Here is a 135,481-nt window from a genome sequence, read left to right as displayed (position 1 = left end):
CAAAATGTTTCTGAAGGGTCCTTGCTTCTCAAACTGCAATTTTGACACGAAACATCACCAACTAGCCTTCTGATAATCCTATCTGTTCATCCTGAATCAGCTATCTTTAAAAGATGAAACCAACCTCCAGAGAACTACTGGATGGCTGGTTACATGGAAAGGGGTCGAGACTTTTTACCTGAACCTTTTAGACCTCTGCAATCTCCCTCAGCGAACATGCATTATCTACTAAGAAGATTTAAAAACTGATTTTCACTAAATTAACTTTACAAATCTGTATTTTAAGAAAAGCCTTTATTTTTCCATTAAAGTTTATTCTGTAAAACTAAGCAGATAAAGTTATTTTAGCTTGGTATTTTAAAGTCAGGCCATATTTAATTACTTATCAAAGTAACCCATGTACATCCAATCACTACTGAAAAGTATAAATTAAAAACAAGGTCTTCATGCTAAGTATGGAGCCTACCTTAAAAAAAAAAAACAAAAAAACTAAAAGGTGGGGTAAATTGTATGGCATGTGAATTTTATCTTAAACCCACTGAAGAAACTTGTTAAGGTAAAATCTCCACCCTCAACACCCAGAGGTATCTTCTTCTCAGTTTTATAATGCAACACTCCACTGTGTAATGAAACTCTTCTCCCTTTAAAAAAATTCTGCAACAAGCATCTCTTCTGTGCACTCATTTGCACATATCCCTAAGATATGTTCCCAACAGCAGAGTTCTGGAATGAGTTCCTATATACCCTGACAGACTGTCCTCCTTCAAATATGGCTACTCCAAAATGCCCTTCATTTTCAGGGCAAAAGGACTTCTTCCACTGGTTATCAAACATTTTAATATGAACCATCTATAAGATCAAAAGTGACTTTTAAGGAGTTGGGGGGAGGGGTGGTTACCTTTTTAACAGAAAAAGTAATTCCTATATATGATAAATTTTCGCATAGTACACAAAGGTCTCTTGCCCTGATCTAACCCTCCAACCAAGTTAAGAGTGGTTATAACCTCTTGGGTTCCTCTAAAACACCTCTCTGCACATCTAAACATGTTAACAAGTGTACAGCACCCTTCCTTAATAAAACAAACAAACAAAAAATACACTACGGAGGAGTACCCAGCTGGCTGAGCTGGGGGAGCATGCAACTTTTGATCTCGGGGTCATGAATTTAAGCCCCATGCTGGGCATACAGCTCATTTATAAGTAAATCAGTTAAAAAAAAAAAAAAAAGGGATGTATGCAACTTAACGCATTGTTTAAAAAACAAGACAAGGGGCGCCTGGAGCACTGGACTCTGTCCGGTTTCAGCTCAGGTCCTGATCTCAGGGTTGTGGGACTGAGCCCCATGTAGGGCTCCAAGCTCAGAGGGGAATCGGCTTCTGCTGCTCCCTCTGTCCCTCCCACTTGCACGCGCACCACGACATGCGTGCCCACTGTCTCTAAATCCTAAAAAAAAAAAAAATCCTAAAAACACAAACACTGTGGGTGTGCACCTGGGTGGCTCTGTGAGGTGAGTGCTACACTCCTGATTTCAGATCAGGTCATGATCTCGGGGGCTGTGAGACCAAGCCCTGTCACCCACTCCATGCGCAGCGCAAAGTCTGCTTATCACTCGTCTTCGGCCCCCACCCCCACTCCTGCAAGCGTGGAGCTTTCTCAAGTAAATAAATAAATTCTTCCCCCAAAATTACATTAAATAAATAAACACTACGGAAGCAGGTTATTAGACTTTGCTTATCCACTTAATCTGTCTTGCAGATAATTTCACACCAACAATACAACGAACAGGCCAATTCTCTTTTCACAGTTATCCATCATCCCACCCTAAAGAGTGATGGATTTAGGCAGGCCCTTACTGAGGAAGCCGACCTGGTTCTGTTGCCTGAAGTCATGAATGCTGTGGGAATACTCTAGGACAGGTGTGTCTTTGTGCCAGTGATGTGTGATCCCAGAACCGGCCGGGCTGGCACGTGCTTTCCCATCTTGAGACGCTGAGTTGCCCAGGAGGTGTATCGGGACTACCTGACCCTCCACTTCTTCAGTTCTGAGCCAGGTGAGCATCTGTCACAGGGTTAGACGCCCACGGGAAATGTCCTTTTCTATCCTTTGCTCCTTTTTAAATTGAGCCATTGATACCCTTCTTGTCAATTATGATGAATTCTACATTTAAGATAACCAGCCCATCATCATACACACTGTAAACGTCCTGTCCCAATTTATTCTCATTGTACAAAAGGGAACTTTTTTCCAGTAATCTTCACATCCAGCACAGGGCTCAAACTTGCGACCCCAAGATCAAGAGTCACATGCTCTTCAGACCGAGCAAGCCAGGCGTCCCATGTACAGGTATTTTTGTGAGGCTAAATTTTAAGTTTTTACACAAATGTACCCACTTTCCTCTTACAGCTTCTAGACTTTATAGCATTAAGATGACAAACAAAATTCATTTCCTAGGGATCTAACTGGGTATTTTCCTACTGGCTAATGCATAGTTTTCTACAATATTCATTAAAAAAACCAAACAAACAAAAGAACGCTTTCTACCTTTCTGCACACTGACTAAACACACCTCCTTCAAAATACACTAAATACGTGTTTCAGTCACTGACTCCGTTTCTCCTACTCATCTGTTTTCTAACTTTAAATTTATCAGGTCATTTTAAAAATGCACTGACATTCTGATTCAGCAGAAATGCTAAGACCTCTGATCCAGGAAACATTATTAAACCTGATATTTCAAAAAATACACCTGTGCATTGCCCAGTCCCTGAAACCTGACATCCCAAAGTCACGGCCTCTTGGCATAAGCACCTGCAGGTGACTGAAGGACGTACACTCACGATGCAGAAAAACTCCCTTTCCAAGCCTCTCCTGTCAGTCAAGCTGTTGTTAAAGGCACTTTTAGTTAATGCAAAGATTCAACACTGAGAGCACACGGTGGTTAAAGGAATCTGAAAAAGAATTAATCTTAATCACTTTGAAGACTACTGGTTTAAAGAGAGTTTACTCCAGCTACTACACATCCTTTAAGATGTCCTTTGGTGAGGAGGAGATGCCATTCTGTGGCTTCCTCACACCAAGCTCTGCCCCTTCCCAGTCTTCACTCAGGAACCCGAATGCCACCAAACCCCTTTAGTGACCTTTGGTCACGCTAGTGATGGACAGTTAGGAAAAAGAAAAAAACAAATGAAGTGACTAAACCCTGCACTCAGAGGTGAAAACTGCTGTTAAAGGCTGAAAAAAAACATCTCAGCTGTCACAATGGTTTGTGGCCTGGAAAACTACAGCACAGTAAGGTAATACTCAGGTTTTGTGGTAACAAAGTTTCACTGAAGGACAGGGGACATATTTGGAAGAAAAGTCTTAAAAAGGGTTCCTTTGGGAGGCAACAGTTTAAAAAAAGTTGTGAAATTCCATTTTATAACCAATGAATTGCAAAAATTTAACACTATTGGGGTATAAATTGATACCACGGCTTTATCGACAACAGAAATGAGACAGAGAAGGGACGCCATTACAAAACTATCTCACAAGGATAGGGGTGCCTGGGTGGCTCAGTGGGTTAAAGCCTCTGCCTTCGGCTCAGGTCATGATCCCAGGGTCCTGGGATCAAGCCCTGCATCGGGCTCTCTGCTCAGCAGGGAGGCTGCTTCCTCCCTCCTCTCTCTGCCTGCCTCTCTGCCTACTTGTGATCTGTCTGTCAAATAAATAAATAAAATCTAAATAAAAAAAAAAAAAAAAAAACACAACCCCCCCCCCAAAATACAAAAAACAAAACTATCTCACAAGGATAAACGTATGCAATCCTTATCAGCCAAAACTTCCTCCCCTCGGAACAGACCCTAAATGAACCCTAATACACGTATGCCAAGAATATATTCCAAACATTCGTAATACTGTTTGTAGTAGCAAAACAAAACAAAACAAACAAAACCCACACCCAAGAACCAAGCCAGGTGTCTACAGATAATGAAGAGAGTTTGGGGCATACTCAAGCAGCAATGAGAATAAACCAAACCCAATAAAACAGGTAAACAAAAATACAACACTGAATGAAAAAAGTTATTAAAGATTGTACTATGAAACTATTCTTTTAAGGCTTAAAAACAAGCAAAAATATGAAGTTCAAGGAACCATAAAAATACATAAAAACATGTTTAAAAGGAAATGATACACACCAAACGCACAACAGTGCCGGCGTGGTAGACTGACAGGTGACAGCAAGTATTACTTTGCCATTCTAGCTCCCAGCCCTACTGGCAGAATAACAAGTTATCTCTTTTGTTATTCTGCTGCATAACTCACAAATGTTACATTTTTATTCTTGTTAGTTGGTATTTGGCTCTTCACAGTAGAGACGAATTAACATAAAATAAAACTTACATCTAATTCAAAAAACAGGTCCCTTTCTTTACTTGCAATCTCATAATCTGCTCGGAGGGCCAAGTCGTGGATTTTGGTACATTCTCCTAAATCCATGCGCTGTGAGAAAGAAACAGAAGTTTACACATGAACATCCACCCACTGCAGAAAGCACATGACCTGGTGTTTCAACTGTTACCAAAATAAACAACACCTTTTTGAACAGTAAACCGTAATAAAAATATTAAGAAACAGTACATAGCCAAGAAACCGTATTTTTCTTCTAACACCATGATAATATGACACTTTGATACGTTTAAGTGTGAAGGTTTCTGTCTCTTCTAGACCCAGAGATAACTGGACTAATAATGGAAACTGTATTAAGTTTTGCAAGTTTTACTTCTGCATCAGACATGTAAGAAGTCTGTTCAGTGGGGCACCTGGGTGGCTCAGTCGGCTGAGTGTCCAACTCCCGATTTCTGCTCACGTCTCAGGGTTGTGGCACAGGGCCCTGCGGCAGGCTCCACACTCAGCAGGGAGCCAGCCTGGGATTCTCTCCCTTTCCCTCTCCCCCTCGTCCCATTCAACCTCTCTCTAAATACATAAACAAACAAAATATTTTAAAAGTGAAGAAGAAACATGTCATCAGTAAACAACAGCAGGGAGGAAGGGAGAGGCCGCAAGGAAACACCAGAAGACAAGAGCGTCACCAACAGCCGCAAATTTCTAGGCATTCCTTCCTGCAATCTTCACTACTCGAGATGCTCAGTGCCTACAGTGCACAGACAAGGAAAAGGGGAGAGCAGATACCAACCAGGTTTGGGCAACTACAGCACAACCTAACACTTGGCTCTGCACACCTCTTTGTAGACCAGAAGGCATAAAGCAGAATAGGTCCATTTAGAGCCCCATCCCACCCCCCCACCCCCAAAAAAATCCTCCAAACATTCTCCTAACCTAGTAAATGACCCTGGATATAACTGGAGACAGAGAATCAGGCCACTCAGTTGTCCCACTTGACAAACAAAAGGTTGTTTCACTGAAACAAATGACCTGTGCTACCAGTCAGATTAGCCTGATGCACTACTGCGTGTTGGAAGCACGTGCGCAACGATGAATCTGAGAGCGGGACTCCGAGATGGCACCCTCCACCTCTGGCCATCGAGAGCAAAAGCGAGGTTTGTCCGCTGAGCATCACGCTATCAAGTCACACAGTGCAAGTTAACAAAACCCAGCATCACCATGAGGAGAGGCGAAGTCCAAGCACTTGGACCAAACCGTGTCCACGTAACTAGTAAACAAAGAATGATGGAGTCCAGGACCTCCTTTAAGCTCAGAGGACAACTATGGCCAAAAGGAGCTCAAAAACTTCATGGGTTATCAAGTCCTTAACGTTTTAGGCCAATTAGGGAGGCTGGCAGTACCTGACTCTTGGGCCCTAGTCTCACAGAACGTGCATGCCCTGCTCACTTAACAAAACGTCCTTTAGTATGAACGGTGACAGAACCAACAGCCGGCTCCCTACTCCCTACTTCATTCACCGAGGTCAACTTCTGCGTTTAAATGCTAAAGACCTCCCTCTTCATTATTCTTCCCATGAAGTTACATGTAGTCCATGTATGCGGGGGGATTTAGAGGCAGGACAACAGTGTATCTACAAGCCAAAGTCGTAGCCACAATCGCTCTCCCTGGACCGCTGACAACTTTCGCTTCATTCACTCTCTTAAGTATCAGGATGATTCTTTAAAATACAGTCTCGGAGCGCCTGGGTGGCTCAGGTCATAATCCCAGGATCCTGGAATCAAGCCCCACATCGGGCTCCTTGCTCAAGGGGGAGCCTGCTTCTCCCTCTCCCTCTCCCTCTGCTTGCCTGCATGCCGCTCCCCCGTTTGTGCTCTCTCACTATCTCTGTGTGTCAAATAAGTAAAATATACAGTCTCCACACACGAAAACCAAGAACCATCGCTGCAAAGTAACTGGCAAACAACAGAAATGCTTAAAAGCTAATGAAAACTCTGTATCTCAAAGAAAACCCACCACCAGCAGAAGCAAGCACTAAAACCTTCACTACTAAGCATTTTAAGTACAAACAAATTTCCACTCTACGAACTTCAACTGTCAAGAAAATTTTGACAGCAGTGAACCACCCACGAAGCAAAACTCTACTGCTGGCCTTCCTTTGGCTGAGAAGTCTCAAGCTGCCAGGGCTAATGCAAGCAGCGGACAGGCCTGGGATCCACGGTTACTCCCTGCCTGTGTATCTTCAGCTTTCCCAAGGAGGCAGGACGTACTGGCGGGCCAGTTCCCCTGGCAGCTAAGCACCAAACACAGCTGAAATACCACAGTAAGTCTTCTTCCAAAAGATTTTAAGTCGCTGTTAAATCCAGCGTGTCAAAACGTTTTTACGGAAGGAATACCTGTGTTCTCTACCCTCTGGTGGCCTCACACTGGTGACACAGAAGGGCACTCAAGGCTCCTTTCAGCACTTTTGGAGAACAAACATGCTTCCACTGAGACAAGTTACACTACATTCCCTCCAGCTATCTTACTCTCCCAGACTTACTAACCAATACTGTATTTTCCCATTACGGCGCGATGGAACTGTAACTTCTATTCCTCCTCGCCTCACCTCTAATGACAGGAGACGGTTCTGAGCAACAACCTGGGCCTGGAGCAGTCCTCTGAAGACTTAAGACTACGACCACTCTCACTCAGCCCCTCTGCGGGAACGAAAACAACCCGTTACCTATTCATTTATTGTCTGTCTTCTTCGTCCACTGGGTAAAGCCTCTATTTTACTGGCACCACAGCCACAGTGCCCGGCACACAGCAGGTCTTCAGTAAACAGCTGAGGAATTAATCTGTACCTGACACAATAGACGCTGGCAGGAAATGGCCCCATTCCGGTTATTTTTCTCACCGGCATTCTGGAACAATGCTACCCAGAGTTCTGGCCTCCCCTCCTCAAGAAACTGAGATGCTTCACACACGTGCACATCCATCCCTCTTCTCCTTGGTTTCTCCCCTTAAGAGCGGTCAGCAGTTCCAGGTTCTGAAGCCTCCCTACAGGATCTTCCTTCGGCAGAACTGCTCTCAACCAGCGGAAGCCATTAGTCTACACCGATGGTACAAACGACAATCCACAGCAAAACAGCTCTCTACATCACATCCAACTACAGGCAAAACCTCAGGTCACAAAGGGACGGTGTTGGACATTCATCTCCTAGCTGCTCTCTGTAGAGTCAGCTTGAGAAGATCTAATACATATGTGCGATCTCCCACAGGCTGCTCCCCTCACAACGGTAACGAGAACAGCAACAATTAACCATGAAGAAAATGTTCCCCAGTGGATGCACATTTGACCCTTAAAATAAGCAGACAGCCTTCATACTCCGTGAGGTGGCTGTGCAACCCAAACACGGTGGTGGTCTTTACAGGACTCCTCGGCTCGAAGTGGCTGAGTCACCGTAGATAATCCTCCACCCTTTGGTCTTCTTCAATCCTATTTGATTTTGAATAGATGCCTATTCCACAAACTAGCCTTTATCTATTTGGTTCGTCCAAAGTGAATGTACAATTTTAGGGGTCGATATTCATTGGACGGCATGCTGATTTCTTGAAAAGGTAAGGTAACACAACGCTAAAAACTCGGTGGTGTATCCACCTGACTTACTAAAAACCCAAGACCTGGGCAACACTATCAGGTCCCCTCCCTCCTGAGGAACTTTGTACTATCACTCGGCTATCATTCAATAAACCTTGCACTGCTGCGAACCAGATCAGACTTCTGATCTTCTTTAGATCAGAAGTCTTGCACCGGCATATGCTCAACATGAAACCCAACCAATGAACCCAGAATTTTCAAAGCACTAAAGGCTGACCTGAACCGTACTTTTCTGGTTTGGCCAAATGATACAACTCATACTACTTGGTTGCGAATACCTCCGTAGAGGCGATTCTACAAAATATACGTTAACTTACAGAAAGAAATTCTGACAGCAGTGAAATAGGTCCCATAACAAGATTCCACCAAACTAACAAGTCTATCATTTGAAAGGCAGTACGTGATTTCTGCCCGGTAAAGGCAGCCCCCATGTCTGAGTATTCCATGACGTTCCCCCAACCCCGAATACACCTACCGTCCCAGCCAGGATATCATGAGGGCAGCAGTCCAGAAGGTGACTCTTGCAGACACGGTCATCTGTAAACTTGACCCTCTGTCTGGTTTCGTCTCCTGAAATTCATTTGTGGTTTTAAATAAGACAATATTACCACGTTAAACACCAAAGCACATCTGGTACAACAATTCACCTGGATGGTTGGCAGACTACCAAATACAATGGAAGGCTGATCTAGAGGTATTTACAACTGGAGCGGGATACGGATGTTTTCTGATGCTAAATGTATCATGAAGAATCACACACTTAATGAGATCTGACTCCATCATTGTGCCAAAGAAGTCAAGGAATCTGAAGTAAGAGGCTGAGCACCAAAAGGCCGTTAACCCCACACGTACATGTGGGCAATGATACCAAAACCCACACTAATCAGAGGGCCATGAATCACCACATCTGACTTATGGCTGGTAGTGTCCACCAACAGAAGCTATGTATTACTCTGATCATTTTGCTATGGACAAATGCATAGGCAGTATTTTGCCCAAAATCACATGAAGAAGAAGGCTTTCCAACTCTACCACTGGCTGATAAATGATCTAGACTTAATCTTCCTATCCCCTTCGCCCCACCCTTAAAAAAGAAAGTTGGCACCTGGGAGTCACTTTTAACAAGACAATACCAAAGGAGGAAAAAAAAGGGGGGAGCTAGGTTAGTCAATACACACTGTGAGTTCCAACACATACTGTACCCATCTGCATTCTTCAAGACCTCAGCTGCAGAATTTTATGCCCGCTGTTGAAAAGTTTTAAAGGGAAAGTTTTCTTGCCCCACCTGCAGTAAGGAAGTCAGGGGAATGATACATAAAAGTAAAGGCAAAGTGGAACGTGACAAACTTTAAAGCTAATCTGTGTCTACACAGAGCTGTGTCATACGAGAAGAGTAGGAATATACTTCAGGATTCGCAAGCATCCAGGATTAATGTCGTGTCTCTTTACTGGAAATGTTTTCTTTCTAAACTACACTTTTAAAGTTATTCGTGAAAAAAAGCAAACACTTTTTTGTTATAACAGCTTAGAAATTGGTTGTGACTCACGGCTCGATGAACATGAGGCTTTTCTGCAACTCCCTTGCAGATTGATGTAGGCAGGCAAAGATACACTGAACCTTTATAAATAAAATAGAGGGGCCACAATTGTTCAGTTTGTATGAAATAAAAGTATGGGAAGCAATTCAAAAGCAACTCAATATACAAAGAACGCTAAAAAGCACTTATTCCCCTACGGAGTAGAGTGCAAAGAGTCCGCACAGCCCTGCGAGTGTGCCAGCGGGAACTACAGCTCCGTCCTCGGGCGGAAGAGAAAACACAGACCACGGCGGGCGCGCGGGCCGCGAAGGCGCGACCGCTCGCTCCCGAGACAACCACCGCGACCGCTCGGCCTCCCTACGCCGTCCCTGTCCGACCTGCACCTAACGACTGCAAGCGCTAGCTCAACACAGGGCTCCCGCGCGGCTGCGAGGGCCGGCCCGCTCGGCGCCGCGGGAACCCGCGCTGCACGAGCTCCACGGACGGCGGCGCCGGGCACCGCAGCAACGGCCGGGGCCGCGGGGCCGCGGGCCCGCCCGGCCCCCTCGGCTGGCACGGAGCGTCCTCCCCGCGGAGCCCCGCCGCCGCCGCCGCCGCCGCCGGCGATGTGCAGCCCACGCCGGCGCCCGCCCTTCGCCGACTCCGCGGCCGGCCCGGCGGCGCGGGGCCGCGGGCGGGGGGCGAGGCGCGGCGCCGGCCAGGGAGAAAGCCGCAGGACGGCCCGTGGGGCCGGGGCTGGAGCCCCACCGGCGACTCGGGCGCCGAGGCAGGAGCCGCCCGGGGCCCCGCCGCCAGCGAGGGAGAAGCCGGCCGCCGCCGCCTCCCGGGCGAGCCGGCTCAGACAAAGGCCCGGCGCCTGCGGTCGGCGCGCGGGGGAGGGGAGGGTGTCCGGCGCAGGCGCAGGCGCAGACGGTCGCGGCCCCCGCCTCAGGCCGCCCGGCGGCCTCGCCTCACTCCCGCCCCCACCCCTCGCCGGTCCGGCCGCTCCGACTCACCGTCCCGAGCCGTGCCCATGAGCTGGTCCAGCAGGGCCCGCATCTGCGCCTGGGCGGACATGGTGGCCGGCGAGGGCGGCAGGGACGGCGGCGACGACTCCTCTCAGAGCGGTGGGGGCGGCAGCGGCGGCGGCAGCGGCGACGAAAGCTGGTCGCGTCGGCCTCGAGCCCGCTCGGCTCCTTCCCGCCGCGGGGGACGCCGGGAGGAAGTGCGTCGGTGGGGGCGCTGCGCCTGCTGGGAAATGTAGTTTCTAGGTGGGGTGGGCGGAACAGGGACTGAAACTCCGCCCTGGAGGAGACCGGCCGAGAGGGTCCAACCAACCCTGATTTTGCTCTAGGTTCCGAGACCTTTCTATTCTACTGAGAACAAACTACGATAAAATAAAATAGCATAACATAAAATAATAAAATAAAATAAAATAAATAAAATAAAATAAATAGGGGCACCCGGGTGGCTCAGTGGGTTAAGCTTCTGCCTTCAGCTCAGGTCATGATCCCAGGATGCTGGGATCGAGTCCCGCCTGGGGCTCCCTGCTCAGCGGGAAGCCTGCTTCTCCCTCTCCCACTCCCCCTGCTGGTGATCCCTCGGTCATTCTCTGTCAAATAAATAAAATCTTAAAAAATAATAATGAATAAATGCAAACAAAAAATAAAGGCCCCTATGGGTTTGTTTTGGTGAAACTTGGCCTGGTTGTAGAATGTCACTGGAGAGTAAATGGCCACAGCTTTTCAACACAACGGAAAGGTGGAGACACCCGTCCCAGCAGACATGCCCGAGTTCCTCGAAGGACGTTGTCATCGAGAGCGTGCGGCACCGGGGCAGAAGCGGGGAGAGCGGGGAAGCACGGCCAGGTCGAAGATGCAGACGGCAGCGGCAGGGAAACCCCGCTTCCCCGTGCTTTTGCGGAAAGCCCCGGCTCGCTGGGACCCTTCCGCTGCGACGGACGGCACCGATCTGCCGCCGTCTGCTTGTGCAGTCCGGGCTCCGGTCCGGAAGGGTCGCTTCGCTTCTCTCGGGAGAGGGCCGCGGATTGCGCCCTTGCGGTAGGCCCTGGGCCCCGGGCAGCACGCGTTCCCGTCGAGGCACGCACACTTCCAGGAGGGAGGCCCGGAGCTCCGAGACCCCAGCCGCGAGGCGCTGGGGCCGTGGGGCCCCGGGAGAAACTCGCTAACGTACCCATAGGCCTGGAGCAGGGAGACCCTTTAAAGAGGGGCGAGGCACAGCTGCCTCTCCCGCCCTGTGAGCAGAGCACAGTCCCTTTTGTCCACCCGTCACGTGCGTTCCGCTGGGCCACGCGGGTCGGGCCTCCTCGTGTCTCCCTGGGGTGAAGGCTGTGGGGCCTCGTGCCGCGCATCACTAGGACGGTGGGGTGGTCAGCAGGCCGCCTGGTCTGGTCCAGGACACCGCGACAGCCCGCGCGTGCGCACCACTAACACAGACGCTCCCGCACACCCCGTTCTTCCCAACGTGGCAGGGGCCCTTGCGGAGGAGACTGAGCCGTCCCGCGGCCCGAGCACTGCCGAGAACCACCGGGAAGAACGGCCCGCGGCCTCCCTACGCCGCCCTCGGCCGAGGCCACGCCGACCCAGAAAGTGGGCGTTCGGACGGGGACCGCAACGGCCCCGGGGACACGTGCAGCGTATGAGGGCGGGAAGGGGCCCCCCGACCCCGCGCAGGGCCAGCCGACGGCCTCACTGCGGGCGCGCGCGCCGGAGGCCCCAGAGCCGCGGTGGCCGCCACACACGCCGCCGGCGCAGGCGGGACCCGGCGCGGAGCGCATCCACGGGCCCACGGCCGGAGGCGGCGCGGCGGGGGAGCGGCCGCGGCCAGCCCGGGGAGGCCGCACGAGGCCGCGGGGACCGCCCCCCGCGGAGCCCGCTCGCCCCCCCTCCCGCACGCTTCCGCCTCCGCCCCCGCCGACCGGAAGTGACGCTCGGGGGCGGGGCCGAGGCGCGGCGGCAGGTGCGTGAGCGCGGCCTCGTCCTCCTCGCGCGCGCTCGCGGCGGGGCTCGCGCGGGGCCCCACCTCTTCGCTCGCGGCCGCTCCTCTGCGCCTGGGCGGTCGGGCCGCGGGGCCACGGCCGCGCAGCGAGACCGCGCCCCCCGGTCGCCCGCCGCGCCGGCCCTCCAGCCCCCGCGCGTCGGCTCCGGCCCCGGTGCGCACCGACGGACGTGCCCGCTGGGCGCTTCCCGCCCGCGCCGGCTGCGCAGCAGGTAAGCCGGCCCCGCCGTCCGCGCCCCGAGCGGCCGCCCTGCTCCCCCGAGCGCCTGCAGCGCGGGGTGGTGCCCGCACGCGTGTGCGCGGGAAGGCGTTCGGGGCTCGCGTCCTGCCCCCGCGCTGCCTTCGGGGCGCGGAGCCCGCGGAGCACGCCGAGGCCGGCCGACGCCTGCCCGCGCGCCGCACGGACCGCCGACGGGGGAGCGCGGCGGAGCTGGGGCGGGCGCGCGGCGAGGCGGCTGTGCGGGAGCCCCGGCCCCTGGGAACTGACCGGCCGTGACCCGACGGAGAGTGACCTTGAGCGGACCGAGGAGCTACCCCTTGTTTGCAGCCACTTAACTGCAGCTCCCGCCCCAGGTCCGCAGACGCCCGGGGATGTCCGCCCGGGAGCTCGGCGGCCCGCTCCTCCCTGCCCGGGTACCGGCCGGCGAGGTCTCCGCCGCCAGCCCCGCGCTGCGGGCTCTCCTTCCCTCGCCGCGGTTCTCGGGAGCAGCTGGACCAGCTCGGCCGACTCAGCGAGCCCCGACGCCGCTGGGGGCCGGGCCCGCCCCGAGGTGCTGGGAGCAGCGCCGCGCGGGTCAGGATCCCTGTCCTCGGGGAGCTCCATTGCGGTGGGAGGTACAGAGAATAAGCGAAACACCGAGCCCGCGGGGCGCCTGGGCGGCCGGCCCGTGACTCGGCTGCCTCCGGCTCAGTCACGGTCTCAGGGCGCTGGGATCCAGCCGCGCGTCGCGCTCGTGTTCCGCCGCGAGCCTGCTTCTCCCTGTCCACCTCCCCCTGCTTGTGCTCCCTCTCTGACACCAGTCCTTTGGGTGTGCGTATGTAGACGGAGTATGCTGGAGACCGAGCACAGCGCAGGGGACGGTGAGACGCAAGCGATCGAGTATCGCGTGCGCACTTGTTCCTGCATTTTACCGGTTCTCTGGTCCTGGTTGCGCGGATTGGAGTGCTTTTGGCGTCAGGTGTTGAGAATCCACTAAAAGTAGCTCAGCCTCTTGGGGGGGTTCTGCTGGCTTTCATACGGGAAAGTTCATGGGACCGAGAATACCAGGGGCCGGTGGCTGAAACGCAGTCCTCAGGGCTTGGTAGGGGTGTGGGGAGGAGGTCTTGTTGGGCCTCCACCCTTCACACACCTCCTCTTGCCCGGCTTCTGGGTTGGCCTTTTCCCTTGGGTTCCTACCTCCGTCCTGCTGCCTGTTTAGTTACTGCTGCTGCATAAAACTCAACACCGAAACTCACAGGTTAGAGCGCCTGGGGGGCTCAGTGCATTAAACGTTTGCCTTTGGCGCAGGTCGTGATCCCTCGGGTGGGGGTGGGGGACTGATGGACTGAAACATCCTGCATTTATTACTTATTTGTTTCTTAGAGGTGGGAAGGGGCCAAGGGGGTGGGGAGAGAGTCCCAAGCAGGCTGTCCACCCAGCGTGGAGCCCAACGCAGGTCTTGACCTCACAGCCCGGAGGTCACGACCTGAGCCACAGTCAAGCATCAGACGCTTAACTGACTGAGCCACCAGGTGCCCCAAACATCCAACATTTATCATCTCCATTGCTGCCTGTCTGGAGTTCAGGGGTAGCTTGGTGAGGTGACTGTGGTTCAGAGACTGACCGGGTTCCAACCAAAACTTTGGCAGGGGCTGTGGTCATCTGAGGTCTGGACCGGCACTGTTAGGTCTGGTTCCAGATGGCACACTCACAGGACCAGAGACTGGAGGCCTCAGTTCCTGTGGACTGTTGGCAGGAGTCCTTATTTCCTTGCCTGGTGGGCCTTTCCGTGGGGCCTTCACGGGGTGGTGGTCTTCCTCGGAGTGAGTGATCAGAGGTGAGGGGGAGGAGAATGGAAGCCACAGTGCTTTTTGTGACCTGGCTTAGGAATTCTGATTCTGTGACTTCTGCAGAATTCTGTTTGTCAGCATTATTGGCAAATCAGAGATGTTTTAAACCGCCATTCCACTTTCCACTCCTGCGGGAGAAGAGTAGCCTGTTCCCTACAATTCCAGGTGAATTCTGGGCCTAATACTCATCTGGGGTCTAATCAGTTAGCTAGACCAGGGTAGGGAGCCTTCCCCTAAGTGGAGATGAGTCAGTCCCACCAGAACTACATTGGGCACGCAGGAAAGTGCACTTCCCCGAGGGAAGTTAAGGTGCTGGTCCTGGAGAGAATGGATGTCAGGGAGTCACAGTGACCCCTACAAGTGATTTATACCATTATTTAAAATCAGGTTTTAAAAGTCAGCTGCCTTTGCAAGCTGTAGATTTCAAAGCAACAGTTAATAAATCCATTAACAATTACTCTTCCAAGAAAACACGAGCAGAGCAAGATGTGGACATTTACTGAGACCTGTGAATGTGTTTATTTTACAGAAAAATGAAGGCAATTAAAGCAAGTGTAGGCCCTCAGGCCCCTCACAGTCTAGGGGTCGGTCTCAGCAGTGGCTCAGTGAGGACTGAGTGGAGTGATGGGGAGGTCAGGTAGAGTGGGTTCTGAAAGCACTTGGGGTTACTGGAGGAGGAAGGACCGAGAAACGGTGTGCACAGACCAGCAGTGTGACCGGGGAACAGATACGGGATGTAGGATTTGGACTGGAGGCGTCTGAGCTTTTGTTCTAAAGCCCTGAGGAATCATTCAGGGGTTGTAAGCAGGCGAAGGACATTTTCAGGAGATACTTGAGAAAGCTGTCTCCTGCAGCATCCAGGAAAGACAGTTGGAGGGGGCTGCACAAGCCCAGGTGAGAAGTTGGACCATCACCTAAAGCAGGGGGCTGACCTGCAGAGGGACACACGTTCGAACCCACAGCGTTTGTTGGATGTTTCAAAACATACTCTAATCTCACTCGAAACTGGTCTTTATACGCTTGATGAATTTTGGCCCCACTCTATAAAATCTTTAATGGCGCTTAGCTTGTTCGGATACGACGTCCAGAAAAAATAAGAGGAGTGCTGCTCCCGAAGGACGCCGGCGGCGCCGCCGCGGGCCCCTCAGGTGGACAGTTTCGTGAGCTCGGAGGTGGGGTGTGGGGCACAGCGCCGTCAGCCCCGGGTCGGTGACTGTCGAGCAGGCCGGTGGGCACACGGGGCTCCGGGCCTCTGCTGCTACAAGTCCTTCTTTTCTGTTGTTTGGGTGGGCGGCAAGGCAAGGTGAGCTCCCGAGGAGGGAGGAGACCCAGGAGGGGTGCCGTCGTCGTCTTGAGGGTATTTAAACATTTACGTGACAAGAGGTTGTAAACAAACAAGTGGTGATGACAAGTGGTCGGTGAAGCGCAGAAGCGAGGGACTAGGGCTGGTGCTTCGTCTCTTTACGGGCTCTTGCTGCCCCACCCCCACCCCCTTCCCTTAACGGAGGGACAAGAAGTGACGCTTCTTGTCGGGCACTGGCGTAGCAGCCGAGGGAAATAAAATCTGCCTTAGAGTTCGGGCAAGAGGCTGCTCTGTGCTGTTCTCTGGACAGACGCACGAGTGATTCTGTGTAGTAGTTACCTGCCCGATGTGCACGGATGGGCTTCAACCTGGGGGCGGCGGACCGCCCTCCGTCAGGCTCCCCTTTGCATCTTCGTGAAGGCAGCGGCCTGTGTGCCGAGGTCAGTGAGCGCCCACCGCGCGGCCTTCGTCCGGGAGCCACGACCTTCAGGTTTGTTCTCCTGGGACGGACAGCGAAGGCCCGTTCTTTGTCTTCAGATGACTTTCTTGGGGACAAGAGGAAACAGTCTCACCGGTAAACAACAGAGCACCGCGGCCGTGCTTGTCCGGCTTCTGCCCTGCTCGGCCAGAGGTCCGGGGCTGCCTGCTGGCACCTCCTGCGGGCTTCGGAAATGCCTCGAGTCGAACCGCCGTGGGAAGACTCGGCCGCTCCCGGCGCGACGCAGGGCTCCTCGTGCGACAGACATTCTTAAACCGTTGGCGCACCTGTCAGCGGGCTAGCGGCCGCAGTCCCTAAAGTCCGTGCAGATGTGGCCCCAAAGGACAGAGGACAGTGGCGCTCCGTCTGAAAATTCCCTGAAAAGAATGCTGTAAAAATCAAATTTTAAAAGTTAGGAAGGGATTTCTTATCAAAGTACCCAGCAGTGATCTTTTCTTTAAAAAAAAAAAAAAAAGATCGCGCTTTAGTTTAAAAAATTAGACCCCCTGCTTCCATAATGTAGGTAGAATCGCCAGTTACGGGTCCTGCCAGTTTTCTTTCTGCCCTTGCCAGAACTTTTGTACTTTCTTAGTCCATTAACAATTAGAATGACACTTTTCTAATTTATATTTTCTGTTGTCTCTGACTCAGCAAAGCGCTCTTGGAGAAAGCCTGGGAGAGACAGGCAGTGCATCTTCTGCAGACGCCGTAGCGATCTTGTCCCCTTGAAATGTCGACCACCTGCCTCAGCGTGTTCCCTTTGATCCTTCCCCAGGACTGGCGTTTCCTCCCTTCCGCGCGGAGGGCTGCTGTGGCCTTGAGCGGGCGCACCCACGGCGGCTGGGCACCAGCTTGCCCGGGAATCATGCCCGCCGGCCACGGGCCGCTGTCCCTCCAGGCATCCTTAGGGTCCCGTCTTTCATGCATTTTCTTTCTCATCTGCCACATTTCTCTCCGTTTCTTTGCTTTTTGACATTAAGTTAAAAAGTGGACGTTTCGTTTTACCACTGATGACTCGGAATCAATAGGAGAACATCCCAGTGACTGTCTCAGCGCCCTGTGACCCCGGGTCTGCTTCCGTCCTGGCGGCCCCAGCTGTGGGAACTGGCCGGAAAGGGCGTTGCACGAGAGCCTCTTTACCTCAAGTCTTTTCACGTCTTACGGCGTAACCGCTTTGACGTCCGGTGAGAGGTTCTTCGTTCCATCTTGGTAGCTGGAAAGTGCTCATTTACTGCCGCGCACGGAATCCAGATCGTTTCCCTTTCGGAGTTACTGACTGGTGTTACTAGGACTCCTCTCCTGCTTCTCACGTTTCGTGTCACGGACACGCAGGCGAGCCTCGTGTCCCCGGGTGGGGCTCGGAGAAGCCTCTGGTACGTGGGTGCGCGTGACCCACACTCTGGGTCTTTCCTGCGCTAGCCGAGGACGGCTAATGCCTAAGCACACCCGATGTCCGGGTTAGGGTTTCAGATGTTTCATGGTCCTCTTAGAGGCAAAATACCTTTTACGTTCCTCTCATTCCCTCTTTAAGGGAAAAAGTTAGAATGTGAAACCAAAGGGGGAAATCAACCAGCCACTCCTAGACCTTCAGGTTTACTTTGGGGAGGAATCTCGGATGCTGAGTTCTCAGCCTCTCGGTGGGCCGGGTCGGCACGTGGTACCAATGGCCTTACTGGGTCGTGAGCCAGGCGCCCCACGGTGCCCGGGAGTCCTCGCCAGGAGGGTGAGGTCTGCCCCTGGGGGGACAGTTTCGGGCTGTCCTGGGCACAGACTTCCACCCAGCACCGCCCCCCATGCTCTGAGAGCCCTGCCCGACCCCGCTTCTGAGGACGGCCCTGGTGAGTCCGGAACACCCCCCACCCTCCACTTCTAGCCCAGGATAATTTCACTTCCCATTCCCAGACCGCCCCGCAGAGGATCACTGTGCTCACCCTGCAGTTTCGCGTCAGGTGAGAAGTGTTCCGTAGGCAGTAGGGCAAAGCTGAAAAAGCCAGGGGTGAACTTCATCTGGAAAGACCTCTTGGTGTCCGTTCCGTGGAAGGTTTTCTCGTTTGGCCCCAGAAAGAGCCCTGAGAAACCCAAGTCAGTCGTGGGAGAGTCAAAAGTACTGACCCTGGGCGCTTGCTCAGGAGTCCTGTTACGTTAACAATAGGACTGAGGAAACTTAGCTTGTTCGGGGTTCTGTTTTTGTTTGTTTTAAGATTTTGTTCATGTGAGGGGCGCCTGGGTGGCTCAGTGGGTTGAGCCTCTGCCCTCAGCTCAGGTCATGATCTCAGGGTCCTGGGATCGAGCCCTGCATTGGGCTCTCTGCTCAGCAGGGAGTCTGCTTCCCCCAGCCCTCGCTCTGCCTGCCTCTCTGCCTACTTGTGATCTCTGTCTGTCAAAAAATAAATAAAATCTTTAAAAAAAAAAAAAGATTTTGTTCATTTGAGAGAGGAAGCACAAGCAGGGGTGAAGGGCAGAGGGAGAAGCAGACTCCCCGCTGAGTAGGGAGCCCGACTTGAGGCTTGGTCCCAGGACCAGGGATCATGACCCCAGCCCAAGGCAGACGCCCAGCAAGGGAGCCACCCAGGCGCCCCAATGGCGGTGTCCTTCGACATCATGACCTGCCGTTTGCTTTGTGCCCTGGGTGTTCCACAGTATCGGTAAAAGGCGGCTATGCCCGAAGAACTGAAGTATCTTTCCCGCGGTGGGAAGGGAAATGATTGCTAGGTGTGGTTTTCAGAAAGCTGGTCGTTATTTTGAAATAGAGAATTGTAGCCCCCGGGTTTGGCTGTTCTTGCAAAATGACTTCAAGTGACCACAGAGCTCCATTGTCGTTGATATTCTGCCCAAAAAACGGGCAAAACAAAGCACACAGAGTTCCTGCCTTCGGAACAAAAGAGCTTCACACCGCAGGAGCGGGAGCGGAAGCCTCACCCAGGGCCGCCTGGGGGAAGCTGCTTCTTCCCCCCAGCTCGCTCGGGGCTCCGAGCCACACCCTCTTGCCAGAGGTTTCCCTTTTCTCCTGTTTTCAGCTGTTTATTTTGAACTAATTATAGACTCTCGAGATGTTAAAGAAATTGTGTGGAGCTGTCCCCCCGCCGCTCAGATGTCCTCCGTAGCCGTACACGTTCTCAGAAGCAGGAAGTCGGCCTTGGCACGGACAGCCCACCCTCCCATCTCCCCGGTTCCTACCTGCCCTTGTTTGTACGTGGGTCTCCTTCGATGAGATTTTATCTAAAAATCTCGGGAGGTATCTGCCGTCCGCAGTGCGACCAGACTGATCAGATACACCGCTGACACACACACACACACACACACACACACACACACACACACACACACACCCCACCCCCACCGCGGGATCCCCGTGCCCTTCCTCCCTGCCCTCCCCCACCCCTTACTGCCGCCCCTCCCCCACGTCCTGCACCCGCCCCGCCCACCCCAGACCCAGCCCAGTCCGGGTTCTAGAGAGAGCTGCTGGAGGTGCCTTGCTGTCCCTTCCCAGGGAGTCGATGGTTACTTTCACCGGGACAAAGTCTTGGAATTCTATTAATGATTAAAAAAATAAGAAGAAGAAAGAAATTAAGAGTAATTGAAGGGAGCCAGTGGTTCCTACAGAAACACTCAGGGACAGTTCACTCCTGCAGAGATGGGCCGGCGCCGGAAGTCGGCATTCGGGTTCGGCCTCTAGTCCTCAGGCCGCAGGGTCGCGGCGGCCTGGGTCCCCACGTCACTCTGCACGGGACCCCCTCCCAGAGAGGCCGGTTCTTCCGGAGGCCGTCGAGGCTGCCCCTGTCTCTTCTGCGCGGCCCGTCCTACGCCCCCCGTCCCGTACGAAGCCTTTTGAACGTTCAAAGATGTTACAGAGAAGAACTTAATACCTTACTTCTCAGAATTGCTTATTCTTGACCCCAATGTGAAAACAGCGCTGAGGCCAGACTTTGCCCGCGGTGGACCGCGGCCTTCGGTGCTGCTCGCCGTGGACCCTGTGTCTTGAGGAAACTGGGCAGCCCCAGCAGCAGGACGTGGAAACCCCGATGCTAACACTTTCATGGTCTTTCTCTACCTTCGGGATGGCGTTTGCTTTCTTTCCGTAGGACTTGGGCTGTGTGTCTGCTGCCGTCTCCAGACTTCTCTGGAGCGTGGGGTGAAGGTATGGGGGAGGGAAGGGGTACCGGCCGCACCTGGAAAGCCCCGCCTGAGGATACAGGGTTGTTGGGGAGCCCACAGCTGGGGGTGCCCAGCCTGTCCTGGGAGGAGCCCCCTGGAGAGGCCGTGGGGAGTGAGGCAGGGTCTAGGGGCCCGGGAGCCTTGTCCAAGGTGCTTGCTCCTGTGGGGGTGGTCTCTGTTGTGGTCTTGGCCACCCAGTGTCCCTGGTGTGGTTCTCATCAGTCTGGATACTGTCCAGTCTCTTCCAGCAAAATCCCTTTCTACCTAATCTCTTGGGCAAGCAGGCACTTTGCAGACAGGCCAGGTTGGTAATATGGACAAGGTGCTCCAGATACGGGGTGAGCCTCCAGGCCCAGCCACTCCCCTGGACTGTGCCCTTCTCATGACTTAGATTAGGGGGGAAATCAGTGTCCCTCAACTCTGATGTCTCTACCCCCACCCCCCAGATAGCTAGAAATGTTGACTGGCTTTGGGTCACATTTGGTTAGAAAAATCAGAAAAGTCTTCGTAAATCAGATCCATGTGCTGGGGGCTGTGAAAGGGAGGGATGTTCTAGGCTGACTGCGCTCCGGGAAGGTGTTAGGGTTAGGCTTTCCCGGGCCACTGGAGGCTCTGTCCACCACGGGAGCCGCACGGTAAGTGAAGGGGGAGAAAGCACCCGATGAGGCTTCTCCGCAGCCGCTCTCCAGACACCGCAAGACTCCGTGTTGGAAAGGGGTGAGGTTTGGCAGCGCACAGTCTGGGTGGGGATGGTTCTGGGACAGCAGGTCTCCACTGGGACGGGCGACAGGGGACGTGTTCCCGCTTCTCTGGGCCGCAGGCCATGGGCAGCGGTCCCTCCAGACCTCACTCACGCAGCATATCCGCAGATGACCTGTGAAGCTCCGCGGGGCGCCGGCGTGGCTCTTGGGCTCGGGGCCTGATCCCGGGGTCCCGAGTCCCTGCGTCGGGCGCCCCGCTGCATGGGGAGTCTGCCTCTGCCGCTCCCCCATTGGTGCGTGTGCTCTCTTAATTAATTTTAAAATTAAAAATTTTTTAATCATTTCATTGAGTACTTTAATCAACTCACTTCTATTTTTATTTATTTATTTATTTGAGAGGGAGAGAGGGCAAGCGGGGTGGGGGAGAGGGGCACAGGAAAAGGGAGGAGAGTCTGTCCCTTTAAGATTGTATGTATGTATTTATTTATTTATTTATTTTGGAGCGAGAGCGCGTCCACCTGAGCAGGAGAGAGCGAGAGTCCCAAGCACTCTCCACACTCCTCCCGGAGCCTGAGATCATCGAGCGGGGCTCGATGCCAGGACCCTGAGATCATGACCTGAGCTAAAATCCAGGGCTTGGCTGCTCAAGCCCCGAGCCCCCCAGATGCCCCTCACGGCTTCTGTGTAAATACGCACACGCTGGAGCCGCCAGGGAAGAAGCGGAGCACACCGCACAGCTGGAGCTTGGCCAAAGCCGGCGTCTGACCGCGGCGTCCCTGCGACCCGGGCTGGGGCTCACACGGGCGCCGCCGCCGCTCCAGGAAGCCACAGTCATGGCTGCGGATACCCCTGGCTCGGGAAAAGACATGAACTTACAGGTTCGGGAACCGGAGCAAACAAGGAAGCTTCTGAGAACTAAAGACAAAGACAAACACATAAAGGCATCGGGAGAGACACTGACCTCTTGACCGCGTCGGGGGAAGAACCGTCCCAGTGGAGACCAGGGAGCCCGGAGGCGGGGAGGAAGCCTGGCCGAGCCCCGGATCCCACCGGCGGTGTTAGGATTCCGCGGGAACAGTGGAGAAACACAGACATTATCACAGGGAAGAAAATCAGTTTGTTGCCCCAGACCTGTTCTAAAAGAATGGAATAAGTTCTGGAAGTAGAAAGGAAGTGGGACAAGAAAGGGTCTTGGAATGTCAGGAAGAAAAAAGACGAGGCGCCTGGGGGGCTCGGGTTGAGCCTCTGCCTTCGGCTCAGGTCATGATCCCGGGGTCCTGGGATCGAGCCCCGCATCGGGCTCTCTGCTCCGCGGGGAGCCTGCTTCCCTTCCTCTCTCTCTCTGCCTGCCTCTCTGCCTACTTGTGATCTCTGTCAAATAAATAGATAAAATCTTAAAAAAAAACTGTTCACTTAGGCAGTGCCTAAATTATCTCGTAAACCACCAGTGGTATAGGAACGGCTCCGGGAAACCCCCTTCTAGCGGCCGCTCCTGGGGTGGGAGCCCACCAGACCTCACCAGACGGCTGTCAGGGAAGCTTCACACAAAGAGCCTGTGCTGCTCAGAGAAGTTCCCGTTCTCAGACTGTCACACACGGACCCTAACGCTTGGGCAGCTCTGGACCCGAAGCGGGTCCTCACCAGGAAAGAGGAGGCCAGTCTCCCGGTGTGTGGAGAGCAGAGGCAGCTCCGGCTGCGGTGAGGAAGATGAAGACGGACAGAAAGGGGGACACGGAGCCCGGCGCTCCGCGGACATTGCCGGTGACGTTCCCGACACCTGCCGGCGACGCCCGGGGCCCGCCCCGGCTCCACGGGACCCCGCCCTTACCGACGAGTGTGGAAGGCCGCAGGGCCGCACGGGACCCGCTCCCAAGCCCAGCTCCAGGGCCAGCTCGCTTCCGCTGAGACCATCGGGACGTGTAGTTCGGGTTCTTTTCTTTTGGTGCTAATAATCTTCCCCTTGTTGTAGACGCCCGCATTGGTTTTATGTCTGTCTTTGGCGACGTGCTCAACACTGGAATTGTGCTCCTTTCCCTGACCTCTGACGTCGGCGCGGGACGTGTTTACTCGGAGGGAGAGGCAGGCGCGGAAGGAGCCCTCCGTAACGGACCCCCTTCTCCGTATGTTTGCCTGCTGGGTTTCCTACCGGAAGAGCAGTTGACAAGGTTATAAATGAAACGGTGAGCTCTTAGGGCCCCAAAGTATAGACCGGTTCTGCGGCGTGACGGGGTGTCCGTGTGACTGGGAACTCGCACGGCGCTGACCCCTTTCGCAGGACGCCCCGTCGCTCACCGGCGGCCGTCAGACCAGTTCTGCTGGCGCCAGAGCCCTCCGTGCCCTCGCTTAGAGATGCCACGTGTTGGGACGCCAGCTGGCTCCGTCGTCCGCCTTCAGCTCTGTTCGCGACCTCGGGGTCCTGGGGTCGAGACCCGCGTCGGGCTCCCTGCTCGGCGGGAAACCTGCTTCTCCGTCTGCCACTCCCCCTGCTGTGCGTTCTCTCTCTGCCAAATAAATAAATAAATAAATGTTACTTTTTTTTTTTTTTTTTTTTCTATTTGAGATTATTTGAGAGGGAGTGAGAAGGAGTGTGAGCTGGTGTTGCACGGGCCCCGTCGTGCTCCTTCCACCACGTGGTTCTGGGAAATGGGGCCCGTGGCTGGGTGTGAGCGGGGGCCGTCACGTTGAGCGGAGCCCCCCGTTCGCGCGCAGATGGCCTTTGGGTGCCTTCCCGCTGTCCCCTGGTAGTCACTGTGCTTTCGACAGATGGGGGCAGCCGCAGCGCAGACACCGTGAGTTTCCTGCCCAGCGTCTGAAAAAGAACTTGAAACAGCTTTATTATTATTATTATTATTTTATTTCTTTTCAGCACAACAGTATTCATTGTTTTTGCACCACACCCAGTGCTCCATGCCATCCGTGCCCTCCATAATGCCCACCACCAGGCTCACCCAACCTCCCACCCCGCTCCTCTCCAAAACCCTCAGTTAGTTCCTCAGAGTCCACAGTCTCTCATGGTTCCTCTCTCCCTGCGATTTCCCCCAACTCCCTTCTCTCCATCTCCCCATGTCCTCCGTGTTATTCCTTATGCTCCAAAAATAAGCAAAACCATATGGTAATTGACTCTCTCTGCTTGACTTATCTCATTGAGCATAATCTCTTCCAGTCCCATCCACGTTGATACAAAAGTTGGGTATTCATCCTTTCTGATGGAGGCATCATAGTCCGTAGTGTATATGGACCACATCTTCCTTATCCATTCGTCCGTTGAAGGGCATCTCCGTTCTTTCCACAGTTTGGCAACTGTGGCCATTGCTGCTATGAACATTGGGGTACAGATGGCCCTTCTTCTCACTCCATCTGTATCTTTGGGGTAAATACCCAGTCGTGCAATTGCAGGGTCCTAGGGAAGCTCTATTTTTAATTTCTTGAAGAATCTCCACACTGTTCTTCAAAGTGGCTGCACCAACTTGCATTCCCACCAACAGTCTGAAAAAGAACTTGAAACATAGAGCTTTCTTTAAAATAAAGATCTTGGGGCGCCTGGGTGACTCAGTGGGTTAAGCCTCTGCCTTCGACTCAGGTCATGATCTCGGGGTCCTGGGATCGAGTCCCGCATCGGGCTCTCTGCTCAGCGGGGAGCCTGCTTCCCTCTCTCTCTGCCTGCTTGTGATTTGTCTGTCAAATAAATAACATCTTAAAAATAAGAAAAGAAAGATCTTATTTGTTTGTTGGAGAGAGAAAGAGCGAGCGCATGTGTGAGGCGGGGGCAGAGTCCCTGCTGAGCGAGGCGCCCGGGGCGGCTGGGTCCCACAACCTGCACGAGTGAGCCGCCCCGGCACCCAAGAAAGAGCTTTTAAGGTGAACAACGTTGCATTCCGACTCTCTCCGTTTCCCCGCCTCTGCCAGAGGAACGCACGTGTTCTCAATGCGCCTGACACCCTCTCCTTGGGGACGCGGTTTCAGGTCGCCGACGGAGCAGCCGGCCCGCTGGTGGAGCCCGACCCCAGCTTCGCTACGGTTCTTCCCTCAGTTGCTGGTCCAGACGTCCTCGCCCCGGCTCCCCACCACCCGTCAGGTGCTTGGGTTTAATGAGGTCCCTGGGCACGGGTCACGGTTTGATCTCCTGCGTCCAGCGCCTTACCGTGGACGGGACTTTTCTGACTTCGCAGACACGGGGCTCCATCCCACGACCCTGAGATCATGACCTTGAGCCAAAATCAAGAGGTGGGCGCTCAACCCACCGAGCACCCCAGAAGGCTACACACGGTCTTCAGATGAATCTTTTTTATTTTTTTATTTTTTTAAGAATTTATTTATTTGTCAGAGAGAGAGAGCGCGGAGCACAGGCAGACAGAGTGGCAGGCAGAGGCTGAGGGAGAAGCAGGCTCCCGGCTGAGGGACTCGATCCCAGGACGGTGGGATCATGACCTGAGCCGAAGGCAGCTGTTTAACCAACTGAGCCACCCAGGCGTCCCTCAGATGAATCCTTTTAACTAAATCCTTAGGGAAGAAGAGTTGAAGTGAGGAAGTGACGAGTTGATAGGGAAAAGCAGCCTCTCGTCTCCTTGCGTCCTCCTTAACCCGTCCTTGGGGGGCCGCTCTGAGCCGCCGGCCTCTTCCTCGGGTTCTCGCCCCCCGTCTGGTCCCTGGCGTGTCCTCGTTCCCCGAGTCATGAGCTGTGGACCTTCTTTTCGGGTGGACAAGGGTTACGACTCACTCAGACCCACACAGTCCCTGCCATTCTCGCGACGGAACTTGTGTTCGTTGGGACACTGGCTTGGCTGTTCTAAAAGGACCTGGATACGCAGTATCTCGCCTCACGTGAGGCAGACAGCCCCGTCTTTCTCGTGTAGTAAGGAACCCAAGGAGGGGCGGTGGTCTCGGCTGCCAGGGAGGGACCCAGGCGCTTGCTGTCCTGTGGCCTGGCCGTCCGCGGAAGCCTTCCCTGCCTCGTTTTCCAAGGCGCTGCCTCCAGCTTGGCTCCGCATCCCTGCGCTGCGCCCGGCCGGCCGGAGGCAGGGCTCCCGGCAGCGTTCACACCGGGCCCGTCCCCCCACCGCCCACCTCCTCCGCGGCCGTCCAGCGCGTCTCAGCTCACGGGGGACGTTCCGCTGGCGTTTGAGCGCTCGGGCCGCGGGCTGCTCCGAGTGGTTCCTATGAATGTGCGCCTGCGGTCCTTCAAGTGGATCCTGATTTCCTTCCCCCAGTCAGGAAGTGGGGGCCCCGGTCAAGGCCAGGGGTCCGCCTCATTTCACACAGCGGGCACAGGGCAGGGCAGGGACGCCAGAGCCGGCCTTCACCTGTGACAGAGGCCCGTGATCCTCTGGGGGGTCCCCGTGAGGCGATGGCTTGGGCGTGTCCAGACTGTGGCGGGGGAGCTTAGTTAATGTTTCACGGCGGCCCGCCCGGCCCTGCCCTGTGCTCCCTTGGCCGGTCCCCGTCGGCGGGCAGGAGGCACTGGGGTTAAGGGCGCGCGTGTCCCCAGCCTGCCCGCCCCACAAGCAGCTGGCCAGTCACAGAGGGGCCTCCTTGGGCGGCGTCCGTGACGCCGTACGTTGACTGAGCGTGAGCGTCTCCTTCCTGGGCTGAGGGTCGCGGGCGTGGCTGCGTCCAGGCGGGGAGCCCGGGAGCGGCAGAGCCCTGCAAGGCTGTCGGGGCGGCCGCCGTGTGACTGTCCCTGTTTTCTTGACGCAGTGACCGGGAGTGCAGCTCTGGGATGTGCACGTGAGGATGGACAGCAAGGACCTTGAAGCCGAAATCCACCCCTTGAAGAACGAAGACAAGAAACTGCAGGCGAACGTGGGGAACCCAGCAACGACGGAGGAGAGCTCGAAAGGCTCTCCCCGGCAGCCCCGCCTGTCCCGCTGCCGCACGGCGGCCTTCTTCCTTTCCCTGTTTGTCTGCCTCTTCGTCGTGTTCGTGGTCTCCTTCATCATCCCGTGTCCGGACCGGCCTGCGTCCCAGGGGGTGTGGAGGGTCGACTACAATGCAGCAGGTGTGCCCAGGCCCCCGTCCCCGCGTCTGGGGGGGTCGTGACCGAGACGCGGCCCCATGTGGCTGCCGAGGGCGCGTCCACGGTCTCGGGACGTCGGGGAGCTGCCGGGCAGCGTCTCAGGGCGAGCGGGAGCACAGTGGCCTGCTTTGCGTTTTAGGAAGGATGGGCTGTGCCCATAAAGGGATGGGGCTCATTTCGTTCTGTTTGGGGATTTTTAGAGGTTAATAAAGCAGAGCGGCTGGAGGGCTGGGGAATGGGAGGGCTGTGGCGGGCCGTGAGGACCGCAGGCCGCCTCGTCTGGTCCCCTCGAGTGCCGGCGCAGCGGGACGAGCAGACCTGTTTGTCCCCCTGAGATCGGCTTGCAAAGCCACCGAGTCGGCCTCTGTCTGGACGCTTGTCATCCTAGAGTGGGATCGCCGGCGCCTTTCATATGCCGGCGGGCGGGTCGTGCCGTGAAGGGCCTTTCTTGTTTAAGCCTTACTGTCACTTTGGTTCAGAACTCGACGCTTCATTTTGAGAGAGGAATGATGGATGTTTCTGTGTGTATTGCTTGCAGCTTTTATTGACTCGGTATGTCAAAATTCTCACTTGTTTTAGGTGTATGATTCGATGATTTTTAGTCCATTTGTGGAGCGGCCCAGTCCGTTGGAGACGGTCGCCATCGTCTCGGCCACCTGCTGCCTTCTGCCTCCAGTCTTGCCTTTGGTGGACACGTCACATAAAGGGAAAGATGTGACGTGGCTCCTTGAGTCCGGCTTCTCTCACCGGGATGGGTCTGTCGGGGACAGCGTGTCCCCTGGTTCTCTCTGGGGCTGAGCAGCCTTCCTCCCTGGAGTTCATGCAGCCGCGGGCTGCCAGGGTTGTGTGGGGACGTAGAAGGAAGAGCTCTCACCGTCTCATTTTCCGGATCTCTCCGCTCATTTTCCCACTCGTCCCCCGACTGTTGTCTGCTGCTCCCTGTGTCCCCGCCTGCATCTGGCTTCAGAGCTGGCCTTCCCTGTCTGCCTGGGAGGTCACTGTCCGCCTGGACATCTGGCTGCCAGTCCCGTCCTCCGCCTCGGGCGGGGAGGCCGCCGGCCTCTGCCCTGCCCCCGGTGTAGCGCCCCGCCGTGGGGGCGAGAACGGCAGGAACCGTAGACGCAGGATGTCGCCCGTCCCGACCCGCCGCTTGGTCTCTCTCCCTCTGTGCTGCGCCTGGGGTCTGCGCCCGGAGTCCTGACCGGGCTGCTTCTGACGGCGGCGTCTCGTGTTGCTGTTTCAAGGGCGAGGACTTACCGCGCTCTCCCCTCCGTGATTCTGCAAGCCCCGTGTCTGGTGTTTGAGTTCCAGTTTAAATCCTAGTGAGACGGACTTTGTGGACGTTGAATTAAAAAGCGTAATTCACTGGCCTCGGTGCGCGGACAGCACTTTGTAGCCGTCACCGCTGTCTCTGAACCGTCGCAAACCCCCTCCTCCCGACCCCCCAGCCTCTGGTCCACGCTCGTCTGAGCCGGCCGATTCCAGGGGCTCCGCACAAGCGGGCCCCCGGAAGACTTGCCCTGTGTGTCGGCCGGTTTCGACCGCGTTCCTCCGCGCCTGGCACGCGCCCGGGCCTCCTTCCTCTCTGCGGGGCAGCAGCCGTGTTGTGCGTGGACTGCCCTCTGGAGATGCGTCTCTCTGTCCGTGGACACTAGGCTTGTTTCCGCTTTTTGGCACCCGCGCACGATGCTGTGAACTGGCCGTCGGGGCCCGAGTCCCTTCTTCCAGTATCTGTGGGTGGAGGAGTACGAGGTCGTGTCTCGTTACTGGTTTGACTTGCGTTTCCCTAATGGATGGTGGCGTTGAGCGTCTTTTCATGATTCTTTGTGTCTTTGTAGGAGAAACGCCTCTCCGGGTCCTTGGCCACTGTTTGCCTCGGGCTGTGTTTGTGGCGGAGCGGTTAGGCCTTCTCTCCGCCCGGGTCGTTCCTACTCGGACACCGGGTTTGCAGACGTCCTCTCCCGCTCTGTGGGGCGCCTCTTCGCTCTCTGGACAGTGTCCTTTGATGCACAAAGGCTTTAAATTTGGAGGGACTCCAGTCGACCCATGTTTCCTTTGATGGCCTTGCCTTTGGTGTCACGTCCAAGAAGTCCTTACTAAATCCAACGTCATGAGGATTTTTGTCTCTGTTTGCTTCTAGGGAGATCTTAAGTTCGGGTCTTTGATCCACTGGGAGTTCATTCCTGTTTTGCTTTTTAAAGATTTTGTCTGTTTTAGAGATAGAGGAGGAGCGGAGGGGGAGGGACGTTGAACCGACCGAGCCTCCCAGGCGCCCCCTCGTTGGTTTTGTATCGGGGGGGTCCAGCTTCACCCTACGGTGCTTGATCGTCGGACTTGGAGTTTATCCTTTGAGTCCTTGAAGGAAAGGGAGAAGCCGACCCCTACGAGCGTGAGCGTGCAGACTCCCAGCGCCCAGACCGGTGGGGGGGCCCCTTCCTGAAGAGAAGGTGTGCGGAGCGTGTGTTTTTCCCCCCGGCGACCTGCTCGGTCCTGCCGCCCGCCGTGTTCACGGGGCAGCAGGGCGCGGAGCAGCGGTCGGGAGCTGTGGGCGCCCACCCTCGGGGAGCCCCGGCGGATGGGTCCGGCGTGGCCCGAGGAGAACACTCTGCTGTTTTCTCTTCCAGTCACCTACGATTTTCTGGCCACAGAAGACATCAACAGGGACAGGATCCAGGATGTTCTCTTTCTTTATAAAAACACCAACGGCTCCAACAATTTCAACTTGTCCTGCACGGACGAAGGTAACTTTGCTTTTACCTGAGGAAGGAGGAACTTGCTGTAGGCGGAGGGGTTCTCTCCCTCTGCCGTCTCTGGGGACGCGGTTGGGGGAATTTTGGGAAACGGGCACGTTGCCCCTCCTTCCCGGGAGGACTAGAAAGAAATGGGGGCAGGCCATGGTCCCAGCACCCGGGCGCCCCCCCTGCCCCGCAACAGCTCCCGACGCCGTGGGGCCAGCCGGGGGTCCCCACGGGGCCAGTGGTCCGGGCTGGGCCTGGGAGCGGGGGTCGGGAGGGGCTGGCGAGCCCCACAGGGCTGGGTCTCTCCCCTCCAGGCTTTTCCTCCCCCTGTACCTTTGTGGCCGCCGTGTCCGGGGCCAACGGCAGCGTGCTGTGGGAGAGGCCCGCGGCCCAGGATGGAGCCCTTGTGCAGTGCTCCGTCCCCCAGCTGCAGGGCGGCCGGACGTCCTCTGCCTGCATCCTCGTGGGCAGACCCGGCTCCTTTGTTGCCGTGGACTTGTTCACAGGTAGGCGGAGTCCCCCGGGAGCTCCCACGCCAGGAAGCTTGTGTTCTTGGGACCGGCGGACACGGTGGGGAAGAGGTTCCGGGGATCGGAGGGAGGGGTGCCACCTCCTGGCAGTGCCCACCCCCCCGCCGTCTTGTCACCACCCAGCTCCGTTGTGCTTGGGGGCCGGCAGACGGGGGTGGGGGTGGGGGTGGGGAGCCCCAGACCACACCAGGGGCTTAAAGAGTTCTGTGCCTTGACGCCAGGCGTGGTGATTACCAGCATGTCCCTTACCAGTCATGCTTTTAAGATTAGAGGGGAAAGTAAAGGACAGGCTGGAGACATCTGAAGGAGAGGCATCCGCATTAGAAGGGGTGCGGGCAAGGTTGTGTCTGGGTCAGAAAGAAGCTGTTACGCCCGGGCTGCTGTTCCGGGTGTGAGCTGGGAGCACGCACCTTCCTTTTCACCTTCCGTGTGCGGGACCCACCCGGGGCCTCCCTTGAGGCCGAAGGGCCCCCTGTGACTCCAGTAACAGTCAGGGGTCCTGAGGGGCTCGGGCAGTGTCGCGTTCAGGCTGGGGGTCCGTGTTGGCCCCGAGGTGTCGTAGAGCCGAACGGGAGAAGCACACCAGGAAGGTGGAGCTTCGTGGTTCCAGAGGCGACAGGTGTCACGCCTCTGCGTGTGACAACGCTGTTCGACGCCCAGTGCTGGGCACCTGCGCTGGGCTCTGGCCTCCCGCCGGCGGGCACGCCGTCGGCAGCCCACACCGGAGGGACCCGGCGCCAGCACCTGGTGACGCCGTGCTTGGTTTCAGGGGCGACCCTGTGGAGGCACCCCAGCAGGTTTGGAAGGAACACGTCCGTCCTGAGCTCTTTACTCCAGCTGCCCGACGTGGACGCGGACGGGGCCCCGGACCTGCTGGTTCTCACCCAGGAGGAGAAGGAGGTACCGCTCCCCTGGGAGCTCCCAGGTTGCCATGGCCACTCGCCACGAGGCCACTTCTCTGCCCCTCGTTCACGTTCACTTCCTGGGCACGGCTAGGGTCTGAGCCTTGGTCAGGGGACGTGCCCAGGACGCCGTGCTCCCGGCCTCTGCTGCCCAGCGTGCCGGGGCGGCTCCTGGAGCTCCCCGAGAACGGCAGAGCCTGCACTTGGCCGCAGCACGGAGAGCGGGGCCCCGCAGGCCGGGAGGGCGTGAGGACACCTGTGTCCACACAGGCGTTCTTCCTCAGACCGGGCGGTCTTGACGGCCTCTCCGCGTCACAGGTTGGCGGCTACATCTACTCAGGCAGCACCGGACGCCAGATTGGCCACCGCGGCAGCCTCGGTGTGGGCGGGACCACGGGCTCCCTTGTCCACGTCACCCGGGCCGGTGCCCCCTACATCCTTTTCCCTTGTGGTAGGTGGCACCCGCCATTCCAGGGACTATCCGTCTAGTGGAAGCCAGTGCAGAGTTGGGAGGAAGCCGGGGACCGTGGGGAGGACACAAGTTCGCTACCGCCAGGCCCACATTGCTGGAGGGTGTTGGCGGCCAAGGCCCAGGGAGGGCATCGTGCATCCGGCAGCCATGGGTGGCCTCCTCCCGGCCGGCAGTGGCTCAGGGTCCCCTGTGTTTCCAGCGGCGAGCTCCCTCTGCGGCTGCTCTGTGAAGGGTCTCCACGAGACGGCCACCGGGAGCGGGAGCCCACTGAAGAGAGACCCGCGCTGGGAGGGCGCGCTGAACGCCAGCACCCCCGGGCCAGTGTGGCGCAGGTCGGTCCAGACAGGGGACTGCACGGGGCAGGGGGCCAAGGGACGTGGCCCTGCCTGCTGCCGGGCTCAGACGCGGGGAGCAGCCCCGCAGAAGCTGGGACGGAGCCCATGGGGGCCCGCTGCACAGCGGGTGTCCCATCATGTCTGCATACGGCCAGCGTCTTATACCCCAGACCGGAGAAGCAGGGGACACGGGGTGGACGGCTCGGCCCAGCAGGCGGCCACGTCCCCGCCACATCCCTCCGGTGCTCTCCCCTCAGCCCCGGAGCCCTCCGCTACCTGATGAGTGTTCCAGGGAGGGCCGGTGAGGACCTCCTCCTCGTGGGCGCCGAGGCCTGTGTGCTGGCCGACGGGCAGGACCTGACGCCCAGGTGGACCTTCCGCGCAGCCCAGGTCTTCAGGTGCGTCGTTCCCCGGAGACCGGCCAGGCTCACAAGCCGGCCCTGCGGCCTGTCCCTGGGCAGCCCTGGGATGAGGCGGATAGGGGAGGTCTCTGTTGGCCAGAGGCCTCTTGCCTGTGCCCTGGTGCTGCGCCGCCCAAGAGGGGCTGCTGAAACCCCTCCCCCCAGCCCCCGCTTCTCGTCCAGGCCCTGTCCGGGTGCAGCCAGGGAGCAGGTGGCCGGCGTGCCCATTCCCAGGCATCTCCGCACAGAGGGCCCGTGTGAACTCTCTGCTGTCCTTGCAGAAAACCCATCCTTGGCCACTACAACCCTGACACCATGGCTGTGGTCATCGAGAACGGAACCGGCGTGGACAGACAGGTTGGCTGCACCCCCTTGTGAGGCCCCACCGTGGTTCACAGCCGACGGACCTCGGTCTGGACGCAGCTGGGGCGGCACCAGGAGGCCGGGCTAGCACCAGAGGGGCCATAGCCGGACCGCCTGCTTGCCCTCGGCGCGGCTCCTTCAGGGCCGGCCTGGCTGGAGCCTGAAGCCGGTGCAAGCCCCGCCCGTGAGCCCCGTGCTGTCCCCCTCCCTCCCAGATCCTGTTCCTGGACCTCAGCACCGGGGCTGTCCTGTGGAACCAGGCCCTCCCGAGCCTCCCCGGGGACCCGCCGTCCGCCAGCCTGCCGACTGCAGACCGCCGCTCCGCATTCTTTTTCTGGGGCCTCCACGAACCGGCAGGCACCAACCAGACAGTACGGGCCGGGCACAGACTACGGGGACACCCCCATGCTGGTGCCAGAGACCACGGGCCTTGGGTCCTGTCTTGAGGCCCTTGCGAGCTCACCGGGTGACCGGGGGTGCACACATCAGTCGAAGCCGTAGGACAGCGGGCGGGATGAGGCACCCTGGACCACAAGGGAGGCTGGGGACCTGGGAAGGAGTGGGGGCCGGTAGGGGAGGGCAGGTGCAGAATTCCAGGTGGAGCACACGTGAGAAGGGTCCGGTGAGGGGAAAGGAGGAGAAGGTGGACGCACAGTTGGGATCCCGTGGACACAGCTCCGGGCAGGGCTGTGCCAGCCGGGTGTCCTGAGCGGGCGCGCATGGCCTGGCCCCAGCCCTGGGCCTGGGCACGTGGGTGTAGGGTCTGGGGCGAGCGCGGTCCACCGTGTGCCCCACCACGGGTTCCTGCTCTAGGAGCCCGGAGACGCCCAGCACAGCCTGTACATGTTCCACCCGACCCTGCCTGGCGTCCTGCTGGAGCTGGCCAACATCTCTGCCAACATCGTGGCCTTCCAAGGTGAGTGCGGCCCCCGGGGGCTAGGGCTCCGCTGGCCGTCCGGCCGCTCTGGCCGGTCCCAGCGCCCTGACCGCCCATGTCTCCCACAGCCGTCCTGTTCGAGCCGAGCCGCCATGCTGCCTGCGTCCTGCTGACGGGCCCAGCGAGCCCAGACACGCCTGGCACGGTCTCTGTGGCCAAGCACAAGGTGCGGGACCTGGTCCCGAGCAGCAGGGTGGTTCGGCTGGCCGAGGGCGGGCCTGACAGTGACCAGGCTGTCCGGGACCGGTTCTCCCGCCTGCGGTACCGGAGTGAGGCCTAGAGGCCTGCGGGCCACGCACGTGGAGGGGCTGCCACCATGAGACGTCGGGTCTGTCACTTGGTTGCACTGACTCCCCTATTCCTGACCCCAGGGTTCCCATCCTACGCAGGGATGTGTATGGGTGAGCGGATACCCAGGCCTCTCCCCTCTCCTGCACAGCACATCCCCACAGGCCCTCACTTTGCCCCACTGGGGTCGCACTCAAAGCCTCCTGTCCTCATCGCAGTGTCCCTGGGCCCTATGGCACCAGCCTCACCGTGTCCACACCTAGCGGGAGGGACTGTGGCTTTGAGAAGAGAGCCCCGTCCTGAGAAGTCCTCTTGCTCGTCCCTCTCTGCGCATCCCCCCGGGGCCTGCGAGGGTGGCTGGCCTGGGGTGGCCTCGGGGCAGCAGCTGGAGCTCCCGCCTGTCCCAGAGCAAGGGGGGGGACCTTGTACTGGGCACTTGACCTGGGGTCCCCCTTTGATACCCGTGAGGAGGGGGGCTGCCGTGCAGCTGTGAGGCTGTCCTGCTGCTCACGCGCCCCTGGGGCATCTCCGTCCCGTGTTGGCTGCGTGTGCTGTCCTGGGGAACTGGGCGGAGGGCGCACTCGGGGTCCGCGTGCACCCCGTCCGTACACACTGGAGCTGCTTGTCCCGCGGGGGTCCCCACACCCCCGGCCCGTGCCTGGCCTTCTGGTGCTCGGACGCCCCAGCAGTCGGTGTCCCTGACGCAGGACTCACCTTTGTGCCTTGCTGTGGTGCTCCGTGTGGCTCACTGTGCCCCGACGACCCCGGGTATCGCAGGAGGAAACCAGAATAAACGGTTCGCACTGTCTGAAAGGGCACGCGTGTGCCTCGTGTGCCTGCGCCGCAGGGGAAGTGGACGTGGTGTTGGCCGGGCTTCTGGAAGAGGTGGGGGACCCTCTACGTGCCCGGTCAGAAATGGGGCCCCGAGGCCTTCTGCACGGCCTCTGAGTGCCGCTCGGGTTGAAGGATCCCTCTGTGGCCGCCCCGGTTCAAGTCAGGGACCTGGCGTGGGGACGCAGGTGTGCTCCCTCGGGACGGGCGGGGTCCCTGAGCACCCATGTCCTCCGAGGGCAGCTGCGGGCGGCAGGAGCCCGGCCAGCGGCAGGGGTTGGTGCTTCGGGGAGGCAGAGCTTTGGGACCCCCGTGCAGAGGCCAGTGGTGTAGGGAGGCCCCCTGAACTGCCTGTGCCTCTGGGCGGGAGAAGCCGGTCTCCCAGCTGCGCGGACGCCTGCAGCCGGGAGCCCTCTGCCGCGGGCAGGACCCCGTTCGCTGTGGAAGCTGCCGCCCGGCCCACGGCGTCGGGACCGGCAGGGCTGCAGCGGCGCCCCTCGGCCTCCCGGGCCCACCCTGCAGGTCCCGAGAGCTCGAGCGGCGCCCGGAGACGCCCGCGCTGCCGGGCGCCGTGCACCGGGACCTGCGGACGCGGGAGCCGTCCCGCGGCCCCGCCGGGGCTCTGCGCCAGGCCGGGCTTACCTCAGGCCTCGGGCCCCAGTTGGCCAGGCGCGCGGGGCTGAACGCCAGGAGCCGCCTCTCCCCCGCGACGTCCCGGACTCCGTGTCCGGACTCCCCTGGAGCACCCTTGTCCGGCCCGAGCACAGACGACATCGCCGCTGTCTCCTCTGGAGACCAGGGCTGCGGCCCCAGTCCAGCCTGGAAGCCGTGGACCTGCCGCGGACCCGCCACACGACACCCTCCGCGACCGACGCCTCAGACCCCCGCACTCCCCCGCGTCCGCCACCACCGCCCGGCTCGCACACGCCGCACACCGCCTCACAGTGTGACCGCGTGGCTCACGCACACGCCTGCCTCGCACACGTGCCCCACGCACACCGCCTGCCTCACGGCTGCCGCATGCCTCCCTCACACACGCGCTACACACGCCTCATGTGCCACACACGTCGCGCACGCTTCACCCGTGCATACCACTCGCCACACGGTCGACCACAATCCACAATTCGGACAACAGGGTGGACTCAAGAGTGAGAGCCAAGGGTCTTTTATTTCCAGGTCGGGTGTGGGTGGGAGTGGGATGGGTGCCTCCCCCGGCCTGACGAGCTGCACCCCGAGAGACCAGCTACACCTCCCCCGGGTCTGGCATCCCCCCCTTCCCCAAGGAGTCCACCTGTCCTGGCCGTGAACGGGGACGGGCCGTCACAGGCGATGCCCTGGAGTCAGCTCTGCCTCACAAGCGAGGCTCCAGGGGAGTCCCAGCCTCGAGGACACCCACTGGAGGTGTCCCTGCGGGATGAGGTCTGGGACGTACACGATGACCAGTGTGGGCAAGACCCGTGAGGGTGGGCTGGAAGGCTGAGCCCGGCCCCAGCGGAACTGGGGGCGTGCTGCGGGGTCCTCGCAGGGTCACACTGGGCAGAACACTATGGGCCCATCTGCCCGGAAGTGTCACCTGCTGGAGGCCGCCTGGGATCCCGCCAGCAGACCACAGAATGCCAGGGGCTTCATGTGGCCGGCCCTGCTCGGCCCCCTCATCCTCCCTCCGTCCAGGGGACCCGAGCTCAGGGACACCTCTTCCCAGGAACCAGCCCCTGGACCAGCCCCTTCTGGGGAGGGGAAGGCTTGACGAGGGAAAAGGTGAGAGCCCCATGGGCACGGGGGCAAGGCCGGGCCCTCTGGGCACTAGGGGACGCCCACGCCAAGGGTCTCGAGAGCTGCCAGGACCCCAGGCCAGCGGTGAGGATGGCCACCTCCCCACCCTGCTACCTGCCCACCTAGGTGCCCCCGTCACCACACTCAGGGCCACTGGCCGCGGCCACAGGCTCCCCAGAGGTGGAGGCAGGGAGGACAGCAGGGCCGGGGCTTGCGTGTGGCGGCTTACGCGTGAACGGGAACACCCTGTGGACGAGAGGGGCCCTGAGCGCAGGGCGGCCGGGAGGGTCCCGCCCGCCTCACTGCCCGGGCACGGGGCATAGCCAAGCTCACCGTCGCTTGGCCTCTGGGGGAACCACGGCTTCTGCCAGCAGGCCTCTGTAGGCGGCGGACTTCAGGAACCTCGGGTAGGAGTCCTGCGAGAGAGGGCGTTCGGCCAGCTTCCGCGGGCTCCCGCCCGGCTCTGCTGGCCCCTGCCGGCCCTAGAGCACCCCCAGGGGGCTGCGCCGGAGGCAGGCGTCCCAGACCTGCCCAACCAAGTCAGACAGATGCAGGGACACCTGGGCTCCAGGCCAGTGGGCCCATTAACCCTCAGAAGGTAGGCAGGGGCCCAGCACCCACGCACAGAGGACTGAACCACGCGACCCCGAGCAGGAAACCCCAAGGAGCGCCTCCCCGGTTCTCGCACCCGCAAGTGGGAGGGCGAGGAAACGGAGCAAAATAAAACACAAGGTCGAGAAAAACCATACGGTATCCAATAAACAAGGAGAGAAAGCCGTGAACCTCATTGTTTATGTTAAAAAAAATATATACAAATTTTAAACAGTTAATTTCAGTAGGAAGTCCAAGGACGACTGGGATAGAACTAGATGTATTTGAAATGTACCTTCTTTATAGATTGAATTTTAGACCCGTGTAGATGCTTCACATAATTACAAAAGGAAACAACGAGTCATCGGTTCCTGAACATGGAAGGTAAAGCAGGACGAGCGCGCGTCCCTGCGCACAGGTAAGGCAGCGGAGCTGTCCACGGGGCGTCCCCGAGGGGACACACACGGGACCCGGCGAAGCATGTAAACCATCGTGCGCGGGTTTATGGCACACGGGAGCGCGGGGTCGCCCGGCCGGGACGCCGGGGAGAGGGGAGGAAAGCGAGCGCGTCGCTACACCCACGCTGCTGCGAACCAAGACGTTCAGTGGGTTAGTGAGGAAGACGAGGGAGTCAGTGTCCAGGAGCTCTGCACCCCTGAAGCTGAATGAACCCATGGGAGCCCGTGGGAGCCCGTGTTCTACCGAGAACCCTGTACTTCCTGGTTCTGTTCACCGAAGGGCCTGGACACGATCCAGGTGACCGCGAACACGCCCAGCACGCAGGTCGAGATTTCTAAAGAGCCTAGAAGAGGGGCCAGGGCCGCCCGTGGGAACGGCGCAGGGGGGGCTGGACAAGCCGCTGCAGGTCTTGGAACACATCAAGTGCCTCGAGAGCCAACGGGGGGCCGGGGGTGGGGGGCTCTGCACAGCAAGGCAGAGGGAGAACCACCATCCGGCGAGAGGGTGGACGGACCGTGGTATGAAAACCACCTCCCACTCACTGACCCCCTGGCAGGCAGGGCAGCTCCAAGTCACGACTGAAAAGTGGAGAAGAGGAGAAGGAATCAAGCATCCACTGTGCCTCCCCTGGGGGACCGTGGGCAAGGCGCAGGGGAGGGGACATGCCTCCGAGACGCACACCAGCTCACCAACAGAGGCAGGGGCGGCGACCCCTCACCCGGGCCAGCCACTGTCGGGCGGCTCATGTCCCCCAACGGGAGGTGGCCGGGCCCCACGTATGTCCTGATGAGGACACGCCAAACGCCACCGCCGAAGAAACCGAAGACAGTACAACCGACGGTGAGCCCGATCCAGTCCGAGACACCACCACCACCCTCGAGGAAGCGAGGCGACACAGAGTCCCTCCACACACGGCGAGAGCCCCACTGGTATGACCCAGATGTGAGGTATGGCAGGACAAAGGGCGGCCTAAAGTCCAAGGGGCCAGCAGGACGACCAGAGGGACCGGCTGCGCAGGCTACACTTCTGGCGACGGGGCCTCAGGAGTGGCCGCTCACCCAGGAGCAGCGTCCCCAACAGCCGGGAAGGGCAGGGAACGCGACCGGCCCCCCCGGAGCCTCCAGAAGGAGCCAGCACGCCCACACCATGACTTTCGCCCCAGGAGACCCCGCGGGGACGTCTGACCCGCACGCTGTGACGGAACCAGATGGCGCTGTCCCAAGGCCCTGGGTTTGTGGTGACGTGTTACGGGGGCGATCGGACGCCAAGCAGAGCCTGTTCAGACCCCGACCAGCTCTTCGAGGACATGGACCAAATACCCTGTGTTCAGTGTGTGATGCCGACACCCGGGTCCCGCTGGAAAGGGAAGGAGGGATCCGTGTCCTTCGGGGATCCTGACCACACACAGAGACAGGAAGTCTGAAGATGGCACGAGAGTCACGGGGTCGGGGGAGGCAGGCAGGGATGGACGAGGGGTCAGGACGGGCCCCGACCGGTTTGGAAGTCAGGCAGCAGGAACGCAGGGATTCACCACGTCACCACGTCTGCTTTACGTCTGGAATCTTCCACGTCACGATACTTACAAAAACCACAAGCAGACCTCTCGGCCGCCCGCGGGACCCGTCCGCAGGTGTGCGCGCGCCGGCGGCCGGGGTCAGGGAGCAGGGCCGGCGCTCGGGCGGCCGCTCCCCACGCTCACCTTCTTCATCAGCATGTAGATGTGCAGCTGGGCCTCGTCCAGCACGTAGCGGTGGGGCTGCCGCAGACCCTCCAGGGTCCGCTCCATCGTCCGGCTGTCGATGTTGACCCAGCGGGCGGCACCGGGGGCCAGGAACTGCCTGCGTCGGCACAACGGGGGCGTGCGAGGAGACAGGCCGGCGGCTGTGGGCCCCGCACGCCCGCCGGTCCCCGCCCCGCGGCACTCACTGGTATATGGCGTCCACCGCGGCGCGGACCTGGGCCTGCCCTCCGTGGCGCAGCTCCTCGCACACCTCCCAGAAGCTGAGGTTCTCAGCTGGAAGGCCACGAGCCCGGTGAGGCCCCCCCGAGCGGCGGCCGGGCCCGGCAGAAACCCGGAGGGGCCTCGAGCAGGGCACGGCACGGCTCACCACTGAACTCGGTCCCGAGGAAGTCCATGAAATGGGCCCGTCCCACGGGGTCGTCCAAGAGCTCCTGGAAGCTGAGAGCCCACCGCTCCACACGGAGCTTCGTGGGCACGGCCACGCTGGGGGGACAGGCGGGGGCTGGTGAGGAGCACAAGGACTGTGCCGGCGGGACGGCAGGGCGGGCAGCAGGGCCCCCCGGCCCCCACCCCCGGGGCTCACCTGGGCGCGTTGATGGCCCAGTAGGCGTCATCGTCCGTGACCCAGGGGTTGCCGGGCAGGCAGCCTGACATCATGGGGTCATGTGGCCCACGCTGGCTGCTGAACTTCAGGTACCTGGGGGTGGGGGGCCGTGCCAGGGGCCAGTGCTGGGGGAGGCCGTGGGGACCAGGGCACTAGAGGGAGGGTCTGCACTCCGGGCCCCCCAGCCCACTCACGCCTCCAGGCAGACGGAAGACTTCACCCGGGCCCTGGTCAGAGCCTTCCTGCAGCGCTCCAGCTAGGACGGGAGGCCCATGAGGTGCGGCCCGGGCTGGGGGTCAGCCAGCCCAGGCCCCTCCCTCCCCCACACCTCCAGAACTTACCTCCTGCTTGTAGAACTCCGTGTTCTTGGTCTGGAAGGGACAAAATGGGCTGCAGTTAGAGGGTAGGCTCTGTGGGGACCGACCACCCACCCTGGGCTCAAGAGTCCATCTTTGGGCTGGTGGAGAACAGCTCAAGCCCCCCGTCTTGCCCCGTGAAGACCCCTCCTCTAACGGAGGGTCTGGCTTTCCAAGAAGCATCTGGGGCCTCTAGATAAGGTTTCCGGAATGTCCCATGGAGCCACAGGTTGTCAAAGTCACCTTACAGTCCCCAGTTGTCCCTACTCCCTATTTTTCTAATGTATCTGGGTCACTTTTTTAAAAGCCACCAGATACATAGGAGATCCAGCCACAGGATCACAGTGGGGGACTCAATCTCGCTAAGTCGCGCTCGAAGTCATCCCATCGTGTTCAGAGCTCAGAGCCCGCCTGCCGCAACCTTGGTGTCAGGTAGACGGGCTGGCCCTGCCCAACACCCACACAACCGTCACGATGCCTGGGATGCCCAGCGCTGGTCTTGGCTCTCTCTGGCCGACCTTATCATGACGACATTCCAAACCCGTGACCGTGAACTACAACTTCAAAGGAAAAGTTTTATCTGTAAGGCACCGGGTATTATATATTTTGCGCTTTGTGGGATTGGAACAGAGGGCTCAGCAGCTACCAGGTCTGAACACGTCTGTCCAGAGGCCATCGGAGGCCTTGGAGGGAGGTGGCTGGCTCAGCCCAGGACCCTCAGGCCCACCCATGGCTCTGCGGGGTGTGTCTTCAACTCCCCAAGACCCTGAGGCTGTCCCGGCCAGGGAAGAGCTCCCCCCCTTCCCAGAGCCCCATCCCACTTACAGGCACCCACCGCAGCAGGTTGGGGAGGCAAGAGGTGAGGGTTAGCAGAGACCTGGAAATGGGGTGCAGGCAGGGGCGCATGACGCCAGGAGCGGAGCAGGGCCTCTGGGTGTCAGGGTCAGGCGCCGCTGGGATGGAAGGTTGGGCAGGGAGACACGTATGCAGGGGTGGAGGGGTGCAGCCTGGGGGCACGTGGGCAGGGCCTCACCATCCACACTCGCCCCGCAGTGCAGGAGCTGCGCTCTGGACCCTGCTCCAGGACGCTGGGGACACCCGGCTGCAGAGGAGGGCGGAGATGCGGTGGGGGTCCAACCCAGGCGGGCGGCCGAGACCCCCCTCAGCCTCGGGTTTCTGCCCCCAGCTCCCCCACCAACTCTGCACCCGTACGTCACTCTGTAACGTGGAAACCAGCCATCGGAGGAGGGCAGAGTCTGAGCCCCCTCCCTACCCGTCCCACCCCCAACGGGGACCTCCCCTCAGGCCAGCTCACCTCCCTGCGGTGCTCCTGACGGCTCACACCACAAGCCAAACCGTCCCTCTTCTTTTTTCTTTAAAGTAGGCTGGACGCCCAGTGGGGCTCCAACTCACGACCCGAGACCCAGAGCTGCACTCTCCTAACCGTGCCGGCCAGGCGCCCCTCTCACCGCCCGTCTTGGGGCAGTCACGTGCCCCGCAGCTGGCTGTCCCGTCGTCCAACACATGTGCTGGGCTGGCCTCCCCCTCGCGGACGGCCCTCATGCCTGCTCACCCCGAGGCTCCAGCTGTCATTCCCAGGGCCCTCCATTTGGACCCTCAGCCACAGACACAGCCTGGGGGCCACGTCCACTCCACCCTCCTGTCCCCGTCAGGCGGAAGATGACCCATCACTTTCCCAGAGACAGCCCCACCCTAACCCACACGGACACAACCCACATGAGCTACGGGGCCTGCGCGGGCCTCGCTCTTTTCTTCCCCGTGGATTTATCCCACAGGAACTTCCCCTCGTGGTAGCTGGGACTGCCCCACAGCCCCAACCAACCGGGGGACTGCAAACCTCCTGCCCAGACCATAGTTCTGGGGAAGGCCTAACTGCTGGCCAGCACCCCCAGAAGCTCCTGGCCTGTGACCCCAGCCCCTCAGTGCTGTCGATAAGCCTGGCCCCACTTTGCCCCCACCCTTACACCTCAAAGAAACTGGTTTCTTGGGGCGCCTGGGTGGCTCAGTGGGTGAAATCCTCTGCCTTTGGCTCAGGTCATGGTCCCAGGGTCCTCGGATCGAGCCCCGCATCGGGCTCTCTGCTCAGCAGGGAGCCTGCTTCCCTTCCTCTCTCTCTGCCTACTTGTGATCTCTGTCTGTCAAATAAATAAACAAAAGCTTAAAAAAAAAAAAAGAAAGAAAGAAACTGGTTTCCTGTGGTGTGTGGACTGGCCCTGGGATTGGTTCTGATGGGTCCCAGAACTAGAACTCTCTGCTGGGACCCCGAAAGCCACATCCTTACCACAGGCTCAAACTGTGGGTCCAGAGAGAGCACGTGAGGGAAGCACACTGACTCCCGGCAAGACCCCACTGCTGTGCGAGGACCCCCCCACCGACACACACACACAAGGGGGCTCACCGGGGGCCTGTTCACCAGCCAGTACGTCCGCTCCTGGCACGCAATGACCAGTCTGTCCCCCTTCCTGCGCTGCTTCGCTGCCCTGGGGATGGAGATGGAGGTGGGGGCCGTGGCGCCCACTCCAGCCCCTCCCACACCGCCCCCACCCACAGGCCAAGCCGGGTGGGCAGCTCTTACCGAAGCTGCTCCCGAGCCTGCATCACCACCAGGTCCCACGTGTGGTGGATCTTCGTGTGCAGCAGGTCATAGTGTTCCTGGGGGATGTCAAGGGCGCCGGTGGGTAACCCCTCCCGTGCCCAGCTCAGGGGCGCAGACCAACCACCTCCCCACGGAGACATCTACAGATGACACGTCTGTGTGTCTGCACTCTCCTGGGGCCTGGGCTGTGTGCTCCAGGGCAAACCGGGAGGCCTGGGGCCAAGGGCAGGTCTTGGGTCCTCGGGCTGGACTCAGCAGGGGGCGGGGGGACCCACCTTCTCGTGCCCGACCAGGGCCCCCTGCTTTCGGATGTTCTTCTTTGTCAGGTAGATGGCTGGAAGGACAGGGGACCAGGCTGCAGGGGAGACCTCTCTGCCCCTCGTCTCTTGTGGCATCACTCAGGAGGGAGGGCAGCACGGCTAGGAACTTGTCCCAGGTTAGCCCACTCCTCCTCACTCACCGTAGTCCAGCTCGGCAGCTGGCCACATGGTGCTCGTCCAGAAATAGGGCGTCTGGTATGGTGCAGGAACAGGGTGTCCGGGACCTCCTGGGCCTTCCCCACCCCAGCTGTTACCACCTTCCCCTATCCCTTGGGAAGGGACTGGGCTGGCCAGATGCTGCCTCAGAACGTGCCTGTCTGCCTACAGCCTGGAGACTCACAGACCACTGGCCATTTTCCCCAGCTGGAACCTAGCTCCACTCAACCCCTGGGGCCCGAGGCAGGCACTGCTTCCTTGACTGGCCTCCCAGAGTCCCTGCTGCCTGGCGGGGTGGACAGGGCCTGCCCAAGCCACGCACATACTCAGTCTGTGCTGAAGACTGTGGGTGAGGACTGAGAGCAAAGCCTGCCTGGATCCCTGTTGTGGCCGCGGAGGCCGGGCAGGGGAGCTCCATCGTGACTGGGGTTACACACCGAGATGCGAGGACCCTGTCCTCAGGCCTCACGCAGGCTCCTTCATGAGCCAGGGCTTAAGGATCCTCGGGGAAACCACCAGAATTCTCCCCAGGTACTTTATGGGGCCCTGCCGTGGCCTCAGAGAAACCGCAGGTCCCTCGCCTTAACTGGATCCTTCTACCACAGGACAGAACCGTCCAGGCCTTGTGGGGAGGGGCGGTGGACCCAGGCCTGCGGTGACATCACCGCTTCCTCCTCCAATCCCGGTCCCCCCTTCCACGAGGCCCCTCTGGCTGGGCTGCTCGTCTGGGGCTCCCCCTTGCTCCCGGCGGCACCTGACCTGAAACCTGTAGGGCGTGTCGTCGGGCCGGAGCACGAGGCTGCGGGGCTCGCGCAGAGGGTACAGATATCCGTGCTGCACTAGGAGAGTGCCCAGGTGCAGGGCCTCTGCAGGGGAGGGGCGCAGGCAGGCGGGCTCTCAGCCGCGGGACCCACACTCCCCAGCGCACCCGGCTCGCCCTGACACCTGTGAGCCCTGACGAGACCCGGCCGAGGCCATCAGCACAGCGACCCCAGGGCAGGGGGCCGCGGGCCGGGCGAGCAAGGGGCTGACCCCTTACCCTCCTCTGAGATGCAGTACTTCCGGATCAACCACGCCACGACGTCGCCGCCTGCACGGCAGAGATGGGCATGGGGCAGGGGCGGGCCGCGGCGGGGCAGGGGCGGGCCGCGGCCGGGCGCCCACCAACCCCGGCCCGCGGCGCCTCACCAGCCGCAGTGTGCGGGACGACGGTGAGGAACAGGCGCTGGCTCCGCATCTTCACGCCCTGGTCGGGGTCCTGCATGCTCACGACCACCCGCTCCATCTGCGCGAGGGGCACCGGGGGCGCTGCTCCGGACGGGCTCCCCCGCCCCCAGACCCGGCTCCCCGCAGCGGGGTCAGGGAGCTCGGGGGAGATTACCGCGCCGCGGCGGATCTGGGGCCGCGGCGGGCGGCGGGGCGCGGCAGGTGGGGGGGGAGGGCCACCCCCCCGCCCCCCCGGGGCTCGACGCCCCGCCCCGCCGCACCGAGCGCCGCGCCCCCGGCCCCGCGTCCACACTCGCGCGCGCCCGCACCACCGGTGTCCCGCCGCTCCCCGCCCGCACGCCGGAAAACGCGGGGGGCGGGGGCGGGACCCCCACCCGGCACCCACCTTGCTGAGATGCGGCAGCTGCGCACCCGGCCGTCCGCCGGCCATGGCTGCCGAGCGCCAGATGGCGGGGTGGGGGGAGCCGCCCCGCCCGCACGCCCGCACGCCCGCACGCCCGCACGCCCGCACGCCCGCACGCCCGCACGCCCGCACGCCCGCACGCCCGCACGCCCGCACGCCCGCACGCCCCGCCCCTGCCCCGCCCCGACCGCCCGCCCCGCCCCGCCCCATCGCCCGGCCGCAGCCCCGCCCCCGGCCGCAGCCCCGCCCCCCGCCCCTCGCCCCCGCCCCTTGGCGGCCTTAGCCTCCGCGCCCGCACGGCCTGGCTCTGGGGTCTGGGAGGGTCGCCCCCCGCCCCGTCAGGGGACACTGAGGCCCGTGTCCGTGGGAGGGGCCCGCCCGGATGCTGCGGGCTCTGAGAGGGAGTCGGGCTCAGCGGGCGCGGGTGCGGGTGCTCGGAGAGAGGAGGGTCTCGAGGGGAGGCTCCTGGGGGCAGGTGGGGTGGGGGCAGCCGCGTAAGGTCCGCTGCTGCCCCGCACGGCCGGCCCACGGGGGCCCCTTGGGATGCGGCAACGCCGGCGGCGGGGCGGGGCGGCGGGGTCAGGGCGCGGGGTCAGTCGGCCCCGGGAGTGTGTCCGCGACGGGGCGGGGCGGCGGGGTCAGGGCTCGGGGCCCGTCGGCCCCAGGAGTGTGTCCGCGACGGGGCGGGGCGGCGGGGTCAGGGCTCGCGGCCCGTCGGCCCCAGGAGTGTGTCCGCGACGGGCCCGCACGGCACAGCAAGTCAGTGCCTCAGGCTGCTGCGACACTGGACGTCTGTGCGGGTTGCTGGCTGGGGGTCCGTGGAGGCCTGCGGGAAGGTGGCGGAAAGCTCACTGCCCCACCCCTGCGCGGAGACCTGGGCAGGACCGCAGGGGACCGGGCAGAGACACCACAGATGCAGGAGCTCAGAGACCGTGGGAGAGGAGCTTCACTGCAGGGGGGGTCCCAGCTCCCACTCCCCGCCCCCGCGTCCCACACACTCGGGGAGCACCCGCATCTTCCAGGCTCAGGGCCCCCTTCCGCCCCTTCTCTCCCTGCTCTAGTAGCTCGGCTGCCACCCCCCCAGAGCCCTGTTACTTCTTCTTTTTTTTTTTTAGATTTTTATTTATTTACTTATTTACTTGAGAGCCAGGAAGAGCATGAGCGGGGCAGAGGACAGGGAGAAGCAGACGACCCACTGAGAGGCAACCCCCAAAACGCAAGCTCTATCCCAAGACCCTGAGATCATGACCTGAGTCAAAGGCAGATGGTTCACCGACTCCACCCCCAGGTGCCCCTATTTTTAAGAAGTTCTAAAAGGTCTGTTTCTGCTCTTTTGAAGGTAGAGTTCCCCTCCTCCCTCATGGGGTGCTGGGGACAGGGCAGGATAATGATTGGCCTTTGGCCTACAGCCTTACACTGATCCATTTCCAATGCTGACAAGGCCAGGTCCAGGATGAGCTGGGCAGGGGAACTAGGTGGGGGGCGGGGGGATGGCTACCAGGGTACCGTCCTCCCTTAGATCCCAGCGAATTCCCAACCATCCCCACCCACACAGGTACGGGTCAGGCTGGTCCCAGGCCTGACTGTCCTTTCTGGATGGTTGGCTATCTACAGAAGCTGAGGGCCACCAGAGGCCACAGCTGTCCCCAGCCTCGACAAGTGGCTTCCCTGACCACCCCCAACCCCAGGGAAAGGGCAGCAGAAACGGGACCCCAGAATGGCCTGGGTCTCGGCTGGGCAAATCCTGCCCTGGGAAAGATTGTGGAGAAGTGGAACTCCATGGGGGATAGTCTCCACACAAGCCCACATGTCCCCTAGCACCCATGGCCCTCCTCTGCAGAAATTTTGGGGGTGCAGGTGGGAGAATCAGAACGTGGTCCCCTGACTGGTCTCTGGTGGGAGAAGGGGGGCTTTGTCCAGGCCAGACACTCAGGGGCAAAGGAGGCGAGAGTGGACAGGCGGACCCTCTCCCTTTTGTTTCCGGCAAAGGTGGGTATGGTGCCTGGGTGTCCTCAGAAATTAGGGGGGGAGCAGAAGGGGTATCCGGAAGAAGGGAGGACTCGGGCTGGAGTTCTGCCTCCCCCGTCCCCTCCACTCACACCTGTGATCTTTCCCCAGCCTGATGCCCAGCTCCCCGTTCCCTGCACCGGCCACCCCCATCCGCCCACCCCAAGGTTGTTTAGGCATCCAGACCAGAGGCGCCCTGTGTGCGCCTTTCTCAGCCCTCCACCCCCGGAATTCTGCTTTGGATCGGCCCCCTTTCCTCCTCAAGGGCAGGGGGCTCCACTAGGGTCTGGGCTCTGGGCGCTCGCTCCCGCAGCCCAGTCCATAAACGGCACAGCAATGGCTGTGTGACTCCATGTTGCCTCACAGTGAGGGTGGGACCCTGGCCTCCGGGCGGGTGGACACAGGTCCCTCCGTGCTAACGCCTCCGGGACGCGCACTCCCCGGCCCCGCGCCTCCCCCAGCTGCCGGGGCTGGGCAGGCTCCAGGACAGCCCTCTGCCCGCACAGATGAAGCGGTGGGGGCGGGGAGGGAGGGGACCCGTCCAGCCCCAGGTGCGGCCTGTACCGCCGGCAGGTAACGAGCGCCTGGGGGCCTGGGGGAGGCGGGGAGCACCTGCTCCACTGGGCGGCCCCGGCCCCACCCGCCCCTCCCAGAGGGCTTCCCCGAGAATCCCCCAGACTCTCACGGGCGCCGTGGGGGTGGGGCCGCTCTGACGGACAGAGCGGGGTGCGGGCTGGGCCGGCGGCTGGGACCTTGACCGCGGCGGCCGTGCGGGCTTCTGGGGCGCCCGCGGCGGGGACGACCAGGTGCCGGCGCCGTGCGGGCGACACGCGCGTCTCTGCGGGGCTGCGCGGGGTCCGCGGAGCGGCTGGGGGCGCGCGGCGCGGGCGCGGCGCTGGGCGCGGGGGGCGCTCCCGGCCGGGATGAGCTCACCGCAGTCGCGCCGGGGCTGAGCGCCGAGCCGGGCGGCGGCGGGGCGGGCGGCGGCTCCTCGGCGGCTCCGCGGCGGAGCCGGGCCGCGGGCCACCATGCTGGGCCTGGACGCGTGTGAGCTGGGGGCGCAGCTGCTGGAGCTGCTCCGGCTGGCGCTGTGCGCCCGAGGTGAGCGGGCTGGGCTGGGGCCAGGGTGGCCACGTGGGCGGGGGTCTCGGGCGGGGAGGCTTCAGCCTGGGGCGGGGGCTGGGCCTCCCCCCGCGGAAACTTTGGGGGCGCGCGAGGGGAAATCCTGGCGCGGTCCCCCTACTGGGCTCTGGCGGGGGTGGGGGGCTTCGTCCAGGCCAGACACTCGGGGCAAAGGAGGCGAGAGTGGGCGGGTCTGTTTGTGAAGCCAGGGTGGCAGGGGGACCCTCTCCCCTTGGGAACCTGCCCCCGAGATCCCCTCTCCCTTGGGTGGGGCTGGGGCTCTTTCAGGGCGTGGGGTGATCCTTGAGGAGCCAGGAGCACAGGGGGAGACCCTATCCGAGAACGGGGGGAAGGGGCGGCGAGAGACCCTGCCCCAGGGCACCATGGGAAGGGGCTGTGAGTCTGAATGCGCCCAGGGAGGTAGCCCCCGAGCTCAAGCTGAGGGGTTTAGAGAGAACCACCCTGACGCCCCAGGAGCACCACCCGGAGGAGCCCTTAGGACAGGGGAAGGCATAGGGGGATGTGAAGAGGTGCGGTGAGCAGAGCCTCTGCTCTAGGGAAGACCTCAGAGGTCACCAGTCCACAGTGGCGGCCTCCAGTCCGCGGGGCTAACCCCGCACCCCCCCATCGTTGGCCTCAGAGTCGGGGAGGAGCCCTAGGTGGATGGCTGGGCCAGAGAAGGCAGCTCTGCCTCAGGGATGTCACTTGGCTCCGTCTCAGGAGCCTTCTGCACCCCCCACGGGCCTCCGTAAAGGGTTCGGGGTGGGTGCCGCTCGGTCTCTCCCCAGCCCTCCCCTGCGCCCCATGCAGACCTCCCTCTCCGAGCGCACCCCCCTTCCCTGAGCCTCCATGGCTTCCTCTGAGTTCCCGTGGGCACTGAGAGGCACAGCTGGCCAGCCGGGGGACCTCCAGTTCAATGCGTGAATGCCGGGTCAGCCGGTGGCCGCCGTTCACGCACCTCCCCAACCCCCAGTCCTCCTGACCGACAAGGAGGGGAGACAGCTGCCCCCTGACGAGGCCCTGGACGAGGCAGTGCCCGAGTACCGGGCCCCGGGGAGGAAGAGCCTGCGAGAGATCCAGCAGCTGGACCCGGAGGATGAGAGCCTGGCTAAGTACAAGCAGGCACTGCTGGGGCCCCTGCCGCCGGTTGTGGGTATGCGCCGCCCAGGGCTGGGGGGGGGGGGCGCCGGTGGTGGGTATGGGCCGCCCAGGGCTCGGGGGGCCGGGGGGGAGGGAGGCCCTCCGGTGACTTCCGGTCTCTCCTCAGACCCGAGCCTGCCCAACGTGCAGGTGACCAGGCTGACGCTTATGTCGGAGCAGGCTCCGGGACCCATCACCATGGACCTCACAGGTACTGCCCCCCATGGGGCTCCTGGGGCAGGGTCTCCGCTCTCCCAGGAGGTCCTTCCCTAGCTGCCCTTTCCCCGACAGGGGAGCTGGCCGTGCTGAGAAACCAGGTGTTTGTCCTGAAGGAGGGTGTTGATTACAGAGTGAAGATCACCTTCAAGGTGAGGCGGCTGCCCTGGGGGACAACTGCCGGCACAAGGCCAGCCCCCCGGAGGGGCCCTAACACCCTGTGTCTCTCAGGTCAATAAGGAGATCGTCAGCGGCCTCAAGTGTCTGCACCACACCTACCGGCAGGGCCTGCGCGGTGAGGACGGCGAGGAGGGGCTGCTGGGGGGGGGGGCTGTGGGGAGGGGCAGGTGGGGCAGAGGGTGGCCCCTGACGGCCTCCCCCTCTCCTAGTGGACAAGGCCGTGCACATGGTGGGCAGTTACGGCCCGCGTGCCCAGGAGTATGAGTTTGTGACCCCGCTGGAGGAGGTGCCCCGAGGAGCATTGGTGCGGGGTGCTTACGTGGTCACGTCCTTCTTCACCGACGACGACAGGACGGACCACCTGTCCTGGGAGTGGGGCCTCCACATCTGCCAAGACTGGAAGAGCTGAGCGCCCCCCACCCCAGGGGCCGTCCCCCCACTTGGAGTCCTGCTTTCCCCTGCCCCTCCGTCAGCGATCACACCCCCCTCCCACACCCTCTGCTCCGTCCTGGGACGCCCCCTCCCCGGGCTGGCACTGTGCCCTGAACAGTCCTATTAAAGTCGCCTTGTCTCAGTGCCCTGGGTGTCGCTTCTGTCTGCCTCCCCTCCCCTGGGGGCGGGGTGGGGGGAGCCTTGTGGCCTTATCTTCCCAGGACCGGGACTGGGTGCCACGTGGCAGCTACGGCTTGGCCCCCGGCCCCCTTATCTGTCCCCTGCCTCGTGGGCCCGGCACTGCCATGGACGGCCGGCTCCCGCTCGTGCTGCTGCTGCTGCTCGCGGCCTCCGGTCTGCGGGGACAGGGCCCGGGGCCGGGGGGGCCTGAGGAAGAGCCCCCTGAGGAGGAGGTCCCCGAGGAGGATGGGATCTTGGTGCTGAGCCAGCGCACCCTGGGCCTGGCCCTGCGGAAGCACCGCGCCCTGTTGGTGCAGTTCTGTGAGTGCACCGGGCCAGGCCCGTGGGCTGGGGGACCCACCAGGGCCGCTGAGGGTGTTCAGCCTCCCACCCTGTGGACCCACGAGAGGCTTCCCCAGTGAGCCCTCGGCCCCCCCCGGTGCTCCTGGAGCTCCACCGAAGGGCATGGGAAGCAAGTCCTGGGACCGAGCTGGGCTGGGGGGAGGGGCTCCAGCTGGAGCGGGGGAGGGTGGGACTGGGAGGAGGTGCAGGTGCGGGGAGGCCCCTTGATCACGGCCCAGCTGCAGACTCTCTGCCACGGCCGGCGAGCATCCAGGCCTTGCTTGCTTTTCGGTAGATGTTCACGAACTTCTCTGCGTGGGCCATTCCCAGGTCGCAGGCGTCCACGAGCAGACAGGTGGCCAGGCTGCGGGCCTCAGGGTCGCCCCAGGCCTGGGGCCTTGAGGAGCCCGGCTCTGCCGCGGAGGCTCAGACGGGCCCCTGAAGGAGGGAGGTGTGTGGACAGGAACGCTCCTGCCAGACACGACTGACCCCAAGGTCTCCCGGCTCTGGCTGGGCGGGAGCAGCGGAGCTAAGGCTGGGGCCGCGGAGGCCGGGCCCACTCACGACCCTCTCCCCCAGACGCCCCATGGTGTGGGCACTGCAAGGCCCTGGCCCCCGAGTACAGCAAGGCAGCTGCCGTGCTGGCGGCGGAGTCCGCCAAGGCCAGACTGGCCAAGGTGGACGGGACCGCCGAGACGGAGCTGACCCAGGAGTTCGCTGTGACGGAGTACCCCACGCTCAAGTTCTTCCGGGACGGGAACCGCACACACCCGGAGGAGTACACTGGTACGGGCGGCAGGCATCGGTGGGGCGGGCTGGGCTGGGCCCGGGCTGAGTGGATGCTTCACAGGCCCCCGAGAGGCCGACGGCATCGCCGAGTGGCTGAGGCGGCGTCTGGGGCCCAGTGCCACCCGGCTGGAGGACGAGGAGGGCGCCCAGACCCTGATAGACGGCCGGGATGTCGTGGTCATTGGCTTCTTCCAGGTGAGCTGCTACCCCGGGGGTCTGGGCTGCAGGAGCGGGGCCCGTGCTGCCAGCCGACCTCACAGGCTTGGGCTCCTTAGGACCTACAAGACGAGGACGTGGCCACCTTCCTGGCCCTGGCCCAGGACGCCCTGGACATGACCTTTGGCCTCACTGACCGGCCAGAGCTGTTTCAGAAGTTCGGCCTCACCAAGGACACTGTGGTTCTTTTCAAGAAGGTGCGACACGGGGCCAGGGTGGGTGTTGAGGGTCGGGGCTGTGGCTCCCGCTGACCTGGCCGGTGCTGTCCAGTTTGACGAGGGTCGGGCCGACTTCCCGGTGGACGAAGAGCTGGGCCTGGACCTAGGGGACCTATCGCGGTTCCTCCTGGTGCACAGCATGCGCCTGGTCACGGAGTTCAACAGCCAGGCAAGTGGGGCGGTGGGAGCCGGAGCCGGGTGGGGGCGCGGCCGTGGGAGCAGCCCCGTGAGCTCGGCCTGCCCCCGCAGACGTCGCCCAAGATCTTCGCAGCCAGGATCCTCAACCACCTGCTGTTGTTCGTCAACCGGACGCTGGCCCCGCACCGGGAGCTCCTGGCGGGCTTTGGGGAGGCGGCGCCCCCATTCCGGGGACAGGTACTGGCTGGGCCGGGGGGCAGGGGCTAGGGTGGGGGGGCCGCCCGGCACAGACTCCCTGTCGGCAGGTGCTGTTCGTGGTGGTGGACGTGGGCGCCAGCAACGACCACGTGCTGCAGTACTTCGGTCTGAAGGCGGAGGAGGTCCCCACCCTGCGCTTCATCAACATGGAGACCACCAAGAAGTACGCGCCTGCGGCTGGCGGGCCGGTCACCGCGGCCTCTGTCACCGCCTTCTGCCACGCGGTCCTCGGCGGCCAGGTCAAGGTGGGCTGCTGAGCGGCCGCCCGGGGAGCAGGGGTGGGAGCAGCGGCTGTCAGGAGAGACCCCCGTGGAGCACCCGCCTGCTTCCCCCCAGCCCTATCTCCTGAGCCAGGAGCCCCCCCCCGACTGGGACCAGCGGCCGGTCAAGACCCTCGTGGGCAAGAATTTTGAGCAGGTGGCTTTCGATGAAACCAAGAATGTGTTTGTCAAGTTTTGTGAGTGTAGAAGGCGATGGGTGCTGGGCAGTGGGCAGGTGGGGGGCAGCGGGGGCCCTGCCGGCTGCGCCAACAAACCGCTGCCTTAGACGCCCCGTGGTGCAGCCATTGCAAGGAAATGGCCGCGGCCTGGGAGGCCCTGGCTGAGAAGTACAAGGACCATGAGGACATCGTCATCGCGGAGCTGGACGCCACAGCCAATGAGCTGGAGGCTTTCCCTGTGCACGGCTTCCCCACCCTCAAGTACTTCCCAGCGGGGCCGGGTCGGAAGGTGAGGCCAGACCCCATCTTCCCAGGTCTGGAGCTTGGTGCGCGCGCTCCTCAGGCAGGGGACCAGACACGAGGCCGGGCCTCCAGCGGGCGGAGCCTCGGGGGGGCGGGGCCTCCAGCGGGCGGAGCCTCGGGGGGCGGGGCCTCCAGCGGGCGGAGCCTCGGGGGCGGGGCCTCCAGCGGGCGGAGCCTCGGGGGCGGGGCCTCCAGCGGGCGGAGCCTCGGGGGGCGGGGCCTCCAGCGGGCGGAGCCTCGGGAGACGGGGCCCCGATGACCGAGGCTTGGGGCGGGGCCCGGGCAGGCCTTGGCCTTGGGGGTAGGGCCTCGCTGGAGGGTGGAGCCTCTGGGGATGGGGGTGATGTCACCTGCCAGGGTAGGACAGGGTGGGTATTTTCTCCAGAACCCGGTGTCCCTCCTTAGGTGATTGAATACAAAAGCACTAGGGATCTGGAGACCTTCTCCAGGTTCCTGGACAGCGGGGGCCAGCTGCCTGCCGAAGAGCCCACAGTCCCCGTCCCGGTGGGTGCCCCTGCCCCAGGGTTACCCTTCTCTGCACCAGGCGGGCATGGAGCCCTGTGGTGGCCAGGGGCAGGGGTGAGCCGGGGGTGCGGCTTCCAGCTGGGCCTCTGTGACCCCTTCCAGGAGACAGCACCCAACGCCAGCACGGAGCCCAAAGAGGAGCTGTAGCCGCCTCCACAGTGCCGTCGAGCCCCCAGAGCAGAGCCCTGGGAGCCGGGCAGAGAATAAAGAGCTTTGGTCCCAGACTGTGTGTGTGGTTCCTGTGCACGCCGGGCCGCCGGGCCCTCGGGCTTGCCCAGTTAGCCTCCTGGGGTCCATCCCACCTGGAGCCGGGCCTCGCCGTTCTGGGTGGATCCCCGACTCAGATCCGGGTCTGGGAACCCAGCCCTCTCCGGAGCTCTGTCCCCATGCTCCAGAAGACACCCCCCTCCCACACACACTCTTGACCCTCAGAGGCCTGGCGTGAGGCTGGCCGAGGACGGCAAGCCCACCCGCCAGGCCCCACCACAGAAGACAGGTCACTCCTGCCAGAGAAGGTTCAAAAATGATTTTATTCATTATTATCCAAGTACCTTTGAAAAGATAATTGTACAAGTCAGCGCATGAAAAATGGGCTGGGGCAGCCCCCCACTGGCCCTGGCCTGAGAAATGTACATATTTACAGGGGCCCTTAGAGGGGAGGGGCCCGGGACCCGCTGAGCCGGCGCCCTGGACACAAGGGTGGAGGAGGACGAGCGGCCCGGGGCTCCGTCGCCGGATCCACACAGTGGCAGGCAAGAGACAAGCTGTGTTGAAGGCACTCGGTGACATGTACAGTTGACAGAGGCCCCCACGGGGCCCCCTGGCACCCCAGGCCTAGGCCAGGCCGGGCCGGGGTAGGGTGTGTCGGACCAGTCCCAGAGCAGGGAGCAGAGCCTGCGGTGCGAGCGCCAGAGCGAGGAGCAGTGAGCAGCGGGCGCCGCTGGAGAGGGCACTCCAGGCCACCCCGTGGCGGGCTCCCTGCTCAGCCGGCCGCTCCAAGGATCACCGAGCAGTGGACGGGGCCCCCTCCTCGTCAGCTGCAGGATAGAGGCTTGCGGGGCCGCTCGGAGGGACCCCCGGCCAGCTGCGGGGCGGGCAGCACCTGGCCTCTGACCAGCGGCTGTGCGTCTGCACACACGGAAGCACACGACACGGCGCGACCCTCGGACGCTCGCCGTGATGCCCGGTCCTTGCCTGACGCGGGCCCGAGCCGGCGCAGAGGCCGGACTGGCCGGTCAGTCCACCTTCTCCACCTTGCCGATGATCTTCTCCTCAAACACGGGCAGCACGGTGTCGTCTTCCCGAACCTCCTCAAACACCACACCACAGTCAAACTCATCGCTCACTTTCTTGAAGTAGTATCTGCAGGACAGGAGTGAACGGGGATGAGGCCCCCCCCCAACCCCGTGTGCACCGCAGGCCCTGCGGCCCAGCTGCTGGGGGGTCACACTGAGCAGGGGCTACACGCGGGGCCCTCACCTGTAGTTGCCTTTCTTGGTGAGCAGCTCCTTGAACTGGCCCAGGGTGACGGCGCGGCCCCGCACCAGGGTCCTGTAGGGGATGGGCTCCCCGCAGAAGTAGTAGGCCACCACGATGCTGTCACACGGCTGCATACTCCCACTGCCCGCCTTTCTCTGGGACTTCGTCCTGGAGGTGGAGGTGCACTGGTGACTGCTAGGCTCGGGGTCCCACAGGGCACACCCCAAAGGGCCACAGGCCCTCCAGGAAGCACAGGGCGAGGACTGGGGAGGAGGGGCTCATCATCCTCAGACACCCCCTTGCCTGGAGCTCCAGGGCCAGCCCTCTGGGAGCCTCACTCCACGTGGTGTCCTGACCCGAGGGTCCAGTCCTGCGCCAGCCCCCCGCGCTCTCAGACCCAGAGCAAGGACACCAGCTCATCCCTCCCCCGCCTGCCCCCCTGCCCCCACACAGCCGGCACCTCCGTTTGCCCACCACCCTCCTGCACCCACCACATGGCCTCAGGCCTCCTTGTGGTCCGAGCTGGCTGGGGGAGCGGCACCCCCTACCCAGACCCCACGAACGCGGGGGAGCAAGTTTCTCGGGACCGGAACCCACAGTGGATCCCAGCACCTGGTTTCCTAAGACGCCCAGGCCACTGGAACCAACGCAGCCCCCAGCTCGAGGCTGGGCCACACTCCCTGTGGCCCAGGTAAGGGTTAGAGCCTTGCGACTGCGGGAACGCCTCAGGGCCAGAGCACGGACGAAGAACAGCCCCGGGCCCGGATCTGAAACGGACCTGCCCCGCAGCAAGGAGCTCGTCTGGAGGGCAGGGGCAGAGCCCAGCCCGACACGCAGAGAAGGGCAGGAGCCCAGCACCATGCATCCTGATGGGTGCTGAGCCATGGCTCTGTGTCTGAGACCACAGGCAGCACCGTGCGGTCATCCAGCAGCTCTCGTCCCTGTGACCGCTCCAGAGCTGCCCAGGTGTGCTCGGACACAGCCCCTGGCCCCTGCTGGCCGGGAGCTCACGACCAGCTCGTCTCTCCCTGGGAACCTTCCCTCTCCCAGCTGCTCCTGGGCACATGGCTGACAGCGACTCGGGCTACGTGGCCATCCACTGCTCAAGCCGGGCTCCAGGATGCCTGTTCTCCTACCCTCAGTCCTACAGCCTCACGCTGCGGAGTGGGGGTCTCTGGGGCTCCATTCTCTACAGAAAGGAGGCAGGGTCCCTGCTTCTCCAGAGACCACCCTCAAGAAGTGACCTGGTGGGGAGGCCGAGTCCCCCACGCACTCGGCTGGATGTGACAAAGCACCATCTGGGATGGGGTGGGGACCCCCTTTCTGCTCTCCCTGAGCACAGATGCAGGGATCGGGCGGCCGGCACCACCCACAGTGGTCCCCAGCACCCTCCCTGCTCCACGCACTCCCACACGCCACACGAGAACAGAGCAAGGCCCGGGGTGCGCATGGCCCCCGGACACACCCCGGCCACAGGGGCAGGCGCTTTCACGCGGCCGAGCCAGGGGAAGCAAGGCCCAGCACACGGTACCCCTGGGCTGGCGAGGAAGCTCAGGAACGTGGAGGCGGGTGGGGGGCACGGGCCAGAGCGAGGAGGAACAGCAGCACTTCCTCTCTGGCCCGCCGGCCGCAGGTCCCGCGAGGACGGCCCGCGTCTCCTTTGATGGAGAAGCTCGAGCCCAGCCCCATCTCTTCCGCTGCGGCGCCCCAAATCCTGTCCTGGGGGCAGCGGCTCCACCGCGGGCAGCCTGGGTAAGCGGGACCCGCGCGGGGGCGCACGTACTCTGTCTCGGAGAGCTCCAAGTCCGACACGGCCGGCACCACGCTCAGCACGGGTGTGCACGCTGGCCTGACGCAGGAGCGCCCCCGCTGGATGACCTCCTGCACATACCTAGGGAACAACCACGTCAGTGAGCCGCAGGTCCTGGGCGGGGGCCGCTGCCAAGGCTCCGAGGGGACAGCGGGGCCCCCACGAGGGTCCATCAGCACCAGACAGGGCTCCTACTGGGTGAGCGGACAGACACCGGACCACGGACGGGAAGGTCCACGGCTGCTTCGGGGCCGGCGCGAGGCGGAGGCCGCGGGACTTCGTCTGGAGCTCCGAGATGCCTCACTGCGTGACGGAGCTCCCGGGGCCCCGCTCGGGAAGCACCCATCGGGGGCGCCAGCGTCTCGTCGCTCTATCCGCACCAGGAAGGGTCTTCTGGGAGGGCCTGCCCCTGGCCTCCTCTGCTCCACGTGGCTCTTCCCCATCCGCGCCCCGACGCCGCTCCGTCCCGAGGCCAGCCGCGTGGCAGCAGCTCTCCGCACGGCTGTCTGCTCTCACAGAGACTTCTCTTCTGTCAGCCTGGGGGGGTCCACCCCACAGCGAGCTTGGGGAGGGCCCAGCACCCCCACTGCTGCCTCTGGGACTTCACTTGTGTCTGTGGCTGTTTACGAAAGGCCTGTGGACGCCAACCACCGTCTAGCACCCCATCAGGAGGCTCATGGCCCGAAACCTGCGTCCCCGAGAGGCTCGTGAGGCTGCGCGGTGTCTGGCCAGCAAGGGCACACACAGGGCCCGCCGGGTGCTGGTGGGAAGAGGAGACACGAGCCCGGCTCCCCCAGAGCATGCCAAGGACAATGGTCCCATGCAGCCCCGTAGAAGGTCTGTGCAGAGAAAGGGTATCCCACGAGCACGCCCCAGCCCCTTCCCAGATGACCCCCCTGCTACCCTGTCTGCCTCCAGGTCACAGACGCCGGCGGACAAGAGGCATCCCCCGCACCAGCCCAGGCATCTCGCGCCAGGCTGGCTCTCTGGTTCTATGGGGACAGGATGACAGCGGTGAGACACGGGGCCATCAACGTGATTACACTCCATAGCCAGGGCACACACTCAGGGCTCTGCCCAGTGAGACCACCATGGACTCCAGCCTCCCCAGAGCTGGAGAGCCCCCCACACAGTGAGGCCCCTGGAGGGACGACCAGTAATCACAGATGGGACAAGGGGCGCCAGCAACGTCCGAGAAGAGCAGGGCCTCTGTGTGACCACGCCCCCCCGAGACCCTGATCCACGTGGAGAAAGTGACCTCGAGGCCCAGCTGAAAAGGTAGGGAAACGACGACACTCAGGGCTGCAGAGAAAGCCTGTTATCACCAAGGAGTGCTCCCCGGGCTTCTCTGGGGCTGCATGAGCCGCGGGTCAGGCCTCTCTGGTCCCCAACAAGGGGGACTCTGGTGCTTGGGGGTCTCTCCTGGAGAAGACTGTCACATCAGCATGTACTTCAGCAATGCTGACTGTCCCGCCTGCAGACGATGCGGCCCCTTCTGGGGTCTGCGAGCAGAGGCAGCCAGGATCCCCCAGGACCCCACTCTGAGCTCAGCCTGCACAGCAGCCGGGGACCTGCTGGTAACCCCTAGCCGTTCCACGTGGCATGGGCACTGACCGGACGAGCGCACTCCCAGAAGAGAGAGGGATCCCCCTCCATCCCTAGAAGAACAGTGTAATGACCACATGCCCTCCCAGACTCTGGTCACAAAGCAGGGTCGCTTGCCGTGCCCTGGGCGGCTCAGTGGCAAGAAGCAAGCAGGACGGCCAGAGGGCGGCCAGGGCAGCTCTCTGTGGGGCTCTCGGGCCGTGGGAAGCCTCACCCCAAAGCCAAGCGACGATACCCGGAGCGGCCCCGGCTCGGGGTGTGGCCTGCTCTCCCCGACCCCGCATACCTCTGCTTGGAGGGTAACTTGCTGGCTCTCTTCTCTTCCTCCTCCAGACGCCTGCGGGCCTCCTCTAGCTGGGTCAGAGGGTTGGGGGCCGGGTTGGGTGGCATGGTGGGGTCTTGAATGAAGAGGTGAGAGGGCTGGACGGAGTTCCGCAGCTGAGCACTGACCCAAGGGTGCACGGCACCAGGACGCTCCACAGACAAGGGCCTAGAGCTCTCGTGCGCCTGCTGCTTCTTGGTGCCGGAAGACCTTTGAGAGCAAGAGGACAAGGCGTGGTGGCAAGTGAGAGCCTGGCCAGTGCGGTGCCAGGAATTGGGGCAGGGCCCGGGGAGACCAAGCTCGGCACTGACCCTGGCTGTTAGGCAGCCGTCCACACCCTCCCCCCGTGCCCCTGATACACATGTTCCTTTGTGGCATGCTTCTTTGTAATCTTGAGATTTTACTTATTTATTTGGGAAGGAGAGAATGAGAGAGAGAGAGCATGAGATGGGGGAGGGTCAGAGGGAGAAGCAGACTCCCCGCTGAGCAGGGAGCCCGATGCAGGATCGTGACCTGAGCTGAGGGCAGATGCTTAACCAACTGAGCCACCCAGGCACCCCATTCTTCTGTAATTTTTATTTTTTATTTTTATTTTTTTAAAAGATTTTATTTATTATTTATTTGACAGGCAGAGATCACAAGTAGGCAGAGAAGCAGAGAGAGGGAAGGAAGCAGGCTCCCGGCTGAGCAGAGAGCCCAATGCGGGGCTCGATCCCAGGACCCTGGGATCATGACCTGAGCCGAAGGCAGAAGCTTTAACCCACTGAGCCACCCAGGTGCCCCTCTTTTGTAATTTTTTAAAAAAGTACTTATTTGAGGGGCGCCTGGGTGGCTCAGTTGTTGGGCGTCTGCCTTCAGCTCAGGTCATGATCCCAGAGTCCTGGGATCGAGCCCCGCACTGGGCTCCCTGCTTGGCGGGAAGCCTGCTTCTCCCTCTCCCACTCTCCCTGCTTGTGTTCCCTCTCTTGCTGTGTGTCTGTCAAATAAATAAACAAAATCTTAAAAAAAAAAAAAAAAGAAAAAGTACTTATTTGAGAGGGGCAGGGCAGACAAAACCTCCAGCAAACGCCCCACCAACTGCGGGCTCACTCTCACAACCCAGGTGCCCCTTTGCAACCCACTTTTAATCACTTCACTGAAATATAAACCCGATGCTATACAGACTTCCTTTTAAAAAAAGGCTTTACTATTTTAAAAAATATTTTAACGTCAAAATAAGTGCTCTTTGTGAAAAACCTGAAATACACAGAAAACTCAAAAAAAAAAAACAAAAAACAATTCAAAACATCGTGATTTAGAGATACCTGCTCCCATTGTGTTGGTATATTCTCTTCCCTATTAAAAATACTTAATTGGCACATCTCTGAACCTGTAATTTTTCCTGATTTTCCCCTCCATGCACTAGCATACCTGTGCCTTTGTCACTCAACACAGACAACACTTGACGCCTCACTCAACCCCTGAGTGGACTCCAGGAAAACATGGGCCTCTCTCACGGTGGCTGCAGCTCTCGGAAAGGGGGTTTCGTGCCAGGAGGGAATCCCAGGAAGAGGGGCCCCTGGGCAGTGGGTAGGCTCAGTGCCCTCAGGACCCCAGAACTGCCCAAGGCAAGACACCCCAGGGCGGATGGGCTCAAGGCCAGCCACAAGGACACCCCCTCCCTGGGGCCCGACCCCCACCCCTCCCTGCCCGGCTCTGTACCCAACCTCCCCTCCCCCACTTCCTCCCAAACCCCATCCCCTCCCATCTCCCCATAGCCCCTCATCTCTCCACCCATCCCCGCCAGCCCGTCTCCCCTCCCCACCCCCAACTCCCCACCCCCACTCTGCCTCCCATCTGCCGGCCCCACCAGGCCCCACCAGGTCCTCCGTCTCCCTGCCCCACGCCCCCATGTAAGAACAGCAAAGGCAGAGGCACGTGGCCCCCGAGCTCTCAGGAGGCCAGCGGGAACTCCCGGGGACGCTGAAACACCGTCATGTCCTGACAGCAAGCACAGAGCCATTCCTTGTGAAAACTCAACGACGAGAGAAATCCAGAGAAACCGACAGTCCGCCAGAACAGGTTCTGGGACCGTGCTCGTCCCCAGGGCCACGGGGTCTCCAGGGCCACCCAGAGGTGGGCAGGGCCACCTCGGCTCACCACTCAGGAGGGGCTGGACAGGTGCCCACCCGATACCGCCCCCCACCGGCTGCACACACTCCACCCTCCCCAACCACGTCCAAAACGGAGGAGCATCAGGAAAGCGGGAGACGGAGGAACCAGCAGCAGCCCGCCCACCCAGCAGATCCCACGGGCCCAGGGCCCAGACAGCGGCCCTGTGAGAGATGGTACACGTCTCCAGCCCAGGGGTATGTCTGAGCCACCCCAGTGCCCCACGGTCTCCGCGCAACGGGGGAATCCACAAGGGGCAGCAATAGCTCATCCGGAGGCCGGCTCCGCACCAACCAGCGGCCTCTGGCCCTGCGGCGGCCAGGACGGAGCTCCGAGCTCCGAGGGCTGCCAACAGCCGACGGCTGGGGGGACAGCCCGAGGCCGACCCTGCAGCCTCTGTCTGCAGTGATGGGCAGGCACCGGCCTAACTCCCCCAGTCACTGAGGTCACCGTCATGTGGAGGCGTCACCACCCCAGAAATAACCTCGTGAGAACCGCCCTGTGACAGCGGGGGGGCCCCCTCCTGGCGGGGGTGGGGGGCAGCAAGAGGAGCTCAGACAGAGGCATGGTGACCAGACTGATGTCACCAGCGGGCACTCCTGTCCAGGACACGATGGGGGGCGGGGGGCACCTGTGAGCTCAGAGGACCACAGACATCTTGCTCCTGCTGAATGTGCCACGTGAGAAGACAGCGGGCGGCTAGGCAGTGCCCCAGGGGCGCAGGCAGCCGCGGGCCGGGGGCTCCTCGGGCTGGTTCCACACCCACGTGCCCACGCCCTGGACGCGGCGCGCCCCTTACCCGTGGCCGGCCTTGCGGTGCCTGCTGATCTCCTTCTCCCCCTCGATGATCCACTGCATAATCTTCTGGTTCTTCTCCGAGTCTTCCGACGGGCCTGCCGCCTCCGTGCCCGCACTCTTCCCTGACTCAGCCTTCTTGGCACTTCTTCTGGGCGCAGCGCCGGCCTTCCCGCTGCAAGAGCAAGAACGGGGGGTCACCTGCCAACGTGGCCCGGTGCCGGGAGGCCGTCGGGGCTCTGCGGGCCGGGACGTGGAGGAAGGTGTCCGGATGGCAGCAGCCGGGAGGCCTAGCGCCTGTCCTTCCCCCACCTACTGGCGGCAGCCCCAGGGCCCCGACGCCTCCCCGTGAGGCAGGTGCATCTGAAGCTGCCTGTGAGGTCGAAGGCCTCGATCTCAGGACCCTGAGCCAAAGCCGAGAGTCACACGCCCGACCGGCTGAGCCCCACAGGCACCCCCCATGGCTGGATGACTTTTAAAAGGGAATTCTGGCCTCAAAAACCAGGACAGAGCCCGCAGGAGACGAAGCTTCTCACTGTGTGTGACCTTCGTCCCTGGGAAGACACACGTGGTCCTTACGGACACGGGCTCAGAGACAAGGAACCACAGCACTGATCCCAAAGCAAGGCTCAGGCTGCCTGACACTCACCTGTAGGCCAGGCTGTCGCTGGCATTGGGGGCGGCGCCCACACTCTCCAAGTGGCTGCGAGGCTTGACCGCATGGCTGTGCACCTCTTGGCCCCACGGGAAGCTGCCCTGTGGCCGGCGGGCAGCCTCAGCGTCGGCCTGCTCCTTGGGCCTGGCCGTGCTGTGGTGGTTGTGGTGGTGGCCGTGCCGGTGCAGGTGCGGGCCAGCCGTGTCCAGCTTCGCCCCTGACTTGGGCGCGTGCTTCCCGTGCCCAGAGGGCACGCCCCCCAGCACACCCACGATCTTGGGCACATGCGCGCTGTCAGGGGAGCGGTGGCCAGGCCCCGGTGACTGACAGCCAGGCGTCCTCATGACCCGCTGCACGTGCTCGTCCAGGATGCTCTCCGGGTTCTCCTCGTGTGCGTCCCGGAGCCCCATGCAGCCCACATCTGCGTAGCGGGGCGGGAAGTGGTGCCAGGCGGGGGCCAAAGGCAGCTTATGACTGGCCCCCAGGGGGCCAGAGGGCATGTCCCCATCCTCGCCTTCTTCCTCCTGTAGGACAAGCCCACGAGTCAGCTCCTGGCACTGCCCGTGTCGCAGAACCTCACATCTGGGGTCACAAAGAAGTCAGCCTGGCAGCTCCGTCCTGGGGGTCAGGTGAGGCATTGGACGCTGGCTGGACTTGAGGACCAGGGGAGGGCTTCCCGTCCCCACCCGGCCACAAGTGCTCATGCACATGCGCACGTGGCCACCATGAGTCCCAACGCCCGCCTACGTCCTGCCCACGGACAAACCCCCACAAGGGGTTCTCCTTCACTTCACCTGTCTCAGTAAAGGTATTTTTACCTTTTCAGGTGATTTTCCAATTCCTTGATTTTTAAAAAATCTTATTTATTTAAAAAAAATTTTTTTAAAGATTTTACTTATTTATTTGACAGCCAGAGATCACAAGTAGGCAGAGGGAGGCAGAGAGAGAGGAGGAAGCAGGCTCCCCGCTGAGTGGAGAGCCCGATGTGGGGCTCGATCCCAGGATCCTGAGATCATGACCTGAACCGAAGGCAGAGGCTTTAACCCACTGAGCCACCCAGGTGCCCCATAAAAAATTTTATTTATTTAAGTCATCTCTACCCCCAGTGTGGGGCTCGGGCCCACAACCCCAAGACCAAGAGCCCCACGCAGCTGTCGCTGAGCCGGCCGCCCCCACCTCCTCCGCATGACTGCTGTATCTTCCGGGGCGCTTTCAAGAGAATTCTACCCTTGTACAGGGGCGCTCTCGTCTTGCCCTGTGTTTCTCGGTGGATCCTCCCAGTGAACTAGCTGGCCCTCGTGTGTCTGACAGTCCACAGAACCACATCCATAAACACATCTGACCAGTCTCATTCCCAAGGACACAGCTCACGCTGACTTTCTCATCTCACTCAGTAGTGCAGACCAGGATAATGCTGACTAAATCTCTTTGGGTAACAGCCCGAAGAGCGAGGTAGGGACCCCACACTCCGCTCTAACCCAACCTCAAAACCTTCCCCACGAGACTTCTCACTTAACAGGAGAGCACCTAAACGTCGCCAGCACCAGCAGTCAGCTGCGAACGCGTCCGTCCTGCTCAGGGCAGACGTGGCTCGGAGGACAGACGGACGGGCACACGGATGGGTGGACGGTGAGTGTGCCCCTGACGGATACAGATGGGGACCCTGGGCTCCCTCGCCCCACCCCATGTCCCCGTATTGACCCCTCTGCCTTGCCCTCCCCAGGGCACTGGAAGTGACCCCCAAGGAAGCAGTGAAGAAGGGGGACTCTCTCCATCCCCAGGGGGCGGGGACTGGCCAACAACATCTCGGTGGCTCTGCGCATGGAGGAAATCCATTTTAGGATTTTGAAATGTTGTAGGCTTAACTGAATTGTCTGGGTAATGGGTTCTTTGTTGTTGTTTTTATTTATTTGACAGAGAGACAGACAGCGTGAGTAAGCAGAGCGGCAGACAGAGGGAGAGGGAGAAGCAGACTCTGCGGAGCAGGGAGCCCGACGCGGGGCTCGATCCCAGGACCCTGAGATCATGACCTGAGCCGAAGGCAGAGGCCTACGGACTGAGCCACCAGGCGCCCTTCTTCTTTGTTCTCATTTTCCAAATTTTACAGAAAAATAAGTTATTTTTTCCAAGACGTATTAATTTATTTGAGAGCGCGCGCGCAGGCACGTGCAGCGGGAAGAGGAGGCAGCGTCTTGAAGCAGACTCCCCACTGACTGCAAAGCCTGACGTGGGGCTTGACCCCATGACTCTGGGATCATGACTGGAGCTGAAACTAAGGCAGATGCTTAACTGATTGAGCCACTCAGGTGTCCCAATAAAAATAAGTTATTTTAAAATGTGTAGTTAGTTTTCTTTAAAAAACCTAATTCACGGCCCGTTTATATAGGCTACAGGATCATACAAGACAGGGCGTCTCCTGTCCGTGTGGATCCCCAGACACAGGTAATTTCATCTCATTTTCTCCCGGGTTTCTGTGTGGAATCACACAGGACAGAAGAGAAGGCACTGCTGGCAGTGGGGCCGGGGGCTACCCCAAGGACCAAGGACCAAGGGGTGCCCGTGGGGACAACGTGGCTGCAGCAGCCAAGCCTGGCACCCCCGGCCAGAGGCTACTGCGGGCCCCGAATGGAGCCGCACACCTGAGCCAAGGCCACGTATCTGCCCGTTAGTTTCTGAATCAAGATGCCGGAAACACTAGGGGCTGTTGGTCTGAACGTGTCCTGTGACGTCGCAGAGCCCCACACGGTCCCTGGGGCACGTGTTGCCCTCCACGAGCGAGGCTCCTAATGGATCCAGACACAACCGCCCTGGGCCCGCCGGGGACGCCCCGGAGAAGAGGGGACCACCACTTGGCTGCGAGAAAGTGCGCTGGGCACCCACAGCCCAGCAGCCTCTAAGGGGCCTCCCGGGAACCTTTTTTTTTTTTTTTTTAAAGATTTTATTTATTTATTTGACAGAGAGAGATCACAAGCAAGCAGAGAGGCAGGCAGAGAAAGGGGGGGAAGCAGGATCCCCACTGAGCAGAGAGCCAGATACGGGGCTCGATCCCAGGACCCTGGGACCATGACCTGAGCCGAAGGCAGAGTCTTTAACCCGCTGAGCCCCCCAGGTGCCTCACTCCCAGGAACCTGCAGGGCCACAGGCATGCAGAGCCTCTGAGCCAACTCTCTTCCTGCAAGAGGGTGGACTGGGGACCCCGGCCACAGGGCCAAGATGCTGCTGCTGAGCACCTACGGGTCTCTCCAGGCCTTGCCTCCCCCACAACGAGCCCCTCCTCCCAGGAGCCAGTGAGGGCTGGGCGGGCACGGTGGGGCCTCAGACGGGCAGGTGTCATAGGAGAGCCAGCAGACGCCGGGACAGGGTCAGAGCGCGTCAGGAGCCAGCACGCTGGGAGACCCTGGAGGGAGCTCCTCGGGGGCCCGAAGCCGTCCTCCACTCCACCAGCCGTCCCGGGACCGCTCGGAGACGGAGACGCGCTGCGGCCTTGCCAGGAGGCACACTCACCATCCGGACGCGCTTCAGCCGCTCCTCCAGCTTCTCCTCGGCCTCCCGTGTCCGCTGCACGGCCTCCAGGCGGTGGATGAGCTCCGCGGCGAACTTCTGGGGCTCCACACGGATTTCCTTTGGCATTCGGTAAGTGCGCTGCGAGGAGACACCGGATTAGCCAGCCGCGAGCCGCTCGGAGCCGCAGCCCCCCACGCTGAGACGCGCACACGCTCTTCCTCGGTGACGAGAAACAGGCTACGAAACCTGCACTTCATCGTCAAGCGGACGATCTTGCTTTCTCCCTTTCGCTGGTGGCAACCGCCTCGCTGCCCCTCTCCTTGCTGGACTAGAGCTGTCCTCCACCCGGCACCGACCGGCGAGGGGACTAGAGCTCTGGCAACTCTGCTCCAGCCTTAGGAGCAGAAAACAGAGGCTGGGAGCAGGCGGGAGCTGGGTTAGGTCACTAGGGCAGCGGCTGGCAGGGCCCCGGCTAGCCAGAGCATCTGGTGTCCTAAGCCCAGGTGTGCCCTTCACCTCGGCCCCCCCAGCCTACCCCAGAGAAGCGCCTCTGACACGACGGGCCAGGCCAATCCCCTGCGAGGCCTGGGAAGGGCGAAGGGAGAGCTGCAAAGACCATGTAAGAGGGAGGGGCCAGGCCCGGGAGCCCCCGGCGGGAGACAGCCCGCAGACCATCCTGCACGGCGGGGGCCGGCAGCCCCTGACCCGCAGGCGCGGCAGACCAGGCTTCGGACTTGGGTCTGCTGTAAGGATGGGAGACCCAGAACTCAGGGTACAGGAAAACACCCGGGGGGACGGGAGGGCCTTGTTCGGAGGAGACGGCTCCGGAACGCAGTTTACAGGAATACACTAGACCACGTTTCCGGAGTGTACTTCATTTTGCTGTACTTCCATGTTCAAAAACGTTGGAACAGCACAAAGGACTCCTGTCCAGCCCTCACCCAGACTTCCCAAGTGGAGCTACCTGCCGATTACCGTCATTCCCGCTCAGACACAGACACACAGGCACACACACATGCACACGGGTGTGCACGCACAGTCACACACGTGCATGTCCTTCACCGGACGGTACCTAACACCGAGCAGTAGTTTGTCCTGGAGGCCAGACCCAAGAGGAGAAAGGGGCAAGTGTTTCCAGAGGAGCCCGGGCAATGGGGACAGCCAAGAGGCTGAGGCCCTGAAGGAACCTTCCGGACAGGACGTTCAGACAGAGCCCCAGAGGCTGGTGGGGTCGGCCAGGGAGTGCCGGGACCCACACAGGACTGAGGGCTGAGGGCCAGATGGCAAGAGCCTCGCGGTCCTGAGCCCGCGTGATGCCCCACGCAGGCCACGGGCAGAGTGGAAAGTCCTGACAAGACCGAACCACATGCACATGGCAGGCTCGGCCCAGCGGAGGCACACCCCAAGCCCGTGTGTTCTGGAAAGGAGCCTCTAGGCCGCATGATTATGCTTCTGAAAGGAGCAGATCTGTACAACACCGGATCTATACGAACGGACCCCCTTCCCGCTGCGGACGAACACAATGCACGGGAAAAAGCTGCGGTCATTAAAACTGGGGGGACCTCTGGGGCATGAAAACGGCCTGAGGAGCAGACAGCTCACGCCGGGCAGCTCCCTGGCACACAGCCCCCTGCCTGGCCCCGGGAGCCCCCGCCAGGCACGCAGCGCAGCGCGGCGAATGCACGAGTGGCAGCCGCGGGCCGCGCGTGTCTCGGCTGTGCTCTGGCCACCACGACAGGATGTGCACACACGCTCCTGGGGCAGGCCGGTGTCACCTGCCACGGGAGATGCGCCCCAATCACGGCACACCGCCACCTCCGCAAAGATGGGAACCGCTGTTTGCCGGTTTCTTCGGTAAGAAATGTTACCCCACAAATAAAAGTTAGTTATTTTACCAGGAAAAATGGTTTTGTCCAGAAAAGCGAAGAACGGCAACCGAGGACAAGAAGTCTATGGCAAAAGCTGCTGACTCCCACGAGCAAAAGGTGTTATTTTACGGAGAACGGGGAGGCAGCGGTGGGGCTACTGGGCATGGACGTCCCCGGGACAGAAGCAAGCGTGCTGGTGACGGCGGCTTCTCCTCGGCTGAGGTGCGGGGCTGGCAGATGGGGTAGGAGACGCAGGGCACAATCCTCCGCATAACTGAGGGCCCTTCCCTCGGCCGCGGCTCCTGGGGCGTCCACATAGACCATTCCTGACACTGGGAATGCGGAGAGCTCCCCCTCCTGGCTTCCTGATTCCAGTGGGCGGGGCATATCCAGATCAACTTCCACAGGCGCCCACGAGGTGCGCGAAATGCACGAAATGCACGAGGCCCGCAAAGTGCACGAGGCCCGCGAAGTGCACGAGGCCCACAGGCGTCCACGAGGTCCACGAGGGACAGGACACTCTACCCCTGGAATGTCAAACCTCTGTCACTGAACAACATGCTGCCGTCTGCCCTAAGCCCACGGGGCTAGGCAGGGCTCCAGGCTGCCTCCAGGGCTCCCACGCACGATGCCCACCACAGGGGCCGGCTCCCCCAAGCAGGGCTCGAGTCCTGCCCAACCGCACCCCGGCCTGGCCCCCCGCCTGGGCCCAAACAAGCCATGGTGGCCGGGGACCCCCAGAGGCCAAGAACCCCCCACGCTACAGATAAGCCCCCAACACAGTCAGGAGCTGGCCCTCACGCGGGACCCAAAACAAAGCCCTGGCAGGTGAGGAGGCCGCTGACGTCTGACTCCCTGTGCGCACTGACCGCCTGGACGGGCCCCAATCCACTCCAGCCACGGTTTGTTCCCGTGAGTGCGTGAACAGCGTGGACACCGGGCTCACTGAATCTTCCCCGGAAGACAACCAGCACTCAAGAGGTCACCCGCTTCTCTCAGGAACACACAGGACCTCCTACTTTCCCCGAGGGGTCACTGAGGGCCAGGCCCACGCAAATGTTCTCAGCTGCCCCATAGAGCTCGGGCAACTGAGGAAGGAAGGCTATGAGGCCATAGCACTGTCCATACCACACGGCAAGGCCAGGCTCTCACTGCCATGCCACTGACTGTCTCAGCTCTATCTTTGCGCTGGCTCGGCCAGGACCTTCCAGAACATGAAGGCTCCTCACTTTCGACTCTAGAACCTTCCCCGAAGGACACCTCTCGCTCCTGACGCTTCCGGATTCTCTCTGTGCCGAGTTCTGAGAAGTCGTTCCAGGTCTGTATCCAGCTCACCCACTTTCTCTCCTGGTTTTGTCGAATACTCTGTTTAATTTGTTGAGTTAAGAACTGTTCATTTTGAGGGGGGCCAGTGGCTCAGTCCGTTACGCATCTGCCGTCCGCTCACGTCCCTGGGGTCTGGGGTCGACCCCTTGCTCACAGGCGGTCTGTTAGGGTCAGCACGCACACGCCCCCCCCCGAAATACATCAACCTCGAGGGTGGGAAAACGCAAGAGAGGAGCCGCTGCGGGTGCCGCGAGAGCTACTCCCGAGCGCCCGCTGGATGTGCCGCCGCCAGGAACCTGACGGCAGGTGTCCCCCGCTGGGGCCTCCTGCCACAGGCACCCCAGACCCCCAAGGCTACGCGGGCCCCACGCTGCTTCTCTTCCTCCCCGCTGCGGCCCGCGGTGCTCGGCTGGGCTGCTTCTCTGCGCCCGTCTCCCCTGGGCTTTCAGGACCCTGTGAGGTACGGAAATCTAAAGCCAGCTCTTGGGCATGGGGGCCCTCAACTTGCGCTGTGTCCTGGCGCCATCCCAGCATGAGGCCCCTGGGGGGGGGAGCGAGGCCCTCTTCACCGTCCGCACAGGCAGCATCCATCCGTCCCATCGCAGAAGCGGCTTCTTCCCACTGAGAGCAGATACTTGTGAGGGACTGCGTGGGAGGACGTGAGGGCCCTGGCCCTCAGCACAGGGCCCTTGTCTGTCTCGCACCGCCACGACGCCGGACGCTCCAGCTGGGCCCTGGGGACGGGGCAGCGCCTCCATGTGGCCCTGTGTCCGCTCACTCCCTTCCCTTCGAGGACGTGGGTTACTCCTCCCGCTTCCCTGCCCAGACCCAGTTCTGAGTTCCGGTGTCCACGGAGCAGAGCCGAGACACGCAGGCGGGACCTGCTCCCCGGGAGGGAGCCCAGAGAGGCCCCTCGCAGCCACGCACAGGCGAGCGCGCACACACACACGCTCCCCGTGGCATCTCCCTCTACCCCCCAAGCAGACCCCGTCTGTGCCTGGTTGAGACCAAATCGGCCGTGCCAAGGCTGGACTGGGAGGTGACAGACGCTGGCCCGCCCTTGCCTCAGAAGTAAGGGCGTACCCACCTCCCTTCCTCTCGACCATCAACCGTCACTTTTCTTGTCTGGAAATTGAAGAGACCCTAACCGAGGAACCCTGACCACAGACGGGTGTGCGCGGACCCTGCTCGGAAACTGCCGATAGGTGCTCGCAGGCATCCCCGGGGCTGGAGGCCACCGCAAACTTCCCTTCTCTTCCCCGGGAAGTCCCTGCGGCTCACCCGGTGGGCCAGAGTGAGGGAAGCTCCCCTCCCCTCACCCACGCGGGAGCTCTGCTGGTGGGGACAGAACGCCCGGCCTGCGGCGCCCAGTCAGGACACCCAGCCACCTTACTGTCTGCACCTGAGAGGGGACGCAGGGGCAGCTTCCACAGTAAGTGTTCACAGCAATTTGGGACTGGGGTCGCTAAGGGTCACCACACTGCACTCAGGAGGCCCACGAGGGGCCGGGCCCAGCATCAAGCCAGTGATGGGCTCAGAGCCGCTGTCCCACCTTAAGGAGAGGCCCCTCACTCACCAGGAAGGGCAAAGGCTGCCTGGTGGTTCGGGTGCTCCGTCAGGCCCTCCCTGCCCCTTGGCAGGGACCCGGCCGGCTGGACCTACAAGCCGCCCCAATGTCCTCTCCAGCCTGCGGGGTGGGACCGCACGGGACCATGTGCTGGGCCTGGACGTGAGCCGAGCTCCCAGGATGCCAGCCAAGGGCCACTCCCACCGCCCAGTGCCCCAGCGGCCAGGCGGAGCCCCCGGGGAGAAGGGACGGACACGGTCCAGGAGGACCGGTGACCCATGACCTCAATGACGGGGAGGGGACGGCCGGGCAGCGAACTTACGGGGATGTGAGGTAGAGGCACCCGCCCGTTGACCTGGACGCTCTCCTGCATCTCCCGGCGGTGCTGCCTGCGGATCCTGTACGGCGGGACTCCATCCCTGCGCGGGAGAGAGAGCCTCGCGTGAGCACCCGGACAGCGCAGCGAGACCGCCCAGCTGGCGTTCCCTGCGGCGCGGCCACGCGGCTCGGCGCGGTCTCTCCCCTGCTTGTAAAGGTCTATTTATTCGGGGCGCCGGGGGGGCTGCGTCGGTGAAGCGTCTGCCTTCGGCTCAGGTCACGCTCCCGGGACCCTGAATGAGCCCCGTGTCGGGCTCCCTGCTCGGTGGGGGCCTGCTGCTCCTTCGCCCTCTGCTCCCTGCTGTGCGCTGTCAGGTGAAGAAATAAAATCTTTAAAATAAAGAAAGAAGAAGAAAGAAAGAAAAAAGCAAGCCAACCCGTTGCCCTGGGAGGCAGAGTGGCTAACGGGAGCCCAGAGCACATGACGATGCCCGGCAGAGCACGAGGCCCACCAAGGACGGCTTCTCTGCGTCCCTGTCTCCTTCTCACTGAAGGACTCTGATGGCTGGAACGCAGGGGTCTTTACATTGTCTGGCTGTCGGAGGACCCTGGCCTGCCCAGCCTGCCCTGGGTGCCGTCAAGAGCTGTGTACTCCCGCCTCCTTCCCAAGCACGGCCCCGGCGGTGGGGGGGTGTGGGGGGTGCTGGGGCACCAGGGCGTGTCTGAGCCCTGCTGCCCTGACTTGAGGGCATGTACATGCAGCCACCATGCTGATCTCACTTTAGCAGCTGTTGTGCAGTTGTCCCACGGGGCCAGCACCGAGTGCCCAGTGTGTCCTGACCCCGGTCCCGGGCAGCCCCACACCCCCCAGTCAGCGGCTTCGTTGGCAGTTCCCTAGGCCACACTCGCCTCTCATGATGCTCTGCCGCTGAGCCCTCATCTAGGTGCAAAGGCTGCACTCTGGTTCAGAGCGAGGTAGGAGGAGGCTGGGACAGTGTCTCTCTTGACTGCCTCAGTTTACCCGGATGTCAGGGCCCCGGCAGGGTGTGCAGTGTGACTACCTCAGCAGCTCAGCAGGGGCACTTACGGGCTCGGGTGTCAAGGAACAGGGGAGTCACACGCACCCGAAACGTCCTGACATGCCCACACGGGGTTGTTCGGGTTTCCTGAGCCACCCGATTCCTTGCTTCTCCTACGTTCTGACGGGCACTCAATTCCACACGGCTCTGCGGTCAGACGCTGTCCCTGGACACCCACGTTTGAAGTCAGCAAGCCAAGCCATTGCTCGTACTGGGCGGCTGACAGGCGGGGCAGCTGCCCCAGGGGCCAGAATCTGGACAGAACACACACCCCTACTTTTTGCCTCTGATGTATATTGAGGCATCTTGTGATGCAAATTGACTGTCCCTACACTTCTGGGTCTTGGTGTAAACCAAGGTGAAGAGAGCATCAGGAAAAGAAAAATATTTTAAAAGCTTAAGTTCTGGGGCGCCTGAGTGGCTCAGTGGATTAAGCCTCTGCCTTCGGCTCAGGTCATGATCTCAGCGTCCTGGAATCAAGCCCCGCATCAGGCTCTCTGCTCAGTGGGAGCCTGCTTCCCCCTCTCTCTCTGCCTGCCTCTCTGCCTGCTTGTGATCTCTGTCTGTCAAATAAATAAAATCTTAAAAAAAAAAAAAAAAAAGCTTGAGTTCTTTCCTTTAGCAAATGGACGTCCTTTCTTAGAATTACGAGACTTTTCAAGAAAACACGTGCTGGCCAATTAATTTTCATTGTAGTGCCAGTTTCAGGGAAGAGAGAACCAGCTGCTACAGAGTCCCGCTCCCAAGCTGTCACCGCTTGTGGGGGTCGGAGCGAGAGCCAGAACCACGGTCCGCTCCAGCAGGACGCTGCTAAACACACGTCAACGTTTCATCTGAGAGAATGAAATGATGGGGACAGACCCATCTCGTGATGTCGCCACCACGTGGTCCCCAAAGAGGAGGAGAGAAGGGGTTCCAGACGCGACGCGGGGCTGGCTGGTGTGGCCCAGCAACGGTGCAAGCTGGCCGGGCCTGCACACCCCGAGGCAGCGTGGGGAGAACATGTGGACACAGGCCAAGAAGAGCACACGCTGGGGACAGCCTCCGAGGTGGGGCCACAGTGTTCGGACAGGTTCCCTAGAGAAAGACGGGTTTAGGGACCCTACTCTTTCACGTGAAGAAAGAAGCTGGCTGGGGGCGGACACCCCGACGGCCAGCTGACGGTGGCGGCTCCTGTCCCTGCGGTCCCGGGGTCGGGGTGCGGGGACACTTCACACCTGCTTGCTATCCCGCCAAAGGCTTTCCTCCGGCCCTGATGGTGGTGGAGAGTGTCAGGGTCCGGCCGCCAGCCCCGGCCCCGGCCGGGGACATCCTGTCAGAGACAGTCAGGTGACTGAAGTGGGGTAAATCTGACGTTCCTGGGCGGCCATGACCCCAAATGACCTTGGCAGGCTGCCCGGGCCACGCCCTGATGTGACCACACAGACTCTTACACCACTGGACTTCTGATGTGCATTTGGGTCCCAAAAAGCCACTTGCCAAAAACCAAAGCAGAGTGTCAGAAAACAAGTTCTTTTCCACAAAGGGAAGGCTCCCCCGGAGAGAACAATGGGAGAATGAGGTCCCCTGTGGCCAATGAGGGACACGGAGGCTCCAGGTGGCTCCCGACAGTCGCCGAGGCCTCTGGGACGCACGCGGCCCCCACCGCTATCCCAGTCCTCTGGGCACTGGGGCCGGCACAGACCCAGCGGCACCAGCTGCCGTCCGGCTCCTGTCGTCCCAGCTCCCGCGCACAGTCTGCGCGGGCACGAGATGTGGCACAGCGAGGGAAAGAACCGACGGAGAGGGACCCCGCACAGCCAGCACCCTGGGCGCCACACCGGCCCTGCTCAGCCACCCCCCCCTACCGGTTTTCCTGGTTTCGAAGGTCACAGCAGCCTTGGCCTCAGGGAGAAGCAGCTACCGCAAACTCAGGGTGTTTTGTGATCCTCCTGGCAGCGCAGCCTGTCTGTGTACCAGAGGCGGGGGGGGGGGGGGGGGACCACACGTTCTCCAGGAAGACAAACCCCGCTGGGGACAGCACAGGATGCGCCCGAGAGGAGGGGACTCACACGCTGCTGTCGGTGAGGGACAGGCTATCAGCGTCGCTGGACAGGCTCTGCTGCTCGCTGTCGTTGGCGCTCGTGGCCGGGGCGAGAGCATAGCCGGAGCTGACGTAGTAAGGGTTGACAGGCTCCCGCCAGGACCCGCACCTGTGGACAGGGAGCAAATGTCAGCGGCAGCCCGACACCACGTGGTGCTCCCCCACCTCCTGAGAGTCACCTAGACGTCTGATTCCTGAACCGCACGCGCAAGGCCTCCAGAAGAGACAGCACAGAGGGCCGGGGTCTCCGTCCTGCCTCTGGCCGCTGCTCTTCCCACACCAACCACTTAAGCCCCGGGCATCTTCCAGATCCTTCCTGTGCACTTACGCACATGCCCAGGTGAGCACGCAGGCCGCCGTCTAACTACAGCGGGACATGTGCGCTCTGCAGGCTGACTTGCTGCGGAGTAAACCCCAACTCCAGAGGCAGCAGTGTCACCGGCGTCCTCGACCTCACGTCCTTTCCCCCAAGAGCGTGAGGACACCGCAGGTCGAGGCAGCCAGGACTCTCGTGCACACGTCCAAGAGCTGTCATAGGACGGAACATGCGAGACAGGAGAGGACAGTATGTGTCATGCTGCCTTCTGGTCACTTCCTCCCCCTTCGGGGCACTGGGACCACACACAGATTGGCCGGAATGTACCGCCAGGTTTCAGTCTGCAGAGACGATGGGGTGGCACCATTGACATCCTGTCTCCCCTCAGTCACCTGCTCATGCCTTTCATCCGCTCTCCACTGGGATGTTCAGGAGTTTCCCAGAAACATTCTTACTGTCAACTTTCAGGTACACGTGTAAAATACACTTTCTCCCTAAGTGTCACTTTTCTTACTTTGTTTAGGCTAACTTTGGTCACACAAAAGTCTTCATGTCTACAAAATCGGACTTACCAAGCTTTTCCTTCACAGGTTCTTTTGCATCTCAGTTCGCAGGCCTGCCTCATTCCAAGATTAAAACTGTACTCTTTTATTTTTCCCCAAATGCTCCAAATTTTTTTTTTTAATTTAGAACTTTACCTAAAATGGTGGGTATATTATCTACCTCGTTCCCTTGCATCCAAACGGAGAGTCTGTTGTTAGCACCAAATACTGAATAATCCACCTCATTCTGAGTAATTTCCAAAGCCCATCTTGGTCCTCCCTTCGCGCGCCCCTTTCTGGAGGCTGCGCTCTCCTCCCGTCTAGACTCTGCTCCCACGCCACCTCCCCCAAAGGCCGTCCTCACACCGCGACACACCAGTCCTGGGCCAAGGGACACACGATAGCACAGTTCTCCCGACGGGGGCCCGTCGAGCCCTCCTGGTGGCTGGGGTACCCACCTCGGGTGCTCAGTGACTCTCACGCCTCGAGCCCCAGCCTCGCTTCTGACAACAGGACCCAAACACTTGTCACATGGATGGACAACAGCCTGCACCGAGTGCTGGGGACCTGGGATGAACTCGTGCCTCCCTCAGTGCGGAAGGAGGGAGACCAGACTGCTGCTCAGCTGACAGAAGCCCTGTGGACAACGGTCAGCAGATCGACAGAACTTTCTGGAAGCCCCAATCCCAACCACCCACACAGTGAGAAAAGATGCTTCAACAGGACTTGGAACTGGGCGCCTTAGTATCCTGAACGCCCGTCCCACCGGCTGTGCGGGGCTGGGCCAGGCACCCCGTCCCTGGAGAGGCCCGACCAGGTGGGGCCAACTCTCCCGGGGGCCTGGGCACCCGCGGTCTCAGGAGGGGCAGCACCTGAGGCCTCAGACACCAACAGAATGCCAGCCGGCGAGGGAGGGAGGCCAGCGACACGGCCACATCCCTCCCGCACCAGCTGCACATCCCCACGCCAGCGAGCGGTCAGTCACTGTCCTCCAGCTCGCCGGGCCTCCCGATCCACCCACCGCAGCCTGAGGCGCCCGTGGAGGCCAGAACCAGCTCCAGCTGAGGGACGGCCGAGGCAGGGCGGTGAGGGCTATCAGAACGGTCTGGCCAGAGGCTCGCGGCAGGGGGTGGGGATGTGGGCAGCGAGGAGGGCCGCCTGTCCCTGGTCCCGTTTGTTGACGCTGCGCCTAGACGTCTGACCTGAGGCAGAGAAAACGAGCTGAGCCTGCAGAGCAGCGAGATGTTATTTTTACTTTGTTTTTTAAACGAGCCTCTAGGCCCAACATAGGGCTCGAACTCGCCACCCGGAGGGCCAGAGTCGCACGTACCCCCGGAGCCGGCCGGGCGCCTCGGGCCGCAGGGCGGCGTTTCCCCGGCGCAACCGCCACTCCCGCCGCCCGGCCGGCCCGGCGCTAAGCGGACGACTCCCCCGTCTGTCCGTCTCCGTGAAGAAGGCCGAACCCGGGCAGCGCTCCACAAGCCCCCGCTCGGCCGGGCGGGGAAAGACCCTCACGTCGAAGAGAAGACAGCGGCCGGCGCGGAAGGCCCAGGCCCCAGAGCGCACCGGGCGCGGCCGCGGCGCCCCCGGCCTCGGCCTCGCCCCGGGCGTCCGGAACCACGGCCCGCGGGACGGCGCGCGGAGGGTCCGTCTCGGGCCGCGCCGCTCCCCGGGGCCCGCGCGTGGCGACCGCGGCGCGCTGGGTTCGCGGCCCACGCCGGCCGCAGACGCCACTCACGGAAACAGCGTCCGCCGTTAAGGCAAAAGGCAAGACAGAGAGGGTTTCCGGGTCTCCGGCCGCCGCTGCGGGGCCGCGAACGACCGCGCCGGCGGGCGAGCAGAGCGCGGGCCCGAGGGACGACGAGGAAGGCCGAGGCGCTCCTGCCCTCGCGTCAGCCGCGGACCTTCGAGACGGTAACGCTGCGCGCCGGCGCCGAGACGGCCCGCGGCGGGGGCTTCGGGGCTTCGGGGCTTCGGGGCTTCGCGGGCTTCGGGGCTTCGCGGGCTTCGGGGGCTTCGGGGGCTTCGGGGCTTCGCGGGCTTCGGGGCTTCGGGGCTTCGCGGGCTTCGGGGCCTTCGGGGCCTTCGGGGCTTCGGGGCTTCGCGGGCTTCGGGGCTTCGCGGGCTTCGGGCCTTCGGGGCTTCGCGGGCTTCGGGGCCTTCGGGGCTTCGCGGGCTTCGGGGCTTCGCGGGCTTCGGGGGCTTCGGGGCTTCGCGGGCTTCGGGGCTTCGCGGGCTTCGGGGCTTCGGGGCTTGGGGCCTTCGGGGCTTCGCGGGCTTCGGGGCCTTCGGGGCTTCGCGGGCTTCGGGGCTTCGGGGCTTCGCGGACTTCGGGGCTTCGCGGGCTTCGGGGCTTCGCGGGCTTCGCGGCTTCGCGGGCTTCGGGGCTTCGCGGGCTTCGGGGCTTCGGGGCTTCGCGGGCTTCGGGGGCTTCGGGGGCTTCGGGGGCTTCGCGGGCTTCGGGGCTTCGGGGCTTCGGGGCTTCGGGGCTTCGCGGGCTTCGGGGCTTCGCGGGCTTCGGGGCCTTCGGGGCTTCGCGGGCTTCGGGGCCTTCGGGGCTTCGCCGGCTTCGGGGCTTCGCGGGCTTCGGGGCTTCGCGGGCTTCGCGGGCTTCGGGGCTTCGCGGGCTTCGGGGCCTTCGGGGCTTCGCGGGCTTCGGGGCTTCGGGGCTTCGGGGCTTCGCGGGCTTCGGGGGCTTCGGGGCTTCGCGGGCTTCGGGGCTTCGCGGGCTTCGGGGCTTCGGGGCTTGGGGCCTTCGGGGCTTCGCGGGCTTCGGGGCCTTCGGGGCTTCGCGGGCTTCGGGGCTTCGGGGCTTCGCGGGCTTCGGGGGCTTCGGGGCTTCGCGGGCTTCGGGGCTTCGCGGGCTTCGGGGCTTCGGGGCTTGGGGCCTTCGGGGCTTCGCGGGCTTCGGGGCCTTCGGGGCTTCGCGGGCTTCGGGGCTTCGCGGGCTTCGGGGGCTTCGGGGCTTCGCGGGCTTCGGGGCTTTGCGGGCTTCGGGGCTTCGGGGCTTGGGGCCTTCGGGGCTTCGCGGGCTTCGGGGCTTCGGGGCTTCGGGGCTTCGGGGCTTCGCGGGCTTCGGGCCTTCGGGCCTTCGGGGCTTCGCGGGCTTCGGGGCTTCGGGGCTTCGCGGGCTTCGGGGCTTCGCGGGCCAGAGCGCTCCGGCGTGCGAGGACGCGGCGCGGGGGAAAGCGCGTTCCCGCGGGACCGCCAGGAAGCGGAGGCGGGGCGGGGCGCGCGTCCCCTCCCGGTCGCAGGACGGGGGCTCCGGGCACCAGCCGTCCGCCCGCCGGGAGCACGTCCCGCCGCGGGGTCGCTCCTGGGCCGCCCGCCGGGCGCCGCGCGTCCTCCGCGCAGGGGAACTCGACCCGCCGATCCCGTCCGCTGGGCCTTCCCGGGCCTCGAGAACGAGCGTCTGCAGTTTCCCCGCGACGCCGCCTCCGCGCGTCCCGCGTCCTGCCTTCCGCCGTCCGACCGCTGCGGCTCGGGCTGGAGCGCCTGCCCCGCGCGTCCGACGTCCCCGTGCGGGTGACGGCGGCGGCCGGACGCGGCGGCTCCTCGCTTCCTCCCCGCGGACAGCACGACAGACGAGGGGCCGCCCGCCGCCCGGCGAGCCTCGGCCCCAAAGACAGTCCCGGCTCCTGCTGCGACGCTCCCCGCGGTGACCCGCACGGGGGCCTGTGCCGTCTCCGGTGACCCCCCGGGACCGTCATGCTCTGGAGACGCGCTCCCGGAGGTGGACACGGGCTTCTACAGACCCCTGTGCGCTGGCGGAAGGAAAGGGAAATCGGACCCGCCTTGGGACCAAAGGGGTGCCCTCCCCGCGCTGAGCCCGGACACCCATGGGACAAGGGCAACTTGAGTCCGACACGGACGCGACACCAGCTGCTAACCCAGAGGACAAGGAACTGTGTCGCCGTCCTACTGTGGCTCTCCGAGCCCAGCACCAGCAGCACTTTCCACCTCGCCTACCTGGGTCCCTTCTCCCTGCGTGCGACCGCCACTCCTTCCCACTGGCTTCACTCGCCACACCTTTTTATTTTCTTTTTCAAGATTTTATTTATTTGAAAGAAAGACAGGAAGAGAACAGATGCACAAGTGAGGGGAGGGAGAAGATCAAACAGAGCCCAAGGCCAGCACAGCGCCTGACATCGGGCTGGATCTCAGGACCCTCTGAGACCCCCACCTGAGCGAAACCAAGACTCGGGTGCCGCACTGGCGGAGTCGCACAAGCACCCTGCTTCAATCCGATCTGTAAAAAATTCCACCCCCCCGCCTCTGCTCCTCCCTGCTCCCTTCCCTCTCTGTAAAAAAATAATGTAAATAAAAATGAAAAATAGTTCTCAAACTTTCTAGCGATTGTCAGCAGCAGGTGTGCCCCAACCCGCCTGCTTCTCCACCTGAGGTGAGAGCTCTTGCCTCCTCGAAACCCTCTGCGGCCTAACCTGCCCCCTATTCGGGAGGAAAAACCACTCGGACCCCCCATCCGCCTGCAGCCTGCACCTGAGCACTCGCCCCACAAGGACACTCCTGTCAACCCCCTCAGTCAAGCGTCCTTGAGTGACGGTCTTGTGATTTTTTTCTCAGAAATTCAGGCATCTATGGTATTAGCGTCCCCGTTGGGCCCCGGCTGCTCTGACACGGAGATTGTGCCTCCCGGGTCTCACCCGGAAGCGCGCTCAGCATTCCAGGAAAGCACTGGTTTCTGTCCCGCAGCAGCTCTGCACGCCGGGCTGACAAGCTGGCCCCACTGGCCTCTCGCATTCACGTCGGTCTGGAGGGACACCAATGTCCCCACACTGCCTTTCCTAGCAAGTCAGGAGGTCCCTGGTCAGCTCAGGTGACAGGTGGGCCTCGTGGCTAATGGGCCAAGGAAGCCACACGGCCTCCTTCTTTCCTCTGGTCTGTTTATTTCCCGCATCTGAAATGAATCACCGTTAATGTCCCTGCTCTGACCCCCCATCCCAGCTGTCTCCGTGGTTGTGTCCTCAGCGGCACCCGGCACAGACACCGTGAACCAGCCCCTTGCACACGACGCCCATGTCCTGACCCTGACCTTGGCACTGCGCTCAGCACCACATGGGCCACAAGCCCCGCCCCTGATCAACACGGGCAGCTGCAGGCGCAAGCCCTTCTCTGCAGTGTAGACCGGCGCATCAGTACTCGAGCGCTAGTGCCACGGAACCCGTGCCAGGTGTGCGCAGAGCCTCAGGTCGGCTCACACCTGCTCCTTCCGGGCGGTTCTATGGCCCCCAGGCAGTGGGGCAACACTCACCTGTGTCTCTGGCCGTGAAGCGCTCGAGGCGCGGGCCTGAACTCCTTATGTGGGCGTGTTCTGAAGCCCAAAACGCGACTGTGGTCGCCTCTGTACCGAGCAGTTCTTATTCACCCACGTGACCACGTGAGCACGTCAGGCCTTCCCCTGTCTGTGGGGAGGCCCCTCTGGGAGGGTGCACAGAGCCCCGTGGGCCATGACTGTCTGTTCCTGCAAACTGTGGGACCAATGGCTGCTCCTCGAAGGTCATTTCTTCCTGAGTCTGTGTGACGGTGTCGGGGTCCCCTCCTGCTCTTCCCTGCTGCCCTGCGGGTGACTCCTTCTGGCTCCCCCTCTGATGGGCTCATCTCTTCAGGCTCTCCGTGCGATTTCGTATCTGGGCTGTGGGCCTTAGGGTGGCCACTGGCCACACGTGCCATCCAAACGTAGTCAGACTCCACAGATTCCACGTACAGCCTCCAGACGCGGTGGCCGCGCGGTGGGGTGCCTGCCATGGGGTGACCCGGGGCTGGGGGACTGGGCAGCCAGCGGGGACCCTCTCACGCCACAGCCTAGAAGATCTGTGTGGCTGCTCGCTCTCCTGGCGTCTGGAGAGCCCGTCAGGGAGCCCCGGGTCCCCGGGAGGAGGGAGCTTACGTCCCACAGGCTGTCCGACACCCCATGTCTGCAGCTCTGCCGAGGTCTGACCCTGGCAACTGCTTCCGGGGGCCCCCGCTCTGTGCGTGACCACCCGTCGCCGCGGACCTGCCGCTGCTACAGTTTGCCACGGGAGTCGCCGTGGGTTTGGATGAAGCGCTTTCTGCCAGACGCCAGAGCCCCCGAAGCTGGCTGGAGGCCCACCTCCGAGGGGGACTCTGGCTTTGAGTCCTGCTTTCGGGGCACCTGGCCCAGCGCAGAAGCAGCCCTGGTTCGGAGCTGGGAGGTGGGGCCCCAGCCCTGCGAGCTGACAAAGGAAACCCAAATTTCCCCAAATTTGACCTCGGAGTTAGAGATCCCCCCCCGGGAGTTTGCGCCCTGAGTCTTCCCCTCTCTGTTTAGCCTGGTCAGTTCTTGAACACATCTTCGATCCCAAGACATGCCTGTCTGTACAGAAGTGCAGAGAACAATGTATGAACCCAAGGCTCCTGTCACCTCCACGGTGACCCCTCCGAGGCCAGCCTGTCGCCCCCAGGCCTCGCACACCTCACCCACCCCTGCCGCGTGGCGTGTAGGCGGCTACCACAGCTGCTTCGGCAGAGGGCTGGTCGCGAGACCCCAGCCCCCAAAGCACCAAGTGCCCCTTTCGATCAGGCAGGGAGAAGCAGGGGCTGTGAGCACCTTCTCCCGTGGCTCTTCCCTCAAACTCCTCGAGGCAGAAGGAAAGCAGAAGACCTCGTTGTGCAAACGGTGGCCGGCGCTGGCCGCCTCCTCCACGTGCCCTGCTCACACCCAGAGGCCCGTCTGAGCGCAGCCAGCGCCAGGACCGACCGGGTTAGCACCCGCCCGCCCCTCCCCGCCGGCAGCTGGGCCCACGCGCCCTCCCTTCGCTCGTCCTGGGACCGCGCCGGAGGTCCTCACCTACCAAACCAGCGACAGAGGCTCCGGCACACCCCGCGGCCCCGCGCGCCGGGCGGGGGCAAGTCGGGGCCTCGCTCCAGACGCGGCGCCCCCGCAACAATGCGGGAGGCAGCCGGGGCGCCGGGTTCTGCTTCTGCGCCTGTGAAACTTCCGTCGGAGCCCGCAGAGTTACGGAATCTCTGGGAAGGACGGTACCCACGAAGAGCCGAGAGCGAGCGCGAGCGGGCGTCCGCGTCCTGCCCTGCCCGGCGCCGGGCTCCCCCGCCGCGCGCACCCGCCGCCCGCCCCGCGAGCCGCGCGCCCACGGAGGAAGAGCCGCGAACGCGCGCTCCCGCGCCGGGCCTCCGCCGTCCCCGCTGCCGACACCAGCACGCGGAGGAGAGGCCGGGCCGGCCCGGGAGCCGCTGAAGAAAACGCAGGCGGGAGGGCGAGCAAGGCGCAAAGCCAAGCCGGGCCAGGCCCTCCGCCCTGGGAGCAGGGCGGGCGCTTCAGTCGTGCCTCTCAGGGCAGAGGGCGTCACCAGAGTCTGGGGAGCCGGGGACGTGGCCTCTCAGATGGAAGTAAAAGCGGGGGACAGGGTGAGGTGGGGGCCCGGCCTGGAAGCCGGGAGACACAGAACAGCGGGCGGCCCCAGCGGGCAGGCCGGGCACCGGAGTCAGGGAAAGGGCTCCCACCCCGAAGCGGTCACCTCTGGCGGCGCCGGGGGCCCTCCGCCAGCGAAGCGACCGACTGGCGCTTTCGACTTGGGGCACAATCCCAGGGTCGCGAGCCCCGGCCTCCCCTGGAGATTCTCCCCTGCCCTCGCCCCATCCCTCCCTGCGCGTGCGTGTCTGCGAGCGCCCGCTCGCCCTCTCTAGAAAGAACGAGAAGGAAGCTGTCCTCTCTTACTTGTGAATGGCCAAGCTGGCTGAGGGGCAGGAAGGGCCGAGGCGGCGGCCCGGCTGCCGGGGGGGCTCTGCCTCGCTCCGACCGACCTGCCCCCGAGCCAGAGCGCCGCCGACCGGGCTGCCCCGTGAGCCCCGGAGTCGCGGCCGCTGCCGCACCGCAGGGAGGCCACCACGCTGAAGCGGCCGCTGTCCCAGGATTCGCCGTCTGTCCCTCCATCCAGGCAGCTCACAGGGCGGCCAGACCCTCGGGCCGCTGCCCCGGGACACCCCTGCCCCATCCGCCCGCTGCGGGACAGAGCTAAGCCGCCTCCCTCAGGCAGCTTCCGTGACTGAAGCCGACCACGGGAGCGCAAGGAAGCGTGACGGCGGCCCTCTCGTCCCCGGCGCACTCCGCCCGGGGCAGCCTGCGGGCTTCGGACACGGCACCAAACACGCGTGGACAGACGTGACACCAAGGCCACCCCTGGAGAGGCCCGGGCGACCCACCACGCTCCCTCACCTCCAGGCGGCCGTGCAGCAAGGGACAGTCCCCGGCACAGGCGCACACAGGTCCTGGGCCACGGTGAGTTACTTGCGGTCACATCGGGCCACACTGGACTGTCCCCAAACTGACCGCTACGATGCTCCCAGCCAGCTCCTCCCCTCTGAGAACGCGGCTGTCTGCAGCCTGTGTGCTCCTCTCCCCCCGCGCAAGGCTCCGTCTCTCTGCTGAACGCGGCTTTCCGGTCCTAACCAGTCCCGGGCCGCCCTGTGACGTCCTACAGAGAGTTACGGGAACAGTCTCCACCCTACACGCACCGGGCTAGTGGCTCTCCGCCTGGCCTCAGCAAACGCAAAGGTGCGCTTGCTTTGCCGAGTGGACTCCAGACCACGGCGCTAACTGTAAGCTCACTTTGTTTACCTTTTCATCTGTCTTGAGAAAGTTCTATGCCCAACTGGGAGCTCAAACTCAGGACCCCAAGAACAAGAGGGGCACGCTCCACTAAGCCAACCAGATGCCCCACATCAGTGGATTCTAACTGAACTAACCAGAAGGAACCAACGCTGAGGTGATTTCTGCAAAGTGAGAAGACCAGCCCAGGAGCGCCTGGCTGGCTCACTTGGGAGACTGTGTGATTCTTCGTCTCCGGGCCACGAGTTCAAGCTCCACACTGGGACAAAGAGTTTACTTAAAAAGTAAATAAATAAAAATAAAATAGAAATTTAGAAATAGGTCACGCTTCAAGCCATTTCACAACATCCCTAACTACACCCGTAAGGAACGCCTGGGTGGCTCAGTGGGTTGAGCCTCTGCCTTCAGCTCAGGTCGTGATCTCAGGGTCCTGGGATCGAGCCCCGCTTCGGGCTTCCTGCTCGGCGGGGGGCCTGCTTCTCTTGCTCCAGCTCCCCCTGCTTAAGCTCCCTCTCCCTCTGCCTGCCGCTCCACCTGCTGGTGCTTTCTCTCTTTTTCTGTCAAATAAATAAACAGAAACTTTAAAAACAAAAAAATTTTATAAATACACCCATAAATTCAAGAAACCTCAGGCTTGTAGAACCACATGCCTGGAATTCAGGCCTTTGTCATCAAACACCTGACGACAACATGGTTAAATCCACTTAAGGATACAAAACATTAATGGACACGGGTGCGTGGGTGGCTGAGTCAGAGGGAAGTTCCTGATCATCTCATGAATCAAGGCAAGTACAAGGCCCCTCACCAAGGGTTCTAGTCATGCCGAGTGTACCTTCGTGCATGAGCCTTCCTGGGCCTCCTGGGGAGGGGGCGGCCGTGTGCATGCAAGGCCCAGGACGGGGCTGAAAAGCACCTCAGGAAACAAACTGTCACTGGAAAGCGACTCAGGCACAGACACCACTCAGCAGATGCTCATCTGGTGGGGCCTGCAAGGGCCTTGTGGCCACGGCCATGTCATGTGCAGGGACCATGTGGCCACGGCTGTGTCATGTGCAGGGACCATGTGGCCACGGCAGCTTCCACACTGACGTGTCAATGGTGTTTGACCAGACTTTATGCAAGAACCGAAGCTTGATAAAAACCACTGGGAGTGGGGCGCCTGGGGGCTCAGTGGGTTAAAGCCTCTGCCTTCAGCTCGAGTCGTGATCCCAGGGTCCTGGGATCGAGCCCCGCATCGGGCTCTCTGCTCGGCGGGGAGCCTGCTTCTCCCTCTCTCTCTCTGCCTGCTGCTCTGCCTGCTTGTGATCTCTGTCAAATAAATAGATAAAATATTAAAAAAAAAAAAAAAACACTGGCAGTGGGACGCTTGGGTGGTTCAGTCAGTTAAGCCGCTGCCTTTGGCTCGAGTCATGATCCCAGGGTCCTGGGATCAAGTCCTGCATCAGGCTCCTTGCTCAGCAGGGAGTCTGCTTCTCTCTCTGCCTCTGCCTGCTTGTGCATGCTCGCACGCTCGCTCTCTCTCTCTCTGACAAATAAATTAATTAATTGAAAAAAAAAACAAACCAACCACTGGAAGTAATGTCATTAGGACCCTACCCCGTGCCATCACAGGATCCGAAACAATACATTAGCCTATGAAATAAATTTGGCTGATAACTATTTTGACAAGACAAGTAGTAATTTATACTAAAAACATAGCAACCCGTCAGTGCCACTCCCTTCACCTCCACAAAACCGAAGGGCAGGGGCATCCTGAACTCAAACGCGCTGCCAGGGCTGTCGCCAACGTGCGCCCGAGGAGTCACAGCCAGGCCAGGCGAGAACACCAATAACACATCACCAAGCAACCTCCTGCCCAAGGCAGCTCCCGACGCCCCAGTCCCTCCCCAGAGCCTGGGCCTCAGTGAGACCCAAGGGACGGTGGCCAGACGCAGGAGCCCACCGCCATGGCTCTGCAGACGCCGTTCTCTGGTCCTAAGAGTCTCGCTCCCTTAGCGGAAGGCATGGAGACTGCTGTCTAGAAAGAGCTTTACCGAAGCGTGATGCTCCACACACCACGTCACTGAAGCACAGACTGTGATGACTCCTGTGACACCCCCACACCCGCGAAACCGCTGCCGCAATCGAGACAGCAAGTGCACCCCTCAGCCCCATGTTTCCCTGCGCCCCTCCAGAAGTCCTCTGGGTGGTCCCCTCCCCCCCAAGGTCACCAGCGGGAATTCTGTATAAAGGGCACCACACAGCGAGCCACGTGCTCCCTTTCGTCTGGCTCCCTTCACTGGGCACGTCTGCTCCGCCATCTGTGCACGCTCTGCTCTCATCAGCACCGTCCCCTCTCTGCCAGGTGGCACCGTGCGTTCCAGGCGCCATCACTGGCTTCTCCACACGCCCAGCCATGGCCCCCTGGGCCGGGCCTCAACTTCCTGCACTAACACAGGTTCCTCACAAGTGTACAACACTGCACAGCGGGCAAAGACCAGCACCCTCCCCACACGTGCACCTTCCCACTGGGAGGGAGTGTGGTCCAGACCCAGAGGTGCGTGGGGGCCTCCAAGCCAGAGCTCTTCTCCACCACCCTCAAGGAGCCAACCGCCGAGTGAGATCACCACCCACACCCAGAGCCACACGGCCAGCCTTCGGCCGAGGTTCTGCCCGGCATCCCGGCATTACTCCCAGGACCAACCCTTAGGAGGAAGGAAGGAGGGGCCGGCTTCCTAACCAAGCGGCGTGCTCCGAGAGTTCCGTCTTCTCCCATAATGGAGCCTACAACACCATGAAGAAATGGCCAAGACAAAGGCGCCAGAAGGGTTGGGATGCACATTTCCTCATTTCAAATGAACCTCTTTACGAAATGCAGAGCACCGGCCCCAGAGAAGACCCACTTCCGTGCTTCTCCGGCAGCAGAGACGAATCAGGCCACGGTACCCACACTCACACGTAGGTATTATCCTTGTAAAACAAGTAACTCTCCTTGCAACCAAACATCAACAAGTTTACACTAGAAATGACAGAAATCAGGCCAATGTCAGCTATAAAAATCTCCACCTTACGTGCTCTATGCAAAAATCAGAAATCTGGCCTCTACACAAACTACCAGCCAAGGTTAACAGCGTCTACACGGACTCCCCTCCACGCCCCCACATACACATCCATCGTGAGCCGGAGATGACAGACCCCTGGGGTCAGCACAGGGGGTGGGAGCAGGTGTGGCCAGAGGCTGGACAGACAGCCTTCCGCGGACACAGAGACCAGGGAGCACACGCGCCCCGCGACAACACGCAGAGATAACTGGCGGTGGGAGGAGAGGGAGGCTCCAGGTGAGAACTCCCTGCTCAGCCATCCTGCTACCTGGGCACACGGCTGCCCACAGTTACACATTCCGGCCGGCACCTCATTTATCTCTACAGTTGGCGTACCCCGCCTGACACAGGGTCTGAGCGGCGCAACATATCAAAGGCCCTTTGTGGTCAAAATCAAGCAGTAAGAGGGGAGGATGTTTGTTCCGTGAACATGCACAGCACAGAGTGAGCTGGGGGCCACCGGCTGGCCCCTCACACTTGCCCCCCACGGCCAGAGGTGCGCAGAAGAAGCCTGCCCCCGCCCCCCAGGGCCAAATTCCCCTCAGCGCCACTCCCTAGCCACTGACCTTGGTCAAGCTGCCAGTGGAATGACAATGACCACTCGCAGCCTTAGGAAGATCCCCAATGTCTTCAGGAACGGCGCTCACGGCATTTGCCGAGGGTCAGCACATGACACAGAAAGTCCTCCGTATAGACCACGACCGTGCTGTCCAGGCACTGGGTCCCTCGCATCCAGAGAAAGCAGCACGGGGTGGGAAAGCCTCCAGGCAGCGGTTAAAATCCGCCGTTCCACCTAACTTCCCGTGAGAGTCCACACAAAGGCGAACAGACCAGACGGGAGGCTCTGAGATCAGAAGCATGAGATCCTCGCACGAGCTCAGGCTCTGGAGGACAGGTCCCCAGACTGAGAGGCCGTCAGGCAGGAGCCCTGGGGACCATTCCCTCCACGCCACACTTCCTACACACAGCTGTGCTCCTGAAACCGGCAGTTCTTCCCAACAACTGTGGGAGATGCACACGGAGGGCCACGGCGATTGGGACCCTGGCTTCACTGGGGACCTAAGGATTCATGCGTGCCAAGAGGCCTCCAGAGTGATCTAGACAGAACAGTGCTGTCTCTGGGACGCCTGGGTTGCTCAGTCTTTTAAGCAGGTACCTTCAGTTCAGGTCATGGTCCCAGGGTCCTGGGATCGAGTCCCCCACATCAGGCTCTCTGCTCAGCGGGGAGCCTGCTTCTCCCTCTGTCCACCATTCCCTCTGCTTGTGCGTGTGCGCTTGCTCTATGACAAATGAATAAATAAAATCTTAAAAAAAAAAAAGAAAAAAAGCAAGCTTTGGAGAGGAAGTTGGAGATTGGAAAAAAAAAAAAAAAAGGCTCTTTTTTGTTAAATGAGTGAACCACGCAGGTGTCCCAAAGAAGTAGACTAACAAGTGGGACAATAAACATTTTACAGAATCTCCTACTGTAGTTGTTAACGAGTTTTTCTCATTACAATGAGAATGTAGCTCTCATTCAGGGGGTCAGCCCACACCCAGTACTGCCCTCTCTGGGAAGCCCCCAACCCCTCAGACCAAAGCTCCAGTGAATCCACCAGTTCCACAGAACTGCCCATCACACTTCACCGAGTGCGGAGAGGCGGCAGCACACACTGAGAAATGACAGCTCCCAGCAGACAGCAGGCGGTCCGCAGTGACTGACGGGGATTCTACCTGCACCCAACCCTCTGAGGCCTTTCAGACGTGAGCCGGACAACCACGAGACACTGGAGACTCTTAATTTCAGAACGGCAGACCGTGGGGCGCCTGGGTGGCTCAGTGGGTTAAGCCTCTGCCTTCAGCTCAGGTCATGATCTCAGGATCCTGGGATCGAGCCCCGCATCGGGCTCTCTGCTCGGCGGGGAGCCTGCTTCCCCTCTCTCTGCCTGCCTCTCTGCCTGCTTGTGATCTCTGTCAATTAAATAAATAAATAAAAACACTTATGAATCTAGCCACAGCCATAACTCTGATTTGTTCCCTGGGTGTAGCCACCACGAATTCCAAGCCTCGGGTCACCCTCTTCACTTCTTAGTGTCATCAGGTAATTCTCAAGACCAAGCTGACAGGCTGTCCGTCCCGCAGCCCCAACCCCTGCAGGAAACCTGTCTGGCCTCTGCACTGAGCACCGAGAAGCAGCCTCCATGCAAACAGCAAAAACCCAGAGCAGAAGCAGAAAATCGCTAGGGGGCTTGTTCTGTGAGGGTTGCTGGATTCTTCTGCTCATGCGTTTTCTCTCACAGTGTTTCAGAAGGGTTTTCCCTCTAAAGGGTTTTACTTTATCCAAATGACCTTCACAGGGCCACCTAACACGAAAGCCAAACTACAAAGGACCCGCCCGACGTGCCCGCAGGCGAGCGGACAGCGCAGGGACCGGTGCGCGAGCGCGGCCGGGGTACTCTTCCCGGCCCCGCTTTGTTCGCCTCTTTAAAGCCCCCGAGCACAGCGCCCCGGACGCCACGGACCCGGACGTTCCTTGGCGAATGAAGCTTCAAAGCACCAAGGTCCAGGTCTGACATTCCTTCGATCCCGCTCTCTCCACGGCCGGGCCGTCCGGCAGGGCCCGTCCACCACCGGCCTCAGCCCAGGCCGACCTCGACCTGAGAGCACGGCGTGGGGCCGCCCGCTGCTCAGCACCAGCGGGCCGCGCGGGCGCCTGGACGGCAAGCCGGGCCGCGGCGCCGGGAGCTCCAGGCGAGGGGCAGAGGGCCCCGGCACAGGTGCAGCCGCGGGCCCCCGCTTTCTGCCCCGCCCCCTGCAAAGGTATCAAGGACCGGGCTCAAAACACCCGCGTCCCCCGCCCGCGGGAGAGAGCCGGCCGCGGAGCACAGCAGCGCGGCGCTGCGACACGCACACTGGCCCGCACGCACGGGGCCCGGGGGGAGCGGAGTCTGAGTCGGCCGAGACCCGAGTTCGCTGCTCAGCAAACTTCCCCAGCGGCGACCTTGGCCACCGATCCACCCAGTCATCTCTGTCCCACAGGGAATGGGGCAAAAACTAAGATGGACAAAAGCGAGGTAATTCAGAACACAAAGAAAATCCTAGAAATGTTTGCAGTAATTAGTAAAGTCAACTTTTAAATGAAATATATGCAAAAGACCCAGAATTTATACTTGACATATACCATATGCTGTGTGACTGACCTAATAATTTAGGTCATATCCATTTCTCTTAAGAAAATCCCTACTTTGGGGCGCCTGGGTGGCTCAGACGGTTAAGCATCTGCCCTCAGCTCCGGTCACGGTAATTATGTTAAATATAAATACGCTATACCAATTAAAAGGATATAACCCGGGTTTTTAAAAAACTAACCATATCTAGCTTATAAAAGAAAAAATGTAGGGACGCCTGGATGGCTCCGTGGGTTAAGCCTCTGCCTTCAGCTCAGGTCATGATCTCAGGGTCCTGGGGTTGAGCCCCGCATCGGACTCTCTGCTCGGCAGGGAGGCTGCTTCCTCCTCTCTCTGCCTGCTGCTCTACTTGTGATCTCTGTCAAAAAAAAATTTTTTTTAATGAAAAAAAAATTATAACTAACATCTCCAGGAAAATTTATAAATGTTGACCCATGAGCAGAAAAAGTACATTAGAGTATATATTCAGAAAACACTTAACAAAAAGATCAGAAAACACAACAAAAAGAAATGGAAAATAGGAGAAAAAGATATTTAAAATTTATTTTTTTAAAATTTTATTTATTTATTTGACAGAGAAAGAAACATGGTAAGAGGGGGAACACCAGCAGGGGGAGAGGGAGAAGCAGGCTTGCCGCTGAGTGATGTGGGACTCGATCCCAGGACCCTGAGATCATGACCCAACCCGAAGGCAGATGCTTAATGACTGAGCCACCCAGGCGCCCCAAGAGATTTAAAATTTAAAGGCTCATTCCAGATGGTCCAACTTCTAAGTAACAGGAAACAGCAGGGGCACCTGGGTGGCTCAGTGGGTTAAGCCTCTGTGAGACAGCACCGCGGATACAACACTCAAGCCACGTTCAGAGAGGGGAAGCCACAGCCATCGGAGTATAAACAGAATGGAGTCCGGCCTCCCAGTGCAACGCTGTAAGAAAGGAGACAATGGTGCAAATGCTTTAACCTTTTTTTTTTTTTTTAAAGAGTTTATTTATTTATTTAACTGAGAGAGAGAGAGAGATATCTCAAGCCGGCAGAGGGGCAGGCAGAGGAAGAGGAGGAAGCAGGCTCCCCGCTGAGCAGAGAGCCTGGGATCATGACCTGAGCTGAAGGCAGAGGCTTTAACCCACGGAGCCACCCAGGCACGCCAGGCTTTAACTTCTGCACATCACCTCAACTGGATTATAAACCCACTGAATCTCTCCCACACACAGACCAGCACAGCACCACATGACAGCCACACAACACCAGACAGCACTGACACAGTAGTGACACAGAGGCCAATGGCACCATAGAGCAGTCAAGGGGCAGTCATGCAGCACCCACGGGGCATCCCATCACCCACACAGCAGTCACAGGGTATGGACAGAGCAGTCACGTGGCAGTCACCCAGCACCCACGGGCCAGTCACAGAGCACCCCTGGTCAGGCACATGGCACCCACGGGGCAGTCACGGGGCAATCACACGGCACCCACGAGGCGGTCACGCAGCACCCACGGGGCGGTCACGCAGCCGTCACGGGGCGGTCACGCAGCCGTCACGGGGCGGTCACGCAGCCGTCACGGGGTGGTCACGCAGGAGTCACGGGGGGGGGTCACACGGCACCTAAGGGGCCATCACGCAGCAGTCACGCAGCACCCATGGGGCGGTCATGGGGCACCACACGGCTGTCACATGCCAGTGACACGGAAGTCACAAAGCATGCCTGAAGAAGAACCATGTCAGTGGGGGTGGGAACAGGAACAGTTTCGGGGGACACGTCTCCGAAAGACAGTTGATCTGACAGGTTTTGGAATAATGCAGAGAAATATATTCACAAGCATTTTTTAAAGTTGATACAGTGTAAGGGAAGATTTATGTCAGAAAGTGAAATAACTAATCAATGGGGGAAATGCAGCTATTAAAATTCAAAAATACAGGGGCGCCTGGGTGGCTCGGTGGGTTGAGCCTCTGCCTTCGGCTCAGGTCATGGTCTCAGGGTCCTGGGATCGAGCCCCGTGTCGGGCTCTCTGCCTGCCTCTCTGCCTACTTTTGATCTCTGTCAAATGGATGAATAAAATCTTTTTTTTTTTTAAAGATTTTATTTATCCATTTGATAGACATAGCTCACAACTAGGCAGAGAGGCAGGCAGAGAGAGAGGAGGAAGCAGGCTCCCCGCCGAGCAGAGAGCCCGATGCGGGGCTCGATCCCAGGACCCTGGGATCATGACCTGAGCCGAAGGCAGAGGCTTTAACCCACTGAGCCACGCAGGCGCCCCTGGATGAATAAAATCTTAAAAAAAAAAAAAATTCAAAAATATAAACAAAAAATGGTGCAAAAAAGGAAGCGCTTGGCCCACCTCAGGAATGGAAACACCAAATATGGACTTAAACCAAGCCTAGGATGTGTTACTAATTAGGACAGGCGGCAGGGAGCGAGACCCCTAGTAGAGACGGCGTGAAGACAGCAATGTGGGTGCACGGCTCAGATTTGAGGGACCGCGAGGCTACCCAGCCCCAAATCCATTTCGGAGCCCTGACCCCAGTGTGGCTGCATTTGGAGAGGGAGCCTCTAGAGGAGTCCTGAGGACTGAATGAGGTTGTAGGAGGGGAGCCCTGACCCAATAGAGTCCTCACTCAGACAGAGCAGGGAGCTGCTCCCTTCCCGCACGCCCACAGTGAGACAGCGGCGGTGTGCAAGGCAGACGATGAGGCCTTGCCAAGAAATCTCCCTGCCGGGGCCTTGACCTGGGACTTCCAGCCACCAGAACTGTAAGAAGTACATGTCTGTTTAAGCCCCTGCATCTGCGGTGTTTTGGGGGATGGGCTAAGCAGACTCATACGAGAGGCAGGACACAGCTGGAGGTGGCCATCCTGGAAAGGCCGGGCGTGAGGGAGTCTAGAGGACATGGACAGCTAACCTTAGTTATCAGCCTTTTAGTGTTATTTGAGTTCTTCCTTGCCTCCGTATTTTTTTTCATAAAAATTAAAATTAATTTAAAATACTGCTATAGTAGAGCAAACGTTAAAAAGATCTAACACCGGAATGCCTGGGTGGCTCAGTGGGTTGAGCCTCTGCCTTCGGCTCAGGTCATGGTCCCAGGGTCCTGGGATCGAGCCCCACATCGGGCTCTCTGCCCGGCAGGGAGTCTGCTTCCCCCTCTCTCTCTGCCTGCCTCTCTGCCTACTTGTGATCTCAGTCTGTCAAATAAATAAATAAAAATCTTTAAAAAAAAAATCTAAGATCATATGAAAAGGAAACATTTACATGCATCCTTCTTTAAAAAAAACAGGCTTTTCTACAGCTGCATATAATTTACACCTTCTTGCAACATACTTTCGTATGTATTTTAATAGCATACTTTCTATAAATGTTTTATAGGAATCTGGAAAATACAGAAATAAACAAAAACAAGAAAATAAAAAGCCTATGTTCTCCAACCATACAAAAAAACCCCAAGAATCCCTGTGCAATCAGCCCCACGGCCGGACATTTGTTACCTATCACAAGCAACACTGCAAACAACATTCTTCACGAGTTTTTTTTAAGTAGTCTCTACCCAGTGTGGGGCCCGAACTCACCACTGCGAGGTCAAGAGCCCCACGCTCTACCAACTGAGCCAGCTGCGTTCTCCTGTCTGGTTATTTTTAAAATGTTGGTTCAAGGGGCGCCTGGGTGGCTCACTTCGGTCAAGAGCCCAGCTACTGATTTTGGCTCAGGCTGTGACCTCAGGGTCCTGGGATCGAGCCTGTATCGGGCTCCCCCCTCAGCGCAGTCTCCTCGGGATTCTCTGTCTCCGGCTCCCGCTGCCCTCCCCATGCCACTCTCAAGTGCACGCGCTCTCTCTCTCTCAAATGAATAAATAAACGTTTAAACGTTGGTTCACGAGAAGACACTGGCCCTGCAAACTGAAGGCCGGTTAGTCCAGGCCCGGCGGGATCCACAGCAAAACAAACAGGAAACATTTAAGCAGCTGCAAGAGCACCAAGTGGATGAGCAGAAGCTCCGGGGGCGCCCGGAGAGCTCCCTGCCGCTGGGGCGCTAGAGCCACCCACCCAAGCACCTGGCCACCCCTGTCCCTTAAAGCCAGAAGAGCCAAGTCCAGCTGCTAGCAGAAGTCTCGGCGGTTCACAGAGAGGGCTCCGGGGCCAACACTGGACGCCGTCCAGCGATGGGAGGCCAACTGCCGAGGGGCCGCGGAGGGCACGGCTGAGCCCCACTCTGCGCCACAGGCCCTATGCACAGCCTCTCTCGTGGGCTCGCCAAAGACGCCGAAGCAGTTTATTTTAACAAGGTCAGGCGGCCGGCCTCAGTCCCACGGAGGGACGGAAGAGACACACAGGGCGGGTTCCTCAGACCAAGCTCTTCGAGAATGAACAGGCTCGAAGAGGACCTGGAGGAGCTCCACTGAGCGTCCCCACAGACGGGACGCAGGACGCAGCGCGGGCCGACGCCCTCCTCCACACGCCGGCCCGGCCTGGAGAGAGGCCGTGACACTGCCCCGCGGCCGGCCGAGCCGCCAGGACACCCGGACGCCCCACCTCCTCATTCCTAGGCAGGACACAGACGGGAGCCAGGACCGCGGAGAAGGCAACAGGGCCGGGGAGGAAGAGTCAAACCGAAACCTCCGCGGCAGTGGGCACGCGAACGGGCGGTCCGAGCGGCCACCCTCCGGCAGGCACCGCGCACTTCCGGGAGGGCTCCCCAGGCCGAGCGCACGGGGCCCGCGCTGTCCCAGAACAGCTGCAGCCGCGCGTCGCAGTCCGGGGCGCGTCATCCCCGCGAAGGGCCCCGGGCCCCAGCAGCGCTCGCCGGCCCCTGCAAGCCCGTCCCTTCCCGGCGCGCCTGTGTCGGGAGACCGGGAGAGAGGCCGCGGCGAGGAGGCCCCGGCTGCAGGCGTCCCTCGGGCCTCTGCGGAAGCTGCTGCAGAGCACGAGACCACGGAGTCTGACGCGGCTGCGGCAGAGCTGAGGCGCCTTCAGACTGACCCTAAAACCGTAAAGGCCGGTCCCACCGCCCTGACGGGCATTGCGGAAGGCTCGAGGCCAGCACGGGCGCGAATCACCGCGGGAGCTCGGGCAGGGGTCCGGGCGTGGCGGGAAGTCCCAGCCGAGCTGGGAGGAGGGCGGACGTGATCAGACCTGCACTTAGGAGAGTCGGCTCGGGCGCTGTGGGGAGGAGACACAGGGGCCTCGTGCGAGGTTCTGTACTGGGGGCGTCCGGCGGGGCGGGGGGTGCACAGTCAGTTGAGCATCCGACCCTTGATCTCAGGGTCGTGAGTCCGAGCCCCACGCGAGCGGCGGACAAGGTCAGCGCAGGTCGGCAGGGATCCGCCCCCGCCGCCGTTCCGGACCTGGGGGGACGGGAGCAGGGATCCGAGGCTCTGGGGCCCCTCCCGGAGGCCAGAATGACTACAAGAGGACCAGGTTTGGGTGGGGGATTCACACGCCTCCCTGGAAGGAAATACATCAAAATCTGAACACGTCATCCGCATCTCTGAAGCCACCCGTCGTTCTGATGCCAACTTCGCTAACATCGAGCAGACGACGAGGAGCACGAGAGGAGGAGCCCGGAGCAAGAGGCGGGTGTGCGGAGCTCCGGCTGCGCGCGGCCCGGCCGACCGCCCCTGCGCCCTGACGCCGACGCCCTGCGACCGCCTCGCCAGGCAGGTGCCACTTCACCGTCCCCGGGTGCGGATGAGCGCGGAGATACAGCTACTGTCCCGCCACCCCAGACCCGAAGGCTGAGCTCACGAGACACTGCCTGGAGAAGTCCTCGAGTGAGCGGTCGTGAAGCGAAAGCACAAGCTTCCCGCTCCCCCATCCACCCGGCAAGGCTGGTGACAGGAGCCGGCTCCCGACGCGAGACCGCCATGGCTGCGGACCAGCACGGGTCCGCTCCTCTGAGATCCGTCCAGCCGCACGAGTCACACGTCCAGAAGAGGACAAGGGAAGGCAACGGGGCCGTGCGCTCCCCCGGCGTCCGGCCCCTCACCGAGAGGAACGACAAGCGGTACCACAGAGCCAGCGGGAAGGACCTCAGGGAGAACCGGACTTTAACAATGAGCTGCCCCCACCCCAGGCGGCCCGCGGCTCGCACAGTGCAGAGCACGCGTGGAGCTCCACGCAGACGGGCCGCACGGCCGCCGCCGCACGGTGCGGGAGGTGCACGCCACGGCCCGGCCACCGCCTAGAGCCGCGGCGCACCCCCGCCCTTGAACTCTGTCAGAAACCCGAGGCCAGTCTCACTTTTCTGCCTCCCATGTGAAACTGAGTATCTGGGGCATTTCCTCTTTTTACATTTCTTCTCTCGGCCTTTGAAGCCGTTACCAGAAATACAGAGAAGCCGACAAACAGGCCGCACACTTCCTCAGTCAAACTCTGAAGGGACCTTGGGGAGGGAGGGCTGCTTGTCCCCCCCCCCCGACTTCTGTATTTAGTTTTTGGTGTTTAAGTCCTCTCCACACCCAGCGTGGGGCTCAAACGTACAGCCCCGGGGTCAAGGGTCGCACGCTCCGCCGACGGAGCCGCCCAGGCACCCTGGCTGTCGGCCCCGTACGTGCTGAGCTGCTCCCTCTGTGAAGGGCATCCGTGATCTACTCTCTGGCCGTGACCATGAGGACCGGCCCTGACCAGGAGCTCCTCACTGGGCTGGCCCACCAGGAAGACACAAGAAGACATCTGAGACCCTGTCCTTGGGGAACTTCTCAGCCAGTGATAAGGGTGAGGGCAGTAAAGACGCGTGGACGCACCTGCGAATGTCCATCGTCAAACCCAGCAGCGGCTGCCAGATGCGGAGAGCTGAGGGCTGGGGCAGGTGACCAAGCAGGGCCAGGAGAACAGGAGACCGGCCCTCCCACATAGTCCCAGAGCACACCTGGGGGGCCGGGCCACACTTTTTTTTTCCTTTTTAATGAGTCTATTCACGGGGCACCGGGGTGGCTCAGTCATTACGTGTCGCCTTCGGCGCGGGTCATGGTTCCAGGGTCCTGGGGTCGAGCCCCGCATCGAGCCCTGCATCCTGCATCGGGCTTCCTGCTCAGTGGGAAGCCTGCGTCCCCCGCTCCCTCTCCCTCTGCTGCCTCCCCTGCTTATGCTCTTGCTCTCTGTCAAATACATACATAACATCTTTTTAAAAAAAAGATTCTATTCATTTATCTGAGAGAGCGAGAGCTCATGCACAAGTGGGGGGGTTGCAGAGGGAGAGGCAGAAGCAGGCACCCCGCTACACAACGGGGGCTCAAGCCCATGACCCTGGGATCAGGACCTGAGCCGGGGGAAACACCCAGGTGCCCCCATGCCTGCCGGCTAACATCTTACAGCCCCGGGCCCTACTGCCAAATCACATCCATCACCAGAGGACCCTCCGTCGCTTCACGCCAGCTCAAACAGTGGGTGGGAACCAACCAAAGTTATGTTCAAAGTTCACCAACTACGGCAATAGAGACTAGAAAAATCTGCACAGAGACACAGAGAACAGAATTTGCACAGAAACATGGAGAGCAAGGCATTCTGGGATCCCTTGGCCCAGGGCAAAATGACCCCAGGTAGGCAGGATAAAGGCCAAAAAAGGCCAAGGGCACGAGTGTTTTCTGAGCTTTGACAGAGACCTAAGTATCACGCTCACTTAACTTTCCACACGCGTCGGCCGTATGAAGAACAACCATGTGCACACACGTGCGGCCAAATGAAGGCCGATACTCAGGCCTCCTCCGGGGAAACAGCCGTGCCTGGTTAGGGAGGTTGAACAACACCAGAGAGCACAACCGGGCAGCCCCAGGGTGTCGAACCTATGGGACCGTAGGGCTCAGGTTCAGGAGACCCTAAACAACAGCCCTCCAGACCCGCTTCCCCAAGCAGAATCAATGCTTAAGGGAGGCACCCGCTGCCCAAGGACGTGCACCCCCAAGAAGAAGATTCCCAGTCCGGCTCCCGGCCCCCTTCGCAGCAGCAGCACCTGCCCTCCTCTTCCCTTTACCTTCCGCCCCAACCCACCTCTGGATGACCACGTCCACCCCTGGGGAGCCGTGGGCCCCTCATGTCCCTTCTGGTTTGCCCTACTTGACGCAAAGGCCAGCAGCGCAATCCCGGGCCCTGCACAGAGATGCTGCTGGAACAGTCAGGACAGAGGCAACAGCACCCCTGGCCACACGCGGCCAAATGCAAGCCCACCTTCAGATGCTGGGCGCAGTGTCTGTTTACGAAGCAAGGGAGCCCAGAGCCCAAGGTCGCCACAGTAGCCACCTCCAACCTGCCAGCCAAAGTGGCCACGGGAAGGCAGAGAGAAGAAGAGAAGCGGCAGTTTCTTACAAAACTAAATGTGCTCTCACCTGATGACCCAGCAATCGCGCTCCATGGTGTTTACCCAAAGGAGGCGAAAACTTCTGTCCACACAAAACCTGCACCACCAAAGTTTACTGCCGCTTCATTAATGATTGCCAGAACCTGGGAGCGACTCCGCCGCCCTTCAGCAGGCAAGGGCATAAACCCCCTGTCGTCCAGCCACACGACGAGCTGTCACTCGGCGCCAAAAAGGAAGGCGCTGCGAGCCATGGGAAGACACGGAGGAACCTGCTATCACCAAGGGAAAGAAGCCACCGGGAAAAGGCCAAGGCTGTGTGATTCCAGCTACGTAACGCTCTGGAAAAGGCAAAAGCTACGCCGGGCAAAGAAAAGAAAAGGAAAAGCAGTTTCCTGGGGTTGGGGGAAAGGACGGGAGGAAAAGGCAGAGCAGAGACTTTTCAGGACAGTGAAACTAGTCTGTCCCACACTGCGATGGTGGTTCCACGTCTCCGCGCCTTTGTCGGGCCCCCAAGAGCGCCCAGCGCCGGGCACCAGCCCCGACGGAGACGGCAGGCGTTGCGTGGTGATGCCGTTGATGCAGTCTTGTCCGCTGTTAACAGACGTACTGCTCTGGTGAGGAGGACTGATAATGGGCCAGGCTGTGTGTGTGTGGGAGTGGGGGTGATGGGAAACCTCTGTACCTTCCTCTCGTTTTTGCTGATAACCTAAAACTGCTCTGAAACAATGAAGTCTTTAAAAGAAAAGTGGCTGGAGTCCAGATCAAACCACATCTGAAACTGGCCCTGCCTCTGGACTTTTCACTGGTCTCCGTCAACCAATCCCCTTCACTGGTTAAGCCGGGGCGGGGGGGGGGGGGCTTGCTGTGACTTCAGCCTAGTGCAACCTGACCACACACCCTCAGAGGACAAGCGGAATGAGTGGGACGCCATGCCCCGTCAGCGCTAGTCAGTGATGACCCTGACATCAGAGATCCTCCACCCACGGAAGGACCACAGGCAACCTCGTGCGGAATGACGTTCAAGTGCGGGTGAGACACCCGGAGCTCCGGCCTCCCTCTGCCGCCGGCCCCTGCACGACAGGTCAGAACTAAAACGGGCCACGGTCCTTACAGCTCAACCCACTTAAACAAGGGAAGCCAACACAGTCTATTAACTTAAAAGCAACACTTACTTATTACAAACAGAATAAACCAAAGAAAGAAAAACCAAAATTGTTGCTGAGGACTGAGAACGGAAGAAAGTGCAGGATGGGGCTCGGGATTTTTTTTTTCCTTAAGTCATCTCTCTGCCCAAACTGGGGCTCAAACTCATGACGCCGAGAGGAAGAGTCGCATGCTCCACCAACGGAGCCGCCCAATTCTGATTTTAGGTTTAAAACCCTGAGCCCTGGCCAGCTCAGGTGGTCGCGTGTGCAACTCAATCTTGGGGTTCCATGCTCGAGCCCTTCACTGGGTGTAGAAATTACTTAAAAGCAAAAAAACAAAACAAAACAAAACAAAACAGACAAAAAGACAGGCAGAAAGCAACAAGCAAGCAGAATCGAGCTCAAAATTTCTTCCCTGAAGCCCAGGACTCCAATTTAATCCCATCTTAAAACTTCTAATTAAATCATTTTAGGCTGGGTTTTAAAACCTGTGTCAGGGGGCACCCGGGGACCCCAGTTGCTTAAGCGACTGCCTTCGGTGCAGGTCATGATCCCAGGGTCCTAGGATCGAGTCTCACAACGGACTCCCCTCTCTACAGGGAGCCTGGGGCTCCCTCTTCTCGCTACTCCCCCTGCTCATACGCTCGCTCTCGCTCTCTCCCTCTCTGTCAAATAAATACAATCTTAGAAAAAATAAAAACTAAAGTAAAATAAAACTATCGGTTAGTAGCCTTACTTATAATAATTTAGAGGAAGTTCTGCCCTAAAAAGTTTGCTATATTGATAGTGTTTTAGCTCAAGACAATGAGCAAAAATTACTACAAATGCTGTACCCTGAATCACTTAAGTGACATTTAAATCATTCAATCATTTAAATGATATTTAAACCTTAGAAACGGGGGCGCCTGGGTGGCTTAGTCGTTAGACATCTGCCTTCGGCTCAGGTCATGATCTCAGGGTCCTCGGATCAAGCCCCGCATCAGGCTCCCTGCTTGGTGGGAAGCCTGCTTCTCCCTCTCCCTCTGCCCCTGCTTGCGTTTCTCTTTTGCTGTGTCTCTGTCAAGTAAATTTTTAAAAATCTTTAAAATAAATAAATAAATAAATAAATCCATCTTAGAAATGGGGCGCCTGGATGGCTCTGTCATTAAGCAGCTGGGGTCATGATCCCGGGGTCCTGGGGTCGAGCCCCACAGTGGGCTCCCTGCTCATGGGAAGCGTGCTTCTCCCTCTCCCTCTGCCCCTGCTTGTGTTCTGCTCTGTGTCAAATAAATTTAAAAATCTCACAAAAAAAAAAGAAAAGAAATGTTTTATTCTGTGTTTATTAGCAAGGAGCCAATTTCTCTACCACTGTAAGCTTGAAGAAACGATCCAGGTTTTAATCACAGCACGGGAGAGGAGGGGAGAGAGGATTCTGACTCCCGATTAAATCAGCGGGTCACACGGATTCCCCGCTTTGACAGTTTCACGGGTCGATGTCCCCAGGAGCAGCTACAGGGAAATGCGTGGAAGAGAGGAGTGCCCCGCCAACACCTGCTAGCATCGGCCAGAGGCTCCGACCCGTGCCCAGTACACCTCCAGGACCCAGAGAAAAGAGAGAGAAGACACAGGCTGCCGACGCGGAACGACCCCCGGCAGCCCCGCCGGTGCCTCCCGAGCTGCAGCGAGACCGGACGCACAAGCACGGCACGCGTCCAGCGCACGGTGCGCTGTCAGTGCGTCCCACGCCCACGGCAGAGAGCAGAAGGTCCGCCCCTAGAGCTACATCCTCGGCAGGCTGCCAAGGGCCCTGACAATTTGTCACACGGCAGCCTCCTGGCCGACACCTCCCAACCTCCGGGAAGAGTCTTAGAAAACCGTCACCAGACACAGCTCCTCTCTGTATCAGCCCCAAGAATGACGTGGCTGGAGTAAGGCCCCCTCCTGTGCAAGCAAGGACAGATGTCGGGACATCGGGACGTCAGGACTTCTGAGACCTCCATCCAACACTCCCAGTGATACACGAGGCCATGTATCCTAGGCTGCTCTTAACACAAGGGTCCTCAGCTCACAGACAGTACAAACATTTCACGACAAACAGGAAGGTATCGCGAAGCAGTACGAACAGCACAACCCACCCCAGCCCCAGGAGCACAGCCGCTTGGGGGCGGAGGGACGAGACCGCTCCTTCCCGACACTCTGCCCTCGCCAGTCCTCCAGGCCTCGGACGTGAGCACAGATAGGGACGCCTTGCATCGGACTCACCTGAATTCTCTGCCTTCGCTGTACCGTCTACTTGAGGAGGCCCGCGGGGCGGCCGTCTCCAGAAGCAGCTTCTGTGTGAGCCTGCCGGGGGGAGCGGGGTCTCTGCCACTGTCTTCGTCTGGGTCCTGGTCACACTTCCATTCCTCGTCTTCGTTCAGAGTCGGCAGGTATCCAGGTACGCCCTTCCCCGTCCCGGACCCAGAGCTCTGGTCACTACAGAGCTTCGGGCTCTCCGAGCCGGTCCTCGTATATTCCAAATAAATATCGGACTTGAGGAAAGAGGGGTAGGTGTTCTCTTCCATGGTGGACTGGATCTCCGTCTGGGCCTGGTCAAACATGGCAGGGTCAATCAGCTGCTTCACGATGCAGTCTCTTATGAAGCTCTTGGTCGCGGGCTTCGTCTGCCGGGACACGATGCCGGTGTTGTCGAGGATGTACTTGCGGTAGATCGCTTTGGCCAGCTTCAGCCTCTTCTCCTCGTTCGAGTCACAGGGCTCCAGCTTCCTGAAGCCGCTGCAGGCGAACCAGAAATCCAGCAGGTCGGCACAGTCCTCCTGCTTCAGGAAAGTCCGAAACAGGTTTATCCCGTCTTGATCGTCCAGTAAGGAGTGCAGCGACTCGGCCCACTTCAAGTACGGCGGGGTGGGTGAGGCGCTGCCCTCAGGCTCGTACCCCAGGTCCAGATCCGAGCGCCTCGGAGTGGCCGCCGAAGTCTCCCCTTTCCCGGAGCAGAAGCTGTAGCTGATGGGCCTGGGGTCTGTGGGCACCAGTTCACCCTCCTCACCAGGCACTGGGGGTCGGGGGGCATCTTCGGTGAAACTTGTTCCGAGGTCCAAAGGGAAACCCTGTTCTTGGATATTCATTTTGGGACTCTGTGCGTCAAGGAACAATGAGCGCGGCACCCTAATACATCAGTACTTACAGCTCCACAGGGAAGCAATCTGTCCTGTTGAAACCATTAAGAGGACAAGGATTAGGAAAGGTGGGTCCACGGAAACATGACCACAGAGGTTTTCTCAAGACAAGATTCGTAACGATGCCCTCCCGCTCCAACTCAAAGCCAGAAATTCAGTCTAGGTTTTCAATCTTTTGTCGCAGGTTTGTGCTGTATGAAAACAATTTCTGGGAACTTTTACAACTACAGGAATGCCTCTGGATCTAAAAGATGAGTGCCCAGAGCAGGGAGATGGCCACTATCCTCAGGTGTCCTTCTGTGAGAACATCACCGGGACCAGCAGCCTGGGGACCTCCCATCTCGGCCACAGCCGGTCCTTCCCTGCGGCTTCCCGGGAGGCAGGAGGACTGGAAGAAGAAATGTGCTTCCTAGGCCGCCCGGCTTCGTAGGCCTGGATGAGAGCTGGGTCCTCTCACGTACCATGAGGGCGATCGCCTACCTGCACGGCAGGGTTGCCGTGATACTCAGATACGGAAAGGCAGGCCCATCACACACCACAAGGCAGGTGGTCATGTCTGCTCCGCACGCTCTCTAGGCCCACAGCCCCTGCGTTTTCTGACTACCCCGTCACTTCACACTCGGTGTGCCTCCTGACAGGTGCAAACACACAAGGAGCTGTTCCTTTAACTCTCAGCACACACCGACAGAAACAATCGCGGGCCACCTTCAACACCTTCAACCAGGTGACCAAAGGACACCTCCTACACAGCGGCCGTCTCGCATCACCAGTGAGAACAATCTTAAAAAACGCTTCAGCCAGAATGCTGCCTCCGACCAGACTTAGAAACAAAGTGTGCTTCGGGGCAAACGGCAATCCGGCGATCTGAAGAACGGAGAAGGTCCGGGAGAAGAAAACCGGAGCCCAAACGCAGTCATACCGCTTAGCTAAGCACGCGCACGGCTCACAAGACCTACCTCTGCAAGCTCAAACCCAACTACCAGCGCTCTTCGGGGTCAGGACTGCGGGGCTGGTGGTTTTGCTGCCCCTGCTGCGACAAGCCTGCCGTAGCTGTGAAGGACGCTATCCTGGATCGGGACTCTCACGGTCTCGGCCCTCGCTGCCGGTGACCCTACAGGAGCTCACAGAGCCCGTGAGCGGAGCGACACTGCCCAGCCTGGCGGCCTGCCGGGACCGAAGATCAAGGTGGTCTGACTAGAAACGCACTGGAGAAAAGCACGTCAGGTCCAACCGCCGGAGCCCTGAACAAGCCCGAGGGACAAAAACAAAGCCCTGAAACCTGGGACCAACACAAAGGGAAGCTCTCCCTGGACACCACTCCACACTCTGGCCAGGGCCTGCACGTAAGCTGCTCTCACACCTGCACGCTCACACTGCTCACCCTGCACCGGCCAGCAGCGAAAAGCACCCAGACACAGAGAATCGGTCCCAGTAATGGGCCCCAAATGACATTTCTGCAGCTGATGACTTCTACTGAAAACTACGGCGTAGGCTGTCATCTCTGCAGGAAAGGCTGCTTCCTAAGGTCAAGGCCCGTGGGCTGAGGCACCCTGCCGTCAGGGACCACTTCGACTGCAAAGCCGCTTTCTTTGAGCCCTGTCAACATGAATGAGCACCTGTGGTGTCTTAGCGCCGCACCAGCTCACGGATATCTCATGTCCCCTTGTCCAGGGCGCCTTCCCAGGAAGGAGGGCCCACGCCTGGCCCTCTGAGCCCTACCCTCAGAGACACTCGTTACTTCACCAGCCCCGAGAAAGAACTGAGTCACTGTGTTCCAACGGGAGGTTAATGACAAGTCACTGTCACCTGCTCTCAAGACGCGGCTCTCTGCTGCATCAATTATCCGTAGCAGCCTGATGAAACACCTTCCTGGGACCCCAGCACCTAGCACGAGGTCTTGCAACCGATAAACATTTCATTCATTGACGTGAAGGCAAACGACAATTGTCACAGATGCCAAACATCAGCCCCTCACAGACGCTGAACTACGGAGCTACAAGAACTGCAACGAAACTCACCATCTAGCCCTTTATTACAAAACCGGGGCTGCCTCTAAAAACTGACACCTCAATTCACGTGTGACCAAGTCCCCCTAATCATTTTAAAGTATTTTTCAGTGCCCAGAAGACATAGTTCTTATAACTCACATCTATTTTTGGCTGTCAAGTGATGGAAAAACCTCTGCCGTCCCCAGAAGCACGGGAGCGCCTCTCCAGATTACGGGCACTATCGGAACACGCTAACTCCTGCGGCCTCTGGGTTCCCACATGGAGGCCCACCAAGCGTTTAGCGTACACACGAACCTACCACACATAAAGCAGTTAATGTTAATTCAGGGAGAGTCAAATGCCCACAAGCACTGAATCTGGCCAACAGCCGGCAACCACCATCAATAAAAGGGTTCCATAAAAGTATTCTACAAGCCTGATAAGGCATTTAAAATCTCCTGCAGTCACTGCTGGGGCAAACCCCCTGGGGTACCATGGCAGCCAGCTCAATGCGACACGTGGTTACACGTTCACGCGTTTTGCTCAAACGTAACTTTTTAACTCTTGATTTATGTGGACTGTGGCAGTCACAGAGCACGACTGACATTCTCCCGTCCCTTAACTAAACTCTAAAACGACCAGGGCCACGGTTTTACAGTGGAACCCATTCCTTCACCATCTAAATTCTCAGTGACCAACGTCGCCCACTCTTCTGACTCCAGAAACCCAGGACACCCCCACACCTCCTGCAAATCCCACAGAAACGTTGTATTCTGTATGTCTGTCCGTCCTTGTCCCCGAATGTACGTTCTCAAAAGCGAAACTCAAATAAGGCCCCCCGGGAGGTCAGGTTTAGACCCTGCGTGCTCTGCGGATCCTCCCAGGACGCCTGAGGACGGACGTGCGAGCAAGAAGGGGCCGCTGAGACACACGGCAAGAACTCTTCCTCAACGGGCTTGGGGGTGGGCTGGGGAAAATCCCCGGAAAACTGATGTTTGTTTGTTTTCTCTACTGTCCCCGGCGCTGAGCTGGAAGTTTCCTTGCCCCCGCCCTGCAGCTCCGGCTTCACGGGGGCCTGTATTCCAACATGTGGGTCAGACCCACAGCCGAGGGAGAGCTGCGGGGCACAAGGCGTCGACCTGGAAGAGCGGAGCCACTCAGGTCCAAGCGCAGCCCGGATCCAGGCTCGGGCCCCCGTCTCCGCCTCCGGGGGAGCGCCCTCCTCGGGTTCCAGGCTCCCTCATCCCCACTTTCGGCTGCAGGGACAGGGAAGGGATGCGCCGCTGCCCAGCCTCTCCCCAGATCCCCGCACGCGGCACCCCTCTGCGCCGCACGCACACGCGAGACGGGCCCCAGGCCCACAGACCCACGGGCGTGCTTGGGTGGTGCCGGCCTCCCCCAGGGAGAGCGCCCCACACCCTCTCGGGCTCCCGGGTCCTCCTCGCACTCGTGCGCGCACCCAGAGCAAGGGCTGCCCTTTCCGGAGCCAAGCCCGCACTTCCCCGGGTTCCCACGGCCCCGCGCCCTCGGCCCCGCCGCCTCCTGCCCGAGCGCGCATCCCCGCTCCGGCACGCCCGCCCTCACGGCCCCCAGCCCCACGCAGCTGGCTCAGCCCTCGGCCCGCACCGCCCGCTCCGCGCCGCCCCGCACGCCCCCGGAGCCCGCACCCGCCGAGCCCCTCTTCCGGGTCCCGCGCCCGGCCCTCCCGGCCTACGCGGCCTACAATGGGCGGCCGCACAGGCCCGCGCCCCGCAGGAACGCGCGCCCGGCCCGCGCTACTCACCCGCGGCGGCGGCGGCGGCGGCGGCGGCGGGGCCCCGGCCCGGCTCCCGGGGCGGCGCGGCGCGGCCCATGCGCTCAGCGGCGGCGCGGCCGGCGGGACGGCGCGGGGGCGCGGCCCCGGGCGGCCCCCATCGCAGCGGCGGCGCGGCGGCCCGGAGGCGGGCGCGGGGCAGGCCGCGGGGGCGCCGCCGAGGCCGGCCGTCCGCTCTCACCCGCCCGCACCGGGGGACGCGGCTCCGGCCCGACTCCGGCCGGTCCTGTGGCGGCGGCGGCGGCGGCGGCGGCCGCAATCGCTTCCCCGAGCGGGGAGCCCGAGCCCAGAGCGCCGAAGCCCAGGCCGGAGCGCCCCCGCCGGCGCCGCCCGGAAGTGCGGGGGCGGGGCCGGAGCGCGGGGCGGGGCCGGAGCGCGGGGCGGGGCCCGGAGCGTGGGGGCGCGGCCGAGAACGCGGGGCGGGGCCCGGGGCGCGGGGGCGAGGCCGAGAACGTGGGGCGGGGCCCGGAGCGCGGGGGCGAGGCCGAGAACGTGGGGCGGGGCCCGGAGCGTGGGGGCGCGGCCGAGAACGCGGGGCGGGGCCCGGGGCGCGGGGCGAGGCCGAGAACGTGGGGCGGGGCCCGGGGCGCGGGGCGAGGCCGAGAACGTGGGGCGGGGCCCGGAGCGCGGGGACGAGGCCGAGAACGTGGGGCGGGGCCCGGGGCGCGGGGGCGAGGCCGAGAACGTGGGGCGGGGCCTGGAGCGTGGGGACGAGGCCGAGAACGTGGGGCGGGGCCCGGGGCGCGGGGCGAGGCCGAGAACGTGGGGCGGGGCCCCGAGCGCGGGGACGAGGCCGAGAACGTGGGGCGGGGCCCGGGGCGCGGGGGCGAGGCCGAGAACGTGGGGCGGGGCCTGGAGCGTGGGGACGAGGCCGAGAACGTGGGGCGGGGCCCGGGGCGCGGGGCGAGGCCGAGAACGTGGGGCGGGGCCTGGAGCGTGGGGACGAGGCCGAGAACGTGGGGCGGGGCCCGGGGCGCGGGGCGAGGCCGAGAACGTGGGGCGGGGCCCCGAGCGCGGGGACGAGGCCGAGAACGTGGGGCGGGGCCCGGGGCGCGGGGGCGAGGCCGAGAACGTGGGGCGGGGCCTGGAGCGTGGGGACGAGGCCGAGAACGTGGGGCGGGGCCCGGGGCGCGGGGCGAGGCCGAGAACGTGGGGCGGGGCCCGGGGCGCGGGGGCGAGGCCGAGAACGTGGGGCGGGGCCCGGGGCGCGGGGGCGAGGCCGAGAACGTGGGGCGGGGCCTGGAGCGTGGGGACGAGGCCGAGAACGTGGGGCGGGGCCCGGGGCGCGGGGCGAGGCCGAGAACGTGGGGCGGGGCCCGGGGCGCGGGGGCGAGGCCGAGAACGTGGGGCGGGGCCCCGAGCGCGGGGACGAGGCCGAGAACGTGGGGCGGGGCCCGGGGCGCGGGGCGAGGCCGAGAACGTGGGGCGGGGCCCGGGGCGCGGGGGCGAGGCCGAGAACGTGGGGCGGGGCCCCGAGCGCGGGGACGAGGCCGAGAACGTGGGGCGGGGCCCGGGGCGCGGGGGCGAGGCCGAGAACGTGGGGCGGGGCCCCGAGCGCGGGGCGAGGCCGAGAACGTGGGGCGGGGCCCCGAGCGCGGGGACGAGGCCGAGAACGTGGGGCGGGGCCCGGGGCGCGGGGGCGAGGCCGAGAACGTGGGGCGGGGCCTGGAGCGCGGGGCCCGGCCAGGACGCAGGCGCTTCTGAGCCCGCGGGGCGGGGCCGGAACCGGAACCGCAACCTTAGGCGTGCGGCGGGGCGAGAGCGTGAGGCGGGGCAGGGACTTGGGGCGGGGCTGGGTTGCGGAGCGGATCCCGGAGCCTGAGGCGGGGCTCGGAGCGTGGGGGTGGGACCCAGACGTGGGGCGGGACCGGGAACGCAGGGCGAAGCCGAGAGCGTGGGGCGGGGCCACCCGGCACGTAGGGCGGGGTCGGAGCGGAGGAGCCGTGCAGGGAGCGTGGGGTGGGCCGAGAGGGGGCGGGGAGCGAGGGGCGGGGCCGAGAGAGGGGGCAGGGCCGAGACGGGAAGCCCGAGCTCTAGGAAGGGCGTAGGGGTGGGCCCTGAGCGCGGAGGCGGAGCCAAGAACGGCAAGGCGGGCCTCAAGCATGGGGCGGGGCCAGCGGAGTGGGCGTGGCCAACCTGCAGATGCAGAGCAGTGCCTTGGGCGTGGGGCGGGGCAGGAACCCGGGGTCGGCTCCGGGGGCTTGAGCTGTACGCCTGGGCTGTGGCGGGCCGAGACACGCCCTGCGAGGGTCTCTGAGAGTCTGTGGCGCTAGGAAGACCTGTTCCGGTGCACCGAGCGGCCCGGCGGCCCCCTTATGTAGGCACTGCGAGGCGCACGCCACATTGCAGCCCCTTTCTGCGGCCTACACCGCTGTCCACCGGCCCCGGGCTCCCAAAGTCGGCGCCAACAGGCCCAGCCCGGACCCAGCCGGCCTCCCACCCCTTCGGAGGGAGCCGCATGTGCACGGGCGGGCGGAATGGCCAGAGGGACTGGAGACCTCGCTTGGGACCTGCCGGGCCGGCCGTCCACGGGAGGACCCCCCCGTAGCACCGCCAGCAGCCGCCCGTAACATTGAAGGAGGCAGCTGTGCAAGAGTCGCATGGTTGCAGGGCAGAGCCAGGCTGACTTGGAGCTGAGCCTCCGGTAACGTCCGGTCCCTCTCTCCGCCAGCGGCCCCCCCCCCCAACCCCGGGCTGGCCCGGACCATGAGAAGGTGGGCTGGGGCTCCACCGTCCCTCCGTCCCCAGTAGGTCTGGACTCAAGAGCGGGGCACACAGTAGGCAGCAGGCCTCCAGTAAATGCCGGCTGTCACTTGGGCAGGAGCCCCCGCCTGCAGAGAGCTGTGGCCTGGGGCTCTACCCCGCTGGGCGTGCCTGCTCTGTTCTCCCAGGCACCGGCCAGCGTCTGGCTAAGGGCGCTCCTTCCTACCACGGCCTTCAGGGCACGCTGGCACTGGCCCGCCTGAGAGCAGGCCCACCACAGTGCCCCCCGCGCTTCTCTCATGACTCTCACCGTAGCAGCTCCTACCCACCCTGCAAGCCCCGCTAGCCGCCTCCACGTTGCCCACCCACCACCGGCCCCTCCCTGAGGGAAGGGTGTGGGCACCAGACATTTGTCACTGCCCGCAAGGAATTGCTTCTGGCACCCCCCATCTCGCGGCCACCCAGACCCTGTGCTCCGCAGACCGTGCTGGGCCTGGCACCTCAAGAAGTGCTCCCAGCAGCCCCCAGGGGATGGGTGTCCGCCGCCACGTCAGCTCCTGGACACGACTCGCCCTCACTACCCACCCTTCGCTTTCATGATCACAGCAGTGCAGGAGTCCTGGCTCGGGGCTCCACGAGCCGTCCACCAACCTCCCAGCCAGCCGCCGGGGGATGGTGCCTGCCCGGGATGAGCAGGTGTGGAGGCATGCCAGCCTGCCTCTCTCAGGGCTCCACACAGCATCCACACCCAGGGTTTTGTAGGCATGGGGGGCAGTGAAGGATGAGGGCCCCCAGGGAAGCATCCCCAGCCTACTAAGGGCCCAGGCCACCCAGGGCCATCACCATGCCTCAAGGCAGGCTGGGCAGGGGCTGGCGCTGTCGGTGAGGAGCTACACCGCTGAACCCACACTGGCCCCACGAGGGTCTCACCAGTAGGGGCCACTCTCTCCAGCATCTAGCTGGGAGGGCCCCAGGCCCCACAGTGCTGTTCCTCCCCTCCCAACCCCGCTCAGCCTGGGCGTCTTAGAGGAGATGAGATTCAGTGCGTGGCCTTCAGGGATAGCAGGCTCTGTGTGGGGTGTGGGAGTCTTAGGTGGACTGGAGAGACAGCAATAACTCCCAGCCGCTGGCTGTCAGGTCGCCTCCCCACCCCCAGACGTGGGTCCCCATTGCTTGCCTTGGTTCTGCAGAGCGGCTGCCGTGGCCAGGCCAGGCTCCCAGGCTTGTGTCCATGTCCATCCTCCTCCGGGCCCATGGCAGCAGGTGTCCCCAGGCCCTGGGACCAGAACAGGACCCTGGGGCCCCTGGCTCCTTGGGGCCCCAGCCCTGCAGGGACAGGAAGGGAATCAGAAGGCCTGGAGGAGATGCGGCAGCCCTGCTAGAGTGGGTTACGACTATGGGCATGGAGGACTGGTTGTCCAAGCAGGGTGGGAGTAGGGGGAGACCAGAGGAGGGAGCTCAGAGAGGCCAGAAGTGGGGCCTGCAAGGAGCAGGGGTGACCTGGCAGGGACTCTGTCAGCCCCCCCAGATAGGAAACCAGACAAAAAGCCATAGGAGCCTCACTTCAGAACGGGTGAGTTCCTCGACGGAGCACCCTCTTTTCACCCTCCCAGTGAAGGGGGTGATGAAGTTTGCCACTAGAGGCTTTGCTGGGATGAACTGTAGAGGACATGTGTTCAGGCTTTCCAGGAACTACATGAAAAACTTAAGAGCAGAAATGAAATTATTGTCTTCGACGTAGACACAAAACGAACATTTTGAAATAAAGGGAACTTTGAAGCCTTAAACTTGTTCATCCCCTGGGCTGAGGGAGACCACCTTTAAAAAGTGATTCCGGGGGCGCCTGGGTGGCTCAGTGGGTTAAAGCCTCTGCCTTCGGCTCAGGTCATGATCTCAGGGTCCTGGGATCAAGCCCCACTTCGGGCTCTCTGCTCAGCAGGGAGCCTGCTTCCCCCCCTCTCTCTGCCTGCCTCTCTGCCTACTTGTGATCTCTCTCTCTCTGTGTCAAATAAATAAATAAAATCTTTTTTTAAAAAACGTGATTCCAAGAAATCATCCAAGATGCACCAAGGAGAGTGTGAAAGGTGCGTCGAGCATGTCCCGAGGTGCAGTGATGAGAACCAGCGGCAGAGGATAAGTGGCAGAGATGGGATAAGGGCGCCACTTTCCTGTTGTCTTCCTGGGAGGGAAGGACAGGAGGGACATTCCGATTTGGGCTTCTGGAGGGGGACCAGAGTCTCAGGCTAAGTCCCTTCTGGGCTCTCCATGTCCTCCCCCTCTGCCCTGTCTACAGGGGTGAGAGGCGGCAGCAGGTGGGCGGGCAAGGCCCTCAAGCGGGAGCGAGGCGCATCCAGTTCTGACGAGTTTGGTGTGGACTCTGCTTTGGATGCGCAGCCTGGGTCCCACTGGCGAGCCCCCTTCCTGGCCATCAGCACAGCCCCCAGGCTCCATTCCTCATCCCGGAGTGTCCTTTCTCCATCAGTTCTGAGCCCAACGGGGAGGGCCAGGTGTTGCTGGTGCCCCATCCCAAGCCCCCAAAAGGATGTAGAGACAGCACACTCAGGTCCTGAGACAGGGCACCAAGGAGGAAGCCAGGAGACCACCCAGAGCGGGTGGCCGTTCTCGTGAATATAGAAAACGTATGTATAAAGTCAAGAATACAAAAATACAAAAAAAAAAAAAAGAAACTATTCCAGAGTATTAATACTAGTTATTGTCGGAGTGCAGAAGTAGGGGTGGGTTCTGTAGCCTCCTTTACGCGTTCAGGAATGAGTTCTGCTCCCACGTGACTGTCGTGACTGCGTGGGAACCGTGAGGCTCTGCACCATGTCTCAGGGATCGCTCCACAGTAACCCCAGGAAGCAAGACGGGTGGGCGAGATGCTGGGGGACAGGACAGAGCTGACCTGTTGGGCAGAGTCAGGAAGGGTGGTGTTGCTCCACGATGGTCCCAGGACCAGTGAGAAGGTGCCAAATCGAGCTTCCTGGGCCAGCCCAGCTCCCTGTGGACGCTCCAGGCTGGGGCCTCCCTGGGTCCTGACCACACATCAGGCAGGCCCCCCTGCCTCTTTCCTCCTGTGTTTGGCTCCTCTTCCCCTTCACACCTTGGGGCAGGTGTGTCCTCCAGGCTGGCGGTTGGAGTTCTCTCTAAGCCCTTCGGCTCAAGGTGCCTCAGGCAGACCCCCGGGAAGTGATCCCGTCCCGAGGCCAAGCTGGGCCAACAGAGGATGAGATCGGGGCTTTCCCTCAAACAAGCAGCTCCAGGACCAGCTCCGTGCTGGGGAGACCTGGTGTGACTGTCACCTTCTCCCCCGCTGCTGCGCGTCATCGTGTAGCGATTGTCCCTGCTCCGAGCAGCCGTAGTCGGCCGCATTCAGGGCTGGTCACAGGTTGCCACGCTCTCCCCTTGCCTAGGCGAGAAAGCCCTGCAGCAGAGGTGGCCCGGCAGCAGGCCTGGAGCCCCAGGGGGCCATCCACACCCATCCCAACTTGGGCCTCACCCCAGGGTCCTAAGGGCTTCCTGTCACTCAGGACATCTTCCCATGCTGTGTCTCTGGAGAATGCTGATCCTGGGGATGCTTCTAGGAGATGGGTGAGTAGGCTCGCGATTGGAGGACAGTACTTGAATGAGGTCTGGGTGGCCCCTGCCAGCCACAGAGGCCTGGGAGAGAGGAGGGGAGAGCAGCACACCCATCACCAGCCCAGCACCTCTCCAACTGAGGAGGCTCAGGGATATAGGGGTGCAGCCAGGGCTGACCCAGTTCCTGTCTCCCTGGGGACATGTGCCAAGGCCAGCACCTCTCCTCTGCAAAGTGAGGGTCCTGACCCAACTCTCCTGGCCCCAGAGGCCTGTGGGCCACCTTCTATCAAGGAGCCTGAGGCTCAGCAGGGAGCCCATGACTGGCAGGGGCCCAGGTCACAGAAGGAAGGGCCTGCTGGCCTCCCCCAATCCCAACACCATTTTCCCAGGAATGGAAGTGCCTGCATGGAGGGCCCTGAGGGGCCTCGCTCTGCCTGGAAAAGCAGCAGCCAAAGGCCCAGCTTCCCGGGTGGCCTCAGGTCACTTCCCCTTCTTCTGGTCTTGGGTCTCAGGTCACTTCCCAAGACTTCTGGTCTATGGGCGCCTGCCCTGCTGCTGTACCGACCCCGACACGAGGCCAACTTCCACCTTTGTCTTTGCTGTTCCCTCACTGGGAACGTCCATCCCTGACCTGACAGCCGCATCCCCGAAGGCCCCTCCCAGTGTGGGAGCTCAGTGCCCCTCTGTCGGCTGCCGGCTCTCGTTCTCCTTCCGCTTGGCATACCTCATTTAGCTTCCCGAGCCTGTGCAGCCCCGGGGCCCAGAGGCAGCCCCTCGACCTGGTGGCTAGGAGACTCGGTCATGGGGAGCCAGGGAGGTGTCATCCCACGCCGGCCGGCTGCCTTTGCCTGTGCCCATGCCTACACCCACCAGATCGGCCCCTCGGCCACCTGCCCCCCACTGTGCTGTCCAGAGATGTCTCTCTTGGCTGCCTAGGAGCCTCGCAGCCGCTGCAGCCACGGTATAAGTACGTGATTATGTATGCCGGGCTCTCTCCGGCCCTTTGTTGCTGCAGAATCTGTCGTGGCAAACAAAAGTGCACTGGATTAGCCACAGTGGATTAAAAGATTTGCTTCCCAGAGTTTACCTAATAACCCAACAATCGTGCCGACAGAGGCTTTGAACCTTGGGACATGCTCGCCGGGCCATCTGGGAGCTCTCGGCCTCTGCGGGCAACGGGACAGCGGTCGGGGTGATGAGGGCCGGCGGGGCTGCCTGTCCTCACCCTCCATTCTGCCCGTGGCCAGGCCTGTGCTCTTGGCAGGCCCATCTGGGCCAAACTTCAGGGCAACACCAGATTGTAGGGGAGGGTAGAAGAGACCCGGGTGGGGGGAAAAGGCCCAGCCGGGACCGCCTTCCCGAGGGCCCGGTGCCCAAGGCCAGGCGCGGGCAGTGGGGATGGGGCCTGGCTACGCTCAGCGGCCCCCCGCGGGCACACCCACACTGGCACGCAGCAGCAAGGACAGGTGCGACACGGAGGGCGGCCGTGGCAGGTGGGTGACACGCCAGGCTTCTCCACCACGCTGCAGCACACGGCCCACTGGTGCCGCCCTGCGGTGCACGTTCCTGCACACGCGTGCACGCGCACACACGGACACACACACACACACACACACAAGCATGTCCCCTTTGATCTCCAAAGGACACTCCATTTACAAGCCCCTCATCGCAGCCGGCTCTTCGGGCCTGTCCGCTAACGCCCCGAGTAACGGGATTTGGCACCTCTGGTCGGTCTCGGTCTGGCCGCTCCCCGGTACAGGTGGACATTTTTTTCCTTTCTCGCATTTTTCTTGCCTTTAAAAAAAAATACTCCCTAAACGGCCCTGACTTGACATGGCTTGTGGCCCAGGCCTGCGCGCGGGGCCGGGCCGGGGGCCAGGTGGCCAGCTCGCCGGGCGCCTGGCCGGCCGGGGGTCTTTGATGCCGCCTCCACGGGAAATGTGAGTGAAAGACGCGGGAGCACGATTTTCGGGACCGACGGTGCGGTGGGATTCATCCTGCCTCGTGCGGCTCCCTTTGTCTCTCTCCCCGTGACCCTTGTTTGGGCCGTCTGGGGAGAGGGTCCCGGGCTGAGGGTCGGGTGCGGACATGGGTGCGAGCGCGCGCAGGAGGGCGCAGAGGGCAGGGGGGCTGAGGGCAGGGCCCCAGCCTTAAGAACAATGGGCAGCAGGGAGCACATCCACCTGTCCGCCCGCTCGTCTGTCCATCTGTCCGCCCACCCGGCTTACCTCACCTGCCTGGCTCCGTGTGCCTGCTCACGCCCCACCATCCCGCGGTCCGCCATGATGGGCTTGGCCGTCGGTCTGAGCACTTTCAGTCACTCCAGGACGCGGGTCCCTGCTCTTGGCCACTGTGTGGCTGGGAGGAAGAAGTGTGACTCTGGGCTGCAGCTCGGGCTCCCACCGCCGATTGGCTGAGGCAGGGACCAGATGACGGCCTCAGAACCCTATGGTAGCCATGGCAACCAGCCCCTTTAGACACCGCCACCCCCTGAGCCACTCCTGACTGCCGAGGGAGCAGGCAGTCCGCCGTGGGCCCACACACTGGGTCCCCTCCGAGTGTAGGGTCAGGCATTGCGGGACCCTGTTCCTGCACCAGCTGTTGAGTGTGTGTGCGTGCATGTGTGTGTGCGCGCATGTGTGTGTGTTTCATGTACATCCAGTGTGAAGGGCCCAGGTCCCTCTCGGAACATGTCCCAGCCCACTCTGTGTCTTGCCTGACCACCTGCTGGAAGCAGGAACAATGTCTTTGCAGCCTGCACTTCAAGGAGGATTTCAGGTCAGGTTTGCCCCAGGGGCTGAAGGCCAGGCCATCCAGTGAGAAAATAATGGGTGAGGGCAGTGGGAGAAAGGGCAGGGGGAACTCATCATACTCAGGGACACAGAGCCAAGCTCTCAATCCACCTGAGACCCCCAAAGGGCCTGCCAGCTTTTTCTCTGCCTGCCAACCCCTCCTCCACTCTCACCAACCTAGTGAACACAAAGACAGGCTCACCCTGTCCCCTCTTAAGAGCCTTCAGAGGCCCCAGCCTGGCCAGCCCTGTTGCTTCACAGGCCCTGTGTCCCCAACCCGGCGGGACTCTGGAACCTCAGTCACACCAAGCACTCCCCAACCCGGCGGAAACTGACCGCACACCCGTGGCTTTGTACCTGCTCTTCCCTTGGCCTGGACCCCCGGGTCTGTCTGCGACCAGCCCCTTTGTAAGGGTTTCCTGGATGTCTCAAGACCAGTGCTTCTCATCAAGGGTTCAACACAGCATCTCCCTGAGGACTGACCACCCCGGAGCCAACCCACCCCCGTCTTGAGACAGTCCACACATCCTCGGTTCAGCACAAACACCATCGAGGCCCCCACGAGACATCTACCTGAGAGGCCTGGGAGGCCACATCCCACTTCCTGGACCACGTCCAGCCCACGCTTGCTGGAGAAAACAAGTGAGCAACAGTCACAGGCCTGTGAGGACTTGTGAGCCCCAGGTCTTTGGGAAGAGGCCGTGACAGCAGGTGCCCGGGGGCTGCTGAGGAAGCCGCTGCCGAGGTCAGAGGGACCCGGGAAACGGAATCTGGAATACGGGTCCGTAGTGGTTGTACGTCCAAGGGAAATGGGCTCAGGCGGGGCCAGGTGGGGCCCAGAGCTACATGGCCCCGAAGCTGCTCGGCCAGCCCAGGCCCCTGGCCCCAGACTTCTCCATACTGGCTTGGCCTCAGCCCAACTTGCTCAGTCACAAGTGAGCCCCCAGCTTCAAGGGCCTCCCCCACCCCATGCTGGACACCACCAGCGGACAGGTCTTGTCCAGGGACAAGGTGTGGGTGGGGACCTAGGTCTGGGTCCGCTGGAGTTGGAGTTGCTGGAGGGTCCAGCCCTGGGAGCTGCATTCTGGGGCTCGGGGAGAGCTTGGGAAGGGCTCTGGCGTGCTGTGGCAGAGGGGGCCCGAGGGCGTAGGGCTGATGCTGCTTAGCCAGTCCATGGGACCCAGGCTCCGGCTCGGGGGCATGAGGCTGGTGGGGGCGGAAGGGCATCTGGAGCACAGGCTCCAGGGGAAAGAAGACAGTGCACGTGGGTCGGCTTCCCAAGAGCTCTTCCGGGCTCCGAGCAGGGAGAAGCTGTGGACTTGCCTGTTCTCTCTCCACCACCCACCCCGCAAGCCGCCATACACCCGAGTGGGACTCAGGCAAGACCCTCAAGGTGAGGGGCTGGGCGCAGAGCCGCAGGCAGGGCCACACCCTTCCTGACCTCAGGTGTCCTTCCTGGGCCTCAGGACCCCATGGTGTTGATGGTCACTTGCCGGGGGCCTCTGCTGCCCAGGTCCCAAGGGACTACTCCGTCCATAGCTAGTGATGGTCAACCCTCACAGACTGGCTGGGCTGTCCCTGAAACACACGAGCAAGGGCGTCGCCCAAGGGCTCCTGGAGGGCTGAGGAGGGACAGGGCCCAGCCTATCTGCCCACCGGGGCCAGCGCAGCGCAGTCTGGACTTCCGTGGGCTTGATGGTGATCAGTACAACTAGCCACCCCCATCTAGAGGCCTGCAGGGCCTCGGCGAGGGGACTGGAGACTCTCAGCAGACTAGTGGAGGCGTGGCCTGTGAGCGGAAGTAATACGGTGACACTGGAGGGGCACGTGGCCTGGTGGCCTCCCACCGCCCAGCTCCCGGTCGCTGTGCAGCATGTGTGAGCTTCCCCACCTTCTGCAAGGGGAACCATGTGGCAGTTTCTGCCTGTCAGGCACCTTCCCAGGCCCCGGGAGTTTTATTTAGAGTGGGGAGGGAAGTCTGTCCTTCACGGACGGCTTGGCCTTTCCTGGATAGAAGATCTTTGTGAGGATTTGACCAAACAGAGACTGACCCTGCCAAGAAAGGGCCAAGGCCACAACCAGACCCGATGCAGGTTACGGGGATGGAAGGGACCCGCTGAGGCCGCACCATGCTCCTCCTACTGACCAGCAGCCCTCGGGGCCGGTCTGCGCCGTGCTTGCGGTGACCCCTGTGCCCCAGCGAGAGCAGACCTGCAACCCTGAGACCTTCCTTCTGCTGCCCCCAAGTGTGGTGACCCCACTTCGGCTGGGCCGTGCTTTCGACACTCTTGCATGGCCCTCCAGTGGTGACAGGGAGACCAAGGCCGGAGTCCACCCTCCCCCGACACGGCCCACAGGGAGCCTAGTCCCCACCCTGCTCCAGCCACAGGCCCCTTCAGCTACCGGCAGGAGCTCCCCCCATCTGGACCTGTAGCCTGGGTGGGGGCAAGAGAGAGCAGCGGAGCAAGGTGTGACTGAGCCACGGCCAGTGGACGGGGGGCATCCGGGGTGCCCAGCACAGGGTAGGGGAGCGGGTGACACAGGCCGTGCTAGAAAGGGATCCGTTTAATTCAGTTCGGGGCTGAGGATGGGAAACATCAAGTGGGATCAAGTGGGCATTCGAAGGCCTGTCCAGACCACCACAGGGGCGGCCGTGGCCAGCGGCTGTGGTCAGGCCAGCCAGGGCTGGGGCAGGGGTGGGCTGGGTGCTAGCAGCTTTTGGTATAATTTCTTTCTTTCTTTCTTTCTTTTTTTTTTTTAAAGAGTTTATGTACTTACTTGACAGACATAGATCACAAGTAGGCAAAGAAGCAGGTGGAGGGGGCAGGCTCCCCGCTGAGCAGAGAGCCCGATGTGGGGCTCGATCCCAGGACCCCGAGATCATGACCTGAGCCGAAAGCAGAGGCTTCAACCCACGGAGCCACCCAGGTGCCTCCTAGAATTGCTAAAAATTAGAATCTGGGGGCACCTGGGTGGCTCTGTGGGTTAAAGCCTCTGCCTTCAGCTCAGGTCATGATCCCGGGGTCCTGGGATAAAGCCCCGCATCGGGCTCTCTGCTCAGCGGGGAGCCTGCTTCCCCCTCTCTGTGTGCCTGCCTCTCTGCCTACTTGTGATCCCTGTCTGTCGAATAAATAAATAAAATCTTTAAAAAAAAAGACATAAATTAAAATCTGTGCCCCATGTTGGGGCACCCCATGAAGAAACAACCGTGTGCATCAAGACATGGGTCCAAAGGTACGCTCCAGAGGAGTCTGGGACTGACGACAGCATTTCCCAGCCTCGCCCAGAGATCTCATGATCGCTCCCCAGAGGGACCCTGCCCCTCAATGGCGTCCCTATGCTGTGGGGTCTCCAGCGCTCCCCCGCTGCTGTGCTCACTCGCCAGCCCCATGCGCCCTCTGGCCTCCACCTCCATGAACACGGCCCAGATGTCTTCACTTCCACAGCACCTGTCAAGGGAGCTGAGTGCCCCTGGGTCAGCGGCCAGGACCAGGTCAGGGGGATCACTCCCTGTCCTCCCAGAATGATGCAAATGGGTGTCAATGCTCAGTTCTCCCAGGAAAGGGCTGGGGACGAAGGTCAAGGCACCCCCAAATCTCAGAGCAGGAACAGCCTCAGGGCACCGGCCCGGCCGCCCACTAGGAATCCCATCCCTGCACCTCCCGAGAGCTGGTGGGGGTGCTCACCACCCTGAATGGCACGTCAGCAGAGCTCCTTCCCGGCCACTCCCAGGGTGGGCCCAAGCCACCCCGCCTCTGCTCCAGAGAGCCCTCCAGACGGACGGGGATGTACAACAGGGAGATGATCTGTTGCCAGATGGCTTCAGCGACACTGGACCCTCCTGGAGGAAGGCAAGACACTGACACCAGTCCCGGTCCCACAGCTCAGCCACATCCCAGGTCTCGGGGCAGGACACAACAAGCTCAAAGACTACTCGGGAGAGTACTTCCAAGCAAAGCATCACACACATAGCCCAGTTCAGACTTTACTTGTGCTGCCCCCAAAGTGTGGTGACCCCACGTCAGCTGGGCCCCACTTGAGTGGGGAGGGGGACTGCGGAGGCAGCAAGATGGCCCCAGACCTACGGGGACCCTGGGATGAGACTTCCTGGGGCCTCCACAAAGCCCGCCCGACCCTGGACGCTGCTGGGTCATCAGAGAAGAACAGGTTCATCCACGACCCACGCGCGGCCCTCGGCACCGCCCCAGGCTCTTGGGTCCACAGCGCCGCAGGGCACGCGAGGTGGTGAGCACGGCCGTCAGGCATGCGTCTGAGTTGCTCATGTCCTGCCGGCTCTCTTCTGCACAACCGCTGGTTCAGAAAGAGCCTGCTGCCGCAGCCGCTCAATCAGCTCCTCCACGTAGACCTTGAACAGAGGAGTCGGGGCCTACAGGAGGGACCCAGGGTTAGGACAAGTTGCTCTGGGGAAGACGGGAATCCAGCTGCCGCTGCCAAACACCAAGAGGAATCTGGTGCAAGAAGACTAGACCCCTCAGGCTTGGCCACAGCCACCAGCCCAGAGGACAGCATCTTGTCCACGAGACATGGGCCACTGGGGACACAGGGACCAGGTGTCTGTCCCCAGCTTCCCTGCCCCGGGCCCTGTGGTTGCAGAAGAAACAGAGTCAGTGGCCACTGTGCCGTGGTGGGTTCCCTGTCCCAGCGGCGACCACAGGCTCCAGACCCTTCCAGGGTGCAAACACAAAAAGACCTCAGCTCCACACCAGGAAGACCCCAAGGCAGGGGGGCGCTACGTAGCCAAAGAAACCAAAGGTGCCGCCAGAGTCTTTCTGTCCGTGAACTTATGAAGCCAGCTGGGGGCAGGGGCAGGGACAGGAGAGAGTCAGGGCCTCGAGGGAGAGGGCATGCTGCACAGAACCCAGGGCTGTGGCTGTATCTGGCCAGCTGTGCCCGGCGGCAGCTCCTCCCCCGGCTCAGTGGGGGCCGTGGTCCTAGTCCAGGCTTGCCCTGAGGCAGCGCACACCCCCACCCCGCCTGTCTGCTAGTGCCCACGCCTGCTCACCTTCTCCTCCAGGAGCCTCTGCTTCTCCACGGCCTCATCCAGCGTCAGGCCAACCCACTCGGCTTCTGCTTCCGGGATGACAAACTCCTACAGGGGAGAGGCCGGGCACACAATGAGCAGAAGTACCGCCTGTCGACGGGGCCCACAGGAACCAAGAAGTTCAAACCGAAGCCCTCACCTTGTACTTGTCGTAGATGGCGGCCCTCTTCTTGGGGTCCTCCGGGTGCAGCTGGGGGTCCCGTCGCGCCAGCCGCAGCAGCATCCCTCGCTTCAGGTCCATCCCAAACTTGGAGCACAGGTCCTCCTTGGGAGTCTGGCAAGAAGCTACGCGTGGGGCCAGGTGTTTCCGGTGGGGTCCTGCCCACCGGCCAGCAGACACCACCAGGCTCCTCTTCAGCAGCCAGAAGACCCCAGGCCACCGCCAGAGCAAAGGAAGGCGGCAGCAGTGCTCACCGGGATCCCATTTACAGTTCACTGGTGACCCTGCACCCCAGACATGGGCGTGCCCCAGTGAGTCTCTGACTGGCCAGGAGACTCGCCTGTGTGCTAGCACAGCCCCCTGCTCACCTTGAGAATGTAGAAGTCAAACCCGTAGGACTCGTCGATGAGGTCCAGGGTCCGCCGGGTCACCGTAACGGTGAACTTCCTGTCCAGGATCTCACTGTACAGCTCACGCTGAAACAGCTGTGGCTTCCACACCTTCTTCACCCGCTTAGAGAGCTAAGGGAGGACCAGAGACCTCGTGAGCGCTGCTGCTGCTCCTACAGAGCCAAACGGGGCCCAGGGCCTCTTCCTGAGACTCAGGACCAAGAGATAGATGGACCAGACCCCACCTGGGGACCCAGAGATCAGCTTCCCCTCAGCCCTGCCTGGGCTGCTGGTGTGTGTTCCAGACACGTACAACCGTAACCCCGTGGTTCACGGGTCGTCACATTCCAAACCAGGGACCGAGGGGCCAAGGCAAAGGGAGAGGCCACCTGGGGGGCCTCAAACACACAAGCCATGGTGCAGAAGGCCCAGCTCCCCGTCCAGGTTTCCCACCAGACACGGCACGGTGTGGACGGCCAGCTGTGTGTCTCCCAGCCTTTGCGAGTGCGGTGACGACGTGCCAGTGCCAGCCGCGGCTGTGTCATGACAAGGAGGCCAACAGTAGCGTGTCAGGCCGACAGGGGGCCGAAGACCTGCCCTCCCCCGACAGCCCCCCGCGCAGAGACGTCCTCCCATCCTTACACCTGGCCTGGCTAACCTCCCCAGTGGCCCTGCGCTGACTGGTTCCCTCCCACAGGCACCGCTGTCTCAGGACACCCAGCGGGGTTCGAGGGCAGTCACATCAGCTGGAACGGCATCCCCACAGGTCAGCCTGCTTCTTCCGCAGAACTGAGTCTGCACCACAGTGCAAGCACACACCCCTACCGCACCCCACCCCGGAACCCCCAGAGCTCAGCACCGCGTCCAGGGCAGCAACCCCCAGAGAAGTCCTCGGAAGCCTGCCCTGCTCCCCTACCTTGTCGTTGTTGACATATCTGTAGCCCGAGATCCAGCCCTCCCCGCCCCAGAGCCCCAGCTGGGATTCTGGGGGGTAGTAGATGGGAATGGGTACGTCCTCCACGCGCTCCCGCTGCCCATTCTTGGGGTTGATCTTGAACTTAACCCCGTGCGGCCTGTAGTGCACAGGAGTGGGTGTTCGCACCTCCTCCAAGGAGCGCAGGTAGTGCTGGGGCAGGCGGGAGCAGATGCCCTCCCGTAGCCGGAGCCGCTTCCACAGGCCGACCGGGTACTTGTGCAGGGGCATCGCGGCAGCCTGACCGGAGGGGGGTGGCGCTGTTAGACCGCAGCCCCGCCGCACTCTGGCCCTGTCCCCTGACCCCGGTCCCCCCGACCCCAGCCCCCTGACTCCCGACCCCCGTCCCCCCTGACACCAGCCCCCTGATTCCCGACCCCGGTCCCCCCGACCCCAGCCCCCTGATTCCCGACCCCGGTCCCCCCGACCCCAGCCCCCTGACTCCCCACCCCGGTCCCCTGACCCCCGACCCCGGTCCCCGCGACACCAGCCCCCCGATTCCCGACCCCGGTCCCCCCGACCCCAGACCCCTGACTCCCGACCCCGGTCCCCGCGACACCAGCCCCCTGACTCCCGACCCCGGTCCCCCCGCGACACCAGCCCCCTGACTCCCGACCCCGGTCCCCCCCGACACCAGCCCCCTGACTCCCCACCCCGGTCCCCCCCGACACCAGCCCCCTGACTCCCCACCCCGGTCCCCTGACCCCCGACCCCCGACCCCGGTCCCCGCGACACCAGCCCCCTGACTCCCGACTCGGGTCCCCCAGACCCCAGCCCCCCGAAACCGGCGCGGCCCCACGACTCCAAGTCCGAGCCCAACTACCCGCGTATCCTCTCCCGTCTCCCCGACTCCTAATCCCGAACCCTGACCCAGACCCTGGCAGCACCTCCTCACCCCACGAGACGCGGCTCTGACCGAGGGCCCAGCCAGCCTCTCCGAGTTCCGCGCCCCACCGGAACCGGAAGTCGTGACACCGCGCCCAGCACCGGTCAGCCGCTAACTGGCCGAAAAGCCCGTCAGTCTAGCCTCGTCCCGCCCCCCTTTCCTGCCTTTAGGGACCGTGGAAAATGCCGGGCACTGACGGCGGCGGCTCAAGGCACCGTCAGCAAATGCGGGTCCTTTTCCCTGGAGCGGAGCTGGGGGCGGGGAAGGGTGGAGCCTGTCATCCTTGGTCCCACTCCCTCTCCTCCCCTCCGAGAGCGGAAATCCGTGTAAGTGGAAAAACTCTTGTGTCTCGGGGCGCCGGGGTGGCCCCGTCGGTTAAGAGTCCGACTCCTGATTTCAGCTCTGAGACCCAGCCTAAGCATAGATCCTGCTACGGAGACTCCCCCCCACCCTGTCCCCCGTCCCCGTCCCCCCACCCCCCGCGCTGTCTAAAAGACCCTTGTGCCTTGAAATATCACTGTGGAGTATTAAACTCAGCAATCACAGCAAAATCAGAGGACATAAAAATGTCTTAACGTCTTAAAAACTTGTAACCCAAAAAACACCATATATGAATGTTTGTTCCCCCTTTACAAGTGCAGGGTGACAAGGGGTGGGGGAGGCCGTTCACACCCGGGACAGTAGGTGGGAGGGCTCCATGTCCCCACCCCACGGCACCTTCCACTGCCTCAGCTTCCTGCGGTCACTTCCGGCCACTTCCAGCACTCCTGGTACGGAGAGCAGCCCACTACAGTGTGGCCTTAGCGGGGAGGCAGTCGGCCCCCCTTCTCCTGCTTGCCCCACAGAGGCTGGGCTAGGTCTCGGGGAACCCCTCCCCAAACACACCGTCGGTCAGGCCTGTACAAGGCAGCAGTCATCACTTCCTCCCCCAAAGCAACCAGAGAGGATGCGTAGCTCCCCGGACAGGGCCCAGGAACCCATGGGGTGGCTGGAGAAAGAGAGAGTCGGGGCAATGTGTGCCCCGGGGTACTGCACACCCAGAGCAGCTCAGCAGCCCTCTCCCCAGGGCCTGGAGCACCAAAGCCAAGTGCCAAACAGAGGGGAGCGGCAGGACCAAAACCCAGCCACTCGTGGCAGCCCCAGGGCCCGGCAGCTCCCTGGGGAGTGCTGTCCCCTCTCCCCACAGTACTGCGTCTGCAGGGAGCATCCCCATGCCCAAGGAAGGCTGGCATCAGGGCACACCTCATCACGGAGCCAGGGATGCAAAGAGGGCACAGTCCCTGCTTGGTGGGGCAGAGGCCTGCGGGAGGTGGGCTCAGGCCTCCTCGTTTCCCCTGGGTCTCACCTCACCACCTCACAGGGGAACAGGGATGATGGGGGCCTCTCTCTCCCCACCTCCAACCGTGTTTCAGCCAGAACACAGGCCCTGCCCCTGCATGGTACCCGTGGTCTCTAAGCAGCCAGGCCCCGGGCCCCAGGCGCCCCTGCGGACGCTGGCTGGGACCTGCTGAGGGACCGGCAGGCGCCAGGGAATTGAGGCGGCAGGGTGCAGTCCTCTCCTCAGGATGAAGCCAGAGAGTGCAAGGGCGATTTTATTCAGCTGGAAATCGAGCTGGACAGGGTGCTTCTCCTTTGGTCCTGCCCCTGGCCAGAGAGCCCATCATCACGGTGGCCGGTGTCCCTGAGCTGGCCATGTCATGTCACCGTATACAGGTCCTCTCGGTGGTTCTTGCAGATCTGGTAGTGGCAAGTGAGCTTCTGCGAGCAGGCCCAGGGCTTGGTGCCCTCCTCCCGCGGCGGGAGCAGGCAGGCCGCACTCCCGGCCAGCAGCATGTGCCAGAGGCTGTGGGTGTAGTAATAGTTGTCACTGGTCATCATGGAGGTATAGATGGCAATGCCCAGAGCAGCCATGGAGATGCCGGGCAGGAGGTAGAAGGCCCAGCGCTGCCAGGACGTGGGGTAGCAGTGGCGCCGGCGTCCGCAGCGGTACACCTGGAGAGAACCGGCCCGTGAGCGCAGGCAAAGGACGCTGCTGGAGCCGCAGCTCCCAGGACCCCTCCCCCCAGGTCTGGGCAGCGGGACGGGACCGTCAGTGTGGCTGCTTGGAGAGGCCCCAGGGGTACAGAGACCTGGCATGGGCCAGGCCCGGGCCTCGGGCACGAAGCCGTGCTGGGCCCTCATGGGTGCCCCAGCAAGTTCTCAGCAGACGTGTGGGACTCGGGCCCAGGGGCAGGAACACAGCCAGAATGGTGGGCCAGGCTCTGTTTCCCCGGAGCAGGGGTCTGTGGGGGGCCCAGACTGTCTTCTCCCAATCACCAGGGGAGGGGGCCTGGGCAGGAGCGCTGGCCTGTCCCAGCTCCTTACCCACATGGTGACCATGACCACAAAGGCAAAGAGGCAAGGCCCCATCATGTTCCAGGCGCCCCTGCGGTCCAGCTGCAAGGACATGGCGAAGATCAGCGTGCCCAGGAGAAACAGGACCTGGTCAAGACACACGGGTGACCACAGGGCACGGGAACCCTCAGCCAGTCGTTCATGACCACACAAGGTCCGGGAGGAACCGGTGACCTGGGCCTGGTCATTGTCCCACGGCCCCCACTGTCCCTTGGCCTGAGAGCTGCCGGCAGATTTCATCCTGCTCTGCACTGATCCACGGATCCACTGACCCGTCCACCAGTGAACTTTCGAGGCACACACATGGCCCGGCAAGGTGCCAGGCCACGTGTCTCCGTCAGCCAGAGCCAGTTGAGGCAGAAAAGTCCCTAGAATGTCCTCAGCACCTGGGACTGTGGAAGCAGAGCCGGGGGCTCGTCAGGGAGGCCTGGCCTCGGGCAGGCGCTCTAGGCCTCCTCTCTGAAGGGGGCTGGGGGAGAGACAGGCTGGGGCCTCACTCAACCCTGTCCACTGCCCTTCTTTCCTGGCATCCCCAGGCAGCCAGCCCCTCCCAGCTGGAGGCAGCTTCTTCCAGCAGGTGAGTGGGGTTCCAAGGCACAGCAGGCTTCTAAGCGCCAAGCCCTCTTTCTGGTCTAGTCCTCAACACGCGGTGGGCCAGGAGCCCAGGCACAGATGTCAGGAGCCACTCACATGTTTCTGGGCTGCCTTCAGCCGTGCCATGCAGAGGATGGTGACCCAGATGGACACCCCGGAGCCCAGGAAGTCACAGTACTGCAGGGTGTCATAGCCCAGGATGCAGAGCACTGCCTCGCCAGGCTGGTCGCAGGCGTGGTAGAACTGCGGGGCAGGGGTGGTGAGGCTTGGCCAGGCCCTCTCCCAGCCCCCTCCCGTCCCCGCACCCCCTGCAGCAACCCTACCGTGGAGAAGAACATGGTGTAGGCGTAGACGGAGGCCTCCACCAGGAGCGAGCGGTGCACCGAGATGGCGATGGGAGCCAAGAACATGAGGTTGCTGAGAGTGAGAAGGAGGGCGGCCACCCGCTGCTGGGCTACCGTCTGGGCCGCGCTGTTGTCCGTGCAGCTCCACCCACGCCAGCCTGGGGGCCAGCGTGACGCCAAGGGGGCTGAGGCCAGGAGGCGTCCCTCTGAACCCCGGGGCCTGCCCCTCCCCGAGAGACCCGCAGAGAAGCCCCTTCCTCACCCAGAAGCAGGCTGGCATGGGGCAGGGCAGGTGTAGGGCAGCTGCGGGCAGGGGAGGCCCAGGCCATCAGTGCCTGGGACACAGTGGGGGTGGGGGACTGAGGAAGCACGGAGGAAGGAACAGGGAGGAGGCATCTGCCCTGGCCCGGCAGAGTCCCTCTCGGGCCCTGGCAGAGCGGAGGTGGGCTCCCCAACCTTGCCCTGCGAGGCCCAGAGGCAGGGTGCCCGGCAGGCTCCGTTGATGGAGCATGCGAGGCTTGATCCCGGGTCCTGAGTTCAAGCCCCACCCGGGGTGGAGAGCTGACTCCGGTAGATAAGCTTGAACACAAGAGCCGGTGTCCGGAGGCCCTCACCTGCTTTGCAGCTGCAGCCCGCATACAGGTAGCTGTGTCTACGCAGCAGGACGCACTGGCCGTAGGGCCCGCAGTCGTTCAGGCAGGGCACCACGGTCAAGGTGGTCTCCACGAGGACCGAGGCCTGCTCACACCCCCTGTGAGGAAGGGGCCACGGGAAGGCTAGCTGCTGACACCCGCTGGCCCGTCCCTCGTCCGGACTCTCGGCGGGCTCTGGGACACAGGAACCCACACCTGAGGCCCCCAGGCTCCCAGTCCTGAAGGACGGCAGCGGCGAGCTCTGCCGAGTCCGAGATGCCCTTTCCCCCTACCCTGCCCTGAGGCCCAGTCTCCCGGGGCTATGTCCTGGACGGGTCCCCCTCCTTGGGTCCTGACTCCCGGGGCTGCAGCACGACGGGTGAGCACGTGGAGAAGAAGCCCTCACAACTCCTGGAAGGCAAGGGGCCCCCCGGGGCTTTGGTCGCTCCCCAACCTGGACCTGGGCAGCCCCATGCATGGTCCTGCTGGGAGCAGTCCGCCGCCTGCCCCCGGCCGGCAGTCCCCAGGTCTACTCACTCTGGACTCTCGGGGCACACGAGCTGCAGGGAGAGGTACCAGTTGTCTGACTGTGGGTAGGGGATGATGAGGTCGGCCTTGTGCGATGCGGCACTCAGGGTCAGTGGGGAGCCCTGGAAGAAGGCTGCAGCGGAGGGGGGCTGATCAGCAGCGGCCGCAGGGGCTGGCCGGGGACCCTGGGCCGCACGCTGCCGGCGCACACCTGTGGTGCAGTTGAGCGACGTGCTGAAGCCGAGGAAGGGGGAGGCGGCATTCACGCAGACGGCGACCAAGGTGCTGTTGGCAATTCCAGTCTGGAAGGAGAAGCCACGCGCTCGGTCCCCGCCCCAGGGCAGCGGGCTCCCACTCTGGCTGGTGCCGGGCTCCATTCTCCGCGGCTCCTGCCGGCCTTCCAGGATGGGGGACGCCCAGCCTGATCCCACCCACAGCCTCACTTCCTGAGGCACAGCCCACAGAACGGGCCTCCCTCTCCTCAGACAGAGCCCCTCATCTGCCCCAGGGCTTGCGGGGCTCAGCTTGTCGCCCGAAAGGCCGACCTCGTCTCTGCCAGCGTCAGCGCAGGAAGACCGGCGCAGCAGCCCTGAGGCTGGGCGGCCCTGAGCCCCGGCTGAGCCAGGGAGCAAGGCCCTCCCGGGTCAGGGTACCTACCTTGTTGGCCCGCAGGGAGACAGTGAGGGAGCCCCCGCTGTCCATGCCGGTGTCCATGTACAGCCGCAGCACGGAGGGTGTGGCGGGCCGCACCCGCACCCACACCCTGTCCACCAGCCCGAAGCGCACAGACACCGCGTCCAGGTCTTCCCGAATGACTGGGTAGCTCGCCAGGCAGCAGGGGCCCCCACGCTTTCTGCTGCTCCCGCCCAGGCCGTGGTCGCCGTGGTCGCCGTGGTCGCCGTGGTCGCCGGGGCGTGGGGGCAGCAGGCCCGTGGAGGCGTTGCAGCTCTCGTTCAGGCTGCTCTGTGGAAGGTGCTGGAAGTTCAGGGTCCACGGCCTGCAGGCTGTCAGGGGAACAAGGGGCTCAGCCATGGGAAGGCCTGGGGGTCCGTGGCAGGAGGCGGAGTCACCCGCGCCCTTCCTCCCCATTAGCCCACCTGTGAGGGCAGCTATCGCCTGGAAAGCCACCAGCACGCGAGGCCCCGCCAGGCTCTTGGCGGTCACCTGCAGCCACCGGTCCCAGGGTGGTGAGGGCAGCAGCAGGCGGCAGGCCCCAGTGGAGCTGACGCATGTGAGCACCTTCTGGAAGTTTCTGGGCAGTGTGGCAGCGCCCACGGTGAGGCGCACAGGGCAGCCCAGGCTCCCGTTGGTGGCACAGCCCCGCAGCTCCAGCCGCAGCTCCTGGGTGTACTCAGGGATGAAGATTCTGCGGCCGCGGGGACACAGTCTCACTCAGCCTCTGTGCCTTCCCCCAGCCCCCCCACCCCCCCACCCCCGGCCGCCACACCACGCCCGGAGGCTCGGCCTCCCCAGGGGCCCTACTCACTTGAGGTAGCTGGGATGGGAGAGGAGGGTCTGCGGAAGGGGAACGTCAGGCTCCAGGATGGAGACCTCCACTGTCCGGACAACCAGCATGTCAGGCTGGAAGACGTAGGCGCAGGTGGGAACGAAACCCTAGGGAGAGAGCGCAGAGTGGGGCAAAGAACATGCACGCGTGGGGGCACGCCAGGGGCAGACACGGGAGCTGGGGAGGCAGAGCTGCAGCAGAGAGCCCAGGCGTAGTGGAGGTGGGGGAAGCCGGGCTGGAGCAGGGAGCCCGGGCATGGACCGGGGTGGCGAAGGGCGGGCGGGGGCACTGGGCCTGTGCGGGCCGGGCGGAACCTAGAGCAAAGTCAGCGAGCCGGCGGCGCCCGCGGTGAGGGAGCCTGCCCCCTCCTCCCCGGAAGGCGGCCCCTTACCTTCACCTCGATCTTCTGGGAGGCGGGGGGCAGGTGGGCCGCCACAAACCAGTCCCCGGGGGCTGGGTGGGAGATGTTGAGGGAAGCGTTGCTGTCCAGCATCTTGATGAAGAAGGGGGACTGCACCGAGCTGTTGGCGGGGAAGCTGGTGCCCAGAGGGTTGATGACAGGAGGGGCGCCGTAGCGGAAGTACCTGTGGGCGGGAGGGCGTCAGGGAGGGTGGGAGGGCGTCCGGGGGTCAGGGCCGGCTGGGGCGGGCGGGCGGGCGGGCACCTACACAGTGACCTCCACGCTGGCGCAGGCGGGGCCGCTGCCCCGGGACACTTGCAGCAGCCAGCGCAGCAGCACGGTGTCGGGGGGCACGTGGAAGCGGAACAGTCTGGCACTGCCGTACCAGCTGTAGAAAGACAGCTTCTGCGGGGACTGGGAGAAATGTTCGGACACCAGCCTGACGTCTGCGGGGAGAAGGTGCCGTCAGCCAGGCCCCCACCGCCTCTCGGGGCCCCCCAGACAGAGGAGCCTGGCACCCCCCCACCCCCGGCCCCTTCGCTGCCCCACCAGCCAGGGCAGCTGTCCGCCCCTGCTGCGGCCCCGGGGACTCCAGGGCCTGAGACGGAGGCTCACCGGAGGTGCTCAGGGCTGTAGTGCTGCCCCTGCCCCCACCTTTGTGCTGGGCACCAGACACCAGCATGCTCTCTCCCCTCCCGCTCCATGCAGTGGGCCACGCTGAGGTGAGGGGACTCAGGCCCAGAGGCTGGCCACCTGCTCAGGCCCACGACGACCTGAGACACAGCCGGACAGGAGCCTGAGTTCCGCCTCACCCAGAGAGGAGGCGAGCAGAGACCCTGGGGGGAGCAGAGCCCAGGCAGGAAGCCTGGCCAGGTGCTAAGAGGAAGGGACAGCTGGGTCCTGTGCTCACGTGGGCGTGTGCCCACGCAGGGTGGTACAGAGACAAGGCAGGGGCCCCTGGCAGCAAACTGCCCCCCGCCGCAGCCTCCTAGCCCCTCTCAGGTCCCCACCGCTGTGGCTCACCGGCTCCCCGCCCCTCCACACTCTGTAACTCGGCCTGTGTCATGCCAACCTTTCCAGGGCCAGCTCTGAGTCTTCTGGGGCTCAGCCCAGAGACCGGAGGACCCACCCAGATGAGCCCCCTGCTGGGGGTGTCCACCGACGGAGCGCACCCTGCCCCAGAGCAGGTGTCTGACCCCACATGTGGTGCCCACCCACAACCCTCCCTCTTGGGGATCCTACAGAACAGACCACCCCCAAGTGTTCTCTGTGCTCCTGGGGACAGCGAACTGGACGTGGGTTCCAGTCACAAGGTGCCTGGGCTGCATGGCAGGGAGTCCAGTCAGGCCTCATGCCTCCTGTGACCTTGGGTGTCCCTTCCTCTCTCTGAGTCCCAGCTTCCTTGTGAGTTGGCTAAGGGAGATAGCACCTCCCTTCAGGTGCCCTGCCCTCCAAAGTTAATGGATACGAAAGTGCTTCTGGAAGAAATGCACTGTGGACACAGTAGGGTGTGACCTCCCTCTCTTCCAGGCTGAAGGCCTCTCCCTGCCCCACTGGGCGAGTGGTTGGCTGACCCCGTCTCCACTTCCCCTTCCCCACCTCAACAGCCAGGGGAGCAGGGGAGGGAGCCAGGAGAGCCACTCCCCTTCTGCCAGCCTCCTGACCCTCCCACGGAGGCATGGAAGAGAAGACGGTGACCCACTTGCAAAGCCAGACTGAGCTCCAAAGGAGCCCCGCACAGCAGGGGCTCAGGAGTAGGCTCTCTACGGGGACAAATCCAAGACTTTCCCTGTGGCCGCTGGCCACCAGGTCCCACCCCCCAGGCTGTGAACTGAACGCTAGGAAGCCAGGAGCTGCTGACCTAACACAAACCTCCTCCCGGGGCTGCTTCAGCCCTTAGGATAACGTGATGAGAAGGGCAGAGCGAAGTGCTGGGGAGCTGAGGCAGGTCAGTCCCCCCCCCCCCTCAGGACCAGGGCACGGTAAAGAAACAGTCTGCCAGCCGGGCACCCAGCACCCTGGCCTGAAAGGGGCAAGGACTTCCGGCGGCTGTCAGCGCTGGAATGTCAGCCTGAGGGCACCTGGAGCCCAGCTGGTCGGGGTGAGGTTTCAGCAGGTGCACCGGAGATGAGAGACCCGTTCAAAATCCCCTGAAGAGCCAGCGAACCCCCTTCTCAGGGCCACAGCTTGACCTCCCCGGCCCAGACCCCCATCCGGTTCTCTTGCTGAATGCCAGGCCATTACCACATGACCTCTTTCAGGGAGCCTCGGCCCCATGGACCCCAGCCCTGCGCCACAGGCCCCTCCAAGGACACAGGGTCAGATGGAAAGGAGAGAAAGTCAGCCTGTCCTGGGAACCCCAGAGAGGGCACACTACCACACACAGGTACCCTGTACAGAGACCCTGCCCATGCACAGACTCCAGAAGCCAGGGCCACACAGGGCCTGACCTCTCAGCAGGCCTAAGAGGTGAGGGGCTGCCCCAAGTTTTCCATCTCCATAAACGCCCCTCCAGCGGGCCCTCCCCCAGCCCTGACCCCAGGATGGAGAAGCAGGTGGACATAAGGGGGGCAATATCCCACCGCGCAGTTCAACCAGGAGCTGATCTCCGGGGACACTACCTTTCATTTCAAGCCCTGCCAAGTTCAGACGCCGGACGCACAGCCCTCAAAGAAACAGGAGCTTGGAGGGTTTCAGGGAAGGGGGGAGGGGCAGGGAGCCAGGAAGTGGAGGGAGAGAGCCCCTGCTGAGCGGGATAAGCCGCCTGCTGTCGGGGGGAGGTGTGGGCCTCCCAGCCCGGGCCCCAGGGCCCTCAGGGAGACCCAGACCACAGTCGGGGGGGGGGCACTCAGCACCCACAGGCAGGACGGGGGGGTGCAGAAGCCACCTCCTGGGGGTTCAGTCCAGGATGGGGACTCTCAGACAACCCCGGCCGCCAGGCTCCTCAGGTCCACCTGGGAGTCCGGCCTGCGAGAAGCACGGCCAGCTGCTGAAAGTCACTGCGCTCGGGCTGGCTAAGACCCTGCGAAGGGGAAGACGGGCCACCCACCTGGGCCCCACTCCTGGACCTAAGCAACTTTCTCCTAACTCCCAAGTCTCTGAAGCCAGAGGGGCGCCCTAGAGCCGCACGGCCCAGCCCTTCTCTCCGGCAGCGGGGTGCCCGCGGCGTCCCCCCGCGCTCCTCCGCCGCCGCGTCCCTTCGCCCGCCGGCTGTGCCCTGCCTGACGCGCCGGACCCGCGAGCGGAGGGCGCACTCCAAGGGGCCAGTCTGGCCGAACTCGGCCCCGGGGACAGTGGAGGGGGCGCCGGCGTCCTTTCCACCCCCACCGCTTTAACGCCCGGCTCCCGCAAGGGGCCGCCCCGAGCCCCCCAACCCCCTCGCGACCCCCCAATCCCCCCCCCGCCTGGGGTGGGGACCCGCGTCCTGCGCCCGCGCCAGGTGAGCGCACAGGCGGCCCCAGGGTGAGTCACAATCCAGACCCCGCCTCCCGGCAGCCCCCAACCCGGCCGGCCCCCGCCCCCCGCCCATGGCTCCCGCGGGTCGGCGCCCGCTCACCGCTCTTCCTGCTGTCGCCCGCGGCGGGCGGGGGCCGGGCGAGCAGCAGCAGCAGCAGCGGCCCCGCCACCGCCACCGCCGCCGCCGCGCCCCCGGCCCCGGCCCCGGCCCGGCCCATGGCTCCGCGCTCGGCCCGGCGCTACCCGGACCGCGTCCCCGGCCGCCCGCCCCCGCCGCCGCCCGGGCAGCCACCGCCGCCCCTGCGGCCCCCGCCGCCGCCGCCGCCGCCTCTGCCCCGGGCTCCCATCGTCCCGGCCGGTCCCAGCCGCCGGCGCCCCGGGCACTTCCGCCTGCGAGGCCCCGCCCCGCCGGGAGCCGGGGCCCGAGCCGGACTCGGGACAGGGGCGGGAAGGAGCACGCCGGCGGGGGCCGCAGCGGGCCGAAGGGGACTTGGGGACAGGGCGAGCGCCAGGAAGAGGGGTCAGAGGGAGGTCGTGGGCTGAGAGGGAACGCGGACCCGCCGCCGCGCGCTGATGGGGGAGGCAGGTCGGGATAGGGTGCAGGTCACGCGGGGCGCGCGGGGCGTGGGACGGAGGGGCGCGGGGGCCGGCGGGCTGGCGGGGGTCCCAGCGGGGCGCGCGGGGGCGTGGGACGGAGGGGGCGCGGGGAGGGGGCGGGCTGGCGGGGGTCCCAGCGGGGCGCGCGGGGCGTGGGACGGAGGGGCGCGGGGGCCGGCGGGCTGGCGGGGGTCCCAGCGGGGCGCGCGGGGGCGTGGGACGGAGGGGGCGCGGGGAGGGGGCGGGCTGGCGGGGGTCCCAGCGGGGCGCGCGGGGGCGTGGGACGGAGGGGGCGCGGGGAGGGGGCGGGCTGGCGGGGGTCCCAGCGGGGCGCGCGGGGGCGTGGGACGGAGGGGGCGCGGGGAGGGGGCGGGCTGGCGGGGGTCCCAGCGGGGCGCGCGGGGGCGTGGGACGGAGGGGGCGCGGGGAGGGGGCGGGCTGGCGGGGGTCCCAGCGGGGCGCGCGGGGGCGTGGGACGGAGGGGGCGCGGGGAGGGGGCGGGCTGGCGGGGGTCCCAGCGGGGCGCGCGGGGGCGTGGGACGGAGGGGGCGCGGGGGGGCGGCGGGCTGGCGCGGGTCCCAGCGGGGCGCGCGGGGGCGTGGGACGGAGGGGGCACGGGGAGGGGGCACGGGGAGGGGGCGGGCTGGCGGGGGTCCCAGCGGGGCGCGCGGGGGCGTGGGACGGAGGGGGCGCGGGGAGGGGGCGGGCTGGCGGGGGTCCCAGCGGGGCGCGCGGGGGCGTGGGACGGAGGGGGCGCGGGGAGGGGGCGGGCTGGCGGGGGTCCCAGCGGGGCGCGCGGGGGCGTGGGACGGAGGGGGCACCGGGGGGCGGCGCGCTGGCGGGCTGGCGGGGGACCACGGCGCACGAGGGCAGAGGGCTGGCGCGGGAATCAAGGATTCAGAAGGGAAAGGGTCGCGGCGAGAATCGGAGCCCGCTGTAGATCTGAGGCGGCAGGCGATGCCCGCATCGCCCCAAGAGCTTCCTACAGTTGCTGGGGTGCACGAGAGGCGAGCGTCTGGGTTCTCCGAGTCGTGCGCCGGCACGCGTGATGCGGGCCTCCGAGCCGGGTGCTGAGGACGCCGGGGAGATCGCGCCCACCAGCCGTCGAGTCCTGGGCGCACCTCCGCCAGCGTGGGCCTCGACCGCGTGCCTCCAGCCCCTCGCGGCTGGGCTCCCCAGGCCAGGCCTCCCGGTCCTCCACACCACGAAACTGCTACGAGTGTGTGCAAAGAACACACTTTTATGGAAAAGTGGAAAGGCTCCATGTCCGTGTGGGAATTTCCTACTCTATACGGTGGCAATTTGCATCAGTGAGTGGGACTCACCCCTCACACTTCCCATCGGGTTAGATTCCAAACGGGCTAGGGATTTCCGCCTTAAAAAAAAAAGACGAAAACCTGGGGGAAATTTTTCAGATTCTTGGGGGAAGCAAAGGTGTTTCTCAATATGACCCCAAGCCCAGCGGACTAGAAAAGAGAAAGAAATTCAACCGGGTGAACTAGAACCTTCCTCCAGAACCAGACCACCACCTGCAAGGCGGAGAAGCGATCCACGCACCCGGGAGGGCGTGCTCGCGTCGCCTACCACAAAGGGCCAGTCCTAATAAGATTAATAATAGTTTATTTTCAGTCTTTTAAAAGATTTTATGTATTTGTTTAAAGATTTTTAAATATTTTATTTATTTGTTTGTTTAATTACCAAGATTGATAGCAGTTTAGGACTGGTAACAGGACACCTGGGTGGCTCAGTGAGTTAAGCATCTGCCTTCGGCTCAGGTCATGATCCTGGGATCCGGGGATCAAATCCCACGTGCGGCTCCTTGCTGAGCAAGGACCCTCACTTCTCCTCCTGCCTGCCACTCCCCCTGCTTGTGCTTGCATGCGCTCTTCTCTCTCACTCTCTCTGACAAATAAGTAAAATCTTAAAAAAAAAAATTTGTAAGTTTAATAATGAAGAGTCGCTACAAATCAATAACAAAATACCCGCTCTTCAGTAAATCCAAGGAGACTCCCGTAAAGGATATGTAA

The 135,481-nt window shown here is 62.0% G+C and overlaps 8 protein-coding genes across 16 annotated transcripts in view; 3 read left to right on the top strand and 5 right to left on the bottom strand.

Moving 5' to 3' along the window:
- Positions 1–11,972, bottom strand: part of LUC7L (LUC7 like) — a 36,965-nt gene extending 24,993 nt beyond the window's left edge. For 2 of the 4 annotated variants that reach the window (XM_080829779.1, XM_080829778.1), the window contains exons 1-5: positions 11,734–11,972; positions 10,557–10,791; positions 9,571–9,641; positions 8,499–8,593; positions 4,381–4,479 (exon numbers count right to left, since the gene is read on the bottom strand). In XM_080829779.1, coding sequence (XP_080685905.1) covers positions 4,381–4,479; positions 8,499–8,593; positions 9,571–9,641; positions 10,557–10,791; positions 11,734–11,911 — 678 coding nt within the window. In that variant the 5' untranslated portion in view covers positions 11,912–11,972. Of the gene's footprint in view, positions 1–4,380; positions 4,480–8,498; positions 8,594–9,570; positions 9,642–10,556; positions 10,792–11,733 lie in introns of those variants that run through there. The other 2 variants (XM_080829781.1, XM_080829780.1) reach the window with 1 other exon arrangement.
- A 532-nt stretch (positions 11,973–12,504) lies between these two features.
- On the top strand, positions 12,505–34,363 carry FAM234A (family with sequence similarity 234 member A). Of its 3 annotated transcripts, none has more exons than XM_080830181.1 (12): positions 12,505–12,770; positions 26,939–27,239; positions 29,882–29,998; positions 30,310–30,501; positions 31,295–31,425; positions 31,746–31,878; positions 32,099–32,231; positions 32,492–32,632; positions 32,917–32,992; positions 33,214–33,369; positions 33,812–33,914; positions 34,004–34,363. In XM_080830181.1, exons 2-12 carry the CDS (start codon positions 26,975–26,977, stop codon positions 34,213–34,215), a joined length of 1,659 nt encoding a protein of 552 aa, XP_080686307.1. In that variant the 5' UTR covers positions 12,505–12,770; positions 26,939–26,974; the 3' UTR covers positions 34,216–34,363. The 3 variants fall into 3 exon arrangements, with proteins under 3 accessions (XP_080686307.1, XP_080686309.1, XP_080686308.1); XM_080830182.1 differs by lacking the exon at positions 12,505–12,770 and adding an exon at positions 23,318–23,424; XM_080830183.1 differs by lacking the exon at positions 30,310–30,501 and having other exon boundaries at positions 12,638–12,770.
- A 1,841-nt stretch (positions 34,364–36,204) lies between these two features.
- On the bottom strand, positions 36,205–44,985 carry RGS11 (regulator of G protein signaling 11). Its single transcript, XM_080830597.1, has 16 exons — positions 44,860–44,985; positions 44,711–44,761; positions 44,431–44,537; positions 43,656–43,707; positions 43,471–43,529; positions 43,175–43,251; positions 42,998–43,079; positions 41,612–41,680; positions 40,564–40,587; positions 40,417–40,478; positions 40,202–40,315; positions 39,986–40,101; positions 39,804–39,891; positions 39,577–39,715; positions 37,161–37,243; positions 36,205–37,073 (listed from the first exon to the last, which is right to left on the bottom strand). Exons 1-16 carry the CDS (start codon positions 44,954–44,956, stop codon positions 36,950–36,952), a joined length of 1,344 nt encoding a protein of 447 aa, XP_080686723.1. The 5' UTR covers positions 44,957–44,985; the 3' UTR covers positions 36,205–36,949.
- A 3,351-nt stretch (positions 44,986–48,336) lies between these two features.
- On the top strand, positions 48,337–50,375 carry ARHGDIG (Rho GDP dissociation inhibitor gamma; the record flags this gene model as incomplete). Its single annotated transcript, XM_080830574.1, has 6 exons — positions 48,337–48,409; positions 49,404–49,583; positions 49,698–49,781; positions 49,862–49,938; positions 50,018–50,081; positions 50,176–50,375. 6 exons carry the CDS (start codon positions 48,337–48,339, stop codon positions 50,373–50,375), a joined length of 678 nt encoding a protein of 225 aa, XP_080686700.1.
- Positions 50,376–50,502: 127 nt separating this feature from the next.
- On the top strand, positions 50,503–53,953 carry PDIA2 (protein disulfide isomerase family A member 2; the record flags this gene model as incomplete). Its single annotated transcript, XM_080830872.1, has 11 exons — positions 50,503–50,899; positions 51,500–51,706; positions 51,771–51,904; positions 51,985–52,122; positions 52,196–52,312; positions 52,393–52,518; positions 52,587–52,784; positions 52,876–52,996; positions 53,086–53,267; positions 53,687–53,785; positions 53,909–53,953. The coding sequence occupies exons 1-11, from the start codon at positions 50,704–50,706 to the stop codon at positions 53,951–53,953; spliced, it is 1,563 nt and encodes a 520-aa protein (XP_080686998.1). The 5' UTR covers positions 50,503–50,703.
- Positions 53,954–54,317: 364 nt separating this feature from the next.
- Positions 54,318–106,514, bottom strand: AXIN1 (axin 1). 2 transcript variants are annotated; one of them, XM_080831138.1, is made up of 11 exons: positions 106,429–106,514; positions 101,744–102,689; positions 74,337–74,477; positions 71,211–71,307; positions 66,128–66,265; positions 62,618–63,147; positions 61,973–62,143; positions 58,987–59,232; positions 57,069–57,176; positions 55,286–55,453; positions 54,318–55,168 (listed from the first exon to the last, which is right to left on the bottom strand). In XM_080831138.1, exons 2-11 carry the CDS (start codon positions 102,604–102,606, stop codon positions 55,042–55,044), a joined length of 2,589 nt encoding a protein of 862 aa, XP_080687264.1. In that variant the 5' UTR covers positions 102,607–102,689; positions 106,429–106,514; the 3' UTR covers positions 54,318–55,041. The 2 variants fall into 2 exon arrangements, with proteins under 2 accessions (XP_080687264.1, XP_080687265.1); XM_080831139.1 differs by lacking the exon at positions 57,069–57,176.
- A 12,987-nt stretch (positions 106,515–119,501) lies between these two features.
- On the bottom strand, positions 119,502–123,071 carry MRPL28 (mitochondrial ribosomal protein L28). Of its 3 annotated transcripts, none has more exons than XM_080831087.1 (6): positions 123,012–123,071; positions 122,060–122,356; positions 121,123–121,275; positions 120,734–120,868; positions 120,556–120,642; positions 119,502–119,919 (listed from the first exon to the last, which is right to left on the bottom strand). In XM_080831087.1, exons 2-6 carry the CDS (start codon positions 122,345–122,347, stop codon positions 119,812–119,814), a joined length of 771 nt encoding a protein of 256 aa, XP_080687213.1. In that variant the 5' UTR covers positions 122,348–122,356; positions 123,012–123,071; the 3' UTR covers positions 119,502–119,811. The 3 variants fall into 3 exon arrangements, with proteins under 3 accessions (XP_080687213.1, XP_080687214.1, XP_080687215.1); XM_080831088.1 differs by having other exon boundaries at positions 123,004–123,062; XM_080831089.1 differs by having other exon boundaries at positions 123,033–123,062.
- A 483-nt stretch (positions 123,072–123,554) lies between these two features.
- Positions 123,555–133,110, bottom strand: PGAP6 (post-GPI attachment to proteins 6). Its single transcript, XM_080831010.1, has 13 exons — positions 132,958–133,110; positions 129,670–129,847; positions 129,393–129,585; positions 128,981–129,108; positions 128,592–128,860; positions 128,152–128,498; positions 127,706–127,796; positions 127,504–127,627; positions 126,949–127,085; positions 126,314–126,492; positions 126,087–126,233; positions 125,367–125,483; positions 123,555–124,994 (listed from the first exon to the last, which is right to left on the bottom strand). Exons 1-13 carry the CDS (start codon positions 133,073–133,075, stop codon positions 124,698–124,700), a joined length of 2,325 nt encoding a protein of 774 aa, XP_080687136.1. The 5' UTR covers positions 133,076–133,110; the 3' UTR covers positions 123,555–124,697.
- Between the last annotated feature and the right edge of the window lie 2,371 nt (positions 133,111–135,481).

This window comes from Martes martes, assembly GCF_963455335.1.
Source record: "Martes martes genome assembly, chromosome: 18".
NCBI classification, from domain to species: domain Eukaryota; kingdom Metazoa; phylum Chordata; class Mammalia; order Carnivora; family Mustelidae; genus Martes; species Martes martes.
The sequence above is the reverse complement of the archived record's forward strand: the minus strand, read 5'-3'. Positions and strand labels throughout refer to the sequence as shown.

What these genes read in the sequence shown, in the direction of transcription:
- FAM234A (XM_080830181.1), top strand. Translation starts at nt 26,975, where the DNA reads ATGGACAGCAAGGACCTTGAAGCCGAAATCCACCCCTTGAAGAACGAA. An exon ending in TCACCCAGGAGGAGAAGGAG is followed by an intron (nt 31,426 to 31,745) that starts GTACCGCTCCCC and finishes TCCGCGTCACAG; the next exon opens with GTTGGCGGCTACATCTACTC. An exon ending in CCCGGGCCAGTGTGGCGCAG is followed by an intron (nt 32,232 to 32,491) that starts GTCGGTCCAGAC and finishes CTCTCCCCTCAG; the next exon opens with CCCCGGAGCCCTCCGCTACC.
- PGAP6 (XM_080831010.1), bottom strand. Translation starts at nt 133,075, where the DNA reads ATGGGCCGGGCCGGGGCCGGGGCCGGGGGCGCGGCGGCGGCGGTGGCG. An exon ending in GTCGCTCAACTGCACCACAG is followed by an intron (nt 127,628 to 127,705) that starts GTGTGCGCCGGC and finishes CCTCCGCTGCAG; the next exon opens with CCTTCTTCCAGGGCTCCCCA. An exon ending in GTGTGCCCCGAGAGTCCAGA is followed by an intron (nt 127,086 to 127,503) that starts GTGAGTAGACCT and finishes CCTTCCTCACAG; the next exon opens with GGGGTGTGAGCAGGCCTCGG.
- MRPL28 (XM_080831087.1), bottom strand. Translation starts at nt 122,347, where the DNA reads ATGCCCCTGCACAAGTACCCGGTCGGCCTGTGGAAGCGGCTCCGGCTA. An exon ending in GATATGTCAACAACGACAAG is followed by an intron (nt 121,276 to 122,059) that starts GTAGGGGAGCAG and finishes GTCCTCCCTTAG; the next exon opens with CTCTCTAAGCGGGTGAAGAA. An exon ending in AGAGGCTCCTGGAGGAGAAG is followed by an intron (nt 119,920 to 120,555) that starts GTGAGCAGGCGT and finishes TCCCTCCTGTAG; the next exon opens with GCCCCGACTCCTCTGTTCAA.
- RGS11 (XM_080830597.1), bottom strand. Translation starts at nt 44,956, where the DNA reads ATGGAGCGGGTGGTCGTGAGCATGCAGGACCCCGACCAGGGCGTGAAG. An exon ending in CAGGCTCGGGAGCAGCTTCG is followed by an intron (nt 43,080 to 43,174) that starts GTAAGAGCTGCC and finishes CTCCATCCCCAG; the next exon opens with GGCAGCGAAGCAGCGCAGGA. An exon ending in TGGGCCATCAACGCGCCCAG is followed by an intron (nt 40,102 to 40,201) that starts GTGAGCCCCGGG and finishes CTGTCCCCCCAG; the next exon opens with CGTGGCCGTGCCCACGAAGC.
- AXIN1 (XM_080831138.1), bottom strand. Translation starts at nt 102,606, where the DNA reads ATGAATATCCAAGAACAGGGTTTCCCTTTGGACCTCGGAACAAGTTTC. An exon ending in AGCGAAGGCAGAGAATTCAG is followed by an intron (nt 74,478 to 101,743) that starts GTGAGTCCGATG and finishes CCCTGTCCACAG; the next exon opens with GTGCGGGTCCTGGCGGGAGC. An exon ending in TGCCTCTACCTCACATCCCC is followed by an intron (nt 66,266 to 71,210) that starts GTAAGTTCGCTG and finishes GTCTCCTCGCAG; the next exon opens with CGCACTTACCGAATGCCAAA.